Source organism: Plectropomus leopardus, chromosome 8 (genome assembly GCF_008729295.1).
Source record: "Plectropomus leopardus isolate mb chromosome 8, YSFRI_Pleo_2.0, whole genome shotgun sequence".
NCBI classification, from domain to species: domain Eukaryota; kingdom Metazoa; phylum Chordata; class Actinopteri; order Perciformes; family Serranidae; genus Plectropomus; species Plectropomus leopardus.
This window is the reverse complement of record NC_056470.1, coordinates 14,712,530-14,852,167: the sequence shown is the minus strand read 5'-3', so window position 1 is coordinate 14,852,167 and position 139,638 is coordinate 14,712,530. Positions and strand designations below refer to the sequence as shown.

The following is a 139,638-nucleotide window of genomic DNA, read 5'->3' as shown; positions in this document are numbered from 1 at the left end:
GCTGCATCCATCATGCAAATTTTTTTACATAGGATGGCAAAGGCATGACCCACTGTACTCTGCCTGAATGGGGCCCATTGATGTATAAATTAACTATATACCAGATGTCATATGAATTGCTCACCTAGCATATCGGCCAAAAAAGTTTCTAACTTCCGGGTTTACTTCTGTAGTAGACCTATGCGGCCCACTAAACATGCACAGTGGTGTTTCTCCCGCTGGCCCCGCCCACGAGTTCCTACATGACTCATAGACTTTAAATCGCGATGACATCACCGATATTTAAATGGATTTTTTCAGCTTGAGACAAGTTTTAAAACCTCTGTGAATTAAATATTCAGTAAAGTGGCCACTAGAACAAATTGGAAGCAAGGCTGAGCTGAGTTCTTGGGGGCCTGACAGGGGCCCTGCCTCCAATAGTGTGTCCAGTTCTCTCTATACATCCATGATTCAGGTGTGTTAAACTAGTAGCATCTAATGTAACCTCAAGCCTCAGGCAGAGATGAGAAGCAGGCTGCAGGAGTCTGGTAAGATCACTTTGAACTCTACACCTCCAGATTTTTTTTTCAATTTTTAAACTTGTAGACTTAAGCTCCAATTCACACTTTATCAAGTGACAACACTTGAGGACATTTATCAGATTTCATGCAGCCACAAAAGGCTTTATACCACCTTTTTTTCAAATATGCAGGAGAACCTCTAGGAGAACACCTGTAAAAAGGACTGTTCTGTGGAAAATCTCCCTTCATATACACTCATATAATAAGAAAAGTAGATGACCTGGATTTGCTCTAATGACATGAACTCTAGCTGACCTCAAGAATAAAGCAAATGTGCATGTTCGCCCGTGATTGTTATGCTTGTTAAAAAAAACAGTGCCTGGGATGGTTTTCCACTTAAAATTGAAGGCCGGACAAAGCATTCTTAGGAATTTAAAGACAATACCCTTTCTTTCAAAGGCTATAAAAACATGTATACAGCTGTACAAGGAGTTTCCTGATCCAAAGGCAAAATATGGTGTCAGATATTCCTATTACCGACCAGGATGGCGTGGCCTGGAAAGTAACATACAAGATGAAACTTGAAAAAGCAGAAAAAACTTATCCGATTTCCCTTTCTCTTTGGAAAAATAGACGTGGCTTCTTGTTTTGAAACCATATTTCCCTCAAAAACACTCTGAAAACTAAACAAAATTGACAGTGTTGGATTTATTGTCTTCTGCTCTTTTGTCTTTGGCTGCCACTGTTTGTGTCTTTGCCATGGAAACGGCAAGGTTATTTATCTTTACTGCTCTTTTACAATAACGTCCCTTTCCTGACCAAACAACAGAGGAAATATCAGGTCAAGCCTCTTCCCCCTCCTAATGATCAGGTCAATTCAGCCTCTGTGTTTCAGACGGCTCATGCACATTCACACGTGTGCCCACACGCTGACACGCTATTGATGAGATATGTACAGTTTGTGATCAAGATTTCCGTCTTGCTAGTGTGTGGATGTTGTTTTTAGACCAATTGTTTTTTTTAAACGGTGAAGGTAAAGGGAGGCGATGGTTCTTTATTCATGCTCTCAGCACACTGGAGAGCTCAAAAAGAGGCTGCAGGCAGAAACACTAGATGGAGACAGAGAAAACTGACTCCCAGGTTCCTTTTGAGAATACATTTCACAAACACACGTAAAGAGAAAGCATAGTCTCTATTTCTTTGCAAATACTCTTTTGGTTGCATAGAAAATATGCATCTCCCAGGTTTAGAAGCCTCTCTTGGGCAGAAATTTGGAAAACTTACTTGTTCTGAGAGCTGCATTCTTCCTCTTCACAGGATAAATCTAATAATATACTTTTCCCAGATAAAATGTGCTGTGTGCAGTCATCTGCGAACATTTTGCAAATCCTTGTGACTTGTGAATACTCCAGTATACTCTAGCTGTCGGGTGCTGTCCCCTGTCTTAGCACAGCGGAGACGAGCAATTACTCCTTTTAAGGAGCTGTTCTCATGAAAGTTGCCCAGAGTATATGCAGACTACTTTTCTCAATCCACACAAACAGCGCAGATAATAGAGGAAACTGACATTTCAGATGAGGAGGAATAGGCATAAAAGCATGAGGTGCGTAGAAAGTGCATGTCACAATTAAATTACTTAATGGGTGGAAGTCCCACGATAGATCACATGAAATTTACATCAAGAGTCACTGTAATAAAGACTTTGTAAAACTTACATTGAAATTCAATTAGAGTGTTGAATGCATAACCAAAGCCGTGAAAAATGAACTCATTGGGGGTCCCTTTTCATTACTGCCCTGAGGCAAAAGAGACCATTAATTTAATACATTCCATGTTTTTTCACATGAGCATTTTTAAGTTAGTGCACATTTCCGTCCTAATGTATCTAATACAAAGAGAGAGCCTGCCAAAGACTGCATTATACAAGCAGCAAAGAACCCCCCCCCCCTCAACACACACACACCACCACCACCACCCCCTCTCCAGTTGTTACCTTGAGTAGTCAGACCACTTTCAATCAGTCAAGCTTGAAAAACGACCTGGCCCTAAAAAAACAAAACAACAAAAGAAGAAATTATGATATTGTTTTATTGATTCATAGTGCGGTGAATATTCCTGTACGGCAGGTGCCGCCCCTGGCACAGAGGTACATACAGCAGCGCCGACTGACTGTTAACAGTTAAACAGCACGTCTTAATTAAGATATTACTGTTTTATCTCAGAACAGTGGATCTGCACCCTTCAGTCAACCACAAAGCCAAAACAAAACAGGAACACCTTCAGAAGTCCCACCCTTAAGAGGAGTGCTAATTAAAAGACTATTTCATTAACTGTTCCGGCTTGGTAAATATAAGTTTACAAGGGGTCAATAGACTTTACAACGCATAATGATTTGGAATATAATTACTGTGTAAAGGGAGCCATGAAAATACCTTCAAAATAAAACAAAGTTGTTTGTCGGTCCCATAATGACCCATCGTGTCAACAGAGTTCAAAGGGCAGGTCATGTTAGCTGCAATCGACTTGATGCACCAACAGTTTATCAACCCTCTTTTTGCACCTTTATACGGCACACGTGGCTGCCATTTAGTGAGCGGCTGGGGAGCCACAATAAACCCCAGACTCTTTAGTTCAGTCTTGTTGCAGACAGGTGAGGTAATTACTAGCTATTTGATATTATCTATAACATTTCTCCTCTGTAAAGAGAATTAGCCGAAAATGCTTAACCCCCTTTTAAATATTATTCAAAATCTCATTTCTCACATTGCAGGAGAGAAAAAAGTTTCTAGCACTTTTTTAATTGCTTGTCTTCATGCTGAGAGAAAAAACACATATGCAGATTTTTACGTGTTAGTTGGAGTTTCTATAGTCTAAGTGAAGTCATGACTTTTTATTTTTCCTCCCATTGTTTTTACAGTTCTGTACACACACAGGCTGCTAATGAAATCAGCTCATAGAACAATGCCTCATATAGTCAACAACTCCTTTAATGAGTGGATGCAAACAGCAGTGCTGCATTTGAAAAGTCATAAACACATATTGGGTTTTTTTTAGGATAAAGATAAGAGTGACACTGAAGCCAGACTGGGCGAGTCCATGCAAAGCAGAAAAAAAGCATGTATTATTAATTGAAAAACTGTGAATGTTAGTGCTTCTTTTCCTTGTTTCAGCACGCATTTTTCCATTTGTCTTGTGATGCTAAATTTTTAACGTTTTCCCCACATCGCATCGACGTTGCATATAATTAGTGACTTTGCAGCAAAATCACTTCTGACACCACTGTGTTTGCAAATTAGAATACTTCAGATAGGGGAAATTCAGCTGGGAGAAAGGGGCTGGGAGAAGTATGAGAGTAGTCTAAATATTATATGCACTGCCCCGGAAAAGTGACAAAATCATTTGAATTAACAGAAAAGATGCGAAAGCTAATTGCAAACTCTTGGTTTATTTATATACGTTTAGAAAGCTCATCATGTTTTCAAGAGCAGGATGTGCCCTCCACAAACACGGCAGCGTATACTGCACCGAAAAAGAGCAGGAAACGCTGAAGTGCATATTTGATTTATTTATTTTCACCCAGACGGATACTCAGAGCTTTATACAGATTTTGCCATTTGGAGGTTGAAATAATGGATGGGGCGCTCATCCATTTTTAATTCCTCCATGTTGTGTGAAGGGTAAACATGCTGTTTGAGATGTCTTTTCTCTGCTGAACTGTGTTTTCTCATTATGAGACTGTGTATAGAGCGAAAACTAGTCACGAAAGTGCTTAAAGTGTATTGCAACAAGTCATTGAGGGTGCCTTTCCAATAATGCGTATTCCCAAAAGCCTCTAATTTCTTTAGAGCAAAAAAGAAAAGAAAAAAAAGACCCACTTTCCATAGGTGCTCCTTTTTTACAATATGCTGTATAAATACAAATTCAATGATGGTTGTCATTTTCCTTTAATTAATTTGTAGTGTTCAGTGATCTAAGGACAGGGATCTTTGTTGACAGACCATCCACCCATGGGAAGTTATTCTGCGAGTAATACAGTGCAACAGCTCTCAGTTTGGACCCAGACACCAGCCCACAGATCCGCTGATAATTTGGAATCATTTTTAATAAGTCGTAATTACACAGAGGGTCTGATTGTGCTCTGCAGCCCTTGAAAATGAAATATGTTACATTGGGGCCTGATGGTAAAGGATATTGCTTGCCGTTCATACATAATTGAGCGATCTTGAATGTCAAACCAGTGGGAGAAAATGCAACAGAAGCAACAGTACACCTCACCACAAAACTACACAGCATCCTCTCCATTCTGAGCCAGCCAGCAGAGAGGAACATGTGTTATGTGGTGTACCAAAGTGCCCGAAGGAGGTGTACATTGACAGGTTTTGTATTCAAGAATGCTTTCCCCAAACTGCTGCTCTTTAAGTAACTGCTGCTTTTTTCCCTCCGTGAAACTTAAATAGAAAACAGCCTCCTTTTAACCCTCAATGGACAATAAAATTAGCTGGAAAAGAGTATTTTTTGCATTTAAATTAAAAGCTTAGACGATGAGAGATGTAAACGTCTTCTTCTTCCAGTGTCTTTCTCTCTGATGGAGGTCTGGCAGGAGGAAGAGAGTTCTTTGCAAGCAGATAACCTGACTTTGTTAGTAAATGAAATACACAAGAGCTCGGGGATGGAGGCTTTTTATTTCCTCCTCCTCTTTATAGATAAATGACTGGCTGTCTCCCGAGCAAAGAGCCATCTTTATATTTTTGACGTTTTCGTGTTTAATGTGCTGTATATTTCATATGCAACACGTCTTTATGCTCTGCCTTTTTGCATTTTCTTTTAAAGCTCAAATGCAGTTATTGATGCCCTGCCTCGAGTACATTATGCATTATTTGTTAGTAAGTACCATTTTTGCATATTGACGGTAACAAGAAAATGCATGTATGGAAATTCTAATATAAATTGACTTATATGTATAGGGCTTAGACTCTGCTCACTAAGCTCTTCTGCAAATAATATATAGTTCTTGGTGCTGCTAATCCTGAGGAGCAGTCTTAAAGACTGCTGGCTCGGAGGAGAGAAAAAAAACAACAACGCAGGCCTTTAGCTTTTAAAGACTTTTATCTTATATTACAGGAATGACAGACTGTGCCTCTTTCTAAGGCTTTTATGCTTTGTTTCAAGAGGGGGAAGAGAGATGCACAAGAAGACAAAGGGTGATATTGATAAGGATGGAAGGTGCAGAGGAGTGTACTCCAGTGTAATGCAGCTTTATGATGCCCTTTTTCATTTAGCATGAATGGTTTTTATGATTCCATTTCTTGGGTGAACAGGGATGAAAGAGGACTGAGGGGTTGAAACAGACAGAGGACACATCAGAGCCATTGAGAAACACTTTGCTGTCTTCATCTGCAACACAATAAAAAACACTTTCACTCAAAATGTCTCAACTAACCTCAGTTGTTGAATGTCTGAAGTAGATATTCAGGCAAAAAAAAAAGAAAAAAACTGAATGAACTTGGCTGTGAACTGAATGTGTTTCGCTCCAAGCAGCTTCTCCTCGTACAGCCTGGCTGATAATAAGCTGCAACAGCTGCTCTCAAAGTATTCACCCCTCATTAACAATTTGCACATTTTGGTTAAGCTACACAGTTATTACCTTATTATCAGATTTTATTTGTCTTGGATTTCTGGTATGTAGAAAAACCTATTTTTGTCAAAGCACTGCGTTTAACACTCTCATTCACACAAGAGTGTGAATGAGAGGATTTCTCACTGTCAGCTGATTCAGTACATTTAAATGGATCTTGACAGCATTTAAACATATGTAAACTTACATAATATATGTTTCCAGTCCATTGTTAGATAAATCATTACCTCTCTGTCACCTCAGTAAATGCCAAAAAACAAATCATGCAATCTCTGCACCAGCCTGAGCTACAAAACATAAATTCATTGTAATTCTTTGTATTTTCAAATACAGATACAGGAGGAAAGTTATTTTCATGTTTTATCCAACCATCCACAACATGATGTTAAACAGAGACATAATGTTGTCTTTGTTAGCAGGTAAAACAAAAAACTAAAGATAAATCCAGTAAATTCTACGGAGGTTATTCCCAGTGAAAGTGAAAGAAGAATTAAGATCCTTTACTTAAATGAAAGTGTGAAAATATTCCACAAATTACAGCTTAGTGCTAATTATCTCACTGCAATGACAGATTTATTTGACTTATTTTAATTTGCAACATTTCTGTGTGAAATTGTCTAAAAAGAAGTAGACCAAGATCGAGAAATCTGTCGTTTTATTCAAGAAATGTGCGTTTCATTTAGTTGCCGGTCAATGGCGTCATATCCTCTTTACTCCCTATGGTTGCACTAGAATTTGGGAAACTCAGTTTATCGATATTTGACATTCTAATATTGATCCAACTTACTACAATGTGCTACCTTGACAAGTTGCTCATGCCAAACCAAGCTAATGCGTTAAGTAATGGTACACCGTTACAACTATTTCCAACACACTCATAAGGTTTTTTTTTCTTCTCAGGATTGTTTTGATCAGCGATAACATAGCTGGGCTACCCCACAACTGATATTCACCACATAACGTTACTGACTACAGTAGCTGTATGGGTAGTCGACTCATCTAATGGTAAGTTAAGAAGTTTACATTACCTTAGCACAGAAGATAAATGCATTCACTAGAAAAAAATCAATTTTAAAAAATCAATGTTAAGAGATAATACGATAAAAATCGAATTAAATCAGAAAAACACGGAACTTTATCCTGGGACTTTCCTCAGGAGATCAGTGTTTTGGAGTCCCTAACCCTAACCCTGAGTCATTTTAGTATACTTCATCCCATGTTTCTTTTCCTAAACCTAACCATGATAACTTTACTTTCCTGAAGCTAACCTGTGTAACTTTATGTGAAGTACATCGTTATTTATGAGACACTAATTTGTAGGATATCATATGAACCAGTGCATGAGGATACATTTAGATTTTCATCATTGATGTTTAACAATGAAGAAAAAAGGAAACACACAGGTATATTTACACTGGGAGCTAATCATGACAACGACACACAGCTGGGGTAGGTGGACACGGTGGACAGGAGGGAAACACAGGGATTGGCTCACAAAAGAAGGTGTGGCAGGAACAGAAGGGTGGAGCAAACAAGACTTAAACAGAACAGGCTTGCAGGGAAGACCATAACAAGGGAGGACAAACAAAATATGAATGATACAAAGACAGGTGAAACCAATCAGGGAAAGACACAAAGACAGGAAGTAAAAGCAAACATGACACATGAGAAGTGATAATACAAACAGGAAACAGAACATAAGTAAGAACACATGAAAAAACACTAACAGAAAACTCCCAAAACAGAAGTCCACCGTATAACACAGTACCTAAAGTCATGACAATAAAGAGCAAATGGCACCACATTTAATTTAACATGAGTACTTCTTTGATCACAGTTGTAGTGGTGGCAATCTGAATTGCGCTCGAGAAGGCTCGTTCTTCTCCCAGTTCTCTATGGGCCCCCCACCCCACAGGCCCCAGTGCAACCATACTGCCTGCACCATAGTTAAGCCCCTGTTCCAAAATAAAGTATTTCAAAATTGTACAGCATTTGAGAAAATGTACTTAATTTCTCTCAACCACTGTTGGTTGTGTCTGTTGTATTAGTCCAAAAGTGAAGGTATATCTGTTAGAGAAAGCAGGCTCCTTAACTTAAACTCCAATTTATCTCTGAGAACTCCCTCTTTTCTCTGTCTGACTGTCTAATTCTCACTCAGATAATTTGCAGTCCAAACCTTTTTTCCTCAACTTACTGTGAACACACAGATCTGCAGAGTGTTTTGGAGTTTCCTTTTCCTCTACACATGTTTGCCAGCACTTTTTGTTCATTCTGTCATGGAGATACATTAAAAAAAAAGCAAAACAAAAAAAAACAGGACTTGAAGTTTTTACAGGCTGCTGTGTTGTAACAGGTCATGTTTCTCATCTTTTGTCTCTTTGAAGTGCTTCAATAGGCTTATTTCTGCCATGGATATAAATTAGGTCACATATTGCAGGGAGATATGATTACATGGAAACATACATGGTGCGGCTGGAGAGAAGATCTTGATGTACGTTGATTGATACACACTTATATCCATATCGACATCATCCACTGGCATTGAGGTGAAGCAGAACAGCTGATATGTTTCTAAATAGGGAAATGAGGATAATATTGTAGATGTACTTAGCATCTGATAAACTCATATAACGCTTGCTGTGAGCGGACCTCAACGTTGAAACAGAGACCTGGAAAGGTTTGTAAAACATATTAGAAGAACGCTCTGGATGGACGACTTCCTTGATCCTTACTTACTCATCTCCGCTCTGTGATCCCGATACCGATACTGGAGTTTAAAGCATCCACTTCCAGGGAACAGGGCATCATTTTTCTATCTCTCAATAAGGTTTCATGGTTTTATCCTCGGTGTCTAAGGCACATAAAGGCTTTATAAGGGTGCTTACAGACAAACTCGAGCAGAATCAGGCTTTTTGAATCTGTTTAAATGATTTTAAAGGCGGGGCAGGAGGCTATGATTCTCTGATTTATTGCTTCCCCCCTCTTAGTTCAGATTGATGTTTTGCTTTTCCATGCCTTCCTGCTTTTATGGCATCATCTTGTGTCCAGAGATGTGGCTCCTCCAATAAAGAGCCTTTTAACTTTGCTCACATTTCTATAAAAAAAACAAAAGGATGTGAAACTGTTTTAAAAACTTGTGGAAATTAATTATATTTTAACAGTACACGTCCACACAAAGCAAGTGTGATATGAACAAGGAACTTTGCCTTGGTGACACAATACAATATAAAAAGGAAAGACATTGATATTTTATTACTGGCAGTATATTTATAATTCTCCTTGAGGCTTTCAGCAAGGGACAGCCAATCACATGATATTTTATGCCGCTGTATTAAGAGTCATGCAACAAGAAAATCCTCTGAACCACAGCGTCCTCATGTCATAAGTGTCACATTGGGCTGTTGTCTAAACAAAGACATGGCCTGGAAACAAGAAGGAGTTAGGGGGACAGGTTAGGCACAACGAGAGACATCCATTTTAATTAAATGTTACACAGTCCTACTCCCAGGCCTTAATACAAGTCGGCTTACTGCAAAGATCTCATTTAGGACAAACAAGATGACTGCATCTTTCTCTAACTATCACCCACAGCCGAGGAGCACCCCGTGATACAGGGCTGTAAAATGACTGATGTTTGTAAAAAGCGACATTTCTGCCTAGTAAGCACTTCTACAGGGACGCTCCTGAGTTTTTATGTGCGGGTTCATAAACTCCCAGACTAATGCACCCTGACACACTGTTTTGATATCATTACAGCATTATACTCATCCTTTTTTGAGTGAAAAAACGCAAGTACTTAGAAAGTCGAAATTCATAAATAAATTTATGTCAAACTGCACTTAATATTGATTTTGTTAGTGTACAGATTCAATAATAAGGTACCGAGTGCATGAATATTTAAATATAATCTTCATTTCTGCATCTCCTAATGGCCTTTTCTCCTCTACACTCAATTTAAACACAATTTGGAAACTATAATGTATTGAAAATGACTGGAATTCTGCAATAAATCATGGCTGGGATCCTGCAGGCCTTTTATAAGATAGTCCAGTATTAGTCTCCAGGGGGATCCACACAATTAGATTTCTGTTTTTTAAACTTAGCAATTATCATTCCAACTATCGTTTCACCAGAAAGTGTTGTCTCCTCTTTTTCAATTTCCATGCAGAAATGGACGAGAGCCTAAATGGACTGCAGGCTAACCAGAGACGTCAAAGGTCAAATTACAAGCAGTGAAGTATAACCTCAGCACACCACAAAGCATGCAAATGATTCCCCACAATGTTACTTTGTTTTCACTGTTTGCTGGAAACTCAGCAACCTGCATAAAGTCAGTTATTGTTAACAGCTAATGGATAAAAGTAAAAGAAGAAGAGTGATGCGTCGTTCAAGGCAGCAGTCCAAGCTAGCGTAAATGAATGAACAAAACCCTCTAATAGGCATGTGGAGCCACAGCGTGCGATCCATATGATGGCTATCAATAATTCATTCTTGGCTTTGGCCTTTTGGGAGACATTAAGGTAATATGAAGAGCAGTCAGGCCAAATGGTTTGCAAATCCTTTTTAAGCAGCATACACGGTATCATTTACCTGATTTCTGCACAAGTAGCAACATTATTGTGAGTCTAACTGTTTCAGATAAGCACAATCAAAGACACTTATGTTTGTTTTATTTGAAAGGTTGGCAGCAGGATAGCAATATCAAAACAATTCCATTTTGCTCATATTGCTTACTTCTTTTTTTATTGGTGTAATGTGATAAAACATAAAGGTGTCATTAAAAATAACAGAGAATGAATAAAAACATAAAAAAAGGTGTTTGCAGCAGCACACACAGAATTCAAAAGAACAAAACAATAATTATTTATTGGGGGAGACACAGGGGCATCTCTAGGATCTGAAGACACTGGGGGCTTAGCCCGGTCCTCAGCAAGAGGGTCCATAAACAAGCTCTATTTTGATGCCGTATTTTATGCACTCTGGCACCTTACATACCATTTAAAACATTTTTAAACTTTCCAGATAAGAATTGCACTAAGAAATATTATTATTAGTTTTAGTGATTAGTATTGGGAACACAGCACTTTACAAATGTTATCAATAAAAATTTAGTTGGAAATACAGTAAAATGTATGTATTACGGTTAACAGTGGTGAAATGTAATTAAGTACATTTATTCAAGTAGGTACTGTTGAATGTAATGAAAGATTATTATATCTGGGGCTTTTTAATTTTTTTTTTTAGGTCTTTTGGTGTCTTTGAAAATGATATATAACCTATATACTGTATCTAGAGGGCTAGTTACAAAATATTTGGGGCTAAAGCCCCAGATGCCGAGACCTAACAGCGCCGCTGGAGGGGACAAATCCCTCCCAAAATTCAAATATGTAAAAATGCCCCACCGATATATTGCTAAAAAAATATATATATAAATAAAAAACGCATCCAATGCTATAACAGGCAACCACGCACGGCCATCCGAAATAATACTTAGCAAGTGTAATCATGATTATAAGTGAACTAAACAAATTGCCATTAGTAAGTCTGACGGATCTAGTATTTCAGTGTAGCTTACTGCACTTCTGCATGTAGTTTGTCCAAGTGGTGTTGCCGTACCACAGCAGAAAGCACTGACTGCTGTAAAACACTGTACAGTCTATTTTATTACTTTCAAATGTATTAAAAAGTGCAAAACTATGTAATGTTTGTGTTAAAATGTCATTTGTGTTGCACCACATGTTTATGCAGGCAGAGGTAACTGTCATTTATTGAATATTCATATAGTATACTGTACATACTTGCTTATGACAAATAAAATAAATGAACATTGCTGATGTTCATTGTCGATTCCATGGCTTTACCCTGAGATAAAACTCAGCTCATATGGGCTTCACGCTGCCATATTGACAGCTGCTAATCGTTTGTTGTTGGAACTTCCTCTGTAAGCATCATCACCCCGGCCCATGTGGTTCTGGTTCTTAAATCACACTTTGTTGTCTTAACTTGCCCTCAGAAAAAGCACCGCTTCAGCATTAATAATTGGCTTTTCAGAGACATTTTGATTTGTCCCCGCGCATTTGGGAGGCCATATGGATGCGATTTGTTTTGGAGAAACAGGCTTCCATTCACACACAAACTCACACACAAACAGCCAATTGATCTCACATGACAAAAGCTAACTGAGGTTTAGCAGACTTCAACTGTCAGCCTGAAAATGGTTTGAAAATGGTATGTCAACACAGAGTGTGAATCTGCGACGCATGAGGAGGATCCCACAATGATTTTTCTGCATGTGGACGGACTGTATATACAGTGTAGACTTAAAGCAGTTTGACTCCTCAGCTCAGTGATTAGTCCACACACACCATATTATGTAAAGGTGGCCCGGCGCTGGCCGCTAATGGCCTCCCTGTCTCTATAAGTTATGGATGTAGCCTTTTGTGCAGCAGGGTCGCACATAAAGGCCCCTCTTTTTAATTCACAGTCACCCATGGTCAGGCTAAATGGCTGACAGTGGAATTGGAGGCCCACGTTTATTCCGGTACACACACACTTTGTTTCAAAAAATGGCTATTAACACTGACAAAAGAGCCCGAGACGGTTTTTCTGCAGTGTTTCTACAAGGTTAAATATCTGACTGAATGTGGTAGTTTTTGCTTGTGTGTGAAAAATGTCTCCCTTTGAAAGATTAAAAGAGAACAATTCCTGAAAATGTATTTCAGAATATGTAACAAAGAGCACATGTAAAGGTACAACTGATGATGTAGTGCTTGCTTGTAAGAAACTGTCAGTTAGAGTACTTTTCACAACACTACCAGTATTTAAGCCTGCATTTCTCTGTTATTTATGCTTTCATTTGCGTTCACGCGTTGAAATTAAAGACTGTGCATTAAACTTTATGATTGCTTGTGTAAATTACAGGGAGATTGAAAAGATATCTTCAGGAAAGAGTTTGTGCTAGAAAAAGGAGGCATTTTTTTATAGGCTTTTCACACATGAACATGCTAATAAAATAGCAGAATCTGGGCAGTTTAACATAAATGTGCCATGCAGTGTGGTACTACACGTACACCTGGCAACCGTTGTTAGTAATATCTCTAATTCAAGCTTCATAACATAAAAGCCATAAAAGCTCGGGCCTGGCAGCCTTTCATGTTAATTGTGTCTGTGCCTTAAACAAAGCTTGTTTTTGCAGCCTTACACTGATTACAAAATGTTGCAGAATCCTGATCTGTGCGTTTCGGAGCAGCACTTCATTTTTTTTCCTTGAGTAGATTATTAAAAATTGATCATTCTTTGTAATAGCTTCATTTCTGTCGGTTTTCATATTTTAATCCTGTTTTAAGGAAAACATGATGCATTAATCAAATATGACAGAACGTACTCTTAATGTAATCATGCAGGGGAATATGAATTGCAAATGCCTCGCCACCACCACCGACCCCCTCTTCCCCCAACCTCCAACCCAAATGTACTTCCATTAATGTTACAAAATAAAATAATCATGACCATTTTAAATAGAAATCAACTACATGGAATGCGACGGAATATTTTAGAATTGGGTTTGTTTGAAAAGGCGAAATGCAGGGGCTTTACATCAAAAGCCGGCAGCATAATGCTGTGAACAAGCACTGGTGCCTTGGGACGGCGACTCAAGACAAATGCGAGATGACGCACGCTTCGCCAGGCCCCATTTCCTCACTGATCGAGATGGAACACAAGTTTTCTGTGTCAAGAACAAAGATTCTTCTTCGCCGAGATGATTCCTGACTAATGGTACATCATCGCTTCCTTCGCCGTCCTTGTTGACTGGATTGACAGGTTGAGCCCCGGAGTGCACTGCAGAGATTACACGTCTCTCCACTCGTAATGGACGTTTAAGAAATTTAAGATAAAGACATAAAAAGAAAGAAGAAGTATGAAAAGCCTTCAACAACTACAAAAACAACTGGTGCCTTTGAGTTCCTGAGAGCTGGAAATTAGTGCTCTGACGACATCCTGCAATTAATGTAATACATTATGAACGACCGGGCGCCACTATAGATTGCATTTATGGACAAAAATATCTCATCAGCATTTAGAAGTTTTCCTTAAAGAGAGTGGGACAGAGCATTCCAGAGACATTCGCTTGAAATGGAGAGGCACCTTTCAAAACAAGTCAATATTCAGCACAGAAGAAAGAGGTCCTAATTAGATTCATTTGCCTCTTGGATCAATGTTTTCCTAGGGATGTGAGTTATAAAGTCAGAGTGGAGCATAAATAATCAAAAACAAATAAAGATGTGTGTTTGGAGAAATATGGCTGATAGTGCTCATAAAATATCAGCCCAGCATGCAAAAGCAGAATGAATATTTAAAGATGGGAAGGAAAGAAAATAGCTCAGGTGGGGAAAAAAAAGTCAGTTTCTAAAAAGGTCTGACCTTGGCCGGCAGAGTGGAGGAATCCTTTAGAGGGTACCTTGGCCATACTTAGTGAAAAGTAGATAATTTGTTAATGTCACGCACTTGTTGGAAATGGCAGATAAATGGATTTCAGCCATTATTTTCCAGCCTAAGTGAAGTGAAGGAGGAAACGTTGCGGAGAGGACAAACCCAGTTATGACTGATAAGTGTCTAAAAGCTAATGAAGGCTGGCTAGGCCAAGGTCAATGGCTGCTAGTGAGATGCTATGTGCTGCTCCGTTGTCCTGCCGCTTAAATATAGAGGAAATATACATTGAGCTTTTAACACCTTGAAACATAGGAGAGACTGGTATATGAAATATGGGCATGTAATGGCTTTTTAATGACGGCCTCCCAGCCCACTATTCTGGCCTGAGATTGGAAATCGGAGGTGAACCTTGATATCACTACGCTAAGTGCTTGTAATGCACCGTAACTTCTGGCCATCCTGTTGAGTGAGACAGTTCAGGCCAGGAGATAAATGCCCCTGTACTGGACAGGGCCTCTGCTGGCAGGAGGACACTGCACTCCCTGTGATCCCAGCCAGAGTTACTCTACAGTTCAGAGCAGTGATGGCCCAGTGAGCACTGATTTGTTGATTTGCGGGTCAAAAGATGTCCACATGTCCTGATAAAACTGGGATACAATTTGTTTTTATGCGTCTGTAGTTAGATTCAGCTTTACACAGTAATATAGTAAATACTGTTCACATAAAAAATAAATAAATAAATAAATTTAGCCACCAAGATGCCACACATTGGTGTGTGGATGCACAATTTGAAGCCCTAAGTTTTTTTGGGTTTTTTTGTCCGTCTCCATCTTGGATTTTTGGAGCCAGAAGTGACTCCAGGGAACCAAATTTGAAAGAACGTAAAAGGGTGAGAATTCATCTTTGGACAGTTGTCATGAATGTGGAAATTAGCTAAAAAGACCAGACTGTAAACATGTTTTGTCCTGTTTTTAAGTTGTGCATTTTAACATTTAACTAAATTGTTCCCTAAACCTTAAACAAGAGTCTGGAGGTTAACCCAAAGTTCTGGTGCCAAGATCTTGCGCGTTGTATGCCCACCATTCTTCCTAAACACCACCTTCCTTAGCCTATTGGGTACATTAATGTAGGATTTCATTACCTAAAAGAAACATTGTCTCTGAGCAAAATCCAAATCATCAAATTCATTCTTACTGGCAAAACCTAACGGGACAGGCTGTTCTCATGCACTGCTCGTACGTATACCAACAAAAAGTAATGCACCACAATTCGTATATACAAACCATGCAATCATGAGCAAGTAATTTGTGTATAACCCATGCAATTGGGAAGGCTACAATCACGTGACAAATGCGCTTTATAAATAGCAAAACTCTGTGAGGCCAGTTGGGCTGGTGGATGGGTCAAACAGGACATGACTTTCCCCCAGGAGACTGGTGTCTGTGTCCTGTGTGACACTAAGTGAACTTGGAGTTATTTTAGGATATATCATCACCATGTTTCCTTTCCTAAACCTAATCTATGGTACTTTACATAAGTAAGCAACATGATAATAGCATTTGTGAGGTGCTTATTGGTTAGATATCCAAACCATTGTTTGTGCATTTTCTTAAGATGTCATACAAACTGTTGCATGAGGATATGTTGAACTAGGTCAAGTAACACACTCAATGAAAAACTGACATTATTCAGCGCTGATTTTAAGAAAATAAAACAATTGTTCCAGTTTGACCACAAAAAGGTTCAATAAACACTTTATTGGTTCTCTGTCACTGAAAAACGGATAATCCATAAATCTGCAAGTATTTGTTGTTTCAAATGTTTATGTGCTGGTTTCTCCAGTGCACAAGTGTAATTTGTATTATTGGGTAGTTATTATGCAGGAATGTGCAAAATTGTCTTTGGCTTCACCACACAGTATTAAAAACAATACAGTAAATGAACACAGACGTTAAGACATAGCAGCAACAAACAACAATACTTTAAATTACAAAAGCCCAGTTTTAAAAAAAGATGGGATGATTAATGAATAATGCTCCATAATTTGTACAATGTTTGGCTCCTACGCTACTTGGGATCTTGCAAAAATATTCACAAGTCTCAAACTTTAGCAGAGGATCGTCAATAAAGAAATATATCAATTTGTCAGTGAAAGCTGAAAACATCCAATGTTAAACTGATTAAATGGTTACAAAAAAAAACACATTTTAGAGTAAAATGGGTCTTTAATGTTCATCACTACTCAAGAAAACACTTTTCCCCAGCAATTTGAGCAGTCCTACTTACACAGAAATATCAGGAGGCAGACAGAGAGAGAGAGAGAGTGGAGGTTGCTTTAAATGCTGCTACAGTTTGGGTATAAGCTGACCCTTGGCTGGACTCTCAGTTTTGACTCCCATAATCCAATCAGATGAGTGAATAATTACAAAATAATAACACCGGTGCAACATCATCTTGGCTCCATCCAGTAGAGTGGCTTCCCTTCCGCCACTTGTGTGCTTAATGTCCTCTAAAGACCCATATTACACCCCAATTAGATGGCACTCTTGTTTCCTTACATCAAGGGCTTGACTCTACTGGCTTGTCACCCTCCCCTGGCCTAATCAATTTCATTACTCCAGTTACAGCCCCAGCCCCGGGAAAGCTGTGCCCTTAAACTTCAGCTCCTGCTTCAATCGATCAATAGCCTGCGTCCCTGCCAAGGTTCCATTTAAAGTTCATTTATTTCAAGCCATCATATAAAACAAGACAGAGCATCGATGCAGCCCCACTTTGTTTTATTTGACTGAGGATTTCCACCATGACACTCAAATCCACTCCGGTTTACTCCCAGAGCTGCTCTGGGAACAGGAACCAGGTAGGATCACAATTCGACCGAGCTTATTTACTTCCTGTTTTCCAGCCCTGTGCTCTGAGTCACACATGCACTTCTGCTCTCTGTATGTGCAGTTATAAACACAAACGATGATTTATTTTCTTCAGTGACGTGAGCCTCATTACAGTATTCAAAAGCTGCAGCACGAACATAAATTAACAGATTTCTATATGCAAAACACACCATGTCATGCATGCTCAAAACTCGTGTTTTTCTCCCGTTGGAGCAAAAACAATGTAAAGCTACCGTTTGCCTCGGGACACAAACACTGAGCAACATGAGCAAACTCTTACAGTGTAAGTGAGTTTCTGTGAATAATCACACGTGTACAATTTCACCTTCTGCACGGCTCTTTCTTCACAGGTTTCGGCGGATCCCGCAAGTGTAACATCCTACATTATCACCAGTTAATTAATTTCAATGATTAATGATATATAGCTGGCTCTGTCTCCCCCATTACATACTTTATTTGTGAAGTCTATAGAGATGCCAAGCTTTGGTGCACAATTATATACAGAATTAAGATCCTTAAATATTCATAAGGGTTATATAGAAGATGATCATGATTGTGAAAGCCTGCATCTTCAGCCCTTCATTAACCAGACAACTTCATTATCATTCACAGCTTGACAAATCAGTGGCATGGTTTTGGAAAGCTAACGAAGATAATTTGCTTTGGATATTGTGAATGAGGTCCCAATTTACATGAAAGTGGCCCCCAACATTGATTGAAGTGGTGTGTTTTACTTATTTTGCCGCTTGGAATTTGCTACTGTATTTCACTGCCTACAGTACAGAAAGATTATTATTACCGCTGAAAGAGTATTTGTTTGGTGCAGAAATTAACTTCAAAAAGAAAATTTCAAACAAACAAATTAGGATCTCAAGTTGCATGACAGGTGTCCGGAGAAAACTGGAGCGACTCTTCAGAGTTTGTTGATTTGTGCCTTGCTAGTGAGTCAAAGCTGACAGGTCGACCTGGCACCAGACTCCTCAGACGTCCAGTCATTGCCGCGTGAGAATGACTTCACAACCTGTCAGAGGACATTTTCGCGCAGTGTTTTTTTTTCTGTAACCCTCTGAAGCCACAGCTGTCATGAACAGCGTATTCTCATGACATTAATGAATTAATCATATCATCATCATCAAGTAAAAAGAACTCGCCAAAAATCATCAATCAAACATTTTATGTACAGTTCCATCACACCTATTATCTCTCTTTTTTTATGAAATCAAGTTTGCATTACTGTATCCTTTACTGTCACAATCCTGGGTTTTGTTATATTGTGGACTTTGTTTTGGGGTTCTGTTCTGTTTTCTAGTTACTCGTGTTCTGTTTCCTGTTTTATCTTGTGGTGTCACTCCTCATGAATCATGTCTGGTTTTACTCCCTGTCTTTGTGTGTTTTTCCGTCCTAGGGTTTCCCTGATTAATCTCACCTGTCTTTTATCAGTCAGGTTTGTCCTCCCTCGTTAATCTTCTCTGCACACCTGTTCTGCTTTCGTCTTGTTTGCTCCACCCTTGTGTTCCCAGTCACACCTTCAATATTTAGCCAGTCCTTGTGTTTCCCTCCTTTTCCCTGTGTCCATCTTCCTCAGCTGTGTGTGACTGTCCTTATTAGTTCCCTGTGCATATATACCTGTGTGTTTCCCTTTGTTCCCTGTCAGTTCGTCTGTTATCCTACCCTGTTATCCCTGCTGTGATCCTGCCCTGTAATCTCCCTGTGATCCTCCGTGTTGTTTGCGTCTGTCTTCACCTGAGTTCTTCCCTGTGATCCTGGTTGGTTTCAGTTTAGTTTTTTATTAGTGTTCATTTGTACTTTGTGTTTTGGATACCTTGTTTTCTGGATGTTAATCAGCATTAAAACTTGCTTTTTGTTTGTACACCTGGCTGCTCATTTTGTTCTGCATTTTGGTCCTCACCCTCAACTTACCTGTGACATTTATAGCAGAAAGAAACTTTTTAACTTAAATATATTTTGGATGTTGTTTGACAAAAAAATTAAAGGGATTACAAGTGCTAAAAATGAATGAATGAGACACCATGAATACATTCTGCATGCATAGATGGCTTAATTGTTAATCATATATACACACAACCAACATGGTGGTCAAACTGTGAGATGACAACTTCTGATTTCTTAGGAAAGAATGCGGCCCCATCTCCAAAACTGAATCCAGTTATCTCAATACATCCATGGTCCAAACCACCATAGGTTCCAGATAGTGAACTATTTGCAGCGACAACCATAGTTTAGGTGTGCGTGACGACATGGTGAGGGGAATAAGCTGGTGATAGACATAAAGAACCAAGCAGCAACGTCCGAGGCTGAAAAATGAAGCCAATGTGGGAGTGTCAAAAACTGCACTTCCCTGAATGGCCACTTGGGGTTGCTCCAGAAGTGAGTCATGTTAAAATGCTCAACTTTACAGCAGAATTTACAGCCTGGTACAAAAAACAGACTTGGTCTGTATGGTTAATTTCCCCCTTCATGACACCTGTACAGAAGGGTGATTTTTTTAAAATATAGCTCACTCATTTACATTTTATTAAGGCTCAAAGTTACACATGTAATGGTGGGTCGCTTTAAATAACAGGCTGTCTGCAGATAGCGTCATCAATTTCTCAGGCAGATCCATCCCTCGCTCATTTCAACCAAATGTTGTCACTTCTGGTTCTAAAAATTTAAGATAGCAATGGCCAATATGCCAAATTCATGGCATCAAAGCAGAAGCCCACAAACCAGTGGATGAGATCACATCACCTACATTATTTTACACTTGCTATGTTAAAGACAGATGATTTATCCAATCACCTGCCAAGTATTTTTGAAAACCCTTTCCCTTTTCCAAACAATGTGCAATGACGCCTTCTCTAATAGTTCTGTATAATAAATTATCTTGCGCATCAGGTAAGGGAAACACTGGATACAATGGAGAGTGAAGAAGGAAGTCAGCGATCCACTCTGGTGTTTACTATTGTTTGTATTAACATTAATATTATGTTAGCCAACATTACTTACTGACATGATGCGAATAAGTGTGAATAAAACTTAAATGCATCAGCTTGTCCTTGAACATGATTTCTGCCTGAGTCATAGATTTTTATAAGCAATGGCAGTTAGCAATGAAGACAACAACTCCTGTAATTTCACACTACTTCCACAGTATCATCAAAGTTCGTCTTTTTTTAAAATTGTTTCGATTCAGAGACTCCTAGTGGCAGAAACTACATTCTACGTGTTTAAATTAGGGCTGTCAAAAAATTAATTTAAAATTCAGTAGTTTTCAGTTGCATTACTTTGCATTTCAAAATAATTTTTGAAGTTTATATCAGCAAGGTAAAGCGATTCTTACCGGATTGTCTTGATTAGGAATTAAATGGCAGCAAAAAGTCGGCATGTCAGTAAAGTGGAGACTCATGGGCACGCATAGAACCAACTTCCATTCCTGTATTTTGATGTCAGAGGTCAAGGCACCCCTGTAAAGTGGCCATGCCATTTTTCCATCGCCAAACATTAACCCAACTTTAGCCCAACTTTGGAGTGTTATTTAGCCACCTTCCTGAGAGGCTAGCATGATGTGGTTGGTAACCCAGGATTCCTTTGATTTCAAAAATGTGTTATGTATGGACCTTAATCGCATTGCCATTAACACGTTAACACAGACGCCCCTAGTTTAAATCCCTAAAATGAATGCTTTAAATTTCTATTCATTTAGAGATTATGTAAAAACCCTTAAATTATATTACTAAAACTCTTAATCATTAGTCATAGAGCAGGCTAAAGAACATACACAACATTAAGGACTTTTCTTTGGTTTTGTGACGATCAAGTTCTTTTTTTTTCTTTGCTTAAAACTGCTTATTTCATGCACATTTTACCTTCATCTTAATATAAAAAGTTATTAAATAAGTACTAAATTAAAGGGCACTGTGTGAAAAATTGCAGAGATGACCTAAGACTTCCTGGGATTTTAATAACAACTCACTCAGTTATAAGAGCGATGTTTCATGTTGACCTGAGTGGCACTGACTGAGTTACACTGTGGTCTTTCAGAACACCGCTTTGATGGAGCGGGCTTGATTCAGTAGCACATTTGGGTTGAAACCAAAAAAAAAAAAAAAAAAAAGCCTCTTTTGGTACAATGAGCATGTCAGCTTTGCCACACATGGCAAACCCGACTGCAGTAGGGCTTGGCAGGGAGAGGCCGTCTCTGGGAGTGATTTCTTCCAAAGCTGGCCCAAATGAAAGCATCTTGTTTTAATCAGGGATTCTGGCTGCGATAGCTGCAGTGGGAGCTGTGAGGACTTGGCAGTCAGTTGCAATGCAGACTGTGGCACTCGTACAAAATACACAAATATTTCCACAGTAATTATGTGTCAAGTTAAACAAGCAATTGAGGGCTCGGGCTGAATGTGTTGGGAGGGAGTACTAAGCAAAAGAGCACGGTGTGTTACTTGGATGCAGGGGATTGACTGAGACCCCCAACAAGACAAATTAGGCCATCAGACTTTGATAGGCTTTAGGATAGTTTCTGGCTCTGGCAAATGCAACAGACCACATTGTAATTTTGAATACTCTGAGGATTGAGCAATATCATGTGGTGTTGCCACGTCTCGTTCCAGTGGAGGAAGGCGCTCTCAGTTCACAAGATAGAGTTCAAAGACTGGGTGGATGGCCAAGGGGACTAAGTAATTGTGAGATCAGTGACTTGAGCTTTTTTGTGGTTCCTGGTTTATATAGGCACATTTGTAAATCTACATTGGCACCAGTACTTGAACATGAAATATGATCACTGTCTGACTATGGTTCAACTAGAGCTGCTGGAAACTGAAATGACTTTAAAATGTATGTGTTTTTTTGCAGAATTTTTGAATCAAGGCAAGTAGGAGTAAACACACCTCTGTCACGGCTGCACAATAAGTTTGTTGCAATAACAGAAAATGGTACATTGTTAAAGGAGTATTTCACCCAAAAATTGTCATTTGTGTGTAATTAATCACTCACTCTGTGTTACGTTGAATTCATGAAAAAAACTTAAGTAAACAGTAAATTTTTGCTTAGACCTTACTATTGAAAACAATTCTGCAAACATGTATTATATAAGCATACAAGTATTATATAAGTATTATGCATTGGAACTCTGCGTTTCATTGAGCGTTCAAATTCACACGCTTAACCAGGCGTGCTACACATCCATGCGTGAAACTGTTGATGTGGAAGTGTTTTACATACTAAGGTTTTAGTGAAAATGTAAATGTTTAAGAAGCCATGAGCACACGACTGGATAAATGAGACTTGGCTTATACTGCAAGAGTTGTTTAAGAGTTGTTTTCTAAACAGATGTTTTAATATAGTTTTGCTGTTGTTAAACATTGACCCCAATTAGTGCAATTAATTTAATTTTCTCAGTTTTTGGATTCTTCATTCACAGTGGAAGTGTGTGAGAAAAACACATTTTTCTTTACTTATTCATCATGACAAAGAGTGAGTAATAAATATTCAAATTGTCATTTTGTGGGTGGAATATTACTTTAATGTGCAGCTGGATCCAATGTGCTTTCAATGTGACATGATTTACCATCATGGGATACATATTGCATTCAAAAAGAAGCTTCAAAAATGTTTGGGAAATCTAAAAACTATCTTACTTCACTACAAACAGAAATTTCACTGATTGAATTCTAGCAAGTAAAGCATTTTGGATGTTTAACTCTGTAGGCATAACACCCCTGCTAAAAAAAAGAAAACATTAAGTATATTTAAGTAATGAAATAAAGGTTCATCATTTTCTCAAAACTTCTGTTTCTGTACTGAAACCAATCACCTGGTTCCTGTAGGGCCTAAATTACAAACACCAGATTTCACTTAAATCTGTTGAAACATTTTTGACATTCTGCAAACTAACAGACAAACAACACTGCAGGGTGATATCAAACAATAACTGTTTTCCACACTGCAGATATGAAATCTTCAAGTCAGCTAAAGAGTCATCTCACCTGACAAAGAAAGTCTTTCGCAGCCACTCTGTCGCACTAACTTCCCTGTGACCTTCCAACATGAAGCAACTCTTCACGCACTGAGTATCACAGCACCTGATTTAAAGCTGGATGATCTGAACAGGAAACCAAACACTTGCCATTCAGCAAAAAGAAAATCCCCCTCTTCACAGGCAGACTCACCTCAGTGCCATTCAAAAAGAGGCTTACGCGGTATCAGAAGGCTGCAAATGTGGCATCACAGAGATTTCTCCTAATTGTCTTAAGAGCATGAAGTGGAAAACGTATTCACATCAGGACAGCAAATAATCATTAGTGTCATCATTCATTATTCTGAAAATAGCAGTAGTGAAAATAGTGATCACAATCTCCCAGAGGCTAAAGTCTTTAGAGCTGCTCAAAGCCCCTAAATACATTCACTTTGCAACAGAACAGCAAATTCTGACATTTAAAAAGCTGATATACTGGCATGAATACTTTGTGAATAATTGTTTTATTATCAATATTATTATATACTATCAATATATAATAATATATTAGATAGTTTAGTCAAAATAGTTCTGATTAAGTCTCAGTTGACCAGTCAATAGATTACTTGATGACATTCTTTATTTGAGCAACGTAGCAATATCCTAGTTGGAGAAAATGCTTAACAACTATAAAGAAGGTTGTTCTTCAAACTGGAAAAAAAAAAAGTTTTACCACACCTGTTAACCCCTTTTATCTTTTTTTTTTTTTTTTTACCAACTAAAAGTTGCTTCCCAGTGATTAAGACCACTTTTTTTTTTTATTACGGTGCTTTACTGGATGTCCCTGTGCTCATGAGACGGCTGCATGCACATTGTTGGGAACATAGGTATGTAATGTAAAGCTCTCGAAGGTATTTTATTTGTATTTTGTATTTATCTCAGAATTGTTATTGTCATTAATGCTTATTTTAACCAGTAATTTTATTTAATTTTATTTTTTCTTTTATATGTAGAACAACATTTTTTCTTTTTCATTTTTTGTTACCTTTATCATCAAAGGATTAGGGGTGGGTGGGGATAGGGGCAGAGGAAAAATACTCAAATATGGAGTAAAAATTATTTCCATTTGTATTATATGTGTATTTTTCTGTACACCTAATATTCTTCTAATAAAATATTACTGGGAAAAAAAGAAGTAAACTTACTTATTGTAATCAAGGGTCCCAAGTGTTAAAATTACAGGCCTACTACATGCATTAAAGTGTGGTCCATTCTACATGAATAAGGGGAATTCTAAATCACAGATCGTGAAACTGGGGGATTATATTGTTAATTGAAGGATTTTTCTAGTGCTTTCAGGCCAATCAGTCTTCTATAGTTTCTGAAAAGTTGACCACACAAGTACTTTATCTCACAGTGAATGTAAAATCTGAATATGCAAATTCTCTAAAATGTAAGTATATAAAGATAAATGGAGGGTGAAGAAAAAAAATGTGTCAGTATGCAGCTCTTTATGTTGAACACAATTCAACCAGATATCACCTTTAATAAGTATTTATAAAGACTGCCTTCAACCAAAAAAATCTCTGCTTCTTCGGGCCTCACTGTGCCTCACGTCTGAGCTCCTGCACTGAGCTCCTCACAGCAGTATGACACTCTCATTACACCCAATCCAATATAAGCCCCCTCATTTCTCTCCTTACTGTATGGAACCAGCACGCAGAAGTGACACCACCTCTCTGAAAGAATATGCTCATTAGCAAAAGCAGCTAACAGTAGATCTCCCCATGTCTATTAGTGTTACATTTACCTCTGGCGTGACAGTGATTCATCACAAATATTAGCTTTGACTGGAATCCTGTCTCTGTACACTTCCATTGCTGCTGTGACAACCATTAAATCACCTGCCACAGTGCAGCCACTTTACTGATGCCGCTGTTGATGCCTGGCTGACCCGTCTAGCCCCAACAGTACATACTTCTGTTTTATGTCACAGACAGTTCAGGGCCAGTCGAGCCTTCTTTGTGACTGAGAAATTAAATTCTTTACCATTTCCCCTGCAATCGGAAAGTGAAAATGACAAGTGAGCGCGGAGATGGATAGGGAGACAGGGAGTGTACACTAGAGATTGTTTATAATCATCACATATCATACAGCGACGTTCTCCTCCCCACTGTGTGCCACTGTACTCTGGTTTGAAACTCGTCATTTCCAGGGGTATTTTATTTTCTTTACACCTTTAAAAAAAATGTGACTGTTTCAGTTTTCTTCTCTTTTCTGTGTTGCTTTCATGAACTGGTGTGGGAATTGAGAAATAAAGTAAACAGTCGGGCTCAGTTTCCATTTCTTATTTAAATGCTCACATTGTCTGCGCCAAAAACCATGATTTCCCTCCTCACTCTGCTCCACACAAAGCCCACCTTCCCAGGTGCCCGCTACAGATGGTGATAAAAGGTATTTGCTTTTTGAAGGCGTTGTCTTGGGTTTTTGTGTAAATCCATTATTTAGGATATCCTTGGTTGGATGTTTATTGTTATGAATTTCGAGAAAACTTTCCTGGTTCCTGATGGCGTGAAGCATGAAGGAAAGGGGGCCCCCTGGATATTTCACCTGTGCAACGGTGCAAATTCAAAAAGTTTTAATGAAAAGTGAGACAAGAATGAGAACAGTTTATTTGTGGTAAACCTGACGTCCTCATTCCTGCATCGCCGAGGCCCTGCAGCTTTTCATCCTGAACCAAGCACTGCAGCTGCTTGTTTAGCTGATTGAAACTTTTAACCAAAGAGAGGGAATATCTGGTGAAAGCATCTGGGGTTTGGTTGGAAAATAAACTCACAGATTTGTTGGACACAGTGGCACGTTGCTGACAAACAGATGTAGGTACTTACCATGCAGTTTGAATTCAGAGCAGGACCTTTGTCACATCATCTGTCTTCCATATTTCCCCTTTATCTTCGCTGTTAAGATGCCAATAAAACAGAAATGCGCCCTAAATGCTTTTAAAAACAATTAAATAAACAAGAATGACATTCACGCTGCAAGGAAGAATTTTTTTTTCTTTCTTTTTTGTGAGAGCCTCTGATAGCAGGAGCCACGTCATGTCAGTTTAGTTATATACCACAATGAAAAACAGCAAGCATTGACCCAAAGTGATTTTCAAAGGAAGCAGATAAGTCAGGATCTACATGATTTAAAAAAGATAAAGGTGTATAAAAGGCAATAGTACATAATAAAATACAATAAAACAATTATAAAGAGAAAGAAATACTAGAAATATAATAAAACCAAAAACTTGCATTATAAAAGTCAAAGTTGTAGTAGAAGTAATAACAAGGGACGTTAGGAGAAGTGAAGCCAATGAGGGCCAACAATTAGTGGGTGAGGCCCTGAACCAAAGTCAGAATTAACACCCATTAAGCACTGACTGTCTGAAAAATGCTTTTTGTAAATCAATTTTCAATCAGTTCAACTTTATGTAAGAAGCATAAGCCTGTTTAGGATAAAAATAAAATAAAATAAATAACAGGAGGTTTTTATAACAGTTATTAAAACACATATAGACATTTGTTCCAGTGTTTCCAAAAACAAGGTGTCCCTTGTGTAACTCTTTTCTGGGTTCAATAAATACCATTATATATATATATATATATATATATATATATATATATATATATATATATATATATATATATATATATATATATATATATATATATATATATATTCAAATACAATTAATCAATACATGCATTTGTACAAAAAAAATCTACAACACACTATGAAATGTTGGGACATAACAAGATATGACTTGCAGTTGTTCATCTTGGGAGCTTGAACAATTTCTAAATGCCATCTGGAGTTTTCTCATTTTCCCTTTACTGTAACTGCACCGCTGACTGCACTTTAACCTCATTTGTACACATATAAAACTTATGTGCTAGCATATCAGCTTGTTCATATGAGTTTACTGCACTGGTACTGCAAATCATCATCATCACACACTGTATCATGATGTGACCCAAATTTCTTACTTTTAGCGCTTGGTCTGACATAAGGAATAAAGGAATATTTTACTTCTTATCCCATTGCTTTTAACAAACATGAATACACTTAGAGTTAAACTTAATGTCACACTGCACATCATAACTTGAGCAGACTCCCAGCAGTTGCTGATCATTTAAGCAGTCACAGATTACACTTGCTGGTACCTTTTTGAGAGATGACACACAATTCTCCACATGAAATGAAATTAAAGAGACATTTCATTAAATATTAACAGAATATTTAATGCCAAATCTGGCAAATTTTCGTTAACCAGCCCTCAGAATGATTTGACTGTCACATAGTTAACTGGAGTGACACATCAGAGGACTCTCAAAATCATTTTGTGCAAAACATGTTGAGCAGTCTCCTGGCTTTGTCTGCACCTTATTCCTCCCACTGCACTGCATCAGTGAGTGAAATATACATGTGGATATGTTGAGAAATTTGCACACGCTGGATTGCTTTTACAACAAACCGTATTAATGCTTTTGCTTCAAACTATTCTCTTCGTTTAAAAATAGGAGCAATAAGGAGAGAAGAAGTTGGTCAGGTGTTTTTCGGAGCCATGCAGGGGAGCTCTGGTACTAAGATGCGCCAGTGGGAGGCGCTTTAGCCGTGCTGTATTCAAAGTGCCGGTGTGCAGGATGAAGAGGCTTTCTCCTCAAAGTGAGAAAACTTTTGTGACATGCACTTCTTTTATTTCGTACATCTTAACAAAAAAATAACTTTTAACATCCCGATATCAATTTTTGTTTTATTTGGGATGTAGGTGAGAAAAAACGGCAGGATGTGGTATTTCCGTGAACACTTTGCGATGCGTTTATTATTGTTTGTGTTGCGCAGAAGAAAACAATCGGTAGTTTTTCATAAATCCTACATGAATGAATTTATTCTAAATGTATCAATTTTCTCCTTATGCATGGAACTTTGAATATTTTTGCAGAATTTAACATGACAATGAAAAGCTTCTTTTTTTTCAAAAGGTAAATAGTTATAACAAAACCACATGGCCGAGATCAAATGATTTAAGATCCACACGCCCAAATATTGTTGATCCAGTTAATAGAGTCCGTGCAGCTGGTGACGGATGGGCTGAGGGTCAAGGTGCTGTTCCTCAGATTTCAGTTCATTTGCACAAAGACAAACAGGCGCCTCGACCCACTGCGAGTCAATATCGTTAATAACAAAGGACAGGATTCTCGTGTGACAACGCCTCCAACTTGGATATTTCTCCGGATAAAGTCTGCAATTCTGCAGAGGCAGAAAGCACCCGCGCAGACATGCAAAGTGTAGTCCGGTACTGTAAAGAAAAGGGAGTATGAGCACCAAAAGAAGACTCTCCCAAGACTCTTGTCATTTAGCTGTTTAGCTTTATCACAGGGGACCTGCTGCAAATAGCAGGGAGGAGAGAAAATAGCTGAATGCAAACGATCTGCTCTCCTCTTGTTGGGTATTAAACACTTTATAGAAAATTAAACCTTTCAGAGGTAGCAGTAAAAGACCTGGGTGCATCTGTCTTTTCTCGGTTATAATAAGGCATTGGTATCCAAACAATGCTGGGATAATGCATTTAAATACAAGTCCTATTATTTTTTATTGTTATTTTGCATTTTCTCATTCCCTGCTTCGCATCTTTGGCTACCAGATGTGTCTCCACATTGAAGAATTATTTCTCCTCCCCAGAGTCAAATAAATGCAATCAATATGAGTATTGCTCTCAGGCCTTGAAATATTACATTAATGTTCCATGTGGTGACATTTTAGCCGGAATTTTCAAATACATCATGAAGGCTCAAATTAATATTTATCAGCAAGAAGCTTTTATGCTTTGCAAAACAGTATTAGCGTGAACTCCAATAATCTTGTCCTCTAAGCAGGGAAATTGTGTCTGTATGTGGGATTGGACAGACAGGTTTGGGATACGATAAGCCTCTGAGATGTCTTATTTTAGAAAAATTCACAGAAAGATAATCAAGGAAATTATCTGTATTTTAACAACATCACCTATTCAGAAGCTCATTGATAAATATTTACACTTCACCTACATTTATTGCTTTTCTTTTATTCCCTGGAGGAGGTAAAAGTCAGATTCATTTGACTCAAGTAAGGGGGGCGGGGGTCCAGCATTGACATTATTATTTATTCAGGTATGTTAAACAATTTGTCCTTCCTATCTTTGCTGATCAGAGCAGAAGAGCCTAAGAAATTCAGAAAAGATCGATATCTCAATATGTACTTGAACTCACCAGATAAAGGCACAGAGCCACCAAACGGGGCAAGGTGTGTTTATGCACACACATGCCTAATATTGTAGCATGTGTGTGTTTTTTCCTGCACGAATCCCTGGCAAAGCTTTAGGAGCTTCACCCTGTCAATCTAGAAATTTGTTATGCATCTGTGACCATAGGGAATAGCACTCTATCGTTTATAGATCTGTTTTAAATTATTCTTGTCATTGAGCCCCAAATTTATGCCACCATTGATCCAGCGAGGAAAATATGAAACGAATTGGGGTTGCTATTTGATGACCTGCAGGTCAAGGAGATTTTAACATTGGTATTATTGAGCGTGGCATCTGTCGTTTTTCACCTGGGCCGCTGCCCTCTTCACTTTCCCTGCTCTCCACTGCCATAATGAAAACAAACGGCTTTTTCTTTAGTGGGAAGGCTCCAAATCTGACGCCTGAGAGGTGACAGTTGCAGCTGCAAAATTTGAAAAATAGACCCCAAGAAAGAATGTCCAACCTGGTCTCACTTTATTTTTATTTTAAACTTATTTCTAAGGTGTAGTATCATGCTTTTATACTTTAGTAGGCTATACAGTCATATATTGAATTTAACATCATTAAATCATTTATTCATGTTATGCGGGGTATTTAAATTTGAGTTTGTTTTTTTAAATATAAGTCTAAACATAAATCTGTGAGAAAAAGACATGCATTAAGTGTATTTATAAGTTGATTTATTTTTTATATAAGGAGATTAATGTAAAAACAGGAGTAATTGCAGAGTAGAGGTTTTGTATGACCTCAAACCAGTGTATGTACGCGTGTGCAGTCCTGTACAGTATGCACTGTGCCTCCGCTATTTATTATTAATACAACAGATTGTTGCTAAAGTTTCCATAGAGGAGTTTACATGACACAGTCCATGTAAGCGTTGCATCCCATGCTATCCTTCAGCAGTCTATTTTCAGTCAGATAGCCAGACTGTGGCAGAGCATCACCGCTCTGCTCTCCGAGCTCGGAGCAGAATGAGCCAGGTGTTGTGGTAACAGACTTCCCCTGTGGCCCACTGATGAAGAACATCTGGAGTGCTTCTGTTCCGCCACTTCTTTCCTGTCCCCAATATGACCAGGCGATGTAGCCTAACAGTGCGATGCATGTCGACACATGGCTCCAAGGTCCCTAGATAGGGTATGAGATGCTCCGATATTCATACCTGACAGGGCTGCCCCGTTGACACGCTGTGCACCCTTTCCATATGTGTGGCTGCCGTTGGGTGAAAGGGTGCTGAGCCCAGTCATAGAGTTTACTACTTCACAGGTAGCTGCTCCTGTAACTCTTTCAGGCCTGAGGAGTGAGAGACAGTGATGCTCAGAGTTATCTGATGAGACAAACTGTGACAATTTGTCACCAAACTTCAAAGTGAATGAAATTACAGAGTGGAAACTCTATGTCTGTGAATCTGAAGACACCTTAAATATATGATGCAAAGATGCAATTTGTATTTAAAACACACATTAATTTGCATACTGTATGTTTTTTTTACAATAACATTGGCCAATTTTGTTGCGTTCGGCCTTTTTTTCCCACTGGTTTGACTGAAAACTTATGCCCTGAGAGGTTGTCGGCAGCAGTCACATTCTTCAGCTGTAATTAGATTGCACCAAACAAACACCATGGTAGCTTCACTTGCTGTGCTTTTAAAAGATTGTAACCATTTTGACAACCTATATTTACAACATGATTAATGGCTGGGAATAAAAGTCTAAAGCAAACAAAGTAATGCAATAATACAACTTTTCTTTTACAATGCTGCAGTCCAGTCTGAGTACATGGATCTTAAATCATCAGGAGAGTTCACTGAAGCACACTGCCAGGTGAATTTCTGCACTTCAAACGCAGATTCACATTCAGCACATAAAAGGTAAAAATCTCACATTTGAATGTTATCGTTTTTTTTAATGGTTTTGAAAATCTAAATTATTATTTTGACTTTCAAAAACAAAGCATATTTAATACAAAGTTTAAATTCACAAATATGGACTGAAGTTATTTATATTTGCAGCAGCCATTAGCCCCTGACGTTTATATATGCATATGTTAAAGTCATATTCTACTTTTGTTTATGGACGATGCATCCAGCATTGTTTTTGTCCTTGTCCTTTCCTGACAGCTGTAGCTATAAAAGAGTTAAATCTGCTGGAAGCTTGCCCTGCTGGCCAATTGAATGGCAAGCACAGTGATCCAAAACACCCTCCGCAGAGATAAAACAATATATAGAAATGTGCAATACTGGGATTTAATTTTCCCACCACCATCCATTTATATAATACATGAAATGAACCTCAAATTAATTTGCACCGAGGCTCTAAAGTAACAATGTAATCTCAGTGTTATAGCACAGTTGCAAATGGATTTCTGTCTCTTGTAATTTTATAAGAAGCACTCTAGGGGTCACCTTAAAAGATGTCGCTATTTTTTAAAAGCCAAAACTATCCCGTGGCCTGTCAGCAAAGGGAATCTCTGCAATGCAATCTGTTTTGTGGCATCGATTTGTCTGGTATTGCGCCTTGTCACATGGTTTGCCTGTTAGGTTTGCTGGTATTGGCAGAGATGACTAATATTATACCCAGATGTCTATAATAAAGTGTGGAGTATCTGCTTACTTGTGCGCAATCTGGTCCTTACAATTTCCTGACTAGTGCAGAATGACTTGAACCCTGCTAAATGTTAAAGGAACAACATTACACTTCATGGCACAGCAAGAGTGACGGAGAGAGGGGCTCAGCAGAATATGATGATCCTTCTATTAGTGCCCTCCTGCTGGATAACCTCACACTGATTTCTGCAGATTAATGTGGATTGTGACCTGATGCTGCATTCATTTTATATCTGTTTTTTTTTTAAAGATGTAAACCTTTTATTAAAGACATAAGGTGGGGGTGTGTGTGTGTGGGGGGGGGGGCATTCTAAGATTTTAAAGGCCAAATACCCAGTCAAAAATGCTTATTTGCACTCTGATTGATACACTGTGGGTGTTCCATTTCTTCAAAAATGTTCCCAAGCACTGAAAAGTCATAAAACCTTCACATTTAAAAAAAGGGCACATCTGACACATGTCAAGCAGCACCTGTCACACAATCAGTCGCTGCAGGGCTCTGCCCCACAGCCATAATATATTTCCTATTATACTTCAAATCCACTCAGCATATCCAGAACTTTTCATACGTCACATGAGCCCACCCAGATATCTCCTGGGCCATAACTCAGTACCTAAATTTAGGCAATATATTAAGACGCTCCCCTCCGGACCGTCTGATGGTGACTTTTGCCTTTTTTTGGGAGCAAAGCGCAACGTTTAACAGAGGCTGTACTTATGTAGTGTTTAGTTTTCGAATTATCACAAAGACTCAAAGTGAAGGTCGCTCAGAATACACAATGTGACTTGATTTAAAGAGTGTTTTTGTGACAGCAGCAGTTGAGAGCGTAACGCTGCCAGAAACAGTCGACCCATGCTTAAAAAAGACAAAATGCACAACTTTCACAACATAAAATTTAAGTTCATTTATAAAAGTTTATTGTTTTCATTGTAGACTTCAATAATGTAACGATAATGACACTATAAATGACACAACTAGCTGGAGATGGTTTTATTTGATTGTCCAAAGCTCTCGTCCTTCGACCTAAACCCTGCAAGTCTCCAGATCAGATGGCTTGTTAATTTCCTCATTTCAGAGTTATATGGATTTTCCAGTTGCTGCTGTGTTCATAAACAAGCATTTCAGCTGACCCCCCTCTCTCTTTATGTGTCAGCGTTTTCTCTGAAGGAGGAATTTAGAGCTCAGAAAGTTTATAAATAAGCCTTCTATCAAGTTCCACAACAGGTGTGACCCCTGTGTCCTAAAACTGAACACTTTCAGTGGCTGCTGTGTGTTAAGTGAGGAGGGGAGGACAAACTGCTTTAACTGCCACATCATGTAGAAACTTCTAATGTTTGTGTGATAAGTTATTTTAAATATATGTTTATCTTTTTTTTACACCCTCTCTGAATTATGACAAAGTGTTAAACACCATCAGTTTGACTCCGCAGTAGCAGCTGTAGTGAGGACAGACATGTCAAGTTCTGTCCCTGCCAGGGGAGTTTGAGGTATTCAATGAAGCTTTCAAGGATAAACGCCATATCAGGTGATATAGTGTGCCCAATAGCACTCAGCATGGCACACTGAAAAGAACGCAGCTTGTCCCTATGGTGTTTCAACAAATGCAGTAGGAGGGGGATTGCAGCGCCTGCCAGGGACGTTTTCAACACCTATCCTCAGAGTTAAGCAAGCACCTATTTACTGTTGAAACAGCTCCTAGTGTTGCACAACGTGTAAACAGGCAAGGACAAACTAGAGAAACACAAATAAAATGCAGAACAGAGCTGCATTTAGAGAAGAATTAAAAATATGCAGCATGTAATATAACAATATGATAGGTAATCCAAAGCAAACCTTCATACCGAGGCTGAAGGATGTGCAGTACTTTCCCAAAACTGATCCTTTTACAAAATCAAACAGCAATGTGTAACCTGCAGTTGGAATAAAGAGAATTGCAGTTAGAAGGTTTTAAGTGGAGCACAGGTGTGCCTGCGTGCATCTGTTAATGACACCTGGAGTAACTCCAGTAACCTGTAGAGAAGATTAAAAAAAAACACGCCACAAAACTGTGAAGCATTTTTGCACGCATGCTTTGATTTGAATATAAACAGGAAACATTAAAAAATTGAATTTGGAAGGAGCCCTCAGATCCTGAGGGAATAATTATGGTCAATCATAAAACTTTATCACAGTGTGAGACAAACAGAGTGACAGAGTCTAAGCTGATTGCTCGAATGCAGTCTAAACAAAGACGTTCAGTCATGCGTGACTGATGTGCTTTACTGTTCAAACCCCTAAAGGTTATCAGTTTTACACTTTCCTATCACTACCTTACATTTCTCAGTTTCTCATGTAATCTTAGTGTATAGTATGTGCCATACTTAAAATGAAGTTTTATTTTATATTCATGTCTGGTGCATATCGATGGATCTAGCATATTCAGCACCCTAGGTAAGCTTCTCCTGCTGTAAACATGTTAATTTCTGCTGTTAAGCTGGGCATTTTAACATGGGGGTCTGTGTGGATTGTTTTTTTTTAGCCAGCCTCAAGTGACCATTAGAGGAACTGCATTTTTTGAGATTTCCTCATTGGCTTCATTTTTCAGCCTCAGTGACTGCCGCTTTGCAGCTGCGTATTTGCCCTATAGAAAGATCCGCCACAAAGAATATGCAGTAAGGATAAGTAGGATGTGCTCTACAAGTACAGCAGTTGTGGAGAAAAACCAGTTTACTGACATTTTTACCTCAGAAACAGTCACTTATTTTAACAGGCAAACATCTCTGTACACTTTACACAAAGTACAGTGGCAGTAGCAAAGCTAGATGTTACATATTTTATAGATACCACAACATCCCTGGTATGAGCAGTCGAGACTGGTCAAGAAACAAGAGACGATGGGTAATGGTGGGTAAAATGTGCTCCTCCATGTCACTCCCATGTCCTTAAATGTCCCTCCCTGTCCCCTGTCAACTGAGAGCGGTCTTAGAATTAGGAGCAGGTGAGCCAAGAATGAAAGCTGGCTGGATTACTTTACATTATTTCAATCAATTATTCAAATGTCCCCATTGCCTTCATGATGGCTTGACGAGGCATGCCGAATAATGATCCCTCCCTGCACGCACATGCTCGCAAGTAAGGATACATGCTCACTTACTAATACCCAGTGTGAAAAACTTACATGCACAGGTTTGAAACATCAGCAAAACATTTATTTCATCCGTGTTGATTGGGCCCAACTGTGTGCGGATGTCTGTGTCAAATCGACCTGTCTGAGGTCAGCACCAGTCAGGGATTTCATACAAAAAGTAGTTGCATTTAATGTCTCTGTCACCATCGTCACAGATAAGCAGCTGAAGCAGCACAGTGAGGAAGGGGGAGGAATAAGTATAGCCAAACAAGCGCAAGAGGAACAGGGTACCCTTTGTCCCAGACTGTGACTTTAAAGAGTGTCAAAAGCTAATAAATATTTTAGAATTAGGTGTGTGTCAGGGGCAGGCCCACTCTATCAGGCGTCTGCTCTGTTTACTCTCCCAGGGAAACAGGTGCAGCCACATGAAGGAGAATTTCATTTCAAAAATAGCATTTAGCATTTTAGTCCTCCTGGAGGCCTTCTCTGAGAGAAATTCTCATGTAATCATACACCATGGTTACAGAAAACTTCTGAAGTTGATCCACCGAGACATATGGTGTCTTAGAGAGGGGAGGAGCCGCAGGGGCTTGAGGGACGTAAATAGGATTTAAATGTTTGGTTTGTGATTAGTTGCAAGGAGCAAATTTCTGTAACAACTGCATAAAATGACTTGTTTGATAACCAAGGTTTTTAAAGTAGTAGTTTTGCATTAAAAATTATGTTACATGTTGTTCTGTCCCATTAAATCTCCCTGTAGCACAAATACTGAAACAAATATATTAAAGCTTCACAATGTCTTTAATGCAGAATCCTCAATTACAGTATTGTAACATCTTCGACATTTTCCTGAGCTGGCTTTGTGGAGGGAGCCTGTTTATTTTCATCATTAGAGGAGTGTGCTGTCTCCTGAACATCCAGGTCGAGCTCACACTCCCTCTGAGCCTTTGCATCTTATTTTTGAGTTTTTCCATTCGCGTCATCAAATGCTGCCTGCAACATAATGAGAGATGTGGCAATTAATTTTCTTTTAATCAAGGTCGAAATGAAGTAAATTGGCGCAGCTTGGCGAGCCCTCATTTTCTATTTTTGCAGTGATGCAAAACAAATACGATAAAATTATGGCCCTCCTCACCTTCTGTAATTAGAAAGCATGAATGATCAGAGGGAGATGATATGTACTATACAGTACCTCCGACTATGCCTCTCCCCCCAGAGATCAGATTTCAGCTCTTTTGAAACAGATGACCATGTTTTCCTCCCCTCGCCTCCCTTATTTGTCTGTTCTTTTCTCTGTTGGAGTTGCAGACAGAAGGAGCAGCTCAACATGACATTGACTGCAGTGTTGTTGTGTGCCTCTCAAATCTTATTAAAGACCACAGCTGTGAAAGACCTTGCTGACTCTACACATTTCTATTAACTACGTTGTTTCGGTGGCCCTCCAAGCTGATTAGGAATTTATTAAAATTAGATTTTACCTGGGCATCTTATCATCACCATATGGTTGGGTGACCAGCACTGTTGCAGACAGCATTTCTTTTCAGCTGAGAACACTATAGCTTTTTTTTGCTATCATTTCATACTATGAATTTTCAGCACATTGAGTACATTTCACTTTACTATTTTGGATTTTAAAAAAAATAAATCTATTACCTCAGATTATACAGTTTCTTTTGAGAAAAGTTAAGATTGGTGCAATACTGCCATTTTCACGAAGGACCCACACCTTAATTTCCTGTTGGAAGTGATTGAGGAAGTCTCCACCTACCTCTCATTGTCCACTGCCTAAACATGTAAATAGCTCAGATGGAAAAAACATATTACCCTGGGATAAAAAGACAAACAAACAGGTTCATATAGACTTTATATATATATTTAAAGTCTATATGAAGCTGTTTGTATATATATATTTAAAGTCTATATGAACCCGTTTGTTTGTCTTTTTATCCCAGGGTAATATGTTTTTATATATATATATATATATATACATGCGTTTAATTTAAAGCAAAATAAGGAAAGGTAGAAGAGAATATGTAAGAGAGACTACGTATATTCACAATGTCATATTTCCCTGACTGCCATTTTCTTTGAGGTTGGGAGAAATTCATGCTTATCCCTGAAGTTTGACAGAGTAAGAAGAGTAATACACTGGCCAAGACATTCCAGCTCTTGCCCTCTGCTGCTCATGTGCTGCGTACATCTGTCACACCAAATGTGTCTCTGTGAGGCCTCAAACACTAGGTGCACACAGTGTTGAAACGCACTGGAAAAATATATACAAAGGCTTGATCGAGCATTAGCTCTAAGTCAGCACAGTGAGGTGGGTATGGCGACAGCTGTCCAATCTTTCCCTCGCCCTCCCCCTCCCTCACCAGCCACCATCACTTTTCAAAAATGCTCCCTGTTTACCATACATAGGCAGCTGCCACCACCGTTAACTTCCATAAGACAGCCACCTGCTAAAGGACATTTGTACATGTCTTTTATTTAATTAAGGTGAATGCCAGTTCATCTGCCCCCTCATGCAATGTGACTGAGAATAAGTCGACCTTGATAAGGCTCCTGCTGGTGAACGGTTTGGAGGCTTGTGATGGCCATGTGTCTTCTTCATTGATCAAAATGGTACATGTTAACTATGCTTTTATAAAACAAGTTTTTCTATTTTTTATGTTGTATGCTCAAGATGCCTGCCAAGTTGCAGACCACTGTAGACCACAGGTCGAGACCAACACTTGTTGTGTTTTAGCGGCTTTTTATGTTCCAAACATCAGTGTTTTGTAGCAACCTGTCAGTGTTTTTCCAGTGTTCTTTTTTTTAAGCTCCTAATGTCAGTATTTTGAAATTACCTCAGTAGGCAGGTTTCTATCACAGATTTGGACAAAACTTGATTGATATTTTTGAAATGTTGGTAAAACACAATTGCTAAATGACTGCGTTTCCATTAAGTGATGCTATGCCACTTCTCTTGCAATGTTATGCGTCTTCTCCTCTTGTGATAACATCCCAAGAAGCACTGAAATGGATGTTCAAAGCATTGCAGGTTTATCTCTATTGCAGCCACCATACTAGCTGTCATTATTTCCAGTCAAAGGCAACGTAGACGTGTTATGCGAGCAATAATGGAAAGGCAAGCCCCTAATATGTGGGAGCAGCCACATTGAGGTATTTCTGGGAGGCAGGGGAATTGTGGATTCAAAACTTCCGGATGATCCGCTCAACTTTTAAAGAGTTATGTGATGCAGTAACACTGCTTGTAGTGCCTCCTGCTGCTCAAGGAGGCCAGTTCCTGCAGAAAAGTGCCCTATAAGTGTTTCCATTGCAGTTTTGCAAAAATATGGCTTCGCCTAAAAAAATTCAAAATTGACATGTTTCCATTGGGCATATTTTATATTTGCAATTTGCTCCGAACATGGGTGTTTTGTAGTGGACCCATTGGTGTGTTCCAGTGGCTTTGTAAGCTCTGAACATAGAGGTTTTGAAGCAAATCTTTGTTGTCTTTTCATCATCTTTTTAGACACCTAATATGGGTGTTTAGTAGGGACCTGTCTGTGCTTTTCGGGCAGCTTTATAGGTTCCAAATGTGACTGTTTTGAAGCAAATCTTCTGTTTTTCGATCAGCTTTTTTTGGGGAAAATGTGATTGTTTTGTAATGACCTGTGAGTGTTTTTTTCCCAGTGTTTTTTTTCCTGATACATCACACATGGGTGCTTTGTAGTGCATTCCTCAAGCAGCTATTGAGGTTTCAAATGTGGGTGTTTTGTAGTGAATTTCCATCTGCTTTTAGACTGTAAATGTTTTTGTTTTGTAGCGACCGGTCATGGTTTTCCAGTGGCTTTATAGGCTCCAAACATGGGTGTATTGTAGAAAAACTCTGGCTTTTCTTGTGGCTTTTTAGGCTCCGAACAGGGGTGTTTTTTAGTGACCCATTGGTGGCAATAATGGCACAAAAAATAGTTGCTTTTTTACAGAGACATTGGATTGTGCTCCCAAATCAGAGTATATTAAGCCAAAACATGAACTTTCCCTGACCATAACCAAGTGTTTTTTGTGCCTAAACCTAACCACACATTAACCACTGTAAAACATGTCTGCCAACATTTTATCAGGTCAGGTCAGGTTGGTGATTGTACACTCTACAGTGCTACACCCTAATAGCAGTAGTGTTTGAAACGTTTATGCCAAAGCAAATTTTATATGTATGAAAAAGAAAACAAAATCAACTTATGCAGTGCTATTCCACTTAAACATTACACCCATGTTTAACTTTGTTTTTGTGGCCTTCAAAAACACAGTATCAGTTACTTTCCAAGTGAAACCTGAGCTTGTTTTGATGAACGTAAAACAGGTATTTTACTGGCACACACACAGAGCTTGTGGCCAACAACTCTCTGTCTTTTATTGTTATTGTTTTTTTTTCTCTGTTTTTTTTTTTTTCTTTGTTTGCTTTTTTTTTTTTTTTTTTAAAGTAAGTCAGTCTTGGTAAGCTGGTAGGCTGCAGTTAAACTGCAGAATTTTATTTCAGCCACTGTATTTAAGGAGCTGCTTCTACAACTATTTTAGAAACCTGTGCAAAAATGCCAGCATAGAGCAGGTGACAAAGAGAATATGAGAGGATATGCTATCACAAGAGAGTGTGCCAATGATTGCAGTGGTGTTGACTTATCACTTTGGGGTTTTTAAAATCGTCTGTTTGCACTAGTTTACTTTATTTTTACCCAACCAACTCTATAAAAAAAACACTGGTTGAAAATTGGTGCACTGGATGTTTGGGTAGGCTTTTAAAGGAGCAGTCTGACATTTTGGAAAATGTGATCCCTATTCAGATTACAATTTTGATATAAATGTCATTTTAGTTTCCGGTGCTGAGACAGGTCAAGCCAGGACGTGTTTAGACCAGGAGCAGGGGGTAACAGCTGCCCCAGTGAAAAAATATTCTCTCCCAAAATTCCAAAGATATGTGTTGAATGTCTTTTTTTTTTTTTTTTAAGGTGTAGAAATAGACAATTGAGGTATTGTGGCTTTATAGGAGCAGTTGTGTGTCAGCTTTTTCTTGACCAACAGCTGCTGGAATCTATGACTGCACACATCATCTCAGAAGCTTTCCCCTCATAAGCATATTCTTGACTAGTGTGCGTGGTAGCAAGACAAACCATATAAATAACACAGCTTTGAAGGAGCTGGAATACTTTTAAGTAGTATATTTAGTATATTTTGACGCAAATACTTTTGTAGTTTAAAAATTGAATGCATGACTTTCACTTGTAAGACAGTATTTCAACACTGGCATTGTTACTTTTACTTAAAGGTACAGTGTGTAGGATTTCGGGGGATATATTGGTGGAAATGGAATTTAATAGCCTATCATGAGTATTTATTTTTTTGTGTAATCATCTCATAATAAGAATGACTGTTTTCAATACTTAGAATGATATCTACTTTGAAAGCAGATCCTCGTTCATGGAGTTTGTCATGTTGCACTGAGGCCCAAAACAGGCAAACCAAATGGCTCCAGGTAGGGCCATTTAGATTTTGTGTTTTTGTGTTTCTACATTTTTATGTAAGCCACCATATCAGCCCCTCTGGGACCAGCCACACAGCAATGGAAAAACATTGATTTCTTGCATGAAACTACTTTATTCAGTCTTTTTACAAGTTTAAATCACAAGGTCAGTTTGTTTTGGAGAGGAAGGGATTTTGCTGATAATTCACCTCCTTAAAAACCTCCTGAATGTCTGGATCTTAACTTATCAGAGATGAAAGGTGAGCACACATTTGCACACGCTAGGCTTTTAGCTATTTTAATAGCCTGATCCGTTTATTTGAAGAGGTGGAGACCTCTATGGATAATACAGCTGCAATCCTCACCACCAGATGCCTCTTTACCCTTCACATTGCTCTTTTAAGTAACTGATCATAATACTTCTTCCTTCTTCCAATCTACTATGTGCTAAAATTAATATTGATCATCAAATTTGACTCTACATATGTCCTAAAATATATTTATTTGTAAAAAATAATATATTTAATTCAAAGATGTGTTCTTAATGCAACAGAGCTAATAAATAGTATCACATGTTGTTATTCGTAATCGGTTTCTTGTGTTTTATCAAGTGTATTTCTGTTCTATCCATTTGACATAAATATACCTCTTGTAATTATGAACGTCTGTATAAATCTGACTCTACCAGTGAATCAAAGTGTATGTTCTCTCAGGATGAAATGAACCCTCTAGTTTAACCAAACTGCATGTCTTTTCTAACCTTGGACTGCCATGTGATTAGCTTTTAATGTTTTATAATTAGTAGTACCAATGGCAAAGGAGTCAGCAGGGCAGAGGTGGGGTGGGTACGCCCTTGAGAGCAGGCCTTATGAATCAACGGCTGGCGATAAATGGACTGGATCATTACTGAATCAAGTGATCTGCAGAATAATCTATTGATTTTCTGGTCTTTCTTACTTCTTTATTATTCTGTATCACAGTATTGCAACATCAGGAGGAACCCACTGATGGATGGGATGCTTGGACCTCTGCAGTGACCGGTTGGGGGGGCGGGTCGCCGAAGAACGTAGTACATATTACACATTCCATGGTACTGGGCATAAAATGTCTACAGTGACACATAGATTTATACTTCATAAGGTGCGCTTTCTTAAAATTTACCACTGACATTCGTAACTATATACGGAGCATCAGTGTTTCTGGGTGAGGCATCATGCCAATGTTTGAAGTGGAAGGAGAACTGGTGGAAGACTTTATAACAACATACAGGCACAGATAATAAGAGACGAGTGTGAAGTGTGAACAAGCCCTACAATATTTATTCAACAGACTTTTTTAGTTGAATTCATTCAAATCTAATAGTGGCAGGTGTTAAAGGGTATCTATTCATAGAGAAGAGTCAAAATGCCATTGAAAACCTTTAATCCCCCCTAAAAAAAGCATGAGGTATCATTTAAAATTATTCAGCCTAACCTTGTATTTCTGTAAATTGGCCCTTTTTTGTGATCAAATGCAGCACAAAAGTATAGATGGGACTATGATAAGGATGAGATGGTGGTGTGATTATAATATGACAACTCAATTAACAAATTTTCTAAATGTATTGGAGGGATACCAAGCAGTAGGTCACAATCTTTGAATACAAGGAAGGTAGAGATTAAAGCACTATCTACCTTGTTAGTTGACTTTCCTATCGATCCCCTCGATTCTTTATTATGTACAACAGGACACATCACAAAACTGCTAATTGGCAATAATCTGTTCGTCGATAGTTCACAAGACTGCAGAATTTAGATAAGGAAAGTTCAAGTTTAAAATACATTATCACAGCCCCACTGTTCCTATGGGCTTTGCTCCTGGAATACCTTCAAGGAGTCTCATGCTCAGAATATTTTACAGTAAATTATTGATGTATGGTAGGTGGTAGGAAAGGTGAGAGAGAAGGAAAACAAAGAGAGGAGGTGACATTAGTGTTTTGCCAATAGGAAAGAAAAAGTTTAAATGGACTCTGGAAAATAGTAGGTGATAATTGTAAAACATAGACACATACAGAAGTGAAATCCTTGTGAAGTTATTGTGGACAACATCTTTATAGTTGTAAACGATAAAAAAATAATTATTCAATTATTCCACAAAAATCATCACATAAACTGCAAATTACTAATGTTTGATTAATCTCATGCAAACCATGATTAGACCTGACCCTAACTTTAAACATGCTCTAATTATATGTTTATAATAAAAATGTATCAAATGACTATGTGTATGACTATGACTATGTGTAATGTAAAAGCGGTTGCTCGTTTTGTAGTAGGGCCTAAACGCCCTCTAAATCACAGCTATTGCATTATGCCTGTAGTTATGCTTCTCATAGACAATAAATACGGATCCACTGTAACTTCTGAAGTAAAGTTGGGTGTGCAGGTTCCAGTTTTCTCTGTAGGGAGTCCTGTCTGTAGCATAGGTTTGTAACCATGAAAAATTAATACAATAACTCAAAAAATCCATTTGAATTCAGATGAATTAAACCCTACTGTATGTAAGGTAGTGCGCCTGAGTAACACAACATGGTGTTTAATAGACCACCATTTTGGTTAAATAGGCTGAACGTCTTGCAACATTTTGTCAGGGCTGAACACAACCCTGGATAGTAAACTAGAAGTATAAGCTACCCCATCATTTAATAAAATAGCCTTGAAATAAAACAAAACAAAACCAACAACAACAAATAAACAAAACAACTACCCCCAACCCAATTGCCCCAAAACCCTAAATCTAAAAATAAAACAAGCACTTTCACACACATCTATAGCCTACATTACATGGGCTACATCTAACAACTAGCCTACAACTCCCATAAGGCCCTGACAGGAAATGGAAGCTGTTTCAGTTGCTTCGTTTTAAAAACTGTTTATATTTCACAGGTATCTATTTCTCATGTGTCCATTTTTAGAAAGACAGATGATGATGTTGATGATAATGATGATGATGATGACAGAAAATGCCATGGAAAACCCGGATGCACGTGAAACAGAAGCTAGCTAGGAAAGGGGCGGGGCTTCTCTCGTGCTCAGTCCTTACCTGAAGACATAACGGGCTGCTACCTGCTTGCGAGCTGCGAAAATACGTCAACGGAGTGACCGGTGGAGAAAAGCGAGAAATACGCCGGTCCAGGGATACGTTTTTTTGTATCACCTGGAGTTGCATACCGAGTTACAAACAACAGCTGGTCAGACCGAGGAGTCAGTTTGGATGCGCAATGCTAACTAACAGTAAGTACCGTAAACTAGCTAAAGCAGTTTGTTAGCAAACATGCAAGTTACAACAGCTTGACTGGTGAGGGCATTAGTGTTCTTCCAACAGTGCTAAACAGCAGACACGGTTGTTAAGTTATTGTTTAGGACTGTATGCTGAACGGTTTAATGTTTTTTATCTAAAGCTAAACGAGAGCAACCTTTTTTAGGGTTTGAAGACTTTTGGGGCTTAGACCTGTTCCATGTAGGGGGTCCGGGGGAATGGTCTACTGCCTTTTTTTGTGGATAAACAGGCTCAGATTTGTACTTTTTAAAAATGCACTGTTGCAGTGATATTCATCTTACGGCCTGTTCGCCACATTTGGCCCCCGATAGACAGCTGGGTGTCCCCCAACCATTTTGTCAGTCAAAATACAAATGAATTCATTCAGGCTGAGAATTATTTTTGTACTTTTAGAGTTCATAAGGTGCCAGAGTACATAAAACAGTATTAAAAAAAACTTTTTTATTACAAAGAGTGCCAGTTCCCCCGCACCCTCCAACAGAGGTCCTCACTAAGTCCTGAATTTCCTGATTTTTTTAAAATGTCTTAAAATCATAGAATTGCTCTATCCTATACACGACCAAAATCCCATAAATGTCTTAAAATCACAGAAACGCCCTAAAATCAGAGAAATCCCTCCAAATCCTAGAAATGTCCTCAAATTCTAGTAACGTCTTAAAATCCTAGAAATGTGCTAAAACCCTAGAGACATGCTAAAACATGAGAAATGACCCAAAATCCTAGCGTCCTAAATCTAAGGAATGCCCTAAAATACTACAAATGTCATAAACTACTAGAAATTTCCTAAAATCATTGAAATGTGTTAAAAAGCTAGAAATGTCCTGGAATCTGAGAAGTGTCCTAAAATCCTAGAAATGTCTTAAAAATCCAAGAAATGTCCTAAAATCCTAGAAATGTCCTAAGATCCCAGAAATATGTATTCGGCTGCTGTGACTGGCCCCTGGCACCCTACTTAAGTGACAATGACCAATCAGCTAATGCTTGCTATGTGTCATTTTCCTACTGGCAGACAGGTGTCCATACCTGTCACTACCTGGGCAGCAGACACAGACAATATGGGTGTTTTAGTTAATTTAAATGGGAAACTCCACACCCTTTGCTCGGTTACTTTACGCAATGTACTAAGTGATCAATGGTGATATATTAAACAAATCTAGCTTTGCTTAGCTTTATCAATAGAAAACAACTCTTAAATAAAATACAGTAATATAGTAAACTGTTTGACAAGCTGTCAGTTGAGACAGAGACCACCACTGGATTCCAGTCCAGGTTTTCCAAGCGACACCTGCTAACCGAGAAATTCAATTAAGGGCTCCTCTTCCCACTTGGAGCAGGTCTCCAGGGCAGATCTTCCGGGCGACTCGCCCTGTAAGAAATTAGAAAATGCTACAATAAAATCCGAAAAACTGGAAAAAATGTGGCAACTTTATTAATGAAAGCGCTCGCGCTATCCACCGTAAACATACACGTCCCTTTAGTTGGAAGTCACCGAAAGACAGCGAAGTACCTCAGGTAAGAGTTTTCCTTTTCCTCTCAACTACTGCCAATGCTCATTTCATTTCCAAAACACATCATTCTCTGCAGAAAGCGACATCTAAAGTGTCCTTCGCTGCAGCAGTGACACCGGAAACGAACATTATTAAGCAGTTTTAAACAGTTAAAAAATGCCACCAAAGGACAGAGACTTGGCGTGAGGACTTGTCGGTAAACACGGTGTAACTGTCGGCGATGCAGCAGCAGCAGCGCCGACAGCAGCAGCAGGTCTGGAGCGACTCACACAGTCTGTTAGTGAGCCTACTTTGGCTTTGACAATACCGGCGAGAGGATCAGCCTTTTCTAAAACTTAGTTAATTCACACAAAAGCCGCAAGAGACCGGATGAAAACTGCAGGCGAACAAACCGCCAGCCCCCCTCGCAAAGTTTAGACAGATAACTTTTTCCCTCAGTTCCTACTTTCACGCAAGGCGAGCTCTCCCAAAATATAAAGCATAGAAGAGACAGCGTGGAAACAGGACTGATTTGAGGTATTTTATTATTTATTCATCAGCTGAAACCTACATAATTACTGAGCGCTGCGATTCTCCAAAAGCGACAAAAATGAGCGACTTTTGTGTGCGACTTCAGTGTGTGCCGAAAGTGCCGGTTTTTGCCGAGAAAAACTTAGTGAAACTCCTCTGGTTGCCCCTAAACAGGTAGTAGCCTTCACACAGTATCATTTACCGTAAATAGAGGAACTACTATAAATGCAATCAATATTCAAAGCCTGAAATGCGGAAGTTCTGCTGTTGAAGATTGTCTGTTGATGAAAATCTATTTTGCCCTTTCTTGTATGTTTACTAGGATAATTGGGGCTGTGGTGTCAGATAGTAGCCAAAAGTGTAACGTGCTAAATGCATGACTTCATCAAAAAATTCTTCACTAATTATTTGGCATATTGTACAAAAATATAGTTAAACACCAACATACATATCACATCATTTTTTAAAACAGATTTCATAACCTGATCATTAGCCCAAAATGTGTCAGCTATTGGCAGGTTATACACCTCTCTGACACCACACAGACTCTCACAGACATGCACACACACGCACACACACACACACACACACACACACACACACACACACTGTATTTGTTTTGGTAAATAAGATTTTTCTGCAGTTCCTGCTCTTAGTGGCTCTAAGGCAGGTTTTCTGACTTCCACCTACTGTAGAGCAAACAATCAGTTTCAAACACCGTATGTAACCTGCGTGTTTGGTTAGCTGTGATCTCTACAAAACGCCACTTTGATGTGAGGTTTAATTTAACACGCTTTCGTAAAGGGTCACTGTTAGTTCTCTCGTGAATTTATAAATGTGTGTGCTGTGTGCTTGCCACTGTGTTTGTTATTATTCTCAGAGATGACGATGAGGACAGGAATAGATCACTGGCACTTTAAACCCAGAGTTCTCATATTCTCGCCGGATCTTTCTCCTTTGCTAATTATTGTGTTGTTTTCAGAGCAAATATGTCATATCCATGGCGACCAGGCAGGTTTATTGTCTCTCCCGTGCAATAGCTCACAAAAGTAATTAATTATCCCTTTTTTTCTCTTTCTCTCCTGTCTTTGGTTAAACAGATCATTCATGGAAAGCCATCTTCTATATTAAAAATGCCACTGCTAGTACAACACAAGGTAAACATTTAAGTTCTTTTTTTTTCTTTCAATTTTACAGTTTTGATGTCCCTTTTTGTGCTTTGACTTTCTCTCACTAATCACTTGTAGATTAAATAAATGTCTAATGTAAAAAGATGCATTATGCGCACACTGTGTGCTTTTGATGTATTTTCCATAATACCCTCATAATGCAGCAGCTGTGCAGCCTAACTGTTGCAGATGTATTCACGCATGCAAAGCAAGCACACACTTGACACTTAAACAGGCAAGCTTAAAAACACATGTTTAGACATGAAATCAGCTTGCATTTGTATGTTTTGAATAGCAAGCATCAGCCAGACTAAAGATAAGTTTACTTTAGTGGTGTCTTTATTTTATGAGGTCACCAAAAATAATAGCCAACAGCAGGTGACACTACAATAGTTCACCTCAGTGCATTGCAGGGGTATTGTACATGTGTTTTCATACAGCCTGTCCAAATAGGGCTGTAAAGTGATCAGTTGAAGCAGTCTCCAGCTCTTCATCCTGTGTGCTCCCTCAGTGTAACTCTGGAATGTGACGGCATGTGTCTGCTGTCCAAAGGTCCATCTCTAGCTGGACACCAGCCAGCCTTCACTGTCAGACTGGTGGTACAGGTTCTCATCTCTCTTCGGCATTGATGAGACAGTGCAATATCCATCTGTCAAACATACTGCCCTTCTTCTCTACCTCTCTTTCGCTTGCTCTCTGCCTTGCTTCTTTCATAGTTTTTTATCGTCACTAAAGGTGAAAGTAGAGCAGGGTAAATTTGCTGAGCTAAGAAGGCAGAGATGCTTTTTGTCCATTTGTGCTTTTTTAATTGTGAGTCGGTTTGTGTGTGTATTTCTGTATTTATGAATGTGGTCTGTTAGGCCTTTCGATTGGGTCTCTCTCTCTCTCTCTCTCTCTCTCTCTCTCACTAAAATGGTACTTGAATTGTTGCCTGTAGTGCTGTGCTTCTGGTTCATTCGACTATTTGAGGATCTCATTGGTTAATCAGTGTGCGGTGCCTCCAACATTCTTATTTCCTGCAGCCCTATCAGTCAGTGAAATGCCTCATGTCTCATAAGTACCCATCTGCATCTGTCAAGGGGTGTGTAGAATTAAACCCATGTGTATTCCTTTTCTGTTTGACCTTGGCTGTGGACCTCAGGTCTTTGATGTCAAATAAGCGTCAGTAATCCCAGGCGGCATTTGACAGGCTTCAGGAGCCATTACTTTTGTTTCTCGGCACATAAGCTTTATCAATTGCCCTCAGTGTAATGATTTTGTATACAAATTCACACTACCGCAACCATAGTGTTTTGCCTTGTAAAAATATACTGCCTTCAACACGCACCGTTATACCAGCACAAATGGCACACATGTTTTTTTAATCATCATTATTGTTTTTATTTTAGTGCTAAGGAAATGTCCTTTTTGCATGCTTGATCAGCCAGTAGAGAAATCCAATATAATGGAGGTTCAAGGTGAATTGCATCCCGTGCATTTCCCCCCTTCGACTGAAGGAATATTCCAGAGCAAAATAAACAAATCACACAGACAACAGTAATATAGGGTTGATTTTGAAGGCATGAAATAAGTATCGATTAAATCCTGCAGTTCATAGATGAAAATGGCCTTTTTGGTAATTTGTCCTGGGTCCTTTCAATACGATGGAGAAAAAGAGAGAGGCACGGACAGGAGGAGAGAAAGAGGCTGCAGAATAGGTGGAGAGGAAGAATAGAGGGAGGAATTAGACAAGTGAACAGAGAGAAAGACAGAGAAGAGCTTTTACAGAGTTGAGAAAGGGACATGCTGCCCCTTTCCGAGCTCATTATCATTCTTAATAAGTCTTAAGGAAAGAAGGAGCATTGAGTGTAAATGCACGGTAATCCTTACACTGGCCAAGGTTAGTAGGGACGTCAGCACATGCGCACCGTTCCCAGCTGGCCACTTTGGGACAGGGAGGGGACCAGAGGAGCATAGTTAAGGATAGATGTTCAAGGAGAAAGTGAGGACGTTTAGACACTGTATAAAGGTTAGGTCCTTTCCCCCAGCCTGTAGCTTTTCAGTGCCTGCACCACCTGGCATTTAGTGGGTAAACAGTTCTGCACCAGACTAAAAACAGCCGTATTTGCAATAAGACCTAGTGAAGACTGTAATAATTCAGAGGCAGAATTGAACAAGAATTGACAGGCGAGAAGTACAAAGCTTGATTAAAAATCGAAATAGGACAGTTTTGCCTTTGGCACCATTCACCACAAGGGATTCAGTCCTGTACTCAAAGTAACTGTTGGCTGCAGTACATGCCTAATTCACTGTTCTTTGGGTGTGGTCCAAAAACAAGCATTAAGATGAATTGGATGAACTGGTGACCAATTAACTCATTTGACAAATTGCCAGCCACTTGTAGTGGTTGTTCAACCATGTTCCTTTAATGGAAATCCAATGCAGTATATATTTATATACTATACTAAGCTCACAGTCCAGTATTGTCTCACCTTATGCATTCTATAAAGTGTTAGTAATATTAATATTAGAATATTCCTGTTAATTAATCAAATCAGATGTGAGACATGTTCAGCACATAAATCTTGGTCCACAGTTAAACCACAGCAAAAGGCCACTTTTATACTTCCAGTAATAAGCACAGTGAGTGGATTTTGCTGTCACATTGTCTTATCTTGGGTCAGTTTTAAGCCTTGTTTCAAAATTAACATATTGTAGTTTAGGCGTCTATGATAGTTGAGTGTAAAACTGTATACACATTTAATAAATGATAAAAGTACACATCCTTGAGTAACAATACCACATTTGTTAGATATGGAGTCAGATTTTTGTATTTACTGAAATGTAGCATACTTGAAAAGCATGTTGACTACTTGTGATGGAAGTTCTTCGCAGCATATAAAACTGTATGTAAAAAAAATTAAAATAATTTATTTTCCTCAGCACACTTCACTCCTCAACATAACTGCTCAAGAATATTTTGCTAGTAATATTAATTTAAGATGGGAATCTTTGGAAATCTCGAAATTTGGTTAAATTGCGATTCTTTGTGATACAAATTGATTTGGAATTGATTCGTGATTTAACAAATGATTCTTGATTTCAAAATTAATTTTTGATTCAGTGAATAGAAATGCCCTCTTCTTTCTTGCTCTTACTCCAGTGCAATGTGTGTCAAACGTAACATGTTTGAAGTCTAATGATCTGCAATATGAAATGGTCTTGATAAGGGATGTTATTATACATGGACTTTTCTTAAAATATCAACAAAAAATGTCTCTGCCGTCATGAGATTGTGACAAAATCTACCACAATATTACTTGGCTATTTTGGCAGTATAGATGACATCTATTATCTCTTCTTGTTGAAAATTGTCAGGGCTTGACATCAACACTTTCCCAGGGCAAAGGAAGCTCTGTTTGGTCAGGTGGAATTTCTCATACAATTGTCCGAGCGGATAAGCAAAAAATAAATGTGATGTAATGTGTATTGCTGAAGCAGATCTTTTCCAACTGAGCTACGTGTATGATTCTTTTTTTAACCACCAAATGTAGGACAGGACTGATGAGAAAAGACATTCTGGACATGGTTGAAGTTACCTCAGAGGTTGATGATATCATATCCAACATGATGTTAAATTTCTCTCGGATGCTCTGTGTGAGACTTTATGATGCTCAGAAACTAACTGTGTTGCAATTTCTATAAAGTCTCCGGTGTAATAGCATCCCATTAAGAAGCATTGTAAAATAAACAAGAAAATACCCAAAGTATACATCAGATTTGTTATTTAGTAAAGGACATTTTTAAGCCATTATTTTTCTTTTGGGTAGTAAAGCAAATTCTCATCTTCTCATCAGACTGTTGTCTCCAAGCCTAGATGATCTCAGCCTACTGCTACCAACTTAGCCCAATGATATCTGGTGATTCAATCAAATGTGTATATATGTCCAGATAAGACAAAGCTGGCCAATGGGTTATTGGATGGAGGCAGACATTCTCAGGTTCATTAGAGGAATCTATAAAACAAACATTTGATTAACAAAAAAGAAATGCATACAAACTTGTCAAAATAATAATCCAAACCATTCAAATTATATTGACATCTGCAGGATCTTTGGTGATCTATCTCCCAGAAAGGAGGGCCACCTTGACGTTCTGAGAAGAACCCATATGTGCCAGTCTGGTCGTTTGGCATACGCAACTAGTAGCCGACTGGAATTACTATTTAGCGAGTAAAGCTAGCAGGCGGAAGCAATTTGCTTATCTGCAAATGCCTGGGAAGTGTGTGTTTAGTAATGTATGGCTGTATAGACCCATTTTAAGATACTTAAAGTCATGGAATGGAGTATAATATAATGAAAAAGTTATTTGAAAGTTTGGAAAATTCATGGGTAGAAATGTGTGGGAACCCTGGACTTGGTTTTAAAATTTTATGATCCACCAACTATATTTACTGTTGGAAGAAAATCTGTTCCCTGGCCTTTTCTCCAGCTTTATACTGTTGGTGCATTTGAATCTTGATAATGACTCCGTGGATCCCTTTGGGAATATTTTGGCTTAATTGTCTAAGAAAGGCACAACAGTCAAATAAGCAAATGAAATTGGAGCTGATGGTATAGAGTGGGGGTGCCCTTTTGTCTTGCTGAGTGTAATGCCATCTCTGTGTCTTTCTGTCATGTAAGGATGATTTACCCAGAGACAGATGTTCTCAGACCTTTGCTCATGAACCTGCACTGTTTTGTTCTATTTTTTGCCCTTTTAAAGGTTAAGGAGTGAAACATGTCAGCCTCTTTTGATTGCTGTGGTGCTGAGTGTTGTATTCTGCTGTTAAGTGAGTCCAGAGCAGGTATACTCAACTTGCTTTGGGGGCCACTTTTGTAAAGGCCAGGGGCCAGTCGCAGCAGACCCATACATGTTTCTGGGATTTTAGGACATTTCTAGGATTTTAGGACATTTCTACAATTTTATGGCATTTTTAGAATTTTAGGACATTTCTAGGATTTTTTAGAATTTGAGGACATTTCTAGGATTTTAGGAAATTTCTCAGATTTTTGGCTGTTTCTAGGATTTTGGAACATGAGGGACCTGGCATCCTATCAGGGGGCCAGATTTGGCCCGTGGGCTGTAAGTTGAGTGTCGCAGTTTAGAGGCTGAAAGCACTGGAGATGTTTTTAGAGCCTTTCTTCACCATTCTCCTCATCCCTCTGCATTTTGTTTGGCAACCTGCTCCATTTCTGCCCCCTCCCCCCCACCACCAACCCACCACCAACCCTTCACCCCCCTCCAGGGAGCCTTGGGAGGCAGAGAGCCATCACCATGGTGATCTGAACACAGATCCCCCACACACCGGTCCATTGTGACTGGCATGCGTGGAGGTGAGAGGGAACAAAATGTCACAGCAACAGGTTTTTTTGTGTTTTTGTTTTTGCCTCAATTCTCGGTGGGGCTGTGCTCAGATCCATGCGCTCAGTTACACTGGAGGGACAGCTGGAGAGACTGTGGGAGTTAGGGAAACAAGTTTATTGCAGAAATGAATACAGTGACAAGGAAATGGACTGTAAATACTAATAAGCCCTTGTTTTTGTTTTCCTTTTTTTGTCTGTGGTTGTGTTTAGCATCGGGGCAAAAACACAAAGAAGTGTCACGAGGGAGTGTTATTGTTATTATCTGATTAAAAGTGTGTGCAAATTTACCAAATAGGCATAGCCCAAAGTTAAACAAAACCGGCAGGGTTTTTAATAATTTAATGGCTTTTTAGTTTTTATGGTTTGAATCACACAATATTAATTCAATCAGCATATGAGTTTTTGTAAATAGGAAGATATTTCCCAATGATAAGTTAGTTTAATTTGGCTGAAATTGTATGCAGTATGCTTAACAACATTGATAAATTATACATGGAAAAACAAACAAACCTTTTTCTGTTGTCATATAACCAGCTGTCTCAGTAAAGAAACTGTGTCCACTTACCGTTATTTTTCCGAGCATCTTCTTTCAATTGTTCCCAACGTAAAGAGAGCATATGCGACCACACAGAGAAATAGCGCTGCACCAAACATCTTTTTACAGACCGTTCTGGCTTTTTTATGCGGCTTCTTGCTGAAAGTCTCTGAACTTTTCAGAAAGGTGCTGGTGTTGTCACTGCCACTCCTTTAGTTACTGTCAAGCTGCAACCTCCAAGGCTTAAAAAAAAAAGAAAAAAAAGAAGAAGAAATCAAAGTGGAAGTGCCAAAAACTACAGTTCTTTAAATGGCCTCTTGAGGCTGGCTCCAGAAGCCAGTTAAGCCCCATAGTCACCCATGTTAAAGTGTCCAACTTTACAGCAGAAATAAACATGTTTACAGCCAGGCACAAGGAAATGGTTTTGGTCCTTAAAGATAAATTTCCCCTTCATGACAACTGTACAGGGGTTGCAGTTTTATTTAAATCACCTGTTAACATTTTATTAAGGCTTAAAGTTCTGCATAATTAAGGATGGGCTGCTTTGAGTGACGGGCTGTCTCTGCCTTGGCTTCTCACTCAGATCCGCTCTCCTCCACAGCGCCACCCTCTTGCCCAAATATGGTCACTTTTGGCTCCAAAAAAACAATATGGTGATGGCTTAAATATCAAACGCAAGGTTTCAAAACTGGAGTCCTCAAACGGATGGGTGACGTCACAGTAGCTACATTCATTACTTTTGCAGTCTATAGCTACTGTATGATATGTCAGTCAGAAACTCTCACAACAAAGACAGAAAAGCATGGAAACAGATCATTTGAACGCTGAATGTTGCTGGTGAGTGTTGTGCTTTTATCACTATACACGTTGTAAGCTCGTTTTAAACTGTGTTCAACCCTCTGTTAATGTAGCGATATGTTAGCTTTCTAGCTAATATTAGTGTCAAGATATTGCTGTCATAGACACATATCCACATGTTGCATGTCACTAACATAAAGCGCTGGGCTCGCTTTTTTAAAAATAAAATCTTGGATTAAACGCCCCTCAGTGCCCTCCTATTGCTTTTTTTTGCGGAAAAAAAAGAAAGAAAAAACATATGCCCTAACTGGAATGCCTCCCATCTGCTAAACACAGAACGTAGTTTGTCCACAGAGGACAGCAGCAACAAATTTAAGGAGCCAACACTTTTCGACAACCCTCCTGTCTTGTCACAACTCAATAGAAGACAGCTCCCTGGAATGCTATCAAAATTATTAAATCTGAATACATAATATTTAATAACATAACCAAATGTATACAATTTAACTGGCAGCTTTGAGGTAGTTATGCTGTTGGCAGATTGGCCACCAGAAGACCCTTTTTCCCTCAGGGTCTAGCTTGCTCCATGCTTCCTAGTACTTCTGCCATACTGGCTTGTGATTAGCTTATGATGATGCCCTTCTAGCTCTCAGTTAGTGCTGACCCTTGACCTGTCTTGATCCAGGCAACATGCTATTGGTTGGAGGCCTTGGAGAGGGAAGGGGGCTTATAGATAATGTGGCATTGAAAAGGTGGAGCAGATTTTGCCCCTAACCCTGAAGAAGATGTGGGCTGTGTCCTATGACAGGTCCAGGGTTGCCCTCACTCCCAGAGGTTGAGAGGGAGGGTCAGCCAGTGCCAGCGGGCACAAGGGTGGCTTCAAACACAGAACTCTAACGTCTGGCATAATGCCTCGGCCTCCTGGCCTCTGCTCTGTGTAGGATATTACCCCATAGCTCCTAAATTGTAATGTATCAAAGTGACTGTCTTGTCTTATCTCAGTATTTCTATACATACATTTTATACATAATTTTTGTTTTGTTTTGGAGTTAGTTATGCAGTGTGTATACTGCATACATATGCGTTTACTCCCACAATAACCTGTTTTATTATGCAAGAACCAGAAGTCTCATTAATATTTGTTGATATGTAGCTATAGCAGTCAGGCCTTTTCGTGCCAAGTCTGTAAGAGTCTGCCATCTCCGCTCCCTGAGCAGATGCAAAGGTGCAGGTCCTGAGAGATCCTTTTATGTTTCGAGACCTCTCCTTGCTCCTTTGACTGCGACCTCAACCACAACACAGCTCCGTCTCAATCAGCTCTTTGCTGTAATCCCACTTCAGAATTCCTCTTGGCTAAGGGAGTAAATAAATTTTTCAGCGTTTATTAGAATACAGCTTGCCAGAAGGGACTCCTCTCTCCTCTCCTATAGCTGCTCCAGTAATTAGCAAATTGATTAGGAGAACTTCAACACACCTCCTTGGCTCTTATCTCCCCATTCTAGGACAATATTGCTGTGCCATGGGACAGCGTAAATATTTTAAGGGAAACCCTCAGTGAATCTCATTAAATGGCTATGGGGCAGAGCAGCTGTCTCCTGCTGAAGGTCCCAGCCAATTTTCTAAACTATGATTAAAGAAAAGTTTTGGATTATTTAAACATGCCATGTCCTGTGGGTTTTTTTCAGTGTCACTGAAGACCTCTGTGATTCCCCCACCCCTCCGTGCCAGGACTGCTCCTTTCCCTTTGGATCTATTAGTTTGAAATCGTTTGGGTGATGACTCTTTGAAAGTGGTGGTCATTCTGGGATGCCGTGTTCAAAATGCAACAAAGACCTCTCTTTTATGCACAAATGCTAATTAAAATTTTTACCCCCCATCCCCAAGCTGCAGAGGGAAAGACTTGGTAGCAATTTGGCAGATAATCAAATTGCATTTTAAATGGAGCCGTTTAAAGATGACTAGGGTCTGCTCACAGGAAGACACAGTGGCACGAATTAAGCTCGAATAAGCTGCTATGTGCATAGAGGAACAATACAACAAAATACACATCACAATAGGAGACTGCATTTATGTAAATGGACAACATGCAATGTTTGATTTATGTTTTTATTTTAATTAGTTAAAAGGGACTCAGGTACACAGTCAGACTTGTTTTCTCCAAATGCATGCATGCAGGAATTCTGTTTTTCTTTTAATTATGATTTCCCTCTTGCTAAGTGGCATTTTTTTTCATTATCTGTCCTTACAATTTGACCAATTGAGGCAAAATGCTAATAAGACATGATTTGTTAGCAGTTGTGGTACCTTGCAAACGTTTTGTTCTTTAATTTTAGATTTTCAGCCTGACAGAAAAGGCAAACTGTGTGGAAAACGTTGTCAACAGCTATGTTTGTCTACAAAAATGTGCGCTTAGAAGCTGTCCCCCCACATTTGGTATACATCATTAAGTTCTTCGTGGCCCATCAAATTGTTTATTCACACGGCATTCCAGTACATATTAGTGACATCTCGTTAGCAGAAAACAGAAAACTGACACAAAAAATTTGGGGAACAGGCCTGAATTGTTTATCTTTCAGAATGAGTGGAAAGTGTGATTCTCATGAAATGATAGAATTGGATCAAACGTGCAGCTCCCAAAGCCTCTTTTATCCTCTCTCTTTGTGTCCCTGAAAAACTGAAAGCACCAAACGATCTGTTTAGTTTTCAACACCATTCTTACTCGGGGCACATTTCCTGTAAAGTTTAACATTCATCACAAGACCAGTACAGCCATCAGAACTGCTTCATGTCCATAAAACCCTATTATGGACAGCACAACAAGTGATGCTTGACTTGTAAGTTTAAAGGGTTCTTAATTGGCTGTGATTTGCTGGCTGTACAGCTCTGACTGTGGAAGTGGCATAATGATCCTCCTCTGATGATACATTACTTTTCTGGCAACTTAATGCACCTTAACGCTGCATGTATCTATCCTCTGTGTTGGCTTCATCTCTGCATCATAACAGGATGACATAACAATGGTTTTGACCTGCACACTGCAGGTTGCACTTGAGTAGATGTTATGTTGACCTCACCCACCTTCTGTATATACCCACATCCAGAGATAGTCCCTTGAGATCTTTTACAATGATTCCCCAAGGTAGTTTCTCTGTTTTTACTTTAGATTTGTGGTTAAAAGCGTCTGAATACATTTAGAGAACTATGAAACACTGAGGCAGTTCTGCCTTACAGCATTTGGTGCTCATTATTGAAGCATTTATCAGCCCAGTTGGCCAGGGGAAAAAGCTTCAAAATACCTATGATACTATTTGATTTTTCATTTTTGATTTTATGTAGGGATGCGTGATATTGGATTTTTTGCCTCTATCTAATATGTCGATATGTAACAACTCATTTGGTCAAATACTGATATAGATATTAGGGCTGCCCCTTGAAAGCTGTAGATTTGAATCATCAGAGACCCTCAGCCGACTGAGATTTTTTTAAGTAGAGCAGCTGTTATTTATTTTTTTATTGTTTTTGCTAGTCAGTGCGCTGTGCAGTGTAGTACTGGGGATTTTGGTCCCTAGATTTTGCTGTGGAGTGAGTGCCCTTGACTTTCGCTACTCTCCGAAACAGAAAGCTGCAGCAGCGGCACAGAGGAGGAGAAAGGAGAGACCTTCTGCTTATAAGCAGTGAATTTACAGCTCACAGCAAGTTAGTACAATGCAGTCTCTGGCTAGTGTTGGCAAAAAATGTTGTTGTACATTTTTGACCCGTCATTAGCGGAGTTAGCTTGTTTACTGTATTACATGATTGCCACTGTCACACTGAATGTCCTGCTGAGCCCTATTCAAAGTTTAAAACTTTGTATGATAAACAAAACAAACTGTCGCATATATTTGTATTAAATTGCCAATCCGATTTGACTGGCATAATTCTGAGTTGGTTACAGGCCTAATCACTATATCCTTTTTTTTATTATACCTTCTTTCCCGAATCATCTGATTGAATATACTTCTTTATCTGTATGCATGTAACCCGATTTATCTCTATTTTTAAATAATTTTTAATTTATTTACTTTAGGAATAAACAATGTTGGAATTTTTGCTGAAATCCAATATGGCTATGTATAGCAACTCATTTGGCTGATAACAGATACTAATATCGATACATCCACTTTTTTCCCACCTAATTTTATTGATTATCAAGTCTCCTGTTTAGCGGAATTAACATCATGTTATGCATACTCTTATCATGATGGCCCACCAGCAGATGGAGAAATTCAATACAATGCTTTTCAGTGTAGGTAATATTCATTCACTGTGCAAAGTGAGAAAAAAAACTTCAACTTAGGGTTTATGTATTGTACATGTCCAAAAAAAGGTTTGCCATATCAGCAGAAATCAGCACATTGGCTGATGACGAGCTGCTAACATTCTGCATTCCAAATTTTATAAGATTACCCTCAAAGACAGATGTGTCACTATCTGTGTTTTTTATTGTTTATGATGGAACATTATGACTTATTCCTTGCGTTTTAAATGTTAAATTGTTTCAGTTATGAAAGTAATTATTATGCTGAATAACCACTGAAATGAGATAAACACTGATAGTGTAATTTAACTGACTGAGCATTGTAGCATTCTAACTTCCATTTTAAATATTTTTTTATGCTGCATTGGGTTTGTGTAAAAATGTATTTTTCCTCTTTTTATACATTTTAATAAGCACAGCTTATTCTTTTTTCATAAAAGCACCGGAAAGGAGGAGGAATGCCTTTTCCTTTGAGTTGCTTTTATTATTGGAGCAACACAATCCCTGTCTTACCATGTTGATTGACAAATATTGTTGCAAAGTTAATGACACAAGAGGGATTTGATTGATCAAGTGGGTGACTGATCATAAAACTGTAGTCAATATTTGGCTGTAGCTTTATTTCCCGTCTGAACAACAATGTGGCAGGATGTCTGAGATGTATGGCTAGACACACAGCGCTGGCAAAACACATATTTACACTTCAGTCTCTCCTGAGCATGATGATGCTGCCTCTGTTTGCCATACAGTAAATAATATCCCATGATGCTAAAATGAACAGTCTTTGTGTATTTATTCAGTTGGAGCAAAGAGTGTTGGTTAAAGCTGACCAATTTTGGTGTAGTTGGGATGAAAATCTCCCTCTAATTACTGTACTGTGTGGATTCTTTAGTCCCAGTCCCCCTGCTGCAAATGATGGTATTAAAAGTCTCTTTTATTTATAGAAATAAAATTTTAGCTTCACAGACAATAGGCTAGTTCTGTTTTACGGTACAGCAGACTTTATCTTTTTAATAAAAATTCCTGACTTGGTGAAAGTTTAATTAATAAGGGACTTAAAGCTAGGGGAATGAGCAAGGGAGTTAGGTCTTTAAGGGGGTACTTATTTTTCCATCTGGGCTATCCTCCAAAAAAACTGTCAATTAGTGTGTTAAGCTGAAGAGACAAAAAACGTCATTAGTTCTTGCAAAAAGAATAATGGGTTTTAAAGGTTTTGCTTTAGAGGCAGGCCAAAGCACAAGAGTGAGTCTTATGTATTTTCATTCATTTCTTGCAATTATCAAAGTTTGAAGGAAGGCTTTATTGTTCTAAGGTGCATGATTGAGGAAGCAGACTCAGTGGGTTGTTTTTCTAAGTAACTGTGTACCCTAATTGTCTAAGATAAGACAAAGAAAATTAGTTGTATTTGGTGAAGTGAATCATACTGTGTAGAATATATGAATTTTCAATTTTGATAGTTTGCTATTAAGCAAGTAATATTATTGTTGTTGATGCTTTGGCTATACTTTTGGACCAGAATTTGTAGATGTTGTATTTGTGTGTGTAACTTTATAGCATTTAAGGTCAGATTATAAATTTCCAAGTAAATAAGGATGACTTGGTCTAATGGTGTTGCTATCAGTTTGTAGAAAATGTCGAGGCAACTGTTGAGTGCTTTATTTTTGATTAGTCGTCTTTATTTCCTGGTTTAACTTTTCACCGCAGAGTAGTTGTAATAATTAATATCATTATAGAAGAGGAAAGTTTCGAAATACATAATACTGCTCCTTGCTGGGCGTCACTGTTTATATTTTGATGGTGGTCAAAGGTTAGTGTGACCTCACGAAACATTTTTTTTTGGCCATAACTCAAGAATTCTTCTAATTATGACAAACCGTAACGCACATTTCTAATAGGATATAATGATGTGATAAGTGTTTTTTTTTTTATATACAAAAGTTTAAAGGTCACCTTCAGTGTGACATCATAATGTTCTGCAAAAACACTTTTCTGGTCATTACTCAGTGTCATATCTCAGTCCTTGCTACAGGGTCGGCATTAGCACGCTGCCTGTGGCGGGCGCTTTTCTTGGCAGAGGCATCTGGTAAAATAGATCAAAACAGTTAAAAAAAACCCCATAACATAAATAAATAAATACATAATAAACCACTAATACATGCATAATTGCCAAGTAAGATGACATGCTCTAGATTCTTCTTTTTTTAATTTTCATTTTATTTTTAGACATTTTTTCATGAAATTGTACAAACATTAAAAATAAACAGTTATCTCTGAATAGTTTGAAAAAACTGAATCAAATTGCTATAAAAATGTTTTCCAAATAATACGAAAATAAAGTCCTAAATTCAACAAAATGTGGTAGAAAATATAATTCAATTAGGTATTGGCAATAATCGCACATCGTTCATCCCTAGTTATTTTTACGTTTTTTTGTAACTTTAGGTGCTTTACACAACACAAAGGTAAGTATTATTATAGATCATCTATCAAGTATAGAGCCTTAATTATTGGATCCTGTGTTGTTGTTTTTTTAAACATTAATTCATACCAAGTTATAGTGTTGTGGCATAAATCGTTATCAAGCTCAGCGGTGTGGCTCTTTCTCATAAAAATGTAGGTGTCATTAAAGTGTTCACACTGTTCAGATCACATAGAGTGCAGAGTAAAATGTATTTCACCTTGAAGAAATACTTAGTAAATGTGATAAGGTAACCTGTAAATGAGCAGGGTCCTTTTTGTAATGAACTTCCTTCCTTGTAGATGGCCATTTGAAGGGTTTTTTATGCGGCCAGAAAGTGTGACAGTGGTGCTTAGATGGGGCTTACATAACTGGTCATAGTGCAAGAGGTTTCAGGCGCTGAGCCCAAAATATGTCATTGACTTGTGCCACACACAACAGGAGATGGCTTTTGCATCACAGTGTGAGTGCTAGTAAATGATTGGTTACAGGAGATTCTCCAATAAATTAATTGTTTCCACTTCATGGTTAAGTATGTGCTACTCTTCCAAATCGAGTGCTGGTACTTGGTTATTACACTTTAATAGCTCGCTTGCCAAACTAACGATATATTACTCCATGTGCTGGCTCAGATCAGAGAAGATGAATTGGCTATTAATTAGAGTTGCACTGAAAGGGCACAGGGGAGAGACTACTCATAGGCTTGCAATCAGTGTCAACGGGGGCCTTTTCTGACTAGGACAGCCGGGGCAGGCCCAGGTCACTGAGCGTTATCATGAAAACCACTGAATCTGCTGGAAGAAGCGGCATCAAACATGGCCACCATCTTGTTGAGTCAAACAAAGGACAAGGGAGTTTAACATCATGCAGCTGCAATTTCTTGTGATGATTTTAGTCAGGAGTGCGAACAGAATGGCAGAGATGCGTGGGAGGTTGTTTGGCTCTGTGAAGTTCCTTAACAAAAGCCTCACGTCCGAAGGACTTTGAATTAGAAAGTTATGGAGGAAATATTTGACGGGTAGAGATGATTTGTAGGGAATATTATTGTTTGGCTCACTTTTCTTGTGCAGCCTCTGAATTAGCCCTTTTATCACAATTAATTAAGCTTGCCTATAGGAGATGTTCCATCTTGAGCTCATCCACACAGGATAAATAAGTCAAAGCAGCAGGATATATGTCCTTTTATTGGCTGACTTGATCTCGGAAGCATCTGTAGTGGGGGGAAGCTGTCTCTGTGGTGCGACTTTGTGGAAGAGTCTTTGCCATCACTCACTTTGAATGCGTCTTTTATGACTCGTTTTGTTAAAAACCTCTTTTTTTAATGCAAGGTATCAGGAGTTATGGCCTGTCTATGCAAATTAGGAAATTTTGACAGTTTGTTATTCATGTCATCGCCTTTTTAAACACTTAAAGGCAATAAATTTCACTGTGACAGGCTGCTCCGAAATTGCCACTAAATATTATTAAATATTTTAACAAGTTCCTTGTAAATATGCCTTAAATGTTTGAACGATGGGCAGGAAGAAAAATGGCTTTGCATCAACTTATTAGAGGCTATAAAAGTGGCAGTGATTTATCACGGATGTGGAGCAACTCAGGCCATCTTTTTTTTGTTTTGCTTATTCTGTTAGCTTGCTTTGTCCTGATGTGCACATTAAAGAGAGAGGCATCATGTTAAAAGCCTGCAGCCTTTGTGAGCCTCACAAGTCATGAAAATGTTAGCAGCAAATATTGTTGTACCTGTGGTCCTTGAAAGACAGAGCAATATATGGCAACATCATTTAAAGTTTTAAAGCTTCTCGTACCCATTTACAGTTTTACATTTTGTGATATCACCGGCCGTAACGGAGTGTGTTTATCAAGAATTCTGGTTGATTTGACGTTGCACATATTTGGTTTGATATATGTCTGAGGTAAAAATGTTAACTAACTTAAAGCTATAACTAAAATTATAGCTTTTGTTTCACTCTTTAATTATTTTTAGCCACATTTAAATGACCTGGTTTTTAAGGCGCAAGGTAAAATCTTGATTTTCTTATGGCCATTTAAAGGAAACAAATTTTGTGCAAAAAGAAATGTTATCTGTCTTTGCATAGAAAAGTATCTGTAGCAGTGTCAAGCCTCTCTCCTGTGACTCTTCAGTATTCTCCAGCCTCAGCATGGCTGTGTTTGTAACAATGATGGCGTTGATTGATATAAATCTAAACAAGATTCTGTCAGTTGTCTGTCTGATGTGTAACTTCTTAATGTATAATAATAAGTTTCTCTCGTAATGCTAGTCTCTTTAATTACAAAGTCAAGCTACAAAGAGAAGCTGAAGTGTCTAAAAATAGTTTGAGATGTGACACAGTCTTGGGGCTTGTGGTGCACCTTTCCATCGGTTAGGGCTGGGAATTGAGCATCAGATCAGGGTCATTTAGAGTAACACGACTGTGTTCCAGAGGATTTATGTTTTACACTGGCAATATGCAGATTCCTTCATCAGCCACATTTCAGCTTTTAAATTCAGAAGTCAACTTTTTTTTCCTGACCAGCCTATCATTTTGTGACTTAAAGTGGTTTCTTAATTTATTGCACTTCAATTACGAGCAAGTTCAACTTCATGTTCTTTATTAACTCTTAGGAGAGGAAATGATGTCAGCCAGCACCCACATAGACAGAAAAAGGAAGGAAAGAAAGAAAAAAGCCCGACTTGGCACAAAATTTGCAAGACACAAAAACATAAAATGAAAACTCTGTCCCTATTAAAAAATGCTGAATGTGCAGTTACCTCAGTGGTTTTACTATATGGTCTCATAGTCACTGGAATGAAAGAGCTTTCAAAAAAGCCTGGTGCATATTTTTTATAACATGCATCTGCTCTAGTCATGCTTTCAGAGCAGTGCTGTTTTTTTTTTTCGTTATTTGCTTTATTTTGTTACTTATCTGCATAATTCACACATTTTGTGCAGGCCTGACTGTCACATGTAACCTATGTAACCTATGTATGTGTTAGAAGCTGCCTCCTGTTCTCAGTGTGCCAGAGCTGCACAGCAAGAACAAGGAGCAAAAAAAAGTCTGCACAACTGGGCCTTGTCATAAATCTAAGGATATGGCATTTATTTTGGATTTTGTTTATTTTTCGAAGTGCACATAACATTATCTACTTAATACTAGGGCTGAGTGGTCTCAGTATAATTTTCCTATATACTGTATATATAGAGAAAAAACATTTGCTAAATCCCCCATATGATTAAACCACCCATACCCCTGTAGAAGGGGAGCGGTAATGCACCTCAAACACCACTTTCCACTATTTACCTGAAGAAAGGAGAGGCAGCAGCAGTAGTAGAAAAAGAAGACAAGATCGACCACTTATGTGCTTGATAACGTTATAATGTAACAACAAGATCCAACAAGCTGATTAAGTTGTTTTAATATGATTGTTTCAACTACTGATAACAGCGCTGGGCTACCCCATGACTGAATTTACCACAAAACAGTAGCTTTAGTAAGTCTATAGTTGACTCATCTAATGCTGATGGTAAGTTAGCAAGTTGATGTGACTTGACTTGATCTGACTAAGTGGCTATGATATGATATGAAATAATGTAATTAACAGTATTGTAAAATAAAACTTTCATATATTTTCAAACATGACTTCTACCTCAGTCCCGCTAGATAGATTTTCATTTACAATAAATAACCCCACATTAATGTCATAAAAATCCATCTCAGGTTGTTGTTGTTGTTGTTGTTGTTGTTGTTACATATTTTTTTGATTGAGAAACGGCAGATACTAATACTGTGGCTGTAAAACTTGTGCAGAGGGTACTGATCACACTTAAGATGCTTGTTTTGTCTTTTTATTCTGTTTATATTGTTGCTAAAACACCTACTAAATGTAGGTGTTGAAATGCATTTTATATTCTTTTGACCAGAATGAAGATATCTTGAATCGACTTCAGATTTATTAAATGTTCTCTTGTTTGGCAATTTTTCATGTTACAATACATAATAGTTTAATCCACAATAAACTGTCTGGTGTCTTTAGCTTTTACTCAGGAGAAAAAAAAAATCAGTCTTAAAACTTATGAAAACTAATGATTTGACTTAATAGCGCTATAATTATCTTTCGACCAATATGAACATTTTTATTGTGATTACATTTTTTTACCATATTGCTAGCACTACTTGATATGACTTTATGCTCATTATTTATACTGCATCATTTTAGTTCTGGGATCAGATGGAAAGGGAGTGTTAGGATCACACCATCCCTTTTGCTTTCTAGACATCTTGATCTTTCATTGTGTTTGTTTGACGCTTATTATCATATTCGTCTCACAGCCTTTGCTCCTTGATGATTCTTTTGAGATATTTCGGTATAAAGAAGAAGCAGTCATGGGTCATGTAATCCACAGGCCTCTCGCTGTTTTCGTTGGAAGACACTACAGTATTCTACAAATCTCAGTGCTGTCTGTGCACATCACTCTTGCTGGTTAGTGTGACGTGACGGCTGCCATGTCAGCAACATGGCACATCTCTGTTCTCCCTCTGCGGAGCCCTCTGTGAGTTTTCCCTGGGGTTGGCAGAATACGAGTGCCCCCTTGTCTGACTGGCTATAACCTTGCCACCAGCTTGTGTGTGCGTGTGTGTGTTTTTTCCAACTCTAAAGACTTGAACAATGATGACTCAAGCCACGCAGAGTACACCTCAGGGAAAATACAGTGGAAATAAAAATAACAAGTGGATTTTTGACTGCAGTCAGATGTGAGAGGAGGCGCGCTGGCACTCGGCTAAAAGCCTGAGCAGATTCTGCCCCCCCAGTTCATTAGATTAGGCTGTCTCGTGTTCAGGAAGTGCTGAAAGGCACTGCAGATTGTATCTGCACGAAATGCTGTCCTTACGTCCAGAGACAGTTGCCAGTCCCAGTCTTTGAAATTCCAAAGTAGTTCTCAATCCAGTTAAGGACTGATTTTGTGGTTGTCTCTTTGTGGCCCTCCTGCTGAGGGTTCTTATTAGAAGGGTTAAGTATGAGGATGCCTGTGTTGGTATTTCTGCGGCTGCTCATCTGCGCACCGCACATGAATTTCTCTAAATTATTTATTTTCCTGACACCACCATATGGTGCTGTAACTTGTTTGTCTTGGAGCATACTGGAGAAATGCAAGACCCAGACTGGATTACTTCTTGTGTGTATACATGGGAGACCCTCTTCAAACAATGCCTGTTTTTTGTTATTTCTTTTGCTGGGTGGGCTCTGTTGATGCAATTCTGCGCAATCCTCAACAAGAGTTCTCCTCTCATCTACTTGAGAGCAAAAAGATAATAAACATAATTGGGCCAAAATGTAGAGATGTTTCAAAGAGATGCACAGAGGCCGTTACCGTGGGTCTGCAGTCGATGGGGCAACTGAACAAGAAGCTTGAAGGGCCCTGGAAAAATGGGGTCCTGATCTTTTTTGAAATGCCACAATTAATTGCTATGCGTTGTCCCCAATGCATGGATGATTAAATGTGCTCCTAAACTGCCCTGATTTGTGGGGGCACCTTGCCGATTTTATTTGCCACTGTTAACATTTTCATTCCTGCATTATGCATGGTGCTGTGGGGCAAGGAAGTGCTGCAAACAAATGGCCTGAGGGATCGGCGTAAACACAGCGTGCCATCAGGGGGAGAAGACTAACAGTTCAGCGCCGCCTCCCTCAGCCAGTCTTCTTCTGACAAACTAGACAGCCCCTCTGCAGCTTGACTGTAGCTTAGCAGAGCAGTACAGTGTGGTTATCAGTGTCAGTTAGCTCTAGGTAGTCAAAAAAAGTTGACTGTAAATTAGCGGGTATATATGGAGAATATAAGGACCGGGTTGGGATTTCATAAAATGCAATATGCTCATCTGTATCTGTATTAATCAGCAATGAATGCATGTCTGGTGGAATATTTCTATCCAACTAATTGAATTTGATCCCCCCCCCTTCAGCATGTATAGGCTGAGGTCACTTTCACTAGTTAATTCTGACAGCCAAAGCAATGTGGTGCTGGTTCCTTTGTGTTTAGGGATTTTAATTCTTCATTGCAATAATCAGTGACTGATGGGAGCCCTAGTGCTTTATGAAGGCATGCCAAATGACATGTGCTCCCTTTTGAACATGAAACACTCGGAGTAGAAATATGAATTTTCACATTAGAGACACACTAACTCTCTGATTAGGATTTACTTGATCTGGGATCTTGGCTGTTAGAAGTGCAACGCTGTGCACATGGCCTGCCCGAGTTGTCAGCTGTCATGGCATTGGCCCAGAGCCTTACAGTTGGCAGATCTCCACCCTCTCACCTCAGGCTGACAATGCAAATACAGGCAAACGATGTGTAGCCACTGGACAGCTCTGTATACATGCAGGTAATTTCATATGGATAGAAAAAAACAACAAAAAAACTGGGTCTGATGCACGTTGAACATCAAAGTGATAGTCCTTTTCACAATGATAGTCTGCTGTTTTGACAGTGGCGTCAGTTCTTCAATTTAAGTCAAAAACCAGTCCATGCTCTTAAGTTCTTGCCCGTGTATGCATTTTTTTCCCCAGCCTCTTGCCATCACAGCGCTCTGAATGGCATTAACAGTAACTAATGCACTAGGCAATGGAAAGAGGGCAGATATTGTATTTTATGGCCTGACCTTTGAGGCATTATTATTTTTTTGATGAATAACTGTTTACTCTGAATGCGGGCATTAAACAAGTTTCCTCAAGGTTTTGCAGTCATTGCCCCTGACACAAATGGCAAAACAAAAACATCTCATCCTGTTCACAGGCAAAGTGAAGCGTGCTGTCAGCGGATATGGAAAGTCTGTTTTAGTGGACTGGAGAGTAGTGTTAAATAGGTGGCAACCAGTTCATTAGGATGCCTTTCAGAGCATGAAAAATGACCTTTTCCCTTGTAATTGTAGTCTGAGTTCATAGATAGTTGACTGGAACCGGAGCATACTGTTCGTTGACAAGGATCACTGGAAACAATTAGTATTGCATCTCACCAGTCGGTCCGCAGGCAGCTCCCAGTTACCACTTTTTAACACCTTCCTGCTTAAATGCCAGTCTGATCTGATTATAAGTGACAAATAAGTTAAACAAATAAAAAAACATACACATACATTATTTAATACATCTAACGGAATGAACTGGATCTAATACTTCATGTGTGCCTCATGTAGCGTAGTATGTCTTAAAAATTCTGGTGAAAAACAGTCCAAAGTATAACAAAGTGAATATTTTCATGCAATGTATCTCCGGATATCCTGCACTCTAAGTGTATTTACATTTATAATTACCTGTACGTTGTTTTTTTTAATTAAAAAAAAAAGATATTTAGAATCCTTCATGAATGACAATTTATCATGTAAAGTTTGCCTTAAAGTGTTCAAAATTTTAAATGTATCAGTTGTCGCAAAATGATTAGACTTAATATTACATGGTTAGAGCCAGCACCTGACGTGGCGTGTTGGTATGGCACTTAATGTAAATATTTACTAATCAGTAAAATGTAAAGGCATCATTAATGATCTAAATATGATTATAAATGGTAGACCTACTAACATACCAAATACATACATAAAACACAAATATCTGTTTTTAATCATGATCACCTGAAGGGGAGACATTTAGTTGATATGCTTTAAAATTGATAATTCAGTTATGATACAATACACCTGTATGTCGTAAGGGCTGGGAGTCACCAGAAATCCTACAATATGATATTATCATGACACCAAGTCACAATGCAATATTATTGCGATCTTAAACATTTGTGATATGCTAAGTATTGTGATAACATATTTTTTAAGACCTTTCTTTTTCCAATTATAAATTATGTCCTTAAACAAAAAGTTTGTCAATATACATTTTATCTAATAAGATAAAGTTTTAAGTCTTTTCATCTCACTTAAATAATTTTATTGCATAAGGACAATTGATTTTATTGTAATAGTAGGCTACCAAAATTTTAATTTGTTTCTGTAATATTAACTATTTATATTCTAAAAAATTTGCTATACTTTGCTGTATCATTTCTTCTCCTAACCCCTTTACTCCATGTAGCCAGACTACATACTGGCCTATTTATATGTGCATTGACAGCCAGTATTTACTGGAAATTTGTGCTATTGGGGATACAAATTTACTGCTGTAATGTGTGTTTAATGTAGTCTCCCTCAGTTTAATGACAATTATAGTTTTTTTCAGGCATTTTATAATCCCCAGTTTAATCATGACTAATTGTACTTCTGTGAATGACAATTACATTGATAAGATTAGGTTTACGTACATTTTGGGTCAATTTTCCCCATTATGTTTGCAGCTGGCATATAACTCCTGAGACCTCTAATGTACTTGTTTAAGTGAATCAATTCCATTTAAAGAGATACAGTGTTAAATGTATGTATATACTGTATGACTTTTCAACACACTCATCTCAATCTGACATTAATATAAACCAAGACTCTTAGGGGAGTGCGGTATATTTATGACACTTTTGGAAAGCATCAAAAATGTGTTAGTCAATATTTATGTACCGCTTTATTTTGGCGATGTATGTTGCCATATTCAGCTGAGGTTATAGCTAGGACAAAACGTATACATGTGTATAGTTTTGGATCACTTTTCCTCCTTTGAATCTTCATTGCTGTCATCATCAGAAATTTCCCTCCTACTCTGTGGTGTTTTGATAAGGCAAATGTGGTTGAAGAGAGCAAATATTTAAGGTATCTGCAAATGTGATGCACATCTGTCAAACAGCCCAAGGGTGAAAACCAGTGCATAACAAGGCAACAAATGCTGATCCGGGACTTCTCTGCGGCAAAATAAAATATGGCTCAAGTTTTCATTAAGGTGCTATTGATTAGCTTTTCCTGGCAATGAATTATGGACAACATTAAATAAAAGGGAAAATATTTTTATGACTTTGCTTAGGCCATGCCAGATTCCCCCTTTGCCTCTTGTATGCTCGCCCTGACAGGCATTTTGTTTTCTCTTGAATTCTTGTGGCTTTTGTGAGACCTAGACTAAGTAAAAAAAAAAAAAAAAAACCTTGATTACCTTTCCCATTTGAGATTTATGTAAAATGATTAGGAATACAGACTGCAGAAAGGGTTTAGAAATTTAAAAGCAAAATTCTCTTGTTTCTTCTTGAACAGATTATTTAGAATTTCAGACACACCCTGTAAAGGATCAGTTTTAAAATGTTAAAATATAAAATTGTCCATAGAAACCAGAAACTAGAGACCAATCTTGCAGTGTAATCCCAGTTGCTGCCTTGTATGTTCAGTATTGCAAATATTATTGTCATGGAAATTATGTGATTACTGATAGCCCAAAGTTTCTGTCTTTACTTGTGACTAGTAATTGCCAGTATCATGACTGTGTCCACTTTTCCTTTCCTTTTCCTTTTTACTCTCATTAGATTTTAATAGAATACTCGAGTAATTGTAAATAAAAAGTCTAAAGTCTTATCTAAGAATAGGAACGTAACATTCCCAACTATGAAAAACAAGTGCAATTTGAAATTCACTGGTCGAATAGCATGCTGCAATTAGTTCAATAAGTTCATGAGAAAAAACAGCAAACTCTCTGATGCTGCCATTGCAAAGGTTAGACACAGCCATGACTGCACTGTCTCTGCCATTCAGTTACCATGAGCTAACATAGCAGCAACAGCTGACACAGGGCCATTTAACGGTCCAAAAAACTCATACCGACACCAAAACAGCTCAACTCTGTCAATAAAGGCGCCCAGGGAATCTGCTCAGCCTTGCTTTTAATTTTTTCCAGTGGCCACTCACAGTATTGCAACAAACACCTCAACTCGCAGACAAGGTCACTTATGGTATTTATTAGTAAGACCTTTTTGATACATGGTGGCTTTTATATTTGTATACATTGTCTTGATCTGAGAAAAGTGAGCCAAAAAGTCTGTAACGTCATCAGATTGTAACGTCTATGAGCTGAGCGGGAGGAATACTACTGCACCTGTTCAAAATCTATTTATTTATTTACTTTTTACTTTCTGATAAAGGATACTGTTGGGTACCGGTGCAGAATTCCAGGTACCAGTATTGCTTCCAGTGTAAACAGCACCCAAACACATAGTCTAGATTTTACGCTACACCTTCATAAACGTTTCTGCACTCCTACACTGCGGTATCAGCCGTCCTACAAACAGCTCCTGTGTTCCCCATGACCTTTTTTCTCTTAGGTCATCCATTGCTGTGGTTCTGCCTCTGGTGGCCAGGATAAATGAAATAAAACTTGAGTCACCAAATTTTAACTTCTGAAAGATGGTTTCAAATATAATGTTGATGAAAACAAAAATAAATATATTGATTTTTTTAAACATACTTCTACATGTAAAGGTTTTCTGGGGCGAAAACAAGAACAGAATATGTAACAGACAAGACAATATGTTTTCTTTTTCTGTCTGTCATGCACACCCACAGAAGAACAGCTGCATTCATATTCACTCAGCGTACACAATCTTGGCATTAGTTTCGGCTTTTACTGGAATGTACTGACTGTTGGTGTTGAACACTTTTATTAGAATAATTAGATCTCTCTATAGTAAATAATAGTTGAACCTGTCCGTCCTGTTTTGTGTTCTTAAGCAGATTTTGCCTCCCTGTGTATAAATGATCTGTTTTCTTAGCTAGGACAAGTTGCAGGGCCAGTTTTCGTAACCGGAACACCTTTTTTGCATTTGTCATGTCTTATTATGAGTTAAAATTTTGTCAACGTGTAAAATTTGCAAATGTTGTGTTACTTCCATTTTTTTATATAAGCCCAAACAGGATGAAACAGTCTTTAGTGATATGAAATCAGAGAAAGATATTATTTCATATGCAACAGTGCTACTCAATTGTTTGGCCCACTTCAGGTTTGCCCATTCAAGCTTTGTAGAGTACGGTCTTTTACTCTACGTGGCATGAAGAGCCATTTTAGAGGCTTGTCTCAGAATGAGCATTCCAGTCATACTGTATGCTTGGTTTCAAAAGACACAGAACACATACAAAAGTATGTCCCTGGCATTTGCGTCATCCAGAAAAAAAATTTACACCATGTTTTTAGAGAAATGCAGCCGCACCTACAAGTCATTACAGTGCATCCTGGATGAGCTTTTATGTTCAGTATGTTCTCTTTAATGTGGTATTGTTGCAATTACAGGGAGGTGAGAATTTCAAAAATACCACACATCAACAGTAAGACATTGTGTTCCTTTTGTGTAGTGCTGAAACTAGTTCATCAAGGGAAATGACCCAAAAAAACCCATGAAAGTGTGAACTGAGTTAACTTTTAGAGACTGTGTAGAGGTGGAAAGTACGTTAGCTACAGTCAGACGGATGTATTGGGCAATTATTTGCTTTCTCACTGATCACAACCATTAAATTTGTTTCTCTTAACCATTAATAATTTCAATTTGGATGGCTAGACAGCAGAGTACTTCTATATGGTCTGCCAGTTTACTTAAACAGCTTTAAATGTAATGACGGGAAAGGCCTTCAATACAGCTTGTCTCACCTTTCTTTAGTGAGCTATTAATCCATCAATAGTATGAGATCCCTTTATGTCAAATCTAAATACACTGACTATTGGCACAAAGTATCTGCCCTTGGTTTGTTAAAAGAAAAAAACTAAACTTAAGATATTTGTCTAACCCATGTTTCAGTAAAATACAAGACACCTGAAGCTTGTTCTTCAGTCACAGAACACATTTTTCATGCATAAAGCATAACTGCATGACAACGCGGTGGAGTAAGAGCTGGTGGATTTGAATGATATGTTTTTAAACAGACAGCTATTTTATTGTTTAAGATAATTTACAAGGTAAAAGGCTTTGAAATCTGACTTCGGTAGTTCATTAAGTTGCCACATAACGACAATCAAGAAATGACAAATCTGGTATAAAGCTTCAGTGCATAGTTAATAGAAAATGTTTTAGATGTGACAATGCTTTATAAAAGAACGCCATGACTGCTAGCTGCTCTTCAGTGTTCAGACTGCAGGCACTTAGTGCACCAGGTGTTTTGCCCAAGATTTTTCCACAAGACAAATGGAAAAGTGCCATATCCTTTAAACATCCCATTAATATGTCTTATAAGACTCACTGCAACTGAGCACCAAAAGCTCAATTTTATTACAGTTTCTTGTCTTTGTCAGGCATAGCTTCCAGTTTACGTTTTCAGGTAATTATAGAGCTGTGCACACTAGAGTGGCACAAATTAGCACTTTGGGAGAAGAATCAGTTGGCTGGATGCCCATCATTGCCTGTATGGCCTGGACATGATAAACACACAAGCACAAATGCCTCTAAAAGGCATCCAAAATGTGCGTCAACATTTGAGTGGAGTCTTAGCTTTGCATGACTTTTATGAAAGACTGAATCAAATCATACCTTTTAGCACTTTCACAGGACAGTTTTTCCCAATAACTGAGGCATTTCTGTACCAGTATCTTTTCTGATTTCATACCATAAAGTTGTGTAATATTGTGCTTTCATGACAGGTGAACCCTGAAGAGTTATTTGTGAAAAGAAAAAAAAAACAGGTCAGAGGTTTGAGACAGGACTGATGAGATAAATTATCACAGATGATCTTAAAACATAGATAATGTCAAAGAATGTTCTGACCTAAACCCTTTCAGTATCTTCTCAAGGAGTGAAGCTGCTTTTTATAGCCGTTTGCCTGGTTTTAAATGAACGCACTGAAAAAAACATTATTACACTAAATGATGAATTGAGAGGACATTCTGTGAAAGGCAGAATGAGGGCTGAGTCTTTAGAACTCGATGTGTGAGGAAACATGTGAAAGGTTTGATGTGGTCTGAAGCGTTTTTCTATCATAGATGCCATGAAAGAGTAGCTCATGGCTGGACTGTTTGCTCTGACAGTTGATGCTTGTGGTAGGAACTGCAGGACAGAGCAGCGATTCCCCCTTATTACATTTGGAATTTCCTCCCAGCTGATTGAAGTATCAGCATATTGCTGCCATATTCGCTTCCACAAGAGCCCACAGTTTTAATAATTTGCAGAATGAAGGGGGCAGATGAGAGGTTATCAAAGTCACTTGCATCCGTTTAATCTCTGAAGCACTGCCATTCACTATGTTTTCTAGAACAAAATGAGCAGTTTAGAGTTTTCACAAAAAAAGCATTGTTGAAAGCAGACAACTAAATCTGTATGAGACAGTCTGCATAATGTACACTGTGTACTTAGTGTGTATGTACTGTATGCATGCAATGATCAATACGTGCCAAGAAATACTATATGTTCTACGTTTACAGTATGATCATGTGGAGGAAAAATAACAATAAGTAATCTCATGTCATTTAGCTGTTCTATGCAAAGTTAATGTAATCCTCTAATGTTTAGTGTAACGCATCAATCATGCAAAAATCTATTGTTGCATTAGCCTTGAAAGAACAATAATAATAAAAATGCTATAATGGTTTTAGCTTCCTTTCCATAAATCATACTTGGAGGGTGGGGAGGGGGCATCTTAACTTGCCACTTCAGCTCATCTGAGCAGTTGAAGGGATGCTAAATACTGATATGATATTGAACAATAACCGCAGCCACTGTTGGTCACTTTCAACCTGAAGTGGTTTGAAATACTGCGTGACACAGTCAGCCGCTGCTTCTAACAGAAGTTGACCCAACACCTTCTACAATGACATAAAGCAGTTTTCTGTTCAGTAGCCACTCAACAATGGACTGTAAATCAAGCGTAAATGCATAAAAACAGTGCATAGTGGAAGATTTATTGTAACACTGCAAATCCTTTTAAACAAATATTAAAATAAGACCCAAATCAGCCGGAACGTCATTTAACAGGTCATGCTCACTTCGGTTTTGAGCTGGGCTGCGTTGGCTGACAGGCAGTCTGAATTTACATCGATATTAGCATTTGATTAATAACGCAGCTCTCACTCTCAAGACGGGTTGTGCTCTAAGTGTATATGTCTGTGATGTATGAACAAAATGCTAATAGAATCAACACATGATCTGAGCACAATGTTCTCTCCAATGGTTAAACAGCACATTAGGATACATATATGAATGTAAACGTACACCAGTTAAGCAAATCTCCTGTTCAATAATGTGTCATTACACAAACAGTCATACAGACACATACGTATAGCGAGGATTTCTGAAGAGCACAGCTTTCAGATTTGATAAGTGGAAGTGCATTTCTACCATGTGTTTTCAACCTGGGACCCTTTACAAGTGCTTGTCAGAGCAGCGCTCAGAGTACTGCCTAAAGAGGCTTTTCGATTTCACAGAGAATACACTCTTCCCAGGAAGTGGGTGGAGAAGATAATTCTCCAAAAGAGGGAGAAAAAAAAAAAAAGCAAAACTAGAGAATTAATAAACCTTTTTAGTCGGCATAATCATTCATTTTGAACTTAAACTGAACAGAGCAACAAAACAAATCATTTTTGGGGAAAGAATACATGTATTTTAATGCCCTCAAGCAAAACTAATTAAAGACGACACCTCATTTACATAAATAAGCATTATAATTTGCATGTGTGCACAGGGGAATAGAGTCAGAAAAGAAAGCAATATTTTGCAGTCTGCTAATTTCATTTTATTCAGGATTTAAGCTTAATAAAGATTCATTTTGGAGGGGAAAGGAAAATAATCAAAGGGGAAATTTGAACTATCTCCAAAGATGCAGCAGCCTTCTATTGAAAGGGCTCTTTCCGAGTCACCAGATGACTCCTAATCTGGAGTGGCACTTCCTGGCCCAGCTCCAACACCAACTCCTTGAAAGGTAAAAAAATTTTAGAGCCCAATTTATTAGTATGCAGTTCTGGCATCGGGTAGAGAATTAATGGCGGTGACTGATAATGACTGTAATCGTGGCACAAATGGGGTGTTGAAATAGCAAACAACGGGCACAAGGCATGTAATGGGGATTTTATTAATTACCCGAGGTCCCTAGCATGAGCAGTCTCTAGGATTTACTGTGGCCATGCCAGCCGGTCGAGGAGGGGTCGGCCAGTCTAATCTGACAATGAAAGGGTCACTACAGAGACTGCAGTGTGGGCAAAAGGGAGAAACGTGGCATGCTACTGCACTTGCTTTAAAACTGCTTTATAATATTATAAGAGGTACTATTAGTGACAAGATGAGAGAGGTTGTATTCATTTGGCTCATTCATTGGGATTTGGATTGTACTGAATATCAGAATCCTACGGTACTTTTCAGTGAATTGTGACAAAGAGCTGGACTATAGCACAAAAAGACATTTTTTTTTTATTTAGCAAGGGTTGTCATATAAAAAGGCAGGTCAAAAGACCAGAAAAAACAAATTAGCCTCTTTCTTTTTGATTAAGTTATATGGTAAATGCATTCACCTACAGTGAAATAAGCTCCCTCTATCTCTTTGTTGGCTATTAGAAAAAGAAATCAACATATGGTAGCACTGTCAGGTAGGATAGCCCATTCACACATCAACTCATCAACAAGAGAGGATTGATTAAAAGTCCTTTTTATTACTCACTGCATCCTTAATGGACGCTAGACTTTCAAAATGGAAGAAACAATTAGAGTTTTACTGCTTTGTGGGCACTACTGATTTATATAAATCACTGCACGGGTGTAAATTTTCCAATAAAAGACTGAACCACTCCTAGCATACATAATCAACATGTCCACACTCTACACACTCTAGACTCGCACAATCTCTTTAAATTGGTAGGACTCAACAGTCACACCAATTCAAGCAACCAATCAACAGATTGGGTGTGCTTGATGGAATTTCTAAACTGTTTCTATATGCTTTAGCACTACTAATCATACCCAATGCTTTCAGCCCCAAAATATATCTCCCTAAGGCAAACAAACATGGCTATGACTTTGTATATTTCAGTGCTGTATGAAGATGAAATGGGAGTTTGCTCTTGTTCATTTAGAGCAGTTAATATGAATCCTTAAGTGATTTCCCACCATAAACCTGGTGTGTCCAGGCATGTGTGAGAACATAGTCATTGTATTCGGATATAAAGATATTGAGACTGATTTGAGAAGGGGGTTCATCTGAAGTACTTGGGACACCTATATTACTATTACATGATTTTGGCAAGACATTCTCATACCTACATGACAGGATAGGTTGTTTATTAATGACTCGCAAAACAAAAGCAGCAGTTTTAAACATGTGGTCAATGCTGTGAAACAGTCACAGATATGCACCAAAAACTGCATGCTTAGGGCAAGGCAACAAAACAAGTTGGTTTTGGAAAAGGATCGCAGTTTGGGTTTCAATAAGTGTTTTTGTTTCATTATTTAAATGACAATGGATGTTACATTACAATAAGCAAGGTGTAGAACTTAAATACTTTAGTGTCATTAGGTAAGTACGGGATGTACTTTAATTAAGTTAACGTTGACTTATGGTTTCACATGGGGCACATTGGTGTCCCGAGCAAAAGTCCATGTGTTTGTTTGACCATCCAACCATCCACCCTGACCTCCTCCCTACATGGACTTGGTCGTCTGCCTTCCTCCTTATTTGCCCTTGTCATAATTACCAACTAAAGGCCCTGACACACCAGCTCAGCGTAGAAGAGGTGAAACTAAAGTGAGAATGAATAAACTTGTTTCATTAGGTAGGACTCTTTTTGTTTAGCCAGTGTGCTCTTCAGCAGAAACTTGATGGTTTGTGTTTTTGTTTACTTGCGCACAGTAAATATGCTTTACTCTTTGAATATTGGATTTTGTTGCTCATGTGCTAACTGGCTAACTGGCTAACTAGCACCATGATGATTTCGTCTTCCCATGACTGCTGCTGTCTGCTGGTAAAGACAGTTTTCCTCTCAAGCAGGAGCAGAACATGCTTGCTGTCTGGTTGTCAGTTGTAGTCTTTGCGGTGTGTTCATGTCGAACTTGTTGGCCGAGACACTGGTGACATGAGGTGACGCAACAGTCGTCTTTCATTGCTGCTAGTTCTTTGATGTCTTTTTGGTGTGTCTGGGCCTTAAGAATAAATGAAATTATTGATTGTAACAAGATATATGCCCAGAAAACCTACATGGCTGTTTTTTTTTTTTTTTTGTGGAAGTGTATTGGATTTTGATGACAACGGTGTTGAGATTTAGCCTTATAAAGGCACACAGCTAAATCTAAGCCTGGTGAAGTGAACATAGCTGTCCTGGGCAACATTGTTCATTGAAACATGAAATACTTGGAGCCATGCTCTGCAAGGCACAATGTAAAAAAGCCACTCCCTGTTGTATAGTCAATAACCTGAGTTTAAAATAGCGTTTTAGAATTGGCTTGGTACCTAGATGCAATTAAAGTGATACTCCACCCAAAATCTGTCTTTGGAGTCTCAGATTAACCAGCCTCATGACTCGTACTTTTATATTTTATATTTGTATCTTCTATTTTATCTGTTTTCTTTTTTTCTATATTTATGTTTCACCAACCCACCAGAACAAATTCCTCGTATTGTGTTAACTATACCTGGCAATAAATCTTTTTATGATTCTGATTCTGATTGTGATTAAAGGCTGCTGTAAAAAAGGTTTTGTTTAACCTCATTGAGAGAGCATTGGTGGTCAGCTTGTATTCATATCAGTTACAATAGATCCTTAATGGGGAGCAAGTTTCACTGAAGAAAAAGGGTATTAAAACATCCAAAGAACTGAAAACCATTTCCTCAGCTACTTGTTTGCTGCCCATCAATATGCTCATCATATGAGCACTTACACACATTACCTGCTGCTAGCATAGCACAAACGAATCTCAGACTGAACTGTCGGTGGTTGAGCTGCATTTTGGGTAATCCAGGCATCAGATTTTGACAAGAAAAAAGAATGCACAAAATAAATAATCAGGATATCTCTGGTTCTGATTGATCTAAAATACTTTTAAAAAACAGCATTTTTATCTTGAAAATGTGATAGCAGTATAAACTTGGACCTCTGCAGCACCTTAAAAATACAGTTTGGCCATGTAAATGTTTATTCTAAATTTCCAACACAATGGAGTGAGCAGCCAAAAGCCATCATTTAAACTCACAGTTCAGAGTGAAACTTTAACAAACTAATATGTGGGACTAAGTCAAAACTGTCCTGATTTGAACTGAGAGTTTAGAAAGAAAAGGCCTGCCAGGGTTCTTCCTTTCCCTTTACATACTCACACAACTACAACTAACAAATAACAATTGTAAGTTGGTTGGAAATCAGTTTAAAATAAATGAATGAAATGGTGAAGTATGAAGTGATTATGCATGCAGTGTGGTGTAGGCACATGGTGTTTTTATATAATGACCCTTTTAACGTAACAACCCTGAAAACCCTTCCAAACAGTATATAGATTATGTGTTCTTGAAGGAAACCTGTATATTTAACATTCTTAATACTAATATGAATAGTGATTCACATCAGTATTCAGTAAACAAGAATCTTAAAAGCAGGTGAAATAAAGCACATATAAAAAAAAATAAGTTTGGCCAGCTACACATCAAGTTATCTGCTGGAGTCACATTGCGTGACAAAGGTGTGTGTATATTGCACAGTATATTTATCTCATACCAATGCCTAAGGGCAACTGTTGGTAACATGACCTCATAAAATCTCACCATTCAGGTTCAGATTTTCTCTTTCTGTCATGCACAAGCTTTGTGGATTGAGCAGTTTTGCAAAGAGCTTAAAACCTATTTTTAAAAATCTGTTTTAGCATTATTTGTAAATTTACTGACTTGAAATAATGAATTCCAAAGACGTGAAACACTTGATTCTCGCCCTAAGCTTAAGAAAATTGATTTGCCACAAATTAAGCACCAACTGTCAATTGTGGAAAGATTTCCACATTTTGTATGTCTTGTGTTTAAAAGTATACAATGCAGTATTATCCTTTACTGTTTGTAAACATAAATGTGAAAGTAAAAGAATAGCTAACCCCAGATTCCCTTGTGTTTGGCATTTTGCCATTCTATATTTGCATTTTTTCTGGGCTTTGTCTTTTGGATGCCTGCTGCTTATGGTCTGGCACTTGGTCGCTATCTTTTTTATAAAGCCACAACTGGGATGACAGGGATATATTCTTTTATAAGTTTGTATATTGTGTTTTAGGAAAATCCTAGTGAAACTTTTCTGTTTTCATCACTAAACAGATGCTTTGAAACACCACCTAATCAAACAGCTTCACAGGGGAGCAACATTTACAGTCACTGAACAGTTAACACATTTCAGCTCTCGTGATTGCTGTTTTATCACCAGAATCAAAATATGCACGTTTTCAGTACCTTCCCTCATTCACATGTTCTGACAAGGCTTTCACAAGTGGCTTGGCTTTAGGTTGTGTTTATAGTATTACTGTGTACTTTAGTGTACCTATTTTTTATTTAAACATTGTTTTTGAGTGGACTGTGGAAATTACAATTTCACCTTGTAAAAACAACTGTTAAACAGGAAGAGAGAATATACTTAAAACTAATTTTACAAATGCAGAAGTCTGTGAAGTCTGTTGTAAATATAAATGTTCTAGGTACTATAGATACAGCAAAAGGTCTACAAAAAAACCCCAGAAAACCTGATGAATGCATTGTGTAAAACGTGTAGTACTGCATACTCATTTGTGCTTTCCTATCGCAGAAAAAGTCATCACGGTAATGGAAAATACCAGAAAGTACATATCCCATTTACTTATGAAATACCCATCTTCCTGAAGCTTGTTATGTTTTTTTCGTTTTACCTTAAATACCTGTTCCATGGGTGTGTGCATTTTTTCAGCTCGTGAGGTCATGTGTGATGAAAAACATTCATGCCATAACATATCGAAACCTGTTTTTGCGTAATGATGTAGATATTTTTGAAGTATCAGCCCAATGCCTTTTAACAGGCATTGAATGTTCCTTTACAGTTTGTTTTTTTCCCTCTTCTTGTCCTGCCTCTGAGGTGAGAGGGAGAGACTTTGAAACTAAAGTTGGCAGCATTCTTTGGCAGTGACACACACACAGAAGTATCACCTTATTGCTCAGTTTTTCAAACACAAAGAGCTGATCTGGGCGTTCAGGTCCTGATCTTAAAACTGACTGCATGTATAGCAAGAAAAGGGTAACGATGCTTATTATCAAATAAATCTTAACATTTAGTCAAAAAGAAATGCTTTTTTTGTCTGGGTTCTAAGCAGTCATTGTGTGTGCTGTTGTGTCCCTCTCCAAGATATGTTTTTAATATTAACAGTGGATATTGGATATTCTATTTCCTCTTTTTAGGTTGAGCCACTGTGGCTATCGCTACTTGTGGTCACCACCCAGCTCTTCTGTTTATTACATATTTCTTTTGATGCTCCTGGTAATGTAAAATCACTTCTCCTGGCAGATATTTTTATTCTTGGAATGATTTTTCTCAACAGTGTGTACACAGAACAACAAATGTAAAAAGCTTTTTAAAGAATAGACTGACTAAGTAATTTGATGAATTAGCCACAGACCAAAAAACAAATATGTCCCAATTATTACTGGAATCCACTGTGAACAAGTTCCATGATAGTCGGAAGCAGCAGTCCCGTGATGAGGAGGAGATCCCTTTGTGTTCCAGAGGTGTCTCAGACAGGCGTGTTGCCTCACCTGGTCCTGTGTTTACCTCAGATGGTAGGATTAGGAAGCAGCCATGTGGAAGATATGACTCTAATCCGTCGTGCATTTACTTGGCACTCAGACACGGTCCTCTGCAACACTTCCGCTCTCCTAAAGGTACAACAACGCCCTTAAGGAATGTGAGAAATATCAACAGCATTTTGAGACTCTCAGAGTGTGATACAGCAATATTATGACAACTACGTGGGGTGCAGTTTGCCCTGTGGAGGAGGGTCGCAGGTGGGCTGTTTGGGGATCAGTGAGAAGGGGTGTTATGATTGTGTCTCATAGCAGTTCTCTGGCAGTCATCAAGCAGCTGACAGATTCAGATGTGCTACATGGATCCGTGCATCATGTGCTGTCCAAAGAAGGCAATAACTGAACTCTAGAGTACCGTCTGGCTTCTGCCAAACACACTTTTAAGAAAATTTTTCATATTATAACTTACTGAATATTAAACTTTCTTACAAGATGGCATCTTTGAGAACTGCTTTCTTGGCGCATACACCAAAAAAGTTTCTAGCTTTTTGGTTTACTTCTGGGGTATGCAGTCCACTGAATATGCGCAACAGTGTTTCTTCCCACAAGGCCCATAGACTTTACATTGTGATGACATCATGGGTTTTTAGATTGCTTTTTTTGGCTAAAGGAAAGTTTTCCAGATATGAAACCTTCTGAGATCAAAAATTCATAACGGGAAGAGTCATAATTGGCCTTGTTTACAGTTCGAGGTGTCCTGTCAACAGTTTAACAGATGTCCATTTTATAAGGGAAATTTTTTTGCAATATGGTGACTGGCCCCTTGGCAAAAGAGTGAGCACTAAGAGTACTCACTCTTAGTGCTGGAGTGCACTCTGGGACAATCTGGACTGTTTGTAACTTCAGAGCATTGTTGGAGTGAACCGTTCAGTTATCCAGAGTACACTCTGGCACTCATGGAGTGCCAGAGTGTACTCTGGCACTCTGTCTGGGAAGAAGGAGCAGCAGAGCGCTGAATGCAGTTAATGTATAATAACTACACCGTTCATTAATTCATATAGAAATAGAGCGTTTCATTTCTTCGAACAACAGCTCTCTCATTTTAGTGTAGAGCGTCATATTAAATCTACAAATGCACCCTTGAAAGCAAGGCTAAGCAGTGGCACCATATCCAGTTCTCTAATGAATCTATGACGGAGACCCATAACTTTTTACAGGGAAGAACTTTGCCTTTTTTGGTACATTCGTACACCCCAGACCTTATTGAGTACATATTTTGAACAAGTTGAAGTAACACTTTAATAGTATTTTTTACCTGTCTGCCTGACAGTGTCTCTTTCTCTTAAATCTTGGACAATTAAAAGATCTGTTATTGCAATTTCAAATAAAGATTAGATTTTGTTGATGCTCATAAGGCAGCAAGTAAACTTTCTAAAAAAACAGTGAATTAATACATTTGTTGCAAAATTGCATCACAACTACTAATGAAGGCAATTCTTAGGAGTCCCAACTATAATAACTATGAAAACAGATTGTTTTACAGAGGGCAAGCAGCATGGCCAATGTCATCAATTATATAGTTTGCATTATATATGTTTTATCATTTTTAGGACACTTTGCTGCTGTTTACAGCTTTATCTGATTTGTTTTTGGTCAGATGGCTCGCCCTTGATGTCGTAACCACATCACTGCCTCCATCACAAACGGTAGAAAGCAAAAGTCTTATTTATCCAATGTGCTGATAATTAAGCCTTCTCATTAGTGACATAATTGGAAATGTAATTAGCAATAGTAATAATTATTGCATTTAATACCTTTTCTCTTTAGTTATCAGACTCATTCAAACTGGTAATTAGCAGTCACTAGAACTTTATACTTTTTTCCTAATTCATTTTGGACACCAATTATTTCCGTTGTATTTTACACCAATAAATCATTTCCACATTCATTTATATTTTTAAGTAAGAATACAAACACTGTGCTCACCATTTTTGTTCGAGTAGGGATTTTTTTTTTTTATCATACTGAAGCTGCATTGTTTCAGTTTTTCCTTAACTCAACTTGTTGACCAGCAACAGGAAAAATTGGGTTTATAGGAAAAATCATTTTAATTTCAAGAAACACATTAGAGCACCTTTTTAAAGTTGCTATATTTAATTTGATTGACCTTAACAGAACAAGCCCCCATTCTTTTTCTTCAGCCAACTGTGGCCAAAAATGGAAAATGCTCCCCTTGGTCACACCTGGATGAAAGACAGGGTCAGGATCCTTGGTGTTCCACTGTCAGACTCTAACCTTTTACATCAATATGTTTGCACCCGAGAGGTTCTCACATGATCAAGTTTTTTAAATCTCTCTGTTCAAAGAAACTACATGTGATGGTAAACAGCTGTTTTATGCTTTTCTACAGAAATCAGATTCACCCGAATTCACCGGCATAGACTGTTCAACAGGAAAAGGTGAGTCTCAAACTTTATTCTCGTCACTCAATATTTGCTGTACATGTAATCAACAGAGAAAGGTAAGAGAAAAAAAACATTTCAAGTATGAATTGGGTCGGATTTCCATCATTGAGGTCAAACTAAGTGATTTGTAATGAAGTTGTATGAGAAAAGCATTTTGTTGAGACTGTTCTTGAAACAGTTTCCATCAGTGGGAAACAAATCACTGGATCACTGACTTTACTTTCACAAAACACAAAAAACGGCTTGTAATGTGCAGTATTGGTGTCTCTGCTCCATGTTGAAGTTGCACCTCTGTTTCGAGGAACAACTTAATTGTCTCAAACATGCACGCAAGCAGCACACACGAGTCATGATACCCCAAGGCCTAGATTAATTAAGCTATGAAAACCCACGAGCAGAGAGCATTCAGCAGGTGCCTGTTTGCCTTGGTATGGGACTTGTTTTTGGCAGTGGTGCAGTGGCTCATTATAAATCTATAATTAAGTTACAATTTTATTTGCTTTTTTTAACATACTGTCATAGGGGATCACCATGGCTTAAACTCTTATTCTGTTAAGTGCACTCTTGGCTATATTTCTATTGTATCTTCTATTCTTCCTCAGGAATTATACTTTGACAAATGTGTGAATGACAGGGTGAGAGTGATACTGTGTGTGTCACTCCCTGGTTGTTAAGCTGTGCCTCCTACAGGTGTTCTTGTTTTCAACTTGCTGTTTAGGCGCATCTTGTAATTCTTGAAATCTCTTGATTTGCTCTTAATCCAAAACAAGCTGATTTGCCCCCCCCCCCCCGCCCCCCCTCCTCCCAACACTACTCCTCGTAGTCTCTGGATCTCAGCACAAAAACAAACATAACGCCCTCCTGCTGGCTGAGGGGATGGTCCTCAGAACCCCCACAGTTCAGCTCATCCCGTGTTGGGGTGTGTTGGCAGCGCTAAGTGAATGCGATGAAGCGGCTCTCTCAGGGCAACGTCTGTTATTTTGAGTCACCTGCCAGCAAAAAGGGAGGGTGAGATGCACAGCAGGGGCCTGAAGGAGGGATGAGCAAGGCTGTGGGAGAGAATCCCCCTGCTTGCAGGGTGGTCAGACTGAATGAGAGTCACCACCACGGCGGTAACGTGTGCCAAGAGCTCGCTCAAGCTAACAATGTGGCCTGTGGAGGGGCAGACTGGGAAGGAAATTGAGGTTAACGACATTGTTACATATTAAATAGGGCTCGCCTGTGCACACAGGATGTGGAATGGTTAATTCTCGAATAGTCAAGCATGTTATTTTGTAATGAAATCCATAAGAAATTGTATTAAATCAAAATATTTGGGGTTGTTTCAGGATATTCTATTCTAAGGATTAGAAAGACATTAAAATTTAAGTGAGGTAATATTTGCCGTGGAAAGCTGCAGTATGTTGTATTTTTGGTTTCAATAACTTGGCTTTAATTACTGTTTCTACAAAACTGCTTTTCTTAAAAACCTTGATAGATCGAAACAAATCCTCATATATCACATACTGTTACCTCGGAGTGGTCTCCGAAGACTGTAGTGTTTTCATTAAAATGGAATTTCTGAAATTTTGATATTCAATATCATTTTTGATACTAGGGAGAAATTTGAGATTTCAGGGCCAAGAAATTAAAAAAAAAAAAAAAGAAAAAAACATAAATGTAACATGGTTGTACATGAAAATGAAACTTTTCTTTTTTTGTTATTAGCAGAGAACAGCAGAATGACTGGAGTAAATGTTAATAATTAATGATACATCAGTCTGGACAGATATATTGATTCAATGATCAACAATCCGGTATTATTGATACAAAGGGAAAACAATGATACATATTGTCATCTTAAAGATACAACTTTATATAAGAATTCCCATGGCAAGTCTGTGCCACTGTTTCCATTCAATTACACCTCTTTCCTAAATATTCAAGCAGTGCTAGTAGCCTAATACATGGCAGATATCGGTAATCAAGACAATGAGGATATTAACAGATGCTGTCTTGTATTGATTGCACACTCCTCAATTGAATCGAATCAAAGTCATATCATGGCACACTTAGTGATATCAGCAAATATCCTATCATTGTGCAAAGAATTGATACAATATTACATTGTGATGATAAAGAGTATGCATAATATGATGTTAATTTAAATACAGAAGAGACTTGATGATTGCTAAAATTAGGTGGGAAAAAAGTGGATATATCGATGTTGGTATTGGTTTTTGGTCAAATAAGTTGTCATGTATCGGCATATCAGCATATTGGATATCTGCAAAAAATCATATATTGTGCATCCCTCACTGACACTCCTATTAACAGTTTGAGAGATTTAGGAACTACAGCAGGTACTGATATTTCTATACCACGGCAAATGAACTTTGAAAGCCTTTCAAATATTCAAAATTGGTATGTATCAATAAAAATTTACATCAACACTAGAACACTGTAAACTTTTTTATTAAAAAGCCAAAATAACCCTCCCCAAATAGTTATATCTGAATTTAACAGTACACCTACAAACTCACTTCATGTGAACTGACTAGTCAGCATATTAAGTGTTTTCACAAGTGCTAATTGCACATACATTACATTAGTACAGGTCTTAGCACTGGTTTTCACAGCTCAAGCCTTACTAGTGAATCTCACCGCTTTCCTTTACTCTTTCCCCCACTGTGCTTTGCCCAGGGGAGAGACGCCTTCTACGTGTTGTAATAAGGGTAGCTGATATAATGAAGGTCATTGTAATCAGAGCTAATGTGCCAAGGAGTCAAGACACTGTAGCTTTATTTGCCAGCAAGGCCCGGCATTTGGTACCCATGGGGATCAGGCTGATAGTGTTATCTTAGCTAACCTGACTCTAATACAGGCCTTGCTCCGCTGTTTGTGTCAGTGTCGGCACTGAACTTTTCCCAGTGATCCCTTCCATGTGTGGATGGGCATGGATTGGGCTCCTCTCCTCTCCATCCTGGTTAAATCCCATCCCAAGGTGTTTGGCTTCTCTCAGTTCACATACTGTATTAAAAGAGCTGTGCTCCCGCTCTCTGACTGTCTTACTCGGAAAACAGACTGGTGCTCACATAGGCTTCGATTGAAAGCACTTGACATAGAAACATTACATTGGCGTCTGCTGAGGACTGGCTCGTAACAGATGACCTCTAAATCTAATCCTGTCCCTCAGGATATGCAAATGTCCTCAGCTCAAATTTGATTTGTTTTTGTCAGTTCAGGACATAGCAGTTTGTTTACAACTGTTATCTAAGACAGTGTAAAAAATGGATGGTGCACACACACAAAGCTGTACTTTATAAGATGTTTTACAACTTTGCCCACCAGGCTGTTTTGACATTAGGGTCTTGTGTAAATTTTCCTTAAACTTTGGTAGAGAAATTATTTTTCTTAGCTAATCATTCTGTGTGATGAGATAAATTATATACCAAGGCTTAGCTGTCAAACTGATGAAATGATCCAACCACAGTAGTGAATAATTGACTGTAATTACTGTTTTTTGTTATTGTTGGGGTTATTTGTAAAATTGGTTGGTAGATGTTTTAATAATAAAACATGTTAGAGTGTAAACAGAGGGCTATTGTCAGCACTTGATCAAGACAATTGTGAAACTGTAGTTGCGAAACTAGCAGTTCATCATTTTTAATGACCCATATGTGACTGGATATTTATCAGGAACCCCTAAGTCTATAAAATCAGAAACAAATCCCATCTCTAGACAGGATCCTCAGCAAAAGTTTAAGCTTGATTATCAGTTCTGTCATTTTTTTTCTTCACACTTGCCTTTTTAATGTGCCACTTTCTGTAAGAAACATCAAAGGCCTTTTTTTCCTATTCATCTGAGCACCTCCAGGAAAAAAAAAGGCTACCCATATCTAACCCCATGCAAGTCCCCTGGTCCCATCATTCAAACTTCCAAGCCTCTCTTTGTGGCTTCCTAGAGGACCACGGTGAAATGATCTCTTTTGTTTCGCATCATTAGTTCCATCTGTTGTGCGAGCAGGCCTGTCTGTTCCGGAGCATGGCAACGTGATGGTCGCCAGGGGCGATTGGAGACGCTACCGTCCCGGTGGCTTGTGGCTCGACCTCCGCCACCACCATTGCCTCGTCCGTGATCCCCATGACACTCTCACACTCGCTTGACTGTTTTTACTTATTTATTCATACATCTGGGGAAAACAGAGGCACACATGTGTTTCGTATGCATGAAATACAGTTAATTTAGTTGCATTTTGAAGGAAAGAATAAAGCTTAGATTAATTTCCAACTAATTTCAGTGTAAAATTTAAAGAAAAAAGTCAAAATTCTTTGATTCAAGCTTCTTAAGTGTGAATATTTTCTGCTTTCTTCACTCCTTTATGACAGTGGTTCTCAACATTTTTCATGTCAAGGAATCCTGAATAGATAGACATTAGTTCATGGACCCCCATTTGATGTGGTTTTACTTCAGAGACTTCCATTTGAAAAAAATGTTGGTTGTTAATTATGAATTAAGACAAGAATTCTATAGTTTTCAATTAAAGCTGCAACAAATAATCCAAATCATCTGATTGCAGCTTCTTTAATGTTGATAGTTTATGGTTTCTGTACTCATTTACTCATGTAACCGTAAACTGAACATTTTAGTATGTCATGCTGGTCTTTGGGAAACACAGATCAACATATTTCAACATTTTCTGACTATTTTTATAGGCCAAACATCCAATCGATTAATGGAGAAAATAATCAACAGATTAATCTGCAATGAAAATAGTCCTTCGTGGTACTCCCAGATCAGTGATACTCTGTAGTCTAAGAGCAGTTTATAAAGTTGAGAGAATGAACCAATTTATCAAATATATAGAAAACAAAATTTTTAATCTCTCTGAAGTTATTGTATCCAGTTCTATACAAATCTCATATACTTGTGAAATTCACACTGTATGCCCACCCTGTTTCGAAAACAGGCTTTAATAGGTCAGATTTGTGTGCTTATTTTCATGCAGTCGGGAGTAAATGATGCACCAACAGATGTAGCATTTTCTCTCAACAAGGAAATATTTTATTCATGATTTACATGAATGATAAATCTTCAGAAAGTCTTAGCGCTGATGGGCATACACAATTTAACATCTGTCTTCCTCAGAATAATTAATCGCGTACCAGAACACTTGGGACTCAGTGTTGGATTTTTCCTCTCACTTTACTTGATCTAATTACTTCTTTAAAAGCAAAACATTCTCTAAAGAAGACTGGAATGATAAACATACCAGCCATACACTCCGCTAAAGAAAAGTCTAGGAAAAGATGCAAGAAAATCTTGTAAAGACTGCTTTTAAGCCCTGTCACTGTGAAACCATGTAAACCCAACCATACGTATGATGGGCAAGTGTGGCCTTGCGTTCTAATTATAATTCGTAATTCCCAAATGAATATTTCCATAATGTCCCCCGAGTGAATTGCTGTGGCCTTATCATCACAGTGTGAATGTACAGCACAAGGGCATCTGTGTGCATGTCAATGCAGAGATCACCAGATCATTTTCATCGAAGACGGAGCCATCAAAGGTCATAGCCATCCGAATGACCTAACCTTGCAATGTAACACCTGGGTGTAAAAGTGGACTCATCCTATCTACTGGGATGGGTGTAATGTACCTCTAATGTATAAAGTGCGGAAATAAAATAAGAGTTATAGGTTGGTGGAGGAGGTTCAGTGTGGGCTGGAGAATACTGTAACTCTATAGGGTGAAATAGCTGTGTTGGTATCACCCGAGGTGACAGGCTATTGCCAAAGTGCTGTATTTGTTGGAACCATTATGAAATAAAGACTGTGAAAAAGACCAGTATTCAGTTTGAATTGATTCCTGGAAAACTCCAGAAGTGAATATGCTTTCATTTTGATAGTATTACTATGGACAAAATGTGTTGTGTCAGTTTCACCTCGCCATTACTTTGCTCCATTAAGGCAAAACCGACTGATTTTATTTTTGCTCAGTCTTTTCTGTGATAAAATGAAAATCGGAGAGCTTTATTAAGTCTGAGTGACACCTAAAGCTGAGAGCCAACAGGAAAATAAGTCATGTGGGATCTAGTTTCAGTTCATTTTTGCTCAATTCCCATCTCCTGATCAAATACTGCACTTTCCAGTAGGGGCCTAATGGGAGTGTCAAGTTCACAAAGGCCCTCTCTCTTCCTCTGACTCCATTACCTGATAACAGCACTGGTTTTGGCACTTATTTGCACAGTGCAGTTCAGCTATGCTTGTGCTGTGCACATTTGTTGGAGGCTGTAATTGAAGCTATATTGAGGCTATTTTATTAATTTCTTCATATCTTCCCCACGCATGTGTCCAAGTTGCTATGGGCAGGAACCCATCTCATTTTCTTCCCTGTATTCTGACTATCCGAACTGTTCTTTTTAGTGAAGCTTTTGAATGCTGCTCCTCTTTAAGCCAAACAAACATGACCACTGATGTCTTGGGTTCAGGGCCTTTCAAACAACCTTTCAATAAAACAAGCTCAGCTGTGAGACATACAGGATCTCTCGTGCTGCGCAGCCCCGCTGAAAATACCCTCCCTCCTGTTTCAAAGCCATCAGCTTTTGGTTCCCCCAGGAGAGCCAGCATTATCCTGCAGGGTTTATTTAAACTTATTGGGAAGGTCTTGCCTTTTTTCATACAGTACGTCATGTGACATTTAGGAGAACCTCACTACGTATGAAACTGATTTGAGTTGGCTTATCGATCTGAGCTTCAAAACTATAGGTGCTGATATCCTGTGGCAGGGAAAGGGTGGCAGGTTTTTTGATACGAAGCCACACCTGCATCTGCCTGTGGTGTAAGCATAGGGGAAGCCTGCTGCATTTGTCAGACTTTTAGCACTTTGTGTGTAATAGTAACCTGAAAGGTGCAAGGGAAGGAAGGAAAGAGAGTCAAATAAGGAGGGATGAAAAAGGCTTTTTCTTCTCCGCTTGATACTGAGTTCTCTGACTTATTTTTATTGACCTTTTCTCTTTCTCTTATCTATCGACAGTATAACATATGCCACTGAAATAAATGTCATTTGGCTATTTCTGGTTTCAGTGTCAAACACTGACGTATGGTATTTTGATGGAATTCATTCAGTGAGTACATTTACATGCATTAAATAATCCAGTTTTTGCCCTTATTCCGAAACAGGCAATATTCCTATTAAACTGTTGAAATGTCTAATGGAAATGAAAATTTCACTAACACTCCCCACTTACTTGCAGCTGTGCATATTCCTATTAACATGCTTATCACATCAAAATATGGAAAAGTAGAACAGCTGTAGCCGCTTGTCATTTTGCTTTTTTGCATCAAAGTAGGATTTTTTCAGTTTCCACCAGTGGAGGAGTTGTTGGACTCAATCTTTCCTTCCTTCATCTTCTTGAAAGGGTTGGAGCTGTGATATTTGCGCATATCCAAAACCTGTTGATATCTAAGTGTTTCATAATCTTTATAAAAACAAGTGTGTTTCTTTCTCCGAACAGAAATATGGGATTTTCTTTTGCATGCATCCCACAGCTATGCAAATTATTGGCAAGTTAATTTGTGTAACGTATCCATGACAACGCACAGAGCCGCCTGTAAATAAACAAGAAGCAGTGTGTCACAAAAAGCAGTAAAAAAAAAACAAGTTGAGACTCATATTCCGGACTGGCGGCAAACATGTCCAAATAATCCTCGTAAAATATGAATAATACCAGCATATCCCTCATGTCTTAGTTTGAAAATGGTAAATTTGGAAAGCGGCCTAATTTGGAATACTTACACAAAATGTGCTTTTTATATATTTGATCCACATCAAATTCAGAATATTGTTATATTCGCAGTAATAGGAGAATATTGGTGTGCATGTCATCATAGCCACTAATGTGAAAAGTGTATTCATTCTGGCCTTTATATTGCATCAACTTTATGTATAAAATGCTGTATTTGACTAAATATAGGGCCTTATCTTGCCTTTTTTAAATCACATAACTGCCTCTTAAATTGTCAGACTGGTCAGTCTCAGAGTGTTAGTTTTTGTACCGTCTTGGGAGGACAACTATGCTTTGGCTGAGACATTACTGGACCATTAAACCGCATATGCCCACCCCGGCCCCCACTCTCAAGCACTTTCAGTTCTGTATAAATGCATCGGAATTACTTCTGAGGGGGGGGGGGGGGGGTGCAAAAAGACCACTGGAAAGGCTACTTATTCTCTTAATGATGTCTTGTCCTTTTAAAAGTCGTCATCTTCATCCACAAATGGATGAGTACGGCAGAGGAGCACCCCAGGGACTGAGGTCATCCCAACCTTCTTGTCTCAGCACAGGAAGTTACTTTCTATGAAATGAGGCAGGACAGTTAGTATTAAAAGTTGGATTTTTTTGACAGGAGCTGGAGAGGGGCAGTGCAATGCCACATACCACATAGTAATTATTGTAGGGAGGATTAGTTGGCAGGTATTTGTGATTAGTTTGCGGCCCACTAATAGCTGTGACAGGAGGAAAAGTGTAAACACAATATTTATGTTTTTGAATAAGCATATTGCATGTGAAAGCAGAATTCTTAACTGACCAAACCCAGAAATCTTTTTTATGAATGAATCAACACTTGGCACTGTTAGCTTCATCAACATGTTATGAATTCAGCGTCTTGTGAAAGAGTTTTGGAATTTTTTTCATGGGAGTGAGCAAAAAGATAATCTATCCATTGACCAGCTAGGGCAATACGCTATCAACACCCATCTATTATGGCTTGTGTTGCATGAATGAATTGTTGCTGAACTCAAATTTTGGCTATGCTGTTGGATTTTTTAAGTCTAAATGTTTTCTGCTGAAGCTCAGGTAAAGCATCACTTAACTCTGTGAAACTTGAGCAAATTTGCTTGATTTCTTAAAAATATGGGAAGAATGACAAGAAATGACCCAAAATTAGCAAGAAAAGAAAAGAGAAGAAAAGGAAAGGGAAGTTAAAAAAACACCCAAAACAAAACATATAAATGACTAGGGAAAAGTGCAAAAAAGATTATAATACTTTTGTAACATAATTTTAAATATGTAATTTTAATAATAAAAGCATTTTTTCTTTTGTTTCTAGATATTTTCACTGGCTTTTTTCTTTTTTGTTCCCAAGGCATTTTTCCCCTATCTTTTTGTAAATAGTTTTTTAAATGTACTATTTTATTGCAATTTGTGGAACATTTATTACAAAGTTGCTCTTTGCCTTTTCCCTATGTTTTTGAAAGAATTTAAGCTTTTTGTTTAAAGTTCAAAGGTTTAAATACTTCTGAAAAGCATCTGAAAGCAGCAGATGGAAAGTTATGTCCCTTCAGGTTTCAAAGGGTTAATATTGTTTTGAGGAGTTGTGTCAGCACAGTGCTAATAAATATCACGGTAGATTTACAATTTAACGCTATTTTTTTCCCAACCCAAGCACCTTTGGGCTTCCTACAAGCACACATCACGCGGGTGAGGTGTAGTCAGTGATATACATGACATGCGTCTCTAAGGACCCTCTGATTTGTATAATATCCTTCAGACAAGGTCATAGCAGTGCCTACGTCTTTGAAGATAGAGGAAAGAGAACATGTTCCCCCTTCATTGTGCCTGTGGAATAGAACAAACGTGAGATCACGGTGTCGAGGGGCTTCCACTCTTCAAAGTTGATATGAATCAGACATGAAACGATGTAGATAAAGTGATAGTTATCTTGATTCCTGGCGCCGTCCGTGGAATAGACAGAGTAACGCGTTGGGAAGCTGAATAGCTGTGTTTTAGTGTGAAATCCTAGGGAAACGTATCCATCTGGTGTATGAATAATTTAGATGGCTCAAGTTGGTTCCTGTTGCTGTTGTGTTTGCGCTCAGCTTTCTCTCTCAGCTCAGCACCCCCCACCACCCTCCCTCCCTCCTTGACATCACTCCTGAGGCTTGTTTGTGATGCTTAAAGGGAAGTTGGGCCACATGAGGAATCGTGGGGAGGAGAGACTCACTTTTCCTCTCTGCTGTGCTTTCTGTCTCCCTTCTTCTGTCTTTGCTAGACCCTCACAAACCTCAGATAAACAGTTTAACATCCACAGACGCACGTACACTCCTTCACACACACACACACACACACACACACACACACACACACACACACACACACTGGCATATTGCATGACGCTGTAGACGCAGACAAACTGTATATGTTCTCTGTTCTAAGCATACAGTACACCATGCGCACCTTTGAAGTTTGAAAGGCTTGGATTTCAATAATTAAAATCTGATCATTAGCGTGCACTGAGCATTGTGTTAATAAGACTGGATGTGACAGATAATAGATTTTTACGTGGCTCTTATAAATGCATTATGCAGCACTTAACAGAGATGCATCAGAGTTGGTGAAAGTTCTTCTCATATGGAACCTGAGTGAAGGGATTTTAAAATGGATTCAAAGTGCTGAATTGCCCAACTGACCCCTCAAGCGCACACACACACACACACACACACACATGTATATAATGATCCCAGTTATCCCAAAATTTCAGCTGGAAAAAACTGGTTTCCCGCCACTGTGGACTGCTTCCCCGGGAGGAGAATGGGCAGCAGCTCCACAGATGGACCTTCAGTGGGTGGCTGTAGCAGCTCCAATTCGACCAGTGCAAACCACCCAGCACCTGGTGTCCCAGTGGGCTGGAGGGTCTAACTTGTGTATAGGCAGCAACAGAAAGTTTGTTTATCCATCGAGGAGTTAGGGCTGTGTGGTCCCCCAGAGCCGGCGTTTGCGCTGGCTGGGTTCATGTGTTGGGTTCATGTCTCCAGAGCTGCTGCCCACTTGCAAAATAAATTTCATTGTAATTAGTTACAATTACTGAGAAAAAAATAACTAAATTACTGAACTGAATTACAGTTACGAATCAAAATGTTGGTGATTTCAAAGGAGTTTAATCTGAATATATTATTTTACGTAAAAAGTCTGTATGTGGAAGATAACATTCATTCTGTAAAATTACACCTTTTTGTTATACAGGAATGACTTTTTTTGGCATAGCCTATTTCTGGACATTTCTCAACTTTATTGCCCAGTTTAAAATATTTCTTAGAAAAGTAATAAAAATAATCAAATGTAATGTATTACATCACTTTGATGATGTAATTGAAATAGTCATATTACTTATTACATTTTTACAGTGATAACTAGTAATCTGTAAGGACTCTCATCTCAAAAGTGCCCTCTCCGACACTGCCTGGTGTTGGTCTGTAGGAGCAGGCGGAGGCGGAGCACATACTGTGTTACAGGGGTAATGTTAGCTACATAGGCGTGAACTTGTGCGGCCTGTTAGCAGAAGGCTAAACTATTATTACATTTTTTCTCGATCTCTGAAACACTTTGCCAATATTTGCATTTTTTTTGTTTTCTTTTTTTTTTCGTCGTCAGACTCTCTTTTGAATAAGTCCCGCTTCCTTTTTTTGGTTGCTTTGCAGCATAGGCAGATGTTGCCAATGCTGGAATAGCATCATCAAGATTCTCCGACATTGAATCAGGTTTTAACTGAAGGGATGTGCATGGGCTTCTGTATTTGTAGGACAGCCAGTAGGGAACCCCCTTTCCTCAAAATGATCTGTGATTGGCTCATGTCTCCTGTCCCGGGCTAGACTTTCTAAAGCCTGAAAACAGAGCCAAGAGGAGGTGCAGAAGTCTAGTGTTCTTTCAGACCACTTAAGTTACAGTATGGTCAAAGTTTATTATGGGACTTTTGCCCAGTGACACCAAATAATGATCCCACTTAGACCAAATTTAACTCTTAATCATTACAGTGTACCACGTACAGTTAAATAGTAAATGTGCACATGTGCCTGCAACAAAACATGTTGCGACAAACACGTGCAGGGTACTCGCATAACACACAAACATGCAAATCCACTAATACGCCAGGCTGGCTGAACTTGCCCTGCATTTATTAATTTATTGTAAAAATGCAAACATGCTCAGGTTGAGTTTTGTCCTCTGGTGTAATCCAGTCCCTGTCTTTAGAGGAACCAGTGAGAATGAGGGGGTGCCGGCATTGAGGAATAGGAGGAGGGAAAGACGGGGAGAGAGAGAGAGAGAAAGAGAAGGAGGGAGGAGGAGGGGGATGTGACAGGCCCTTGGAATCTCAACCTCTCTCTCCTGGCGCCCGCACTAATCAACCCCTGTAATTTATGCAGAAAATATGATTTATATTTAATTTCACTACACTTGCATTGTTAATTTGAGATGTAATTAACGCGTCGCCACGGCAACTAATTTCTCAATGCTGTAAATTATCACCGCCTTTTCATCAAAATTCAGTTACTTTGGCTCCTGTGTGCAGTGTTGTGATGCAATTAGGTTACCAGGGCAACCCCAAACTGTTAATTTTCTTTTGTTATATTGCAGCGAGGCAGAAGTTTTTATACCACAAGTCATATTCACTTTTGGGGTGAACAAAGAACTTGGGTTTTCTTGTTCGTGAAACTGTGAGGACAGGGGTGTTCAACGGTGCCCGTGGAACATGCTGCTCATGAACACACATATACAACAACGCATGCTGCTTTTTCCCAACACTTGCAACAGCATTGTTGTGAACTGATTGATTGCTGAGAATTCTCTGCTACTGCAAGTAGAGGTGTTTCAAAGTTGTCCTTTGGGAAAGGGCATATTTGTCAAACGGAATCTATATAAATGAGAAATGTGTTCATTGTTGAAATTTAAGAGAGATTGGTCTTTCTTCCTCCCACAGCCCCCCTTTCCTCTCTCACTTTCCGTCTCATACATACAAACACGCTCAGACACACACACACAGACACACACAGATGCAGAGAGAACACATTTTCAGTACTCGCACTCTTTTTATTCCCCCAACAGTGACTGTGAAATGACTCAATATTTTAATCAACTGTATCTAATTTGCACTCCAGCAGAAGATAGGGCCACATGTGTGCTGTTGTTGCCCTGGCTGGCACTGAGTATGCCCACCGGATGCCTCTGAGCCGCCCTGGATTGCCACGCTTGCCAGTCTCTGTGGCCCACTCGGTGCGTCCGTCTCCAATCCATCCCCCCTTAGCTAGTCTTCAGTGGAAATATCAGGTCATTGGCTGCTAAGCTCTGGTTAACTGCAAAGGTAATTAAATTTGTAAGCAGGCTTTTTGAATCTTTTTAGCCTCTTCGGTAATACCGGCAGGGATTACAGCGTTTTTGAAGCACAGCTCTATTTTGACGCCCTGTCAGAAAGGGGCCAAGTCCCAGTGACCAGACACGGTTCACAACAAACTGACAGAGCCGTGACGTCTTCTTTACTGTGGCTACACACCGAGAAGAATATCAGGAAAATGCTTGGTTATTACAAAGCAGCCCCTGCAGCCAGATTAAATGATGCACTTCTGCATTATGTGAGTGTAATTTATTCTTCTCAAATAGCAAAACGAGTTCATTTATTTTTTTGATGCCCACTGGCAGCCTCAAAATCACCAGCCTCGCATGTGGTCAACACATTCATTTCACTTGCGTCTTTTTGAATTTCATTGGTGCCACCATGGCACTGATTTGCCTCATTTGTGGCACAGAAGACGAGGAGACAACTGTAGGGTGGGAGATTTCTTTTTCATATCACGATATTGTCCCTGCTGACTTTAAACAACAGTTTGACATTATTTGCAACGACAGCATAATATAAGAGGTTCAGCGTGTGCTCTCTGCAGAGGGGGACCGTGGGGAAAGCCCCAGCAGACACACTCTTTAAAAAGCCTGTTTCTCGACAAAGTAACAAGGGCATTTGATTTTAAAAAACATCTTTATGGTATCGTTTAGCCTGTTTTGGAGCATTAGAGGACTGATATTTGTTTCCGTGCAGATTACATGGCAGCTATTTGACTTTAACTCCAACCCCCAGTGCTTTGATCCCTCCCTGTCTGATCTTTTAACTATAGATTCACTCCACCTCAGCGTTTACAGCAGGCTAGCACTTGACTTATTCATCACACCTATGGTAAATAACAAGCATTATGTAGAAACTCCTAAAATTTAAAATGTATTTCATCATCTCTGAACCAGTATTTTATTGTGCTTTCTATGTGTTTGATGTTGGAAACTCAATATTTTAATAACACTGTAGGTCTTTATGTAAAAACCCAACAAGGGACCAGAGATGAAATATAGCAGTTGCTACACACTCTGTGCAATACATCAGTCTCATACTCTGAATTGGAACTATGTTAGATTGCATTGTCTCTATAAGGTAAAATCAAGTCAAATTTAAGTTAAGCGGTATTGGGAGAGATACTTTTAAAAAATATTACACTAAAGATTACTGGATACATGTCCTAAAAATATAATTTGTAACAAATTCCATTAGATTATTATAACTAAGTTACCTATTTTTAATACTTTGGATTACTTTTGGAATACTTCAGAGCGTCTTAAAGTATCAGCAAGCGTCACTCTCTGTCTACACTGAACCTGTTAAATGTGTTACATCATGTAAACAAACCTCGCAGACACCATATCATTTGTCTGGAGACATAACCACCTAAAACATGGGCAAGTATTGTCCTATTCAAAAAGTAAAAATATAAAAAGATAGAAACACATGTTATATATTGCAGTATTTACTGATATTCTTATTTCAACTCCACAAATCAGCTGTTCCTTGTCCAATGTGGAGATTAAAAGAGACTGACAAGTAAAATAGAAAAAGGATGTCAGATAAAAATTCAGCTGCATCACTTGCAGCCAGCTGAAACATTCCAATAGAAATCAATGCAATCAACCTGACATGTTGCATTCAGTTAGTTAACAGTGTTGGAGCAAATAAAAACAAAACAAATAAAGTAATCCCTTCAAGTCATCTATTTTTTAAAGATGGTAAATGTATTTAGAGTACCACCACTACGCTGTAACTGAAGACAGTTACTTTGTGTTTTTTATTTTTAAATGCGTAACTTACCTGCTTGCATTTTCTTACTCCCCCACCCTGAAGTTAAGTGTACATATTCTGCATTATGTAGAGACTGTTTCCTGTGGACAACATTACCACCAGTAAGATATAATAACGAAACAATATCCGCAGCTTCAGTGTTTTTCTTGGACAGAAAGCAGCTGACAAAGTCATTTGTCCACTGATGTCAAATTTTGTCTAAATAACAATTAGAAGTCACAATGAGGCTGAACTGCCTAATCAAAAGCAGTGTAATAGGACATCTAACCTGTCTGGTATGTCTGGCGAGCCTCGCTTGATTAGAACAACATAGTCAAAATATTCTTGCTATTGTCCTGGTGGATGCAAAGTATGAGTGTGAGGAAAGGTCATCAAGGAAGTTTTTATGTAACTCGCTCTGTAAAAACACTAAGTTGATTAGACTTGTTTATTTATTCAGGTCCAAAAGAGTATTTGCTTTTGTCGCATTTATTCCCATTTTGCCAGCACAAGGGGCCCTGGAAGACGAGTTACCAAGGAACACAAAATTTTAATTAGTGTATTTTAATCATTCAGGCTTTTCAAGCTAATCCACAGACTCCTGAGAATTCCCAAGATGCAGCTCTGTGCTGCTTTACCATTTATTGTTGAGTCTATTATAATTACTGTTAGCAGGTGGGGGCAGGGAGACGTTTATTATGTTTTTCCATCTTTATTATAATTACTAGAAAAAATGAAAGGATGCTGTTTCATTAAGTTTAGAGATGATGCCATTTTCCCCCTGTTTTTCCCCTCAATCTCCTTCCTGCCTTTGTTCCATAATGCTATTGTACTGGCTTTCATTCCAGGGCTTTCATACATTGCACAGCTTTATGAGAGAAAAACAACAAATAGAGACAGATCTCTTATTAAGAACAGAAGAGGGGAAAGATGGTCTTAAAGAACTTAATTTCTGAGAGAGTTCTGGTCTTTCTTTTTTTTTTTTTTTTTCCAAATCCAAGCAGGGCTCTGAGAATGAAGTTGACGCATCCTCTGAAACACAAATGTTTAATAGAGTTGGACTGGGATCAGAACAGAAATGCAGAAAGTAGAATATGTTTGCGTCTCTTTCACACTCGTCAGTAATGAAAGATAAGAGGACTGCAGTAAATCTTTAAGCCCCATGCTTTTGGTGCTCTGCAGGGATTTTAGCATCTTCCAGAAATATTTTATGTTTGTCTGTTTGTTTAAATACTATTTTGCCACTCCCTCCTCCTCAAGTCCCAAATGTGTGGCACTTGTGTATCTAAAACAATCAGGCAGCTGGAGTTTTGAACCAAATAAATGGGTGTTTTCTCTGTTAGAGTTCTTTTTTGCTTTCCTATTTGTGATTCATCTCAGAAGTTATACGAGAACCAACTTTTTAAATGAATACCGCATTTAAAATTGAATGTGTCTTTGTGTATTCGAGAGAAAAAAACGATGCCAGCAGTTTCTGTGGGTGCCATATGGTTTGACTAGTTGATCAGGGCTTGTACTATGGTTATGTTGGAGTCAACTACATCACATAAAACTTAACGCTTGCCATCATTTCAATGTCTGTCAAGGGCACAATTTTGGCAGGGGATCTCATCAATTTTCTTAAGTGAGCAGATCTGAAGCTGTCACTTGGCTAGAGAGCAATATGCAAAAGAACTTTATTTCAGCATGATGTCATTAGACTTCCACTTCTGTGAATGGATGCTTCACTATAGTCTTTGTTCATAAACACCTGAGTGCTAAGAAATTCATCCAAAATGAGAATCTGTGTTGTGCTGTTGTCAGTAAAAACCACACATAACAAAGAGTCAAAATAAAAAATCTTGATCACTCAACAATTTGCAAACCCTCAAATCATAAAAACAAAGCTAAACATTGCACAGATTTATTAATCCCCAGCAGCAGTGATGTGACATTTATGTCTTTTTGCCACAGGAGCTAAAATGGTCAAGTCATGACAAGAGAGCCGTTACTCTGAAGAGTCAGACAGACAGGTTCACTCAAGAGATAAACGCCAGAGCTTACTTTGTACAAGACTGAGAGACTGTATTTGCATGTGCAGTGTTACATTTTATGGTTGAGTGGCTGTATTTGATCTGATTTTTTTAAAGAGAGGGACTCACAAGTTTCGTTATTTGACATCTCAAACGATCCATGAGACGGTTCTCTGGAGTCTGGCTTGTTGAGCCAGTTCTTTGCAGTGACAACAAAAAACTGGCAATCAGTAATATTTAACAGATAATAACTCATATTTGATGTGAAACAGTGTAGTAAATAATAAAATACTAGTCGAATAATAACAATTTTGTACACTTTGGAGCAGCAAGCAAAAGATAAAACTACCTGGTGAAGTGACTAGAGATTGTTAGCAACTATGCTACCTGTCATAAAATACCCTTTCAAGTTTCCAGCCACATGTTGTCACACACAGAAACATTCCTTCTGCGCTGCTTTTGACAGCAAGATCTGACAAAAACAGTTCAGCAAAACTTGTGTGCAGCATAGTTATTCAGTTAGCAATGTCAGGAAATAAGAGCAAAGGTACTGTTAGTGTGCTCTACCTGTTTCCAGCTGTTGTTTTTATCATCGAGGCAAGCAGTGTTTCCACTGAGGACTAGCCAGTCTTACAGCTATGGTGGTAACTGACTGGGAGAAATATTAATTTTGTCAAATAAAATTTTGAGTATTCATCATCACTTTTTATTTCATGACTACATTTTAGCAATGATGTAAATGTAAAAAATATTGACACAACCTAGTTTATGTAAAAGTAGCCAGTTGGAAACGTTGGATGATATCCTTTTTTAACAGTCTCATCAGGTTAGCTGGTACATTGCTCCGCTAATATATTCTTAAATTAAATGTAGCTGAGTAAGCACACAGTTAAAATGTCCTTTTCCGATTATTTCTAATATCTTAGGACTTATAAACAGAAACTAACCCATTCTGCAAACGTTTCACATAAACTGAGCGTATAAAAAACTAAAATTTGACTTTAAACCAACTGCAATTTTCAGTAACAGACCTAAAACTACATTTCAAATTCTTGCTAAAATTAACTCCGGCTTGGAGTCTGTAGCCAGAAAGCAGCACTATTTGCAGCAGTGGTTCTGATCTGTAGTGATGCTTGAAGGTGGCGACACATTATTTGCCAAGAAATGTATCTGAGCCAAAAATCCTTAGTGGCTATTGACCAGAAAAACATGGAATACTACAGCTGGCCAGAGTGACACAGAGATCTTTGGCAGGCATTATTGGTGAATGCAGACCAGCCATCCTGTAATTAATATATTTTAAAACAAGACTTGCATTAAGGACTGTTGTTACTGTAAGGCACCCAAAGCTGGTTCCTAGCAAATCAGTTTTCACTCCTGCTCATGAGGTTTCATGCTGTAGTTGAAAGTTACTGTTTTGACCTTTAGTGCTTTTAAGTCTGCCTCTTGGACTTGAAACTGTCCTCTCTCAATTCATTTCTGAAATTCTTTAAGCTTCACCGTGTATTTAGCACCACATCATTGCTCTATTCTGGGATGTTTTTGAGGGCAGAAAGGAGAGGAGAGTAAGCGCTCATCTCAAGTGGATATTTTTCATGTTTTCATGAAAAATTCCACATCTTCTCATGAGGTGGCTTTCAGGAAAAAAAAGAGATATATTTCAGCACAGGTCCTTGGAAAAAAATATTAATAGACCTTTGAAGTGTGAAAGGCCACCCTAATGCAATTATAGAGTCTTTGTGAAGTGTCAGGATTTTGGACTTATAAAATCACTCTGGATTGGCAGCAGTAATTATGGTGACTGAAAGACACATTTTCTCATACCTTTGCTGATACAGCCCATCAACTGCCTAGTTTTTCCACTCTGTGCAAAGGTAGTTTTGTATTTCACTAAGAGCTTTGTAGTTTTAAATGATTAAAACTTATTTAATGTGTGTCTTTTAACACAAAATGTACAGTATGATGAAGCATATAAAGAGGTCCTTAACACCTCATTATGTAATGGAAAACAGCTTTTATCACCGGTAAACTCCTCCTCTAGCTGCCAAGCCAAAAGTCTTTCATATTTATTCTTCTATGTAAATTCTAGACCAGACTAGACATTGTGAAAGTTAAACATGGACATTTTTTGGTTTTCACCAATGTGCTTTACTAATCTGTGAGTCCTACAACAACTAGAGCTGCATAATTTATGCTATTACTGATGCAATTTTGATTAATGCCTGTATTCAGGCATCTCTTTTTTACCAATAAAGTTCCTTTATTTTCACATTAGTAAGGTGATCTGTACCAAACAATACTTAATGGGAACTCCTCCAGTTTTGCAGTACACATTAAAGTCTTGTTACAGGTCTTTAGGGTACTACTTCATACAGTATGTTAAAAATGTTGCATATTATGACAATTAATCGTTTTGATGTGGAATCAAAACGAAGCTAGGTTACCTTACTTTTATAGCCTCCTCTGCTAATGGCATGATGCTACATTGGCTGCTACTAGAGCTGGGTTTCAGTAGTCAATACCTTTAGGTATCAGCTAAAATGACCCTGTGCCAAGTAGTATTGAAATGACTCCAGTCAGTCAAACAATACCTGCATTTGATCCATTTTGCATCAGGGTTTGACCCCGCTCTGTCCCAACTCCCCACCGGATCAGCAAACTTTTTGTCACTGTCGTCGCCGGAGCCGCCCTCATCCTGTCGAATAGTCAGTTCATTTTCTGCCCATTTAGCATGAGCTAACACAGCAACGGCAGCTAACATTCAGCACTGAGCTATTAAATGGTCCCAACAAATTCACACACACACACACACACACACACACACACACTCACCTACAAAGATCTACTCCGGCATTAAACCCGTTAAAAACCATAGGGTGTGATAGTAACAGTATTCCCTGTCACTGTGTGTGTGTGTGTCTTGCTGGGCGGACTCTCACAACTGTCCTTGGCGTGGACCTTACACTCCCTCAGCAGCTACAGCCCATCATGTGATGAAGTCGAGCGCTGCATATTTGAGAGCAGTTCAGTGTGCTGAGATGCCACTAAATGTTATATGGCTTTAATACACGCCACTCTATTCCCATCACTGATAATGAATGAAGGACTCTATTGTATGGTATGGCTATCACTTTAGGCGTACTGGTATTATAATTTTTTTAAACTAACTGCCACTAACATAAAACATCCAAATATGCGACTGAGATGTAAGCCTTTGAGTTGCATTATGAGTAATGAAGGTGCCAGGTATTGACAAGGATGAGAATATGCAGCATAAAAAACCACAACATCGCTGGTTCCTCTTTATCAGTATTGATACTGTGTTTGAACTGACTCACTTTAGTGAGTCTGAAAATGTTATATCAGTAGAGTAGTTGCATCAATTAATGCCCAGACTACCTTACATGTACACCATGTGACAGGCTCTGCACTGGTAGAGACGATGAAACAGCAAATAAGTGCTAATATGTGTGACAGAGGGACTGCAGAGTAACAAGAAAACAAGAAAATCAATTCATCCCAAGTAAGTTTTGACAAACACATGTGCTTGCACCAAAAAAACAAAAGCGTCACCATCTCTGATGGCAATGACAGTTAATTTGCAAACAATGTTTGGCCAAATTGCAGAGTAACACCACAAATCCAAAACATTATCATAAAATATGGTATGAAGATGGTATGGTTTGAAAACCACAAAAACTACTCTAAATCCCTGCTGCTGAAGAACACAAAGATTCATAACGGTTTCTTAATACAATGTGTTGCAATGTAATGTCACATACAGATGTTTATGGACATCACAATAGTTTAATTACAAGATGTTTCCCTAAGAGATGTGATGGAAAATGTTGATCTTAACTCTGACCAAGAAAATTGTTATTTTCATCAAGAATCAGACAGGACAAGAAAAGGGGAAATGTCCATGCAGTGTTCTTTCATAAGCCACTGTGAAAAGGAATCTAACAGCATTAGAGGTCACAATAAAGTTGCACAGTTCGTATCCAGGTTCAAAAAGACATTGCTAAGTATAAACGTCACCGCAGCGGTACAGTAACAGGACAGTCTTTATTGGACCTCCCAGTAACACGGCCTTGATCAGCTTTGTGGAATAATAATGAGTGCATCTGTTCTTCACACACAACCAGGTGATATTTAGGTTTTTGTATGATAGTAGGGCAAGTGTTTCCATTAGCATCCATGATGGGTCTCTTGGGGTTATTGAGGACAGAAAACCTGTATACTGCGTTTGCCTTTCCCCCTCCTTTTCTTTTCTCTCTCTCTTTTTTTAAACCAGCTTGATGTCTGTTTCACCATGATGCAATACAGAGGCTTTTTTCCCAGTCTGATCCAAAGGTCCATGTGCTTAGTTTGAGTGTGGCAGGCTAACCAGGCCTGATAAAAGTGGCATTAAACCATCAGACTTCTCCCCTCACACAGCACCCACGTCCACATCGTACAAATTACTGCTCAATTTGGCTGCAATCATGCTCTTAACATGGAGCTGGTTTGGAGAGGAGCTTTTCTAATTATGGGCAATCTGTAAAAGATTGTTGTTGTGATTACAGCACAGACATATGCCCTAGTGCAGAGTACATACAAACTAGACACCGGCACACTAAAAGCCCAAAAGAGACCCTGGCTAATGCCTCATATTTTCTGAATATCATAGCTATTTATATACCATGCATGGTGTTACATTATTCTTTTGAAGTAATATTTAAAGAAAATGTAAATACAGCCGAGGTTTTCATTTATGTGCCTGGCTTTGAGTTTTCACATGAACCATTTGAAACCTGAGCAGATTGGCTTGATAATGGGAGAAGGCAATGAGCAATGAAAGAAGAATTGACCCAAAAATGAGCAAAAAATCAGAGAAAAGTGCAAGAAAATTGTAATTGAAAAAAAAATGAAAAATGAAAATTGAAAGTTATACACACACACACACACACACACACACACACACACACGCACACACACACGTATATATATATATATATATATATATATATACATATATATATATACACGTGTGTGTGTGTTAAAAAAGAAGAAACTAAAAAAAAAAAAACAAGGAAATGATCTTGAAATAGTGCTTAAAATATAATACTTTTGTAACATAATTTTAAATATGTAATTTGGATCATTATATAGTTTTCCCCTAGCTATTTACTAATTCCTTGCAATTTGTAAAAACAATTCTTTGCATAGTTCTTTGCCTTTGTCATGTTTTTGAAAGAAATCTCACCAATTTGCTCAAGGTTCAAGGGTTAAATGCTTTAGAAAACCTGAAAGCAGTACAGGAAAAACACTTTGTTTTTATCAAAATACATTTATAAAGTGGAGCTTCCCAACATTGAGTACAAAAATGCACAGAGATGATTTATCAGGAGTTGCAATGATTAAACTTGGACACATTTCCTTTTAGCAGTCATATCAAGACCAGCATAGAGACAAGATCAAAATGATCCTAATTATAATTACAAAATTACACAGGGTACAACAAGGGCATCCAGTCTGATAGTGATAATTACAGACATAAATGGCAATAAGAAATATGGCATTGTGAGAAACTCACTTTTGCCACTCTGCAGCATCTCTACAGATGACTATGTGTCTGTTTTCATGTTCCTGTTTCAACTCTCAGTGCCCCGATCAAGAGAGGTTTAGCGAGCCACCACTACAGCTTTCAAAAAAAGACTTTGGATCCATCTTGCTTTAGAAAAACTCCTCATCCACCCAAACCGCCACACGTGCCCTTTTCCTGTCTCCGTTTATTACACAGCCATGATCCTCTTACGAAGGCTTCCTCTCCAGTGGAATACCATATGTTTCTAGTTAAGCCCAATTTCTTTTTCTCATCATTCAAGACAAGCATTTGCCAAGCCAAAAGCATTGAGAAAGCCCCACTTCTGCCATTCTTTTTTCCCCCCCCCCCCCCCCCATGCGACATGCTTCAGAATATTTCAAATTGCTGAGGTTTTAAATTAATTTACAGCCACAACAAAAGAGCCCAGCATTTTAATAGCATTGTAAGTAATTTTAAGTTAATTCAGTAACCTTTGAAATAGAGTTCATGCAGCCACTAAATTGTGGTTTCTGTTGACGAACACAGAGGTCATACAGAGGCTTCCAGCTTATTCATCAAAGGATTAGTGGGATATCATTTTGAAATTGCTATTTTTCATGCAGTGGCATTCAAAATGTGTCACTGATATACTTTAGAGGACTTAAAAAACAATTAGTTATTTGGTTTAGATTATTTTTATAGTTTCAACTTCTTTGCATTCCCTCAAATAAAATCTGACCAGCAACTCTGGTGTTCAGAATCAAGAGAAAGGCTTTTATAATCAAAAGTGTCTTTTTAAAAGCTTTAAGAGGTACATTATTGAGGTAATTTCAGTACACAGTAGGAGTAAAATTGAATTGTGAGTTAACCCCAGCAGCTACACAAAAAAATTACAGAAATCCTTTAGCATGTGATGTATCATTTGTTTCTTTAGGGAGAACTCTGTTGAACATTTGAAACAGGAATGCAGCTTGTCATTAGTAACTGAGAACCATCTGCGTTCTTCAAACTATCTCTTGTAACTCCCAAAACACCAACCAGTTCATTTTCTACTCAGTATATTTAAAATCCTTTTTCACCCATTACTACTTCACATTCAGCAAGAAATAAGTGGTTTCCTTCATAATGTATTCAACAATATGAGAGTATAGCGTTGGTGTCACCTCCTTTTTAGTGTGAATTTTCCCCCCACATTAAATGTAAGCTGTTATAGGGCCCAAAGGAGCTCAGTAGTCTATTTTCCAATGATGTTGTCAGCCATGTGGCTTACACCCCTGAGAGGTGAAGGTAATCAGCCTTTTCATCTCCAGAGGAGGGGCAATGTCGAGGTCCTGGCTGACTCCATATTTTCCTCAGACATCCTCACAGTGTCTGAGCAAAGCTTCACTCTTACAGTGCTGAATCTTTATATGTACTATCTCTAATAGGGCTTTAGTATATCAAGATGTTTTTTCATGATTTCTCCCGAAACACTTTTTGAAGCGTTTGTATGACTCGTAGCCCTCAGAGAGCATATGGAAGAGAAATGTTGGACAGTCATCTTTAGTTTTCCCCAAGATTAATGACACAACTGAAGCGGGATAAAAAACGCCTGAAGATGGGTCTTTGAAGTTTGTCATTCAATGAGTGTTTGTTTTCTTTTTTTTGTATTAGGAGCCAGAACTAAATTCAAGGATAAACTCAAATTAGTTTGGTTCAGTGGGACATATAGTAGGACACACACACACACACACACACACATATATATATACATATGTATATATATATATATATATATATCAATTTCTCTCTCTCTCTCTTATATATATATATATATATATATATATATATATATATATATATATATATATATATATATATATATATATATATATATATATATATATTTATATATTATATATATGTATAAAATCCTGTTTTAATAAGCCTCAAATATATCAGACTTTAACTTTTGTTGTAAATAATGTGATTTGTAATGTGAATAAACAGGAATCAGCATTTAGGCATAAGATTAAATATCCAATTTAAAGAAAAAGATCAAAACCCTAAACTCCCTCATTAAAGAACAAATTTCCTATAAGGCTTTGAAATCACTTTTCTTCTGAGAGCACATCCACGTTTGCATTTCTTTTGTGTAGGTGTTGAAACAATTGCTCTCTTCTGTGCACCTCCCTAAAATAGCAGACGTACAGGGCTTGTAAGAAAATTAGTCAATTTAATTTCCTTGAGTAATGAAAATGTCATGCACCATTTAATAAAACTGCAAGAAAAAAGTCTGCGTTTCACACGTTGGAGATAGCTCGGGCCCCATGGATTTGAAAGTTTGACAGGCGACCCTTTTGATGTTTTCTCTGAGTTTTGTTTCTTTTTTTTTCTTGATGTGATTTCAAATTAATCTCAACAGCTTGGATGTAAATATGAAAATGAGACTTGTTTGGTCTCCCCCTGACAACCCAGAGCACTGCTGGCTGAGGTAACCGATATCTCTTTCCCCTTTAAACTGCAAATTATTTTACGTTTATGAGTTTGTCTCATCTTCAAGGTCAAAAATGTAATTTTTGCTCTTTCAAAGGGTTATAACCTTAAAAGAGAACCTCCATCCTTGCTGATTAATGAGAGACTCCTGCATTTGATGTTTCAACGGTGACATTTTAAACTTTAAATATTTTATATGCATACCTATGAAAAAAATGAAGATATCCATTCATGTGGAATAAACTGTATTGCAGAGAAGAAAGGCTGGGCTGGGTATCATTTTAATAGAACAGTTAGAGTGCAATGGTTTTTCTTGGTGATTTTTATTTGAGGTTTTTATGTGTGCGCAAGCTGATTTAAAGGCACACTAAATCATTGGGGATGGGGAGTAGTGGATTATGCATTTAATCAAGGAGTAGGCCTTGGGAGAGTGGCTGGCCGAGTCACCAGGGCATCAATGAGGGGTTGGCTCTAACATGGGGCCCTATCCTCTTTGTTCCTCACCATAATGGGCCATTTTCACATCATTTGTGAGGAAAAAATGATAAAGCATGTGCTTCTGTACCAGCTGTGTTCTCACTGATCACTGGAATTGTCTGACTACTGTATGTTTTTAAAATATAATACCTTTATCAATGGGTGTCAGTCCTTACAGTCACTTGGACATAATCTGCACAAGCAGATTCTTACAGTAACATCTCAGATTTTTGCACAACATATTATTTCTTAATCTATCATGGAGACACACCACTTCATGCAGTTATTTACTTTGATAAAAGCTTTAGTTTTATCAATTAAGGACCTGATCGAAACTGATGCGGCTAACTAACGTACATGGTTCTGCTAATATTAGGTTACACCGGTGTAGCGGTTAATGTGAGCAGCATTCGCTAAGTCGCTAAGTGTTTTTTTTTTTTTTTTTTTAATAACGCCACTGAGAGGGTCTGAAAAGCTGCTAAATAGCGATAAAGTCAGCATGTTATTAGTCCTCTCCCGGGACCTTAGATCGTCTTGTTTGTTTGTTTTGGATGTGGAAATGTTGTTTTATTGCACAACATCCGTAACAGCGTCCCCCACACTACAGTGAAAACACTGAATGACGGAAAATCTCCTCAGTGGCGGGGAAGAGTAAAAAAAACAAACAAAAAGAAACAATGGGCGAAACCCTGCTGCTGACTGCGATTGACATGTTTTGGACTAATCTGGCAGGTGCAGCAGCTTGACGTCATGAGCGAGAAAATGCAGTGTGTGTAGTACTGGCAGAGCGAAACCATGGGCAAAACGAGCGAAATCACAGCAATTTCTGATCATTATTAAGAGCCAAAAATGTTATTATCGGAATTATTGGTATGACGTCATAAGTCCCAATATCGGCCCAATAATTATTGGTGCTGATTATTATCGTGCATCCCTACACATTACCTCCTCTGCTTCTCTCCTCTTGGAGCAATTCCCTTGCTTTCACCACTCTCTCCGCGTATCTTGCCTTTGGCACCTTGGCCGTATGACAGGGCTGAAATGTCCTCCCTCTGTCTCCACAATGTCTCTCTCTCTGTGTGGTCCACATCATCCTTCTGATTAGCATCCATCTGAATATCACTATCAGAGCTGTTGAAAGTATGTTATCTGAGTTATGAAAGATGTCTCCCACCACCCCATTTTCTTAATTGTTTCTTGGTCAAACAACTTGTTAAAGACTTTTGACGGATATGCAAAATCAAACCTTTTCTGAAAACTTAACTGACGGATGAAATTTTTGGACATAGTGTGCAAATGTGACTGACGCAATGTAGGATCATATTATGCGTTGTTAGCAGTGTCAGCACAGTTAGTGGTGCTAACAAAGTCAACAATGCTAAAAGGGTTTTTTTGCTCAAAATTAGGCTGCTTACTAAGCAGGGCGACCTGAATAGAGACTCAAAGGTGGCCAACACGTTTTCAGTTACTAGTGGTAATCATGACAATTTTTTTTTTTTTTTTTTTTTATAACTCATCTGTTTACATTAAGGCCCAAAGTTACGCATGTTTGAGGGCGGGGCCACTTGAGTGACATGATGTCTGTAAGTTGTGCCTTATAGTCATTGCTGTCTGTGAGTCAGATCCAGTCCTCGCTTCTCCATAGTGGCAGCTTCTAATCCAAAGTTGGTCACTTCTGGCTGAAAAAAAAACCCAAAACACTGTGACAGCTGAAATGCTGAACTCAAGACTTATACATGGCAGTTTCACAAGCCAATGGGTGCTACATTCATTATTTATGCAGTCTATGGTTTCCGCATGTTAACGCAGCTAGCCAGATTTTTGTCAGTAGAGCCAACCGATAAATGTAAAAAAATTAAAGTCATTTACATCACAAAACATTAAAATTTTACCACCTTTTCATTCAATAGTGCTTTGAAAGAGTTTTAAGCATTAATCCTCTGATAATGCATTTTAATTGTCAGGTTCTTAACAATTTCAGAACCACTGTTGTTTGTTGAGCCAGCTGTGAATATTATAAGACGCCACTTTGTATAAAGTTACTTTTTTTAATTCCTGAAATATAATTATGAAATTGGAAACAATCCAAATAGCATCAAATAGTTTAGTATCAAAGAGGCAAGATTTTGGTGTGTAATTCTAATTTTCTGTTTTGAAATTTTCTTTTAGTACTTTTCTCTTGTCAAACTGACACTGAAACTGAAAGCTTTGCGAATTGCACCGTAGAGTTTCCACAAATCTGCAGTGTTTGTCTTGGATGTGTCATCAGCCTTATCACGGCTACCACACTGTCCCCCATGAAATTGAAATACTCTGCTGTTGGTTTTGCCTTTAGACATGGATTGGCGCATGACGTCAAATGTCAGATGTTTTCATTTAACCCTACTGTACTTTTTGTATAAACGGTGTGTCTATGCTTAAAACATGTCTAAAAAAAAGATTCTGGGCTTACTACGGCTGAGGGTTGTATTTAATTTGGATGTCCTGTCATTTTCAGGTAAGTTAGCATCACTGTCTTTAAGATGTTTCCATTAACATCTTTGAAAATTAATATGTGTGCTTAATGCTTGATGACTTGCTTTTCTACTGGCCTTCTTAATGTTTAATTTCAAAGTCACAGTGTGCTTTGTATGTCAGAGCTGCAAATGTCTCAGGTCTTAATCAGGATGGCAGCACACAAATCAAAGATGAATTTAGAAAGCAAATGGAAACATGAGCTGCTGCCAGCCTCTATGTTTATATGAGGTAAAAACTATGTAGATACACCACATAATCAGTTTGTCTGTGACAGCTCTGCATGGGGTTGTATATAATATAATGTAAAAGAAGTCATCTTGTTTATATGCAGCATTGTGTCCTAGATTCAGTCTTCATTTATGCTAAGACAGTGACTGTGTTTTTTTTTCTCAAAACATTAATTTAGTCAATTATGCAGCTTAATTTTTTAATAACCTCCACTGTTCTTGGCTGTGCAGTTAGATAGGTGAAATATTTACCCAAAGTAGGATTTAAACAGGGCTGTGTTTTCTATAAGGGCATGGTTTGTTTTCTCCTCCTATTTGCTCCTGTGGGGGATTAATACTGTCAATCACGTTGACTGGCACCTCTCAAATCACACCCTTGCAGCAAAGTGGCTGATTTTGTCAGGGAGAGAATGGCGTTATCGGTAGAACCTTGTTTGGAGACTCACAAAACCGCTAAACCCGCAATTCATGGGAGATCTGTTTACAATCTGCACCGGCCATTGACTGCTAAACAGCCCGCGCAGATCCATCCTGGGCCACTCCGAGGAGGAGAGGAGCAGAGCAATTACATCCTCAAACAGCAATCTGAGGCTAGGTCGGCATGCAAACAGACATCAAGTACACACACAAACACTGACAGATTCAGACACAGGCAATACGTTTGCTCAAGACTTTGCAGAGTCTTGTTAAGCTTTGGGTATGAATATGTTTGGCCTATCTATTGTTGCACGTGTACTGTGCAGTACAGTCATTTTGCTGACATGTGGGTCTGAGTATCTCATTTTTCTTGTCCCATTTCAGAAGCAGCATAAGAAACCTGAATCTTGATGCCATGATGTTACTTCATAGCTGAAATACAACAAAACCTGCCACCAATATTTTAAATGTTAAAAGCTCAGATGTTTAGGATCAGTGTGGATTAAAAAGCATTTTGATTAAAAAAAACAACTCCATGAATAAGCTTTGTCATTCCATATGTAACACTTGTGACATGACAGGTTTCCTTATTCATTTCAACAAATATGTTTTTTACACTAGCTGACTTAATGGGCAATATTTTGAATCCCAAAACATGCAAAATTATTTCTTGAAAATTATTTCTCACACGACATAATATTAGCTACAGTTAGTTATTTGATTTTCAAACTGAAGCTGATTTTCAAGGGGACAGCAAAACATACTGTGCGTCTTGTATATGGTTCTACGGTGCAAATGTAATCCTAACAACAAAAGTGAGATATGTCTTTATAGAGAACCCCAGTAATGAGTCCTGAAACCTGGTAATCCGTTAGTATCTCAGCACCTTCAGTTCCCTTGTCTCAGAGTCAACAGGTTTTTTGAATGGATTTTTGGATAGAACCCTAAATAAGGTCTGTGGTTAGCCCAAGCTTAAGAGACTTTCATGTTTGGTTATCCGACATAAAATATAATCTATAATATAATCAGTAAATACCCCACTCACGAACTCTGAAGCTTTTATGTGTCTTCAAAACAAGTATATGGATGAAATTACAGAAGGTCATCAAACCGAACGCGGCTCTACAGCCTGGTAGCGGTGGCAACGCAACCGTAGCATAGTTTGTTTTAGCCTAGCATTAGCTTTTTGCTTCTGGTGGCAAGTGTTGAGTGGTGTTCATTTGTGAAAATTATCATGCTGAACAAAGTTTCATGAATGTTTGTTTACCAAAGGGCCATAATCCAAACTCCAATGGAAAAATCCCATAGGCTTTTTGACAAGGGAACCTTTTCTCTTAGAAAAAGGATACGGCAAATGTTTGCAGATGACAGCATGATTAAAAATGTTCTAAAGAAGTTTTAATAAATAAAATCACCATTGTGAGCCGTCTGAGCAAAAACACTTACTATTAACCCTATTGCATGTTTTATCATTTTGAGCTTAAAGGGAGATTCCACCCTACTAGAAATTGTGTTTTTCTCTAGTTTATGTCTCCTAAAATGTCTAACCTCGACTACACTGACTTGTATCAGTGCAAAGTGTGTCACTCGAGGTGTTTTCACATTCCCCTAATTAAGGAGGCAATGTCAGGCCCTCAGGAAGTGTACTGGGCTTTAAAGCCAATTATCTTAGTGGCCAAAAGGTGGAATTACAACTCTGGAGTCCATCATGTGATACAATTGGGTACAAAAACACTTTTCCTATAGACTTGCATTTGGAGAGATGCATCTCTAAATCAGTGGATACAGTTTTTTGAGCATCACGACCCCCACAAAATGACTTGTTTCCCTATAGGAATGTGTTTATTTCAGTTGGATAATTGGATATTTGGAAAGTCTATAAGAGCTGCAAATTAAATCATTTTATCCCTGTTCAAGCTAGCAGAGCGCTAAACCAGAAGTAGCTGGCTCGGCCATTTGAAGTCTAGTGCGCCTGCTCTATGGGCCAAATGATGCTGAAGCAGTGCCGATCATGGCAGTTGAATGAATTTGGCTTCATGCACCACAGAGCAACTTTCATAGGGGTCCTGCTTCCAATGCTGCATCCAGTAGCTACATCTATGACTGATGTCTGTGCACTTCCCTTAAGTCTGAGATTGTAACGTGACTCGGGCAAGATAGATTTGATACGTCACAAATTTAAAAGCCAGTCGTTGTCTAATATGTAAATGCTGGCAAAGATAGCTGAAGCCTCCAGTGCTGACCGGATTTATTAAGATACCACCTTTAAAGATTTCAGCCATGCTGTACATATCTCTCTGCAAACTTTGAATGTACTTCTGTTATATAATTAATTATTATAACAATGGGACAATATAAACACATTGTTACATTGTAGCAGATATTTGCATTTTTCAAAACCACTGACATGGTTTCAGCCTCTGCCACTTACAACCTTACAAACAACATTAACAAAACAAAGTTGCTTACCATACTTACCACTCTGATACATTTGCTAGTCAGTGATTTTGGTGCGCAACAGGCTCTTCATCTGAGTCTGACTGAGGCTCAAACATGTATCTCTAAATCTCTCTGATGTTTACTTAAATGCTAATCATCTTGATGTGCACTGCTCTTTCATGGTTAACCTTGCACAAGCAGTGTCGAACTGGGCATGAGTATTGTAGATGAGCTTTCAGTCTCTTTTCAGAGTTTTTTAATGTGGGAAAACCATGCTAAACAATATTCCAATTGCACTTTATATCCTCAGAACCTTGACAATTTCATATCCATGGTAAAACAACTGCTCTGATACTTCCAAATCCGGATCCAAATGCAGTTCTTTGAACTAACATTGAGCCAAGCATTGTCTGCCTTACAAAGCAAGGTTAAAAGCTATAAAGATATCACAAGAAGATTAAAAGCATTAGAGGCGATGTCAGTAGATCATTTTATTTTGCCCACCCTAGCTAGTCAGCATCTTTTTCTTTTTTTTGTCGTTGTTAAAGGACATATGGCCTTTTAATCCAAAGAGGCTGATTGTTGTTTTTACAGCCCAGGAAGTGTTTCTCAATTGGGGTGCTCTAAATCATCACTCCGCTCAATGCAATATAAAATAGCTAAAGGTTGTCCAATAGGGAACATGTAGTACATGTGCTTTTCTTTGCAGACAAAGCAGCTACTCAAGTGTATTACCGACTATCCTTTACGCTGAAGGTTAAAGACAAACCTACGCTAAATAAATATAGCATAGAATTTTACTGTTCAGTCAGTCAGTTTTTTGCACACCAACATTTTTGAGGAACTTATTTTCTCATTTTACATATCATGACGTGCTGGATCAGTGATCACTGTTTTTAAATCCAGCCTAAGACAAATAAGTCAGCTTAATATATTGTTTGTTGAAGCAATATGTCACAATAGGTGTCAGTCACGCTTTACGGTTCTCGAAATGTAAGCCCTATTCTGTATAGTGCCTCAGGCATTAAAGCTTGAGGATGATGCAAACAGCTAAGTATATTGCTTCATCCATTAAAGGATTTTAATAGTTGAGTTACATTATTGATTTTATTTTACAGTGATAAATACATCACTGATTGAAGGTTTTTCACGTCAAAGATGAATTGCATTAGTCTGCCATTTTGAGGAATTGAAACAGAGATAGGACGTGTGAAAGCCATAAAATCTGTATATGTGACACTTAATGTGGGCATTACAACTATGCTAGTGCAGCCTTTTCACAGTATTGTTTTAAAAAGCGGTAATGGGTAATCAGAGGAATGAACTATATGTAGCCCGAGTCTTTGCGCATTTTTAATATGTTATACATCAATAGTATATAAAGTGGAATGCACCCAAAATATCTGGTGGAGCACTTAAACATACAATAACCACGGTGGACATGTTCTGAACTTTTGTATGCAATTATTTGATTTACTTTCTTTCAAAGTAAACCATCTTTTTAGACAAACTGTAGGGGGTGGCACTGCTCCCATCATGCCAAAATAAGACATAATGCACAATCCAGTGACAAACAAACAGAAATAAACACATCTAACTATGTGCTTGTGAGAGTTTTTTTTTTATCTGAATTTCGGTATTTAGAAGATTCAGAGTGAATGATGATATGTGACAATCAGTCACAGCAATTAGTGTTACTGTTAAGAAGCCTTTTTGTTTTCTCTCACCCATACAGAATGTCACAAATAAATCCTCACTTGCATTTGCATATTAATTGGATCTGAGACGTCAAGCATCTTTCATTAAGCAAAATGATCTGCATATTTGGAGACATAAAATAGTTTATTTCAATGTGGGAAAAGAAGTCATTGAAAATTGACCGCATATGGGATGTAAACTTTGGCTGATCCATTAACCCTTTACCCCTTGTCAGCAGATTGAACACAAAGCAACAACAGGCTGATTAACAATGGGATGATGTTTCTCAGACTGATACAATGCTGTAGTTAGATGCAGAAATTGAAGCAGCAGTCACATTAGATGTATATTATAAGGCTTTTATTTGTGTTTTATGTAGTATATTTGGAACATTGTGATCATGAAATTATTTTTTCTTGAGAAATGTAAAAATATAAGATTGCAGTGTTGCCGTTTTGTATTATTTAACTGACTTAAGCTTTTTAATCAAGTTTATTTATACAGCACATTTAAAAACAACCGCAGTTTACCGAACTGCTGTAAGTTAAAATTAATGGCACACAGATAGATAACAATATGACATGGTCACAAATATAAAACACAATAAGACTGGTAAGATCAATTACATACAAATGATATATATATTAAAAAAAAAGAAATGGAATGAAATAAACAACTTGTGCATGCAGCAACATGAAAGTTGTATGAATTTATCACATATTATACATGTTACTCATCAGCAACTTTGGGAAGTTAAAAACGTGCCATATCTCCAAGCTTGAAAATTCTGTTATTGCATAAATCATACATTTATTTGAATCAGCAGTTTTGTTTATCTTCTTTTCGGATTAGGCCCTGAGGGAACCCAACCCCATGATTATCGAAATCCCTTGTGTCATCTGCAGTTGTCTTTCAAAGTTATTCTCAATAGCTCTAACTCTGCTCTGCTAATTACTACAACAACCAACTTCCCTTGAAAGCATCATTTGAACATAATGTGCCATTGTCTTAAGATTGTGTACTTCCAGTGATAAAATTCTCTTTCTCTTAGTGCGCTCTGTTCTTCAAAAGTAAATAAAATCCCAGGACAATAAGAAATGCCAAACAAAGTGGACAAGGGGGGGGAAAGATGTTGTTTGTCTGAAATCTTTGTGTGTCAGACACAACCATGCTTTGTTTGCGGCGTCTGTTGGCCATTCTAAAGGGAAAAGTGACATTGGTTGGTTCGATACGATTAAGGCTCACAGGCTGGTAATGGAAAGGCTGTGTATCGCGGGGTCTACATAGTTAGGGGCTAGACTTGTGAATAATTTGATTAGGTTGCAGGGGAATATATCTGGAGGATTATGTAAATGGCGGTGCCCCCATGCAGAATTCTTTTGAACTCTTCAGAACTCACATCTGCCGGGGTCGACAGCTAGACAGGACGGCTGGCTTCTTGTAGCCTGATTCCTCTGTGTTGGAGGAAGGTGTTTAAAGGTCATTTTCAGTACAAACAGCCTTGTCCTGAAAGACCTCTCTATTCTAAAGAACTTCAATTTATTTTTTGTTGATGCCCATGCAATTATCATTTTCTTTGAGTCAACAATAGCTGAGCTTAGGACAATTATTGCTGTATACTAATTAGCCAGACTGCGTGCGTGTGTGTCACCAGTAACCTCTCTGTATATGTACACACTGGAATAGCTTTGACCTGTTTACAATATATTTAAGGTTATATCTGCCTCTCCCTCTGCGCCGTCTGATTATGAGATTTTTCCCCCAAGCCTTATTTGGTGTATTTCTGGGTGGGGATATGTTTGTGTTGAGCACTATGGCAACCAAAGTCAAGGTGACCAAGAGCATGTTGCACACATTAGATTACCAGAATAGAGGCAGGAGACAATGCAGTCAGCACAAAATACCATTTATCTGCAGCCTGATTGTAGGGATTTCAGAGACCATCCCTGGGCTGGCTGTGGATTTATTGTCTCGGTGAGTCTGACCACTGCGCTCTTAGCTGTGTAAAAGCAGCACTGCTTGTGCAGTGGCTTCTGTATATACTCTCACAGACACTTTAACACAAGTGGATATTTTGGCTTTATGTGGACGGCAGTTGTTATGTTAAAGCAAACAGTTTTAATGTTCCATAAATGGAAAATGTTTCTGTGAAGTCTTGGTTTGTTTTTTTTTCTCTCTTTTTAAACCATAGTAGTATAGGGTTCATACAAGGTGCTTGAGGTGCTTGAACTACTTGAATTTTTACACTCCTTGAAAACCTTGAAAATCAGACATTTTTTTAACTTAGTCCTCGGAAGAAGCATTTGAATCTAATTAAGAGGAGAACAGAATGATACTTTCTTTTTTTAAATAAAATTTATTAGATTTTTAGACAATTTTTTGTCTAATTTTTTTTTTACAATTTTTTTAAACGGCCATAGTTGCAATGATTTGCTACTGACATATTAGCCCAAATCAATGGTAAGCCACAGTACACAGTCAGCACAAGCAGTTGCGTGTCCGGACTGTTTTTACTGGGGTGGCCCAAGTGGGTCACTGACTTATGCAGGAGTGGCATGAAGTATGAGTGCTGCTGTGAGCTCCCATTATGGTCTCCACTGAATTTTACCTATAAACAAAAATTCTCCAAATCCAGTTCAAACTGGCTGGGCAGATAGAAAATCATAATGGGGTGGCACCTTGGGTGGCCAATCAGATTTCAGGGGTGGCCTGTACCACCCCAGGACACTCTTTAGACACGCCCCTGAGCACAAGGATGTTTGCTAGCGTGAGTCTTAAGCTCTATTTGGCAGTAAATTAGCAGCAGTTAATTAATAATAAATCGATTTTAGACCCTGGTAGCATGCTTGCTCCATTTATAAATTTGCACAGTTTTCTTGTTACAGATGGTTTCGGAGAAAAGAATTTCATCCTTGAAAACAAAAATGAGTGCTTGAAAGTCCTTGAATTTGACTCGCCCCTGTGCAAACCCTTGTACTAGCATTTGGGAAGCCTTGTTAAAAATTCGCTGAGAAAATGTTATCCATATTTGTTTTGTTGAAAGACCGATAGAGCGTAACAATGTTATCTCTTCAGTTGTATCATAATTCATATCTTTGAATTCCACTTGCAGTAACTCCATTACACTGTGCTGGGTTTGTTCTGAGTGTATTTGATCAATCTCCAAAAAAACTAAAATGCTCTAATATTAGCAGCTGGTTGAAAATCTGGCAGGCTCATAGCAGCACATGTTAAGTAACTCTGGCAACTTATGCTCGCTCGTGCACTGTGGCTGCAAGTGTATGTTCGGGCCTTCAGAGATGAAGTGTTTGGGACTGCTCTGCAGACACTGAGGCGGTAGTGCCAACACAGTAAAAACTTAATCACTTTGGCAGGCCGTGTAGTTGTGGGATTCAGTCTCACTCAACAAAACATGAAAAAGAAAACAAGCAGATTTTTACAGTACTTAACCTCTTAGTTTATTGAAAGTTCCTTCCACATGTGAACCCCCATACTGTGATGGACGTGTGAAATATAGGGAATGTCTGACTTGGTGCTTATGTGTGCTTTCAGTCAGTTTCCTCTCTCAGAAAAGCTGAAGTCCTGAATTATTGACTGAAAATAAGCTCGACAAAACCTCCCACTTCCCCTCTTTGAGAATGTTTTTTTGTGATTCCAAGGAATGTATGCAGGGCAGTAAGCGGTTACTTCACCAACAGGAAGGATGATACAAGGACATACTGTAATTATGTTCAAAGATACAGATTCAGCCCAGTTTTTACTTGTAAAACTTAAGCAATCAGTTTTGGAATCTAAAAGAATCCTCTTTTGTGGTTGTCATGTGCTATTGAAAGAGTCTGCTTTGCCCCGGCTTGTGACCACTTGTTGAAGGGGTTGGGAGTGATTTAGGGAGGGCAGCTGGATAACAGAGATTTTATTTATCTATTCTGAGAGCCCTTTATTTTTGCAAGCAGTTCTCAGCTTGCAGTTGCCGCTTTCATGACTTTGTGGCAGATTGTATGAATTGTGTGAAATGACTATGACTAAAGGGGGGGAACAGCTGAGAGTGCGATGTGTGGAAAAAAGTGAAGAAAATAGAAAATGCCAGAGATGTTAAACAGAGGGCAATCTGGATCTCTGGAAGTGTTGCTTAAAGTGCTAAATGCTGATTTCCTTTGGCTCTGTTGGAAGGGAAGGGAGGGCAAAACATTTCACAAAGGTCAGGGGTGGGACATGGGAAAAGTGTTTTCTAACATCACGTGGGTTAGATTCAACATAGTCATATTTTTCAGTTAAATGTTTTATAAAGTGTTCAGCATGTTGGATCCCTTTTCAAAGAGTATGTGACATAAGAGTCACTAGAAATAGAAACTTTTTTCTAACGCAGCCTGATTATTCGACAGTGTTTCTCACGGCTTTGTGAAGCCTCTCCAGGCATCTGAATATGTGATTGTTCTGTGCCGCTACGTGTGTGAGGATAGATATGGAGGCATTATTACCCAGGAGAGGTCAAGGGTCAAGCATTAAGCAAGCTGCCTGCTTGGATCCCTGCATCAGAGATTTCACTCTGTTGGCCCAGGAAATACTCCAGTGTCTTGTCTAAATAATCAAGGAGTCCTTCAGCGTACAAATGTGAAAACTGATAAATAAACACAAGAGACTCAGATTAAGAGGAAGTATGACTGAAAGGAGCCCACAGTGCCAAAGTGAAGATTTTTCCCTCTTAATTATAGATCAGCAGACTGGTGTTTACAGGGCCTTGCTCAGGAACAGGAATACCCTCTTGGTCCGTCACCTTTAGTCTCATTTTCTTAGTTTCATAACAATGTTGTTTGACCTTCTGCATAGGAACAGTTTGTTTTAACCTCATTCCTCTAAAAATGCAGGAAAACAATGGAACAGTCTGGGGTAGGAAGTCACATCTCACCATATCAAAAACAGATTAGAAACTTAAGAAAAGGCCAAAATACATGTATGCATGAAAACAAAAGCAGTGGCAATGAAAAACATCAAAGCACCAAAGATTTGTCTTCCAGTGTGCGCTTGACAGAAATTATTTTAGTACTGTGTCTGCTTCATGTATGTGCTAATAAAGGTCGAAACATATTTACTGAATATTTTTGCCAAATATATCTTACACGGGCTATACTGCCCCCCCCCCCCCCCCTCCATGTTTGCACATAAGCACACCTTATACAATGAACAATATTATTTTTATTAGTAGTGGTAGCAGCAGTAGTGTTTTTTTCACAGTCCTTGAGCTCTCTCTTTTATCTGATCAGACTTCCATTCTCTAAGAGTTCCTGGCTCTTGTTAGAATCTCTAAAGAGGGACAAAGTTAGAGTGAGCATTATCACACAAACTCAAAATAACTCCAGAATTCAGACAGTGCCTTATTAGGTCATGGATCCACAATGGGAAGGAAGTGAACAAAAAATATATTGACAGGCCAGTGTTCCTGTGAGTCCAGGCAGAATAACCTAAGATAGACTTTTTGCCTGTGTGCTTCACATTGACAACAAATTCTTTTTTTTTTTGGCATTCTTTAAGTTGGGTTTAGTTGTTTTTAAATAAAATCAAGTGAGACAGTGTACCAAGCACACATAGGCATCTTGTGTCATTGCCTCAGGCTTTTTAGAAGCACATCACCTGTCTTTATAACTCAATAATCACCCAATTGCTAGTGCAGCACAGTACTGAATATTTCCTTCAGATATGTCTCTTCTAATAGGATATTAAAGTTTGAATCTTTTCTCTACCTATATAAGAGTCTAGATACATAACTGTTAGACAGTAAAGTATAAGTTAAAAATAGGATGCCAGTTTAGGCTAGTTTTGCTTAAGATAGCCTGACACCCATGAACTGGTTACCAGGCAGTTAATTTTAATTAAGAAAAAAATGTTCAAAAATGATGTGAAATAAAAGAAATCTGTTTGATTAGTGCAGCGCTCCATTAACTCAGTGAGCTTTAGTGCATTTAGAGGTGGTGAAATGTTACTGTTTTGTGATGTAAACATCTTGCCTATTATTTTATTTTCTGTTGGCTTTGCTGACAGACAGCTGGCTAACAGCTGTAACGTGGACACGTAAAGCTCACTGCCCACCCTCCTGTCGTCACTGGTATGCTAGCCTTGGCCATTCTGCACCATGCACCACACAGGTGTGGTGGAAACTAGGTATTTATGCTTCTTATTCGCTCTTACTGCTGGTAACACCGTCCTGATGGCGGACTAACGGGATGCTGTTGCCATGTAAACAAGGTAGTCACCCTCCGGTTCCCCCCAGGTCACCCTGGTGAGTAAGCTGCTTCATCTTGAGCCGCAAACCCCCTTTAGCATTGTAAACTATGTTAGCACAGCTAGCCACGCTGACATGACTAGTAGGGAAAAAAGAGCTAATAGTGGTTTTGCGGCTTATATTTACTCACTGGGGCACCTGAGGGGAGACCGGAGGGTGGGCACAATATTTCCACACCAAATGAGAGACACCGCTAGCTAGCTGCCAGAACTGTGCACTGTGCCAGTGCACAGTTCATTAAACTAAAGGGTAGTGAAATTAACCTATTAAAAGATATTCATAACCAGTCCAAGATATTCTCATTCCTAGTTAAAAACAAGGCTTCTAAATTGTGAATGGAAACCACACAGAGTGTCTATTTATGGATCCACTTGGTAAAAAAGTGTCTGTCTGTTCCACAACATGCCTCACTTGTGTTTTGTTCTATTTTTGACCAGATTCTGTCCTTGAAAAGGACAAGAAAACTGACAGTCTGTGGGTGTGTGCATGCATGTGTGTGTTTGTGTGGCTGACGGACAGGGTGGGGGGTGTATGGCGTCACAAGTGCTTCGGTTTAGGAAAAGTGACACTTTGCCTTGAAAGACTCTTCGGGCCAGTTAGATAAGGAATTTAGTGGCTTTATCACAAATGCCACTATTTAATTTAAAAGGGTGAGGCACTTAGGATCTGGCACCAGTCTTTCAGTCTAGTGATAAATTTGCAAGAAAGTGGAAAAGATTGGAGCCTGAGAGCAGATTAGCAGGATACAAATATAGAAGTGACATTATAGTGGGTATTAGTCAGGTGCTCCTCTGAACAAGTGGCTGGTTCCTGATAGGCCTGAGAATGGGGCCTGACTGCAGGCTGGGGCCAGGTTTCTGGACACACTCTGGAAAGACTAATAGTATTAGTAAGTTTGGTTTCTTTATAAAGAAACACCTTAAACTCACAGATATATAATATTTGTAATGCATGAGTGAATCAATATCAATATTAGCTTTATAGCATTGTGTCAGTAAATGAGGCCATTGCATTGTAAATTGGTTAATTCTTTGTTTTGCTTTCTGACATTATTCAATTTTTTCCCGGTCACAAGTTGGCAGAAATGTGCAAGAGCGTCAGCCAAAATTCATATTGAACTGCTCTATTGTTGTTTGTACAGCAAGCATACAAACAACACTAATGCAGTGTTTGACATTACCATATTCTTGGAATAACCAGGATGCACACATTATTCAATATTGGAGCTCCAAGTAGTTATTATTCTTTATTCACGATTAATCGGCTAATTATTTTCTCAATTAATCATTTGGTCTAAATGTTTCAGAAAATTGTGGAAAAAAAGATTCTAAATTCCTAGTACCTGTGTATATTTAATTTTTTTGTTATTTATCTGACTCTCAGCACAAAACCCAGAGACATTTAGTTTACTATTACATATAACAAGGAAAAGCTTAAAATACTTACTTTGAGAAGTGTTAAATGGTAATTATGTAGCATCAAAATGGTCAGTTTCTGCCCAACAAATCATCAGATCGTTTCAGATGAAAATGTATTTAAAAACAGAAAACCTTATCATCATGTAAGACAACTGACTTTAATTCTGCATTTGCCTGTCCAGACTTGACATTTCCACATTGTTATTGCTCAAACTGCTTGGCAAACTCAGTGTAGTTCCAAATAATACACACTGCAGCAAAATATTTTCTGTAAAGGGGACCTACTGTGCTTTTTTCCCAGGTTCATACTTGTATTTGGGGTTTCTATAGTAAAAAGATGACCAAAGTCTTGCAAAGCTTCTAAACCAAAATCTTCATGTTCCAAAAGGAATATGATCCGAAACCAAAACGAATTTAACATCACTGGCAACCAAGATGATATGTTTCCCTGACATTAGCATGTAACTACATGTACGATTGTATGTAATTTAAACACTTGTAGTAGCATGCCTGGCGCAGATGATTACATAAAGAAATACATCAGGAGCTGACGCCAGCTTGTTTTAAAAGTAGAAAAAATCTTGGAAACAGAATATTCAGAACAATCTGAAGCCTGAGATTTTTGCTCACAGGGATTACTTTTACTTCATTATCTGAAACTTTTGCCCTGTTTCATATGAACATTCGACATTGTATTATATACAGCAAGGGACAAAAACTAAGGGAAAGCAGAATAGATACCCTTAAACAAGCCACCACAGTTACAACCTTAGGTTGTGTCACAAGCAATAGGCAAAATGAGAGGCTATTGTTTTATTATCATTAGACAAGATGCTCCCATCCATGCAGGCCAACCAACCAGTCAGCAGCAGTCTCTAACACAGTGACAAGGACTTATCGCCCGCAGGCCTCCCACTTGAAAACACTGCGAGTTGCTCTGGGTCTCTGCATTTCTGGTGGGGGGTTCTGTACCTCTGTGCCACCTGAGAGCCGTGTTGTTCTCAGCTGCTGCTGGTTTGTGCTTAAAGACAGACTTGGACATAAAAAGACTAGAACTACTGAAATCAAAGTGTGGTCCTTTAATTAAATGTTTAATTGAAGATATAGCCTTTTTTTACAGCATTCATAATATTCATGCAACTAATGAATATTTTTGTTGGTGATCATCGGTTATTGTTGGCCTGTTCGATGCCAGTTACGCGAAAAGTCCAAAACTGTTAAAACCCAAAGAAACTACTGCTACTTTATAGAGTAGGCCCAGTACATACACTTGTATAGAGCCATTCCTTTCTCCTGTGTGCGTCAAGTCTCTATTCATATTCACATTCATATAAACCGTCTCTGTTTATATGCTCATTCCCCTGCTTTTGACTTAAAGTGGCAAGTTCACACCTGTTCTCAGGGGATTGTTAAAAAGCACCCTAGGAAAACAGTGGAAAATGACGTAGTTGAGCATAACTGAGAAAAAGTACACTTAACAAGGAACTTATTCACAGTTTACAGAAAACAGTAATGGTACTGTGTCTAATAATATTACTAAATGAATGTTTTTTTCCCTGTAAGTGCACAGTAACACTTGTTTTCCCATTTATATTTTGTCTCTTCTCTCATTTTTTATCAGTAAGCCAGAATACCCAGAATTTCTATTTTTATTTTCCTCTGATCCTTTAAGATACATTTTTATTTTGTTACTAAACCCTCCTTTTTCCCATGTGCCCCCCCCCCCCCCCCCTTCCTCCCTCCCCCCCCCTTTTTTTTTTCTTATTGCAACAGTTGTTGTGTGTTCGTCTTGGCAGCGCTCCATAGTCTGTTTGATGTGGTTTCCAGAAGTCCTGAACTGCAGTCCCTGGCCACTCTTTCTGTCATCAGTAGACCTGCTGTCTCTTTAGCCTCCATTGACTCCTTTTAACCTCCTCCTACCTTCCTCACATCGGAGCAGCTGCTTTCCTTCCCGCTGCACATTTCTGCATGGAAATGATCTGATTCCCATTATTTGGTAGTAAACTGAATTTCGCTGTGGTCTGCATACACAAACTTACTCCTGAAAATACGGTTTGCTTTGTAGTCGTGCTACATTGCCGAACATCTTCCAGGCTCAGTTCCAGGCACTGGAGAAAAATTGAAGAAGGCTACTATTTCCCTGTTGTAAATATAAATTAGGGAAGGCTAAATTTATGGTTTGCCTTTTAAGTCATGAGCCACCCAAGACTTGCGCTTTTTTTCCATCCCAATAATATGTAAAACTAGATCAAAGTTAATCAGCTCTGTTGAACCCATTTCTACCAGCGACCTCTACACACTGTAATTTGAGTGATAGAAGAAGGGGAGGGGGGTAGAGCCAGCAAGATAGTAGCTTCAAAGCGGGCCCTGTAGAGGACAGGCAGTGACCCTATATGGGCGCCTTTCCTGCATATACCAGCACGTTTAAAGGGAAACTGATAGGCAGGTGAAATATCTGCCACTTACAGAAAAGAGGCAGGGACTAGGGAGGGCAGACAGGACAGAATGGATATGGATTGGGTCACAAGGCTGACGAGGCCTTCCTAAGGAAATGAATATTCCTTGCAAAGTACACTTGGTGACACTTAGGTCTAAGGACAAAACACAAGAGCAAAGGAAATCCATTCCTCACTTTTATTTGGCACACAAAAGCACTTGATCATAGTTTTTTTTTTTCATCACATAATACCTTACACGCTGTATTAGGCATTTTATGGTGACATTACTATAAAATATGCTGTTGTTTTGACACCATTTATTGTTTTATGATTTGTAGTACCAAGTAACAAATGTAGAAAAATCATTCTTCAATCTTCAGCTTATGTTTAAAACTGAGAGATTAATCAATCGACTTTTTTTTCATGGTCTGAAGTGTATATGTATCCACTTTCACCCGACCAGCGGAGATACGTATTATTATCGTGTGGACTTCCACTTTGTATCAGATGAAGGCGGTGCGGTGAAGGCAGAGCTAAACATGCCCAGGGGGCTGGAGTGAAACCGGTGTCTCATTTTCAGGGGCAAACAAACACATACAGGGAACAGACATGGCTGTCACATCTCCCTTAGCTCCCCCTGTCAACCCCCGAGGGCGGTGGGCAGGGGCAACCTCTGCGCTCTGGTGATGCCATGAAAATCTACAGGCAGGAGCAGAAATACATGAGCAGACATTCACAGAACACCAATATAAATACACAAACATACACCGCTGTACAAATGTTCTCAAATACAGCAAGAAAGACTCGGTGTTAGACTTTAACATCCCTCTTGAGATTACTAGTTTGACCTTCCAAGCTGAAAAGCAGCAGATTTAGTCCATAAACCTGGCTCCATTTTTAACTTTCCCAGATTGATCAGTGATTGTGCTGGCGCCGAGCAGCTGTATAGCTTTACATCAGCGAGGAGGAGGTTTAGCGGTTTTCAATAGTATTTCAGGATATCCTTGCTGCTGCTGCTGCAGTTTTTGGCAGACTAACAGCTGCCACCAGCATTAGTGTACAAGCAGACACTTCTTAATGTTCCCCAGCCCTGGCCTCATGTGTCACATGGACTCCATCCAGCCTAACCCAGTTGCCATCCGCAATGGCTGGATTGGTTGAAAGCAGTGTGAGACCAGCAATTTACAATATGCTGAAGACTATCCTTTCATTTTGGTTTAAGGTTAGAAACAATAATGTGACCAGTTCTGACGATTTGGTGGTCTCTGTTTGCCCGCAGAAGGCAAACAGAGTTGAGACACCTTTCTAATTATATGCGATTTATTATCACAGATGAAAAGTGATTTAATACTGTTTTTTTTAACAGTCTCTGGACCAAGGGAAATTAGTTACGTAGCCCTGTTGCTTATAATTTGACAACACTGCCTTGAATTCACTGAGATGTAAAATTAATTCTTGCAACTGTTTTCAATGGGACTTTCGTGTTTGCCTCACTCACTGTTAAAATCTGAGAAAAATACAAATGATTGGGCTTGGCTCAGTAACTTCATTGTGCAGGGAAAAGAAAGCCAAACTGGACGGGGTTCAGTGGTTTTAGGCCTTTTGAGGGTTTGTGTGTCAGGATTTATGTATTTAATTACACACTCATTCTACTAATGTAAGTGGAGAAAAAAGGAAAAGGGATAAAAAAAAAGCCCCATCAAGCCTATAAGCTTGTAGTTTCCCTCTTACTGAAAGTTGGCCACCGCTGCTGTTTAGCTCCCCTTGAACTGGGCTAATACTTGTCTATTCCGATTAGGATTAGTATGTGTAGCATGGGCTCAGGGACCCGGGACTCGTAATCTAATAAATCAAGATAAAAAACTCTGAGATTGGTTTACAGAGGGCTCGGATTTACTATTGGCCATCTCAGAGAAACAGGGATTAACACAGCATTTGGTGCTGTAGCTACACACTCCCAATTCTGCACATAGGGAGAAAGAGAGAGACCGCGGCAGCGAGGGAGGAAAGAAGACTTAGAGGGAGGGAGTGGAGGAGAAGGGCTGGCTAGGGCTTTATATTGCCTAACAGACAGCAAGTTAAACTCGCAGTGACAAGGTCAGGTTAGTCCTTGTACAAAAGGCTTTGTTCCATAGGCAGATTAAAGGTCTCTTTGACAGTTTTTACACTTTTGGATCATGTTGAACATGTTAGGAGTTAATCCTGTCTGTGAGGGGAAGAAGCCCCGTTGCCACACAAAGGAGAGATAGGTGCAGGGAGTGAGCATACTATGTTTAATAAAATGAACTGCACACAAAATAACTAAACACTTTTCTCATTAATGACAATGAATACATTTCTTTGCGCGCTAATGTTATGGAAAAGTTAGTAGATGATTGCCTTTTTAGTTTATTTACCTTTATTTCCCCATTGATAAAATTAGTGCAAAGAAGGCACAAGTACATCTCATATCACATAGTTTAAGGAGTAAGTAAGTGAGGGCTATGTTATTACTTTAAAAAATCATCTATGAAGTATGTTTATTGTCTATCCTGTGCATTTGGCCTGCATTTAACAAAAACAGCAGCTATGGTCTCCCACAGCCAGATACAACACATGATTACACCACTGTGTAATGTGAAGACAGTCTCACTGACTTTTCACAGCAAAGGATGCATTTTCCCATGCAGAATCTCAGAATCAGAAATGAAACTGATAATTTAAGGACACTTGGTTAGCACAATGTCCCTTTTTCACTGATAATGAAATGAGCTATGCGCTGAGATGATATGATAAGGGTGTTGGTTTTCTGCTCTCAAGACATGTTGCTCGTGTTCGCAAGCATTGATTTCATAACCATTTAATGTGAGAGAACTTACAAATATTGTAAATTTGTGTTTTTTTGTTTTTTTTTAAAATTTAGCTGGATGGTTGTTTGAAAGGATGAATTATCTGGTCATTCTGTGAATCAGAGTTTTTACCCGGTGTAAGCACAGTTTGCTGCTCACAACCTATTGAGAGATACACCTAATGGCCAGCAGCTAGTCCTTGTTTATCTCTTGTCCTTGTTTATTTCAGCATGATTATTTTTAGTGTTTTATACTGTTGTTGAGCCATGCAAGTGTCATATACCTTTTTCCACCAAAATTATCGACTGTGAGTGTTTTAAAATCAAGAAAACTGCCAAAATAAGTGAAAGACTGTTTTCTAACTGCTAGAAGACCAGTGCCGTGTGTGCAGTGCTGCAGTAGACGAGTATTCTCTATTTATTTTTTATTTTTATTAATTTTTGTCTGGTGTATCATGTTCGATTTCACTAATGGGCTGGGAAAGCAGTATGGAGGCCAGTGAAAATGTTTCAGTAATTACGTCTTTTTTACATCTCTTACTTATTCAGTCTCTCTCTCTCAAAACTTTGAACAGTGCTGGAGCACTGCTTGGACTGAGATGTGTCATATTTCCAGCGCTTCCAATCGGAGCTGATCTGAGCTGGAGCCGATAAATACCCGTGACTACTGCAGAGTCATTTGTCGCGGCAGCAAATGATGATATTAACCATTAATACAAAAGCCAGATGTTGTTGGGTTAGGGGTTTTTGTCCAGTGGGAAGGGGCCTATAGAGTCATATCCCAAAATAAAAAAAAAATAATTAAATAAGATTTTGCCTTGTAAAATGTATAATTTGGATACATATGTTGAGGAGCAGTGTTTAAGTTGATTACCTGCTTTCCCTCTCAGACCTGTCATGTGATGTAGGTGTCAGACCTTTAGTATCTTTTGTCACATTTGAGGAGAGCTTATTTTGTTTACAAAAATTGTGCACACTTTCCAATTTCAGTAGTAGTGAGACACTATATCATTAACAATATTATGGGAAGGTACATCCCTTTTTGTCACCTTTAAGTTAGTTGACACAATGCAACATGTTTCTTTTTGAAACAATGTAGCACTAAAAATGTCCAAAGACTTCTTTAATCCAAATGCATTTTAGTGATATTTAGTTACAGCAAATCAAGTATTAATAATAACTGTTAAGTATGTGTGATAATGCAGACACAAGTAAATGCAGACAGTTTCAAGGTTCAGCAGAGCCTTTGTTCTCTTGCCTGATAAAACATCCAGACAGACTTAGATTTGGGAAATTATGTATTTCTGGCAGTTATCTATCTGCTGCAGCTCCTTTTCTGCTTAGCGTTTTTCTGAGAAACAAGACTAAAATATCTCCACCTGAAATTTGAGCTCTTTCTATTTTCTCTCTGATGCTGGGGTTTCACATAAAGTTTTACATATCAAAAGTGGAATGTACTTTCATCTGCTTGCATGTCTTGTTAAGCAATATCAAACACAGGAAATTCTTTCTACATCCCCATATAAAGGTTGAAAAATCCTAGCAACATATCTCGGCTTGTGCAAAAGAGGCCTTTTCTTTTCTTTCTGAGGGAACTGTTAGCAATATCACTGGGCAATTAGCAAGGAAACGAGAGAGAAATGGAGAAGCCAATTACTTCTGCGAGTTAGCTAAAGGCCATTTTAAACTGTGTGCCCATGACATAATAATGTTTATGGTAAATATTATAGTTGGAGACAGTGAGTGCATGGCGTGAGAGGCAAGGAAAAAAAGGCATCAATCTCAGATCGAGAATAATTTATTAAGATCTGAGATGCGGCAATTACGTGGAAAGGACCAAAAAGAAAAAAAAAAGAAGAAGCCAACTCTCCAGGAACCGCATACATGATTGCAATCTTGATTAAATCCCCCTGGATCTAATGAGTTGATTTTCTGCTGTTAATATTGCATTGGCTGATGATGGATTCGTTAAGATAATGGAACGAAGCTAAAATATAAATGACTCCCTGTCAAGGAGCAGATTTTCGTCATTTTCCGTCTGACACCTCCGCCGTGGGGATTTGGTGAGGCCTTTTTGTGTTTCGAACCATCAGGATCTAGAATACTAATTGCTTATGTGTGGACGCTTCTAATGCCTCTCCTCCTCTCTACATCCCCCCACCCCTCCCTATCGTCTTGGTAAATATCTCCTCCACATCTCTACACAGAAACAAAGAGACGGAAGCAGCTTTCTTTCTTTAATGCTGCTCAACGTATCTCCCTTTTTACTACGTTAGAACAATTTTCACATAACACAACTAATTTCTATCCTGTTTGACACCCCCGGTTTGACTATCATATCACATAAAGGGGGCAGATATTTAAAGCCACTGCTATATGACACAAAAACTGCCAACAAAAAGAAAACATGTAAGCAATAGGCTTCTCATATCGACCTGTGCTTTTGAGATAAATTAATAATGTGGTCTCCCTTTGGTGCTGTGCAGAGTAGCTGAGCCAGTCTCTCTCTGTTTTAAATGGTCTGTCACTTAGGTCAACTAGAGGAGTAAAATGTCCGATGCATAGAATATTGATCGCATATCACACACGAACCACACACAACAACACGACAACAACACTACATGTATAATTTTTCTCTCAAGTGTGGCAGGAACCCTAATGCAAAAAGCATTTATAATAATCCACATGTATACTGTCGTGTGAATATACATGTATGCTGAGATAATTTGGCTGGGCAGTGTTGTTAGCCAAAAAAGGAAGTCAGTATGTTTAACAGGGTTCCCACGGTTAAGAAAACCCTGGAAAAGTCGTGGAATGAGTAAAAATGATTCAGAGTTTTAGAAAAGTCATGGAGTTTTGTTGTTTGTAATGAAATTGTCACTGTAGTTTTCCGTGGTTAGAGTCCATGTAATGCAGCTTAATGGCAAATGTATTTTCTGTAGCTGTCAATGTAACGTTGCTGTGTGTTTTACATTTTGTTTACCATCACACATGTTACTTTATGTTCTCCCAGCATTCAGTCTCTCCCTTCATGTATGCCAACTGGCTGAAATTTATGTTTGAAAAATGGTGGAAAAGTTGGGCAAGAAAAATTCTGGGTCCTTGAAAAGTCATTGAAAAGTTTTAAAATTTTGTATATGAAAATATGTGGCAACCCTGGCTAAAGTTCACACGATTTTTAATGGCTTATAAAATATCCAGTTTCCAGTTGTCTGACAAGTTTTATACCTCATGTACATGAATACATTTAGACTGTGTAGTTTGATGAACCTACTGACCAAATCCGAAACTTTTTTTATCATTATCGTAATCACCATTGTTGTCAAGTTTCATGCATATCCTGACCCTTCCTTTGTGGCGATTATGATATTGTTCCTTTTTTCTGTGCGATATTACCAGGGAACCCGTCTGATTGGGCCATCCCCGAGGGCCCTTTCTTCTGCGTGTCACTTTTTGTGTCCTTTAACATGGTTTTACTAAAAAGTCTTTTTTAATCAATCAAGAAGCAGGCAGAAAATAGGCTTTGTCATGGCTTGGCCTGGGGTCGTGTGATGCCTGCTCTGCCCGGTGACAGGTCTTCAAAAGGGATAAAAAGGAATATTTTGGGGGGAAAACGGGGGTTTCCATGGCACCGGCACTTGTTGCACATGGATCACCATTCTTTGGTTCTGCATGAGATTGAGGTTTCAAAGGGCTGGACAACAAAAATTAGGCGAGGAGGGGACAGCGGGACTGTGGAGGTAGCTGCCCTCAAGCCCCCGACTCTGTCCTCTCCTAGGGGAAAGGGAGAATAGGAGCCAGAAGTGACAGCACAAAAAGAGGCCTACTAGGTGCTGTCAAATATGCATGAGTAAATGGTCAGTTTCTCACTCTGTGGTGTGTTGAAAAAATTCAGAACGAAACACGGACTCGGAGACACAAAGTACGGACATTTTCAGTATGAAGTGTATTCTTGTTGCGGCTTCCACTTCATGTAATTAGAGGTTGTTTCATGAAGAATGAGGTCACGTAAACTTGTAAGATTCTGAGTTTATGTGTGGGAAATGAAACCAGGAAACTCAGACAATAGATTGGCAGTCATAACGGCAAAGAGGATTATTATTTTAAACTGTTCTGTTCAGTGGAGTGCCTGTTTGTGTGTTCCTGTTATTTAAATTTGTAATAAATGAGACACCATGGTGCATTGTATCAGCTTAACTTGTTTACCAACTTTAAGTTTAAAATAACTTAACTACAAGAGACTCTGGTTTGCATTAACCGTGTGAAGCGCATTATAACATGCATGCGTGCATGCAGCCGTATATTTCACACATAAATGGCTTTGAGCTATTTTCACTTGTGTAAAAATGTTGTTCATGGTGATTACCTTTTTGCCCCACCTCGAATTCCTCTAACAATTACGCATTCCTCTGTCTTTGGGAAATGGCATAGTGAGGTCAAGGTTTTTGCATGTCAGGAGTCCTTTAAGCAATTTGCAATAATTTCCATAGCATCATCTCTGCCACCTTCAATAACAAACAAGGTTACACACATGTGTTGCTCTTTACACCCAAGCAATCAGCGCTGAACGTGTTTCAGTGTTGGAGGGCTTTAGTCTGTTCACACTTGGATAAAAGAGGTCAAAAGGAGCATAAGCACATTTAGCTGCAATGTTGATCAATATTAAAGAATTTAAATATAAGTCGCACTATGATGATAGCTGATAGTATTGAAATATAAAAATATAAGATTTGGTGTGGCTGCATCTTGTTATAACTTCTGTGTATGTATGTATTTATTTAGTTCTTTCAGGTTCTCAGCAATGTGCCGCCAGCCTGTTTAAAAGGTTAAGGCAGTCGGGATATGTTCCTTGATGGGATTTTATCATGCTAGGCATGCTCTGTTTCCTGATGAATATATTAAAATTATTACTGTGCAAACAGAGTTTCTAATTACTGACCTGCTTGCCATTGTACTGTGCGTTCTGTATGCCCCCCTTCTTCTCCATGCCTTGTTTATTTATCTGCACCAGTGAATACAGAATAGTCTATGCAATGTCATTTCCATCCACATGAAAATGATTTTGAAAATGCCAATCTTGCCTATTATACAGTGTAATTACTTGTCTGCTTTTTGATTTTATCATATCTTCAGCCAGTGGGAAGATACTTGGAGAGGCTAAACATCTTAGCGGAGCTTGTCAGCTGATGATTTGCAGTGGAAAAAAAAAGAAAAAACAGTTTGCAAATGAAAGTGCTTTCTGCCACATGTACAAAGTCAATGATTATAGTTTATTGAGGGGTTTACCTACTGTGTGCAGGGGCTTCTCTTGAGATTCAGGCATTGTGTCAACTGAAAATATATGCTGTCATATCATACCTGAGCATGTAAGGTAGGGTTACTTAGACAGCACCGAACTTTTGGGTGACAGTTAAAATGATAAACCTCCAGATAAAAGACTGGAAAGAATGGAATACATTTTTCGAAAACATCTTTAAGAAAGTATGTAAGATATGGGCAGATGGAACCACCTTGACGCATTCTTACATTATGAATAAGCATTTGCATGTTACCTTTGCTTTCATTCAGCAGGTTTTTCAACTTTCACGGCCAAAAACATTACTTTTGGAGTTCATTTCGATCGTCACCGCTGTGCCTCTGACATGTCATGCAACTATTCTGTTGAGCGGGTGCATATATACTGTATGTGTATGTGCAGTGCTTAAAGTGTCACCGATTTTACTGGAGCATCTGCACTACATCATGGAAAAGGGCAACCCTGTTGTTTACTTGTCTGCCTGCAATGTTGCACAGGGGGTTGATCAGGGGAGTTGATAGGAGCTGCAATTTAAAAAGAGGACACTGCAGCTCTGAACAAAAACAATTAAAGGAAAATGAAAGACGGCCCCCAAGGGTTAAAAATAGAAAATTATCAACATGCATGCTGGAATCCACTACCCCCCACCCTCCCACACACCTTACTGGGCCTGCATTGTTATGTATGATCAGATCTGCCAGTTCTTCCTCTAAGCTCCTTGTCACATTTTGACTTAATGAAGTGCAACTTAGAAGGGAATTGGGTTCATCATGCTAGTCGCACGATGCTCCCTTGTTGTAGCAAACAGGAGTGGCATGGGACCGAAGCGCTACAGCGCGAGTCGTTATCATTCCGGTCAGTCTGTTTAACACAAAATTAAACAAAGAACTAATTAGTGCCTCATGAATTAATAACTGCACTGTTGCCGAGAAGAAGTTAGGTTGCTGAGGGGAGATATAAAATAAGTAGGAAGATCAGGTTAGAATTATTATTACTTTTTCGGGGATGCATGGGCTCTCAAGGTTAGGAAACTTTTGAGAGGATTTAAGAGTGACTCAACTGGTTCTGCCAAAGTCAGTTGCTGTCCCGATGTAACTCTGTGTCTGGGTTAATGGATGTCATATAAGACACTGCTTTTCTGCGCAGAAGAAAAAGACATATAATTGTAATCATCAACTTTATATCTCAGCTATGTATTTGATTTTAACACAGCAGGGAAAAGGAACCAGCACTATGTATTCTCTTACATTACCTACTTTCACCCTTCAGTTATCAAAGCAGTGTTTGATCCAGGAATCTTTTTTTATATCTCTATAATGTCTTTTTTTGCTGCTGCGGTTTCATGGAAAAGTGATTCATTAGTTTTTTAGTCTGAAAGACTGAGTCACCTTTAGCTAAGAAGTAGGAAGCTGCTATCAATTATTTTCATTTACACTGACAAGCTGATTTAACTTAAAAAAATCTAAGTAACTGATTGCCTTGAAAAATGTAAGTAAATATAACCATTAGTCTTAATTTAGGTTAACTTTATATGTAATTCTTAGGTACTTAATTTTGTGAATTGGTTGCAACTTAAAAATGAGTTTAATTAAATCAATATTTCTAAGTTTTAGCAACTTCAGTAAACCAGGTTTTAGGTGTCGTGTATCTGTATTCTTCTGGTTGCAAACTAATCAATCATAGATTTATTTTCTTAAAAATGTAACTAAACAGAACTCGCAGATCTCTTAGCTGTATCATTGGTAAAATCCTCTTTGTTATGATCACGTTAAGTCAGACTAACATGGTTTACTGAAGTTGCTAACACTCAGAAAACAACGGGTTAATTCCACTCGGCATTTTTAAGTTGAAACAACTTCACAAAATTAAGTAAGTACAACTAAATTTTGATTAAACATAACAATTAGATATAAAGTAAACATGAATTAAGACTAACAGTTACATTTATTTTCCTTTTTTAAGGCAATGTTGTTGTTTTTTAAAGATTATTTGAAGTGAAATCAGCTTGTTAGATTTTACAGTGTAAGTCTGATTTTAGTATTTCTGCCTGTTAGTAAATTATTACTGACAAACTGCTGAAAAATGCACAGACACAGTTAACTGTGCTCTGCGACAGCTCCCCATGCTTCAGTGGGCTTTACAAACTAAAGCTTCTCTGTTGCCCCCCTCCCTGGCCGCTAACCCCTTTCCCGCGGCTGTGATTTGGGGCCTGGGTATCTGCAGACCTTTACACTGTATATCAAAAGGACAGGAGCGAACAAAAGTACACATTTTCCTTTTGCATCATCTGGAGACTCGCTACATTATGTCAACCACCGTAGATTAGATGAGTTGGGTAAATGTATGGATTTCTTGGAGAACACGTGTGTGCATGCATATACAGCCGAATAATCAGCATCTGGGTTTTTAATGTTCCTCCTTTGCTCTCTCTCTCAGATGAAGTGAGCCCCCGTACGGAGTGACTCCCCAGGAAGAGAAAACGAGGTAGGACAAATCCCCAACATGACTGATTACTGTCCCCACCATCTCCCCTGTTCATATCTACAACAATATCAGGCATCTTCATTAATCCCCATGGATCAATGTGTCTGGGGGTTGTAAAAATTGACAAATGACTTATTAGAATCCCACCGTTTTATTTTCCAACTGATTAACTCACAGCAATGTCGTACACTATACAGGCACACTGATGTATCTGTTTTCCAAAGAGGGCTTCTCTCTCTCACTCCCTCTCTCTCTGTCTCTTTCTCTTGCTATGAGGGATCTATACAGTGTAAAATGCACCCCTAACATTGTGTATTAGAGACCCTGCCAGGATGCAACGACTCAAAACTACTAGTGCAATAAGGTGCTTTTGACATACATAAACTGCCATTTTATCAGTTTCCTGACATACATAGCTGTTGCGCAGTGCTTTGACTCACTCGCAGTATTTAATATACAAAAATACGTTAATGAGGACAAAATTATATAAGATATATACTTATATAAGCTTTTCACGGGCAGTAATAAAACATGTACTTTAACGCCATAAAGTACATAAAATTGCCAGCATGTATTCTGTGATCTATCTTGTTACGCTGCTCCGTTAATTATAACTTGATATTCTTTTATGCCTGCTTTATGTCTGGATGTTGTCGCGGCAGCATCCCACATTGTCATCTTGACAAAATAATATAATTTTTCCACTATATGGCATTTATTACTGTAACAGACATTAGACACAGACATCTAAGTACAGATGACATCCACCAAATTAACAAGAGTATAAAACCTTTTGTTGCTGATAAAAAATCTGCCTCTGTACAATTTGACTCTCGAGAGGACGCTAATGACTTGTGACTTGAAGAAACTGGGTTGCTTTTTTTTCTCTCCCTGAGATGAAACCTTCTGTGCTAATGATGTTAGCTGGTATGAGCACAATGCTGATGTGGGAGTCTGTCATGAGGATGCATACAACAGCCCTTGCCCCTGGCCTCCTAGTCAAGAGGGATCTAAACATTCAGAAGTGACACCGTGGGCTGTCTCATGTCAAGCCAGAGACCCTCACTATCACCGGGGGGTGGCATGGCCGTGAATTGAGGCGGAGGGCTACACCACACTCCTTTGTTTCTGGTGGTGTCACTCACACAACAGACACAGACACACTCCTTGCATCAATCAGAGCTCCAGATACATGCTCAGTGTACCTCCCTACAACATGATGATGACACTATCCACTGATTTCCACATTGATACAATAACTAACAGCAACAGGAGGATGAGAGCCGCAGATCGTATTCAGTGTGGCATCATTTCCACTGATAAGTTCCCCCCACAGCTGGATGCATGGGTGGACACACACACACACACACACACACACACACACACACACACACACACACACACACACACACACACACACACACACACACACATCATTTAACAGGTTGCTTTGTTTGAGCCAACTGTAGGGCAGACTACAGTCACTAACTCAAGACTTGTTTAACCACACAACAATAACATAACTGAGTACAGTTACTTTAATTGGCTTTTGATATATGTTAATGCAACTAATCATAAAGTCCAACTGGCTCTAACACTGGGCTGGCATGACATCCCCCCTCTCCTTTTGGCTCCCACAGACTTAGGCTACAGAGCACTCCCAGAGCGGAGTCCCTCTCTTAGACAGTGGGAAGAAAATTAAACTGCCAAATTTGTTTTCATTGGTTCCAGGGACAATCTCAGGGGACTTCAAGGCTTTTAATTGAGCTCACTGAGCAGAAATTTGTAGGGCTGCTTACCAACAACAATGGTGTCTCCCTTTTACCTCTCTCTCTGTACACCCTTTTAGGGCTCTGTTAAGGTTCTTTTCTGCTTGTAGTTTTTTATGGAAAACAAGGACATGGGTTTGATAATGATCCATAATTGAAATTCAGAGTCACTTTGTTTTGCGTTTTACTGGCTTTTCAGGGTTTGTGTGTAGGAAGGCAATGATTCTCTAATAAACAGGAGTTCATTCAGTCATGGATAAAGGTAAATAAAGCCCACAGTTCGCCGTAGGAAAGATAATTTGTCTCACTGAGAAAAAGAGCAACAACTCATGAAACTCAATTTAGTGTTATTGTATCACTCTGTATAGTATGGTAACAAAAACAAGAAACCACCTTCTCATTTTCCACACTTTTCTCTCTCTC

General features: G+C 38.5%; 1 long non-coding RNA gene across 1 annotated transcript; it reads left to right on the top strand.

Moving 5' to 3' along the window:
* The first annotated feature begins 45,601 nt into the window (after window positions 1-45,601).
* On the top strand, window positions 45,602-137,504 carry LOC121946461. Its single transcript, XR_006106023.1, has 4 exons — window positions 45,602-45,773; window positions 47,380-47,436; window positions 83,917-83,965; window positions 137,399-137,504. It is a non-coding gene; the product is annotated as an uncharacterized LOC121946461 (long non-coding RNA).
* The last annotated feature ends 2,134 nt before the right edge of the window (window positions 137,505-139,638 follow it).